Source organism: Ranitomeya imitator, chromosome 2 (assembly GCF_032444005.1).
Source record: "Ranitomeya imitator isolate aRanImi1 chromosome 2, aRanImi1.pri, whole genome shotgun sequence".
Classification (NCBI taxonomy): Eukaryota; Metazoa; Chordata; class Amphibia; order Anura; family Dendrobatidae; genus Ranitomeya; species Ranitomeya imitator.
In genome coordinates, this window is record NC_091283.1 from 462,607,602 (window position 1) to 462,751,780 (window position 144,179).

General features: G+C 44.4%; 1 long non-coding RNA gene across 1 annotated transcript; it reads right to left on the minus strand.

Annotated features, from left to right (window-relative positions):
* Window positions 1-5,980: 5,980 nt before the first annotated feature.
* On the minus strand, window positions 5,981-57,510 carry LOC138667494 (uncharacterized). The gene is made up of 2 exons (XR_011318789.1): window positions 56,760-57,510; window positions 5,981-6,724 (listed from the first exon to the last, which is right to left on the minus strand). It is a non-coding gene; the product is annotated as an uncharacterized lncRNA (long non-coding RNA).
* Window positions 57,511-144,179: the final 86,669 nt, after the last annotated feature.

Below are 144,179 nucleotides of genomic sequence, written 5' to 3' on the forward strand. Positions count from 1 at the left end.
TGCCTTACCAACCATGAAAATCGCGCTCCACTATTGGAGGACACTGGTCCCTTCTTTGATTAAATTATCTTATGATTCCCTATCCTTAAAAGCCCTCGAGACACACATCCCATTTATTAATCTCCAGCCTTGGGTTGATGCTGGAATCGTAACATTACGGCAGATATTGGGTACCACTGGCCTTGTTCCTTTTGACCGCTTGGCCTCCAACTTCCCGAGTGTCCGGAGATACTTCTATCAATATTAGCAGATACGTCATCTAGTTCATAATTCCCCAAATTCGCCTTCCTTCAACTCCCATTTAAATAACATTGTTAATGGTTATTTCTTGCTACCTGACTCTGGCCCAAAGGGAATTTCAATATTATATAAAGCCTTAAATGACCCAGCAGAAGATGTTAAACTGCCGTATATGATCAAGTTGGAACAGGATCTGGACTTCCTGTCTGACCCGATAGATTGGGAGGAGAGACTGGGTGAAGTATTACGGGTGTCTGCCTGCGTCAATCACCTCGAACAATTGAAAAAAGTACACCTTAGATGGTATCAATATCCGGTTCAGGTGGCTCACTAAGACCCTGCCGGGTCAGACAAATGCTGGAGGGGGTGCGGTCACAGGGGAACTCTGGAACACACCTGGTGGTCGTGTCCAATTCTTCAACCCTGGTGGAGAGATATGGACCTTTTAATTGCACAGGTCTTGGGGATCCAGTTGTCTCTGTCACCTAAGCAGGTCATTCTTCACATCGGCCTGGAGGACATCCCACACATACTTCGAGGTACACTATCACATATTCTAATAGCTGCCAGATTATTAGTCGCCTCAAGATGGAAAGACACTAATTCTCCCAATATTAGTGAATTAATTAATAAACTTAATGTCCACTGCCAATATGAACTCGCCTTGGCTCACTCCATGACTGCCAAAACCAAAAGACAAAATATTTGGCACCCTTGGTTACATAGTGGTCATTCCTCTATTGACCCGCACCACCTTGTTTGATCGTTTACTTGAGTGGGAATAAGTAAGCATAATTGACATGTCTGTTTTTGTGTTGGTAATATTCTTATTCTGCCACACTTTGCCAGGACCCCTTGTCTATGTCTATAACTGAACTGCTAGATATTGTCTTGTGAATGCCTATACTCTTTTCCTCCCCCCCTACTCCCCCTACCTTACCTACCCCTCCTCCTTCCCCACCCCTGCTTCTCTCCCATACTTCCTACTTTCTCCTTTCTGATTGGTTTTGTTTTTCTCTTTATTTACTTCTGGTCATTTTTAGTTGATTTCTGTTACTGTTATCACTGTTTGACTGCACTGTATTGTTATGGAAATCTTCAATAAATACTAATTGATAAAAAAAAAAAATTATTACTCATTTCAGGCTGAGACATGCGTGTAACCCTGACCTACTCAGGGTACGGGGCATTGATCGCGTTCATGGTGGGATTAGAGGTGGTGATCTAAAGTGCAGGCTGTCTCAGCTTGAATGTAGATGGATAGTAAAACTGGTCTTAATGAAAAACTACGTTTTTTGTCTTTTCTTTAATGAGGTTTGACTCTTTGGCTCTCCTGTCTGATCGATTCCCCCGGAGTCTTTATTTTTATCCTAATTGTGTGTTTTTGTGTTTTTTTAGTTTTTTAGCTCATAGTAACAGAGGATAATTTTTGCCTTGGATGTGCTTGTCTCCTAAGCATAATGTCTCCTGGTTACGCATAGCAGGATGAAGATTCCCTATATCATCGTTGTGGAAATATCTTCTATAATCTCTTACTGTACTTTGTATGCCTCTTATTACTACCTATTATTATTTTGGACACAATTTCTGATTTTATGCATAGGTTTTTGGGATAATTATCGTTCAATATGGGCGGCGTGTGCTCTTTTTATATTTATATTAATATAGGTGCTTTTTCAGCTCCGGTTCTTGCCCAGAAATACTGTGACAGATCAGGTATAATAGAGTTTTGTTAAATTATAGGCAATGATACATACTTAATTGCCATGTGTTGTGCGTGCTGCTGGTCCTCCCTGCTTGCCTCCGCCCCCGATGGTGTCCTCATGGAGGTGATGCACGTCATTGACGTCACTGGAACACTTGTTCCTGACACGCATCACACCGGAGACGCCGGAAGAGACGGACCGGCACCGGAAGTTCCACCACCACGCGCCAATTAATCGCCACATTCTGCATGTGTTTTTGGGCTTTTGATTGGTGAGACTTTCATGCTGGGGGATATTTAAAGCTTCCATCTAGCACAGACTCACAGCCCCCCGAGGAAGCGATAGCAAAACGTGCGTAGGGGCCTCGGCACGATGCACAGGCATGCATACCTTAAGACATGGGTAAGAGGTTTTTGATTTGTATCTATGTCAGTCTTATCTGACTTTTTCACATGCAGCCTTTTGGGGATATATGGTTTTATGAGTCTCTGTTTTTGATGAGACATAAAACTGGGGTTGATCGACAAGGCATATAAAAGAAATCTTACATTGATCACAGTTAACGCTCATTAGTATATTCCGCTTTGCTCCTCCTAATTCCCATATGTCTATAGTTCAGGGCATTGAGTACCGTTGTTATGTCATCAGATGTTATTGATCCCTGTTCTATTCACTTTTTGCCTGTGTGGTCGCACCATGGTTGCATCGTTATTCTCTGGTTTTAAAACGGTGTATTATTTTCATTATATGTGCGATGTAATTTATTTGTACACTAATATTTAAATGATTTTCTTGCCCTGATCTATTTGTGATAAATAAAGTTATTTTTGCACTTTTGTACGAACTGGGTTGAGATCTTATTTTTTGCTATTTAATATATATATATGCTCATTTGACTTACCAATTAGGGATTTAAGCCCCCATAGGTTCTCTATTGCTCATCATTGTTGTATGGAGAGTGTTCCTTAAATATGTTTCTTTCATTCCTTTCTGGATTCTGTTATGTTCTCACCTGTTCACACTTAGTCTACGTTTGGATGTGATGGTCAGTTTTTTTTAAATATGAACTTGTAATGACCTGGAGAATCTTAATCGCAGGCCAGTTTTAGCATTTAGTGAACCTAGCAAAAAAGCCAAACAAAAAACAAGTGTGAGGTTGCACGTTTTTTGCAATTTCACCACACTTGGTTTTTTTTTCCTGTTTTCTAGCACAAGACATGGTAAAACCAATGGTGTCTTTCAAAAGTACAACTCGTCCCGCAAAAAATAAGCCCTCACATGGCCATATTGACAGAAAAACAAAAAAGTTATGGCTATGGGAAGGAGGGTAGCAAAACACGAAAACACAAAACCGAAAAAAGCTCCGTCATTAAGGGGTTAAAAAGGAATGACTCCCACCCATCAGAGGCAGGGGAACATGTAGGAGCACTAAGTCCCTTTCATTGCTTACTTAGGCACAGCACCATCCCTATATATGTGGATGCGCCTGATACTACAAGTGAGCACATTCACGGAAATGGGGATTGGTTGCAGTACCAGGTACAGCTACATGTAAAGCCCCCATCTCACATAGCGAGATCGCTAGCGAGATCGCTGCTGAGTCACAAGTTTTGTGACGCAACAGCGACCTCAGTAGCGATCTCGCTATGTGTGACACGTAGCAGCGATCAGGCCCCTGCTGTGAGATCGCTGGTCATGTCGAAATGGCCTGGACCATTTTTTGATCGATGAGGTCCCGCTGGGTAACACACATCGCTGTGTTTGACACCTTACCAACGACCTCGTTGACAGGACGTCCCATTGAATCATCATGAAATAGCATCGTTGTACAGGTCGCTACAGGTCGCCGCATCGCTGCTGCGTCGTTGGGGAGATCACACTGTGTGACATCTCAACAGCGACCACATAGCGACGCTTGAGCGATCCCTGACAGGTCGTATCGTTGTCGGGATCGCTTAAGCGTCGCTATGTGTGACGGGGCCTTTAGGCATTGGGCGCTATGTCTGGATATGCAGTGAAAGAGTTGCTTTCTACACTAAGTGCGGCAGCCTCTTCCTTTTGTTGTTTGCTGGACACTCGGAAAGCATCAGATTTCAACATGTGATCATCCATTACTGGCCTACAGTATATTAAAGTTTAAAACACTAAATTAAACAGTTTTATTGGTGGTTTATCTGAAAACACAATTTAATTATTGAAAATTACTTTTTTCTTGTGACACCAATTTATTAAGAGATTCTCGATTTCCAGCATCAGCAGCAACAAGGTTTTTATGTCAGGCTATTTCCTCTGATATGGCAGCAATTTATCAACGTGGCTGAAAGAAATACGTTTAATGTGCTTGGTTGGGGTGCACTAGGAGCAGCGGAGAGCTTACTGTTCATATCTTTGTTTTGCTTTTGACATGAGAGATGAAGGAATGATTGAGCTGAATCTTTAGGTCTTTAACCCAATGCCAAGGAGCAGTGGGCTGTTATTATTACCACTGTTCTGGGTGATTTACCAGACAGCACAAATGCTTCACTCTGTCTAGAAGAAGAGTGGCTCAAGCTGAACCGATGATTGTAAAAAAGGAAAATAAGCTGCAGAATTTTTGGCATTCCTCAATTCAAGGCAAATTATTTAACGGCCAAGTCCAGTTCTGAAAATAAATTGCAACATTTTACTAGTCATTGCCAGACATTGCCGCGAGCTGCCTCTTTCTAGCTGCCTTCTCCTGAGCTGACGCCGATTAACTGGTTTAATGGTTGAATTTTAAATAAAAGCTGCTTCCGACCCCCGTCCAACAAAATAGTTGATGTGTGTTGTGTGTCATTAGACAAAGGGCAGCAGGAGGGCCAAGATTGGTAAGGGTATTAAGGTACCTTCACACATAACGATTTCGTTAATGATATCGTTGCAACGTCACGCTTTTTGTGACGTAGCAACGATCCCGCTAACGATCTCGTTATGTGTGACAGCGACCAATGATCAAGCCCCTGCTGGGAGATCGTTGGTCGTGGGGAATGATCAGGACCTTTATTGGTCGCTGATCACCTGCTGTCATCGCTGGATCGGCGTGTGTGACGCCGATCCAGCGATGTGTTCACTTGTAACCAGGGTAAATATCGGGTTACTAAGCGCAGGGCCGCGCTAAGTAACCCGATATTTACCCTGGTTACCATTGTAAAAGTTAAAAAAAAACAGTACATACTCACATTCCGATGTCTGTCACGTCCCCCGCCATCAGCTTCCCTGCACTGACTGTCAGCGCCGGCCGTAAAGCAGAGCACAGCGGTGACGTCACCGCTGTGCTCTGCTTTACAGCCGGCACTAACACAGTCAGTGCGGGAAGCTGACGGCGGGGGACGTGACAGACATTGGAATGTGAGTATGTAGTGTTTTTTTTTTTTACTTTTACAATGGTAACCAGGATAAATATCGGGTTACTAAGCGTGGCCCTGCACTTAGTAATCCGAAGTTTACCCTGGTTACCCGAGGACTTTGGCATCGTTGAAGACAGTTTCAACGATGCCGAAGTCGTTCCCCGGATCGTTGGTCGCTGGAGAGAGCTGTCTGTGTGACAGCTCCCCAGTGACCACACAACGACTTACCAACGATCACGGCCAGGTCGTATCGCTGGTCGTGATCGTTGGTAAGTCGTTTAGTGTAACGATACCTTTAGTCTATGCAGTCTTGACAGCATTTTCTAGTAGTCTCTTGCACCTGTCCTTTGGTTGTGTCTTGTATTGTACTTTATCTGTGTACAAGTGGTCTTGGTTGACATGCAATTGCCCACACAACCTATATACTGGTGTGAAGGTGTTTTTGGTGGAAAGTACCCATGTTTTTGTGACCATCGACATCTGCCAAATTTATATACGTCTTTAAGCCACCTCTGTAAGCAGGGTGTCCAGTATTTCTCACCTCAATATGATGCAGTGCCTCCACCTGAATCTTGATGGGAGCTGTAGTAGGATGCAGGAGGGTCTTCCTCTTTTGCCAGGGGTCAACTCAGGAACCCCTGCCCACGCTCCATACACACTCACAAGAGATGAAGTTAACAGGTTTATTTACAGAGGAATATATGGTGTTAAACTCACGGTGCATAACAAGGAACAACAAAACATATATTATCACACAATCTATACAGGATAAAAATGTGTACATTTAATACACATGTACAAAATATTTTTTACAGGAGGTCTGAACATTAATGATTACACTTCTCTTTTAAATGACAGCAGACACACTGCTAACTAATGGCACAATAATGGCTGCAGCAATGCCAGTAACACAATCAAACGATGGGGCCCAGTTGCCACGGATATTGGCATGCATACGGGAACCATTTGTGCACTTTAATATCACAACAGAAACAAAATCGCTTTAGCAGCCATTCTCTTATTAACTCCTCAATAGTGGAACCACAAGTCCCAGGATTAACTACTCACTCCCTGATGTAACAGGCGTGGGGTCACACAGGGATGCAGGGGGTGCTGCAGGGTCCAGATGCTGGACTCGTTTTTTTAGTTAGGCCAGGTGGCGATAGCCAACTCCTGGTAACCTGGCCAGTCTGCAAATGTGGTATGGCTGCAGGATTATCTTCTCCCCTCACACAGTGAGCAGCCGGATGATTAGCACTCAATCTGTGTCTCTGTCCCCTGCTGTCCAGGATCAGACTCTCAGCCAATTAGTCCCTTCCTCTGCTGCTCCTCTTCCCTTATGATGCAGAGAGGAGAAATGTATGCTGGGAGTTGTAGTCCAATTGAAATAGCATTTCAGAAGTATAAAGATCCCTTTAGGAAATATAAAAAAGAAATTAAGCAGCAAAGTTAGTTACTGAAACACAAATCGCCTGTGAAATTAAAATAAAACCCCAAAATGTTGTCAATGCCAAAACGAAATAAACTGATGATATCGGCCCCTAAAGAAAGATAATAACAAGTTAATTATAGAGAACAAAGAAAAGGCTGAGATATTAAGCAGGCACTTTTCATCCGTGTTCACCGATGAACTGACAATTCCAGGGATCATTCAACCAAGCAAAAATTAAAGTTCTCCACCTGATATAACTAGTTTAACACAAGACGAAGTACGTCTATGTCTGAGCAAATTAAACATTGACAAATCCCCTGGCCCAGATGGCATTCATACATGGATATTGAGGGAATTAAGCTCAGTAATCAACAAATCGATGTATCTCATACTCTTAGACTCTCTTGTAACAGGGGTGGTGCCACAGGATTGGAGGATGGCTCACGTGGTACAGATATCTAAAAAAGGTAAGAAGGTGGATCCAGGCAACTACCATCTTGTAAGCCTGACAAAAGTAGTGCGCAATATTTTTGAGGGCATTATATGAGATGACATGCAGAAATATATTGTAGAGAATAATATAATAACTAACTTTGCAAAGCCCCCCTCTTGGGCTTATACTAACCGAACCCCAGGGTATAATAAAGCACTGTGTGCCAGTGCAGGGAACCTTCCTAGAGCTCCACTGAACAGCCGTGCAGCTCCAAAGGAGTCCCTCCACCTCTTATGTGATGCACTGGCAACGAAGCATATGTGATGATGTCTTCATGTACGTGCGATACTCTCCAGGACACCAGAAGTGGAGCTTCAATTGCAGGGGAACGTATGAGAGGTAAGTATGAAAAAAAAATGTCTTTTAAAAAAAAAAAAAAATTTGCTGGGAGGGAATCAAATGATAGTGAATTAAGAATGTGGGATGGGGGACAGTCAATGATATTGAGGTGGGGGAGCGCATATATTGATGAATTGAGGGTGAGGGAAGGGTGGTCCATGAATGATGATGTTTTGATGTGTTGGTGCTCAAGTAATGATGAATAGGAGGTGGAGGACAGCAAATGATGAATTGATGGTGGGGGACAAGGACAGTGAATCATGATGTATTGATGTGAGAGCGCGCAAATAATGATGAATTGGGGGCGGGAGACTGGGGACAACAAATGTTGAATTGAGGGTGGGGTACAGCAAATGATAATGAATTGTGGGTGAGGGAAGCAAATGATAATTAATTGAGGTTGGGAGGAGAGTAAATGATGATGTATTGAGATTGAGGATGGGGAACAGTAAATGATAATGAATTGGGGTGGAGGGGGGCATGCAAATATAATGAATCGGGAGACTGGGACGTACAGAGTGGACGGTGTTGAGGTGCAGGAGTGTGACTGGTAAAGAGTACAGGTTCTAATTAATTTATATATTTATTGGGTAGGAAATATGGATATTTATAGTTAGTGGGGGCACAGTGGTGGATTACAACATATATTTGGAATGGTGGGGTGCATAATAACTAATTATATATTAATGGATGATGCACGTCTGTATTCAGCTGCATAATGTAGGTTGGAGAAAAAGTGGGGAAATGTGCTTTGGAAATGGGGCTCTAGATAACTGTTTTTCTGCAGAGACGTGTTCTGGCTGGAAGAAATTATGGCGGTCTGTACTTGATGAAGAAAAGCGAAGATGAAGGACTTCAACTAAAGACGTCACCGATGAGTCACTTACTATATACTTTATACTATTTACAGCACTCCTGTCAATAATGTCACTGGTGATCACTGTACTGCCTGTACACTGACACTATATACAGAGCTCCTGTGTATTATGTCACTGGTGACCACTGTATAACGTGCACTCTATACGCTATATACTGAGCACCTGTGTATAATGGCACAGTAATAATAGTATTGTGTTTTTTATTAATGATCAGTAGTGTTGAGCGATACCTTCCGATATCGAGAAATATCAGATCGGATTGGATGGGACCGATACCCCTAAAATATCAGGTATCGCCAATTCCGATACCACAAACCAATGCAAGTCAATGGGACACAAATATCGGAATGAAAATAAACCCTTTCTTTCCTTGCACATCCAGTTCGGGAGGGGGGAAGAGTGTGGGCAGTGCGTGGGTGGACTCTGTGCGTGTCTGTGTGTGCGGGCAGGGTCCGTACGGGCCTCTCGGGGGTTTGTGCGGGCCTGCCGGGGCCTGTATGGGCCTCTCGGGGGTCTGTGCGGGGCTGCCGGGGCCTGTATGGGCCTCTTGGGGGTCTGTGCAGGCCTGCTGGGGCCTGTATGGGCCTCTCAGGGGTCTGTGCAGGCCTCTCGGGGGTCTTTGTGTCTGTGCAGGCATCGTCCAATGGGACTACAAGTCCCATCGGGCTATGCATGCTACAATGGCAGTAATTGACACATTAGCCAATGATGGGACAGTAGTAGTCCCATCATCCAGCTAATGTGTTGAATATAAAGAAAAAACCACAAACATACATACTACACACTTACAACATACATACATACCACATACTTTATACTACATACATACTGCATACATACAACATACATACTACATACATACAACATACATACAGTCATGGCCAAAAGTATTGACACCCCTGCAATTCTGTCAGATAATACTCATTTTCTTCCTGAAAATGATTGCAAACACAAATTATTTGGTATTATTATCTTCATTTAATTTGTCTTAATAATACCAAATAATTTGTGTTTGCAATCATTTTCAGGAAGAAACTGAGTATTATCTGACAGAATTGCAGGGGTGTCAATACTTTTGGCCATGACTGTACTACATACATACTACATACATACAACATACTACATACATACAACATGCTACATACATAAAACATACATACAGCACACAACATACATGCTACATATATACTACATACATACAACATACATACTGCATACATACATGCAACATACTACATGCATACTACATACATACATATATACTACATACAGTACATATTACATACTACATACTACATACAATACATACATATAGACATATGGTACATATAACATAGAGTACATACTCACCATCACTTGTCACTTTGATCCCCAAAGCCAGTGTCATCTGTAAAAAAATATTGAAATAACAACCAATATACTCCCTGATCTGCAGAAATCCATGAGTGTCCCATGACGATCTCCCGTGGAGAACAGCAGCATCAGCTGATGCGACCGCTCTCTAGGGGATCCAGGAATACAATGACGGGAGGAAGGTATCCTTCCGCACTCTATTCCTCTGCCACTGTAAAAAAAATAGTCCCTAGTCTCACTTTTGGCATTGCTGTGAGAGAAAGTTCCCACGCAGCTTTTGCCATAAAGTGAGACCAGTGAACTATAGTAACCTCTCAGTGATGCACTGCAGGAGCCATTGTCTCCTGTCAGTGTGTCACTGAAGGTCCTATAGAGCAGTGACATTACCCGATGTCACTGTTCTATAGGGGAGATCGTTGTGGGACACTCGTTATTAATTGGACTACAGCAGACAGGTAGTTTACGGTTTATTATTTTACGTTTTTTTGCAGATGCTGAAGTATGGTAAGTATGGTTAAATTAAAAATATTAAAATACTTTTTTCTGGCTGTGTCTTTATTTATTTTTTTAACTCTTTCACTACTGTAGAATTAGTAATGGATAGGCGTCTTCTTGACACCTCTTCATTATTAACCCAGCTTAATGTCACCTTAAAATAGCAAGGTGACACTAACCCCTTATTACCCCATATCCCACCGCTACATGGGAGTGGGAAGAGAGGGGCTAAGTGCAGGAATTGGCGCATCTTACAGATGCGCCATTTCTGGGGCAGCAGCGGACTGGTATTTGTAGCCGGCGGGGGGCGCAATATCCATGGCCCCTCTCTAGGCTATGAATATCAGCCCGCAGCTGTCTGCATAGCCTTTCTGGCTATAAAATATAGGGGGACCCCCACGTCATTTTTTGGGGGGTCCCCCTATTTTAATAGCCAGTAAAGGCTATGCAGACAGCTACGGGCTGATATTCCTAGCCTGGGAGGGGCCATGGGTATATCCCCTTCCCAGGCTACAAATATTGGCCCCTGGCCTTCGGCTTTCTCCCTCTGGCGCAGAAAATTGTGCGGGTGCCCACGTTGGTTTTTTTCCCGTTTTTTTTCTTCATATTCATTTATCAACATCGGCCTATCTATGGATATATCTATCTATAGATATATCTATAAGTGCATAGATGTTTCTATCCATATATCTATCTGGCTAATTTCACACATCAGGTTTTTGCCGTCAGCAACAATTTGGCGAGTTTTGAAAAAAAAGATCCGTTTTTTTCTGCTGGATCCGTTTTTTCTCATAGAGTTGTATTAGCACCGGATTGTACCTGATGGCCACACGTTTCATCTGTTTTTTTGCCAGATCAGTCAACAAAGCTGTTTCCGCCGGACGGAAAACACATACAGAGGAACGGTTTTTCTGTCTGGTGAAAAAACGCACAGCGACGGATCCGGCGAAAAACGTATGAAACTGAGATGTGAAATGATGAATCCGGCCTCCGAATCCATTTTTTCATGCATGTTTCCTTTCAAACCATGCACATTTTCCGTTTATTTATTTATTTCCAAAAACTGCATCAAAACCGCACCAAAAACTGCATCAAAACTGCACCAAAAACTGTATCAAAACTGCATCAAAAACCGCACCAAAAGCTGCACCAAAACTGCATAAAAGCTGCTTCAAAACTGCTTCAAAAACTGCATCAGGGTATGTGCACACGTAGAATGGTCCACTGCTGATTTTTCCACAGCAGATTTGATAAATCTGCAGGGCAAAAACACTGTGGATTTTTTTGTGTGGATTCCACTGCGGTTTTACACCTGCGGTTTTCTATTGTGGAGCTGGTGTAAAACCGCTGCAGATTTCGCTCAAAGAATTGACATGCTGCAGAATGTAAACCGCAGCTTTTTCACGTGGTTTTTTCAGCAGCATGTGCACTGCGGATTGCATTTCCCATAGGTTTACATTGTACTGTAAACGCATGGGAAACTGCTGCGGATCCGCAGCAAAATCCGCAGCGTGTGCACATAGCCTCATAACTGCACCAGAAACTGCATCAAAACTGCATCAAAAACCGATCCAAAAACTGCATCAAAACTGCATGAAAAGCGCATCAAAACGGCACCAAAAACTGCATCTATAGAACAGCAGGCCCGGATTTAGGGGGGGCCCAAGGCCACCCACCAAGCAGGGGCCTCCCACCAATGTAGGGATAAATATCTCAAACCATGTAAAATACACGTCTTTGTAACATTCATGGCAAACAAAGGCCATGGTGCTCAAGACATGTTCAATGCCTTGTTGGAGATTTTGAAGAGACATGACCTAGACCTGGGAAATTGACGAGGTCAAAGTTATGACAATGCATCTGCAATGAGTGGCAAATACAACGGCCTGAAAGCCAAAGTGAGAGAGAAGAACAATCTTGCATCCTGGATTCCTTGTACGGCACACTCTTTAAATCTGGATGCTAAAAATGCTGTAGAAAGCTGCTCGAGTGCTGTACACTTTTTTGACTTCCTTGAAAAGCTCTTCTTCTTCTTCAGTTTCAATGCATCGGCATCAGAACCTGACTATTAGCAGATTAAAGATGAACTTAAAGAGATTGCTGATGACTTTGAAGAAAAAACCTGTGTACGGTGTGAAGCAGAAGGACTGTTAAGACAAATGAATCAGCTTGAAATTGGTATTAACACCAGCTTCTGGAGTGATATACTGCAAAGATCAGATGCTACTAGTAAAAATCTACAACGCGCAAAACTCGATCTAAACAGTGCTGTGGCGTCACTGATTAGCTTAAAAAACTATGTCGCATCAAAGCGTGACTCCTTCAAAATTAATGAAAAGCAAGGTGAAGAGCTGTCTGGTTCATCTAAGTATGTTATTATTATTATTATTTATTATTATAGCGCCATTTATTCCATGGCGCTTTACAGACGATAACTCGACACAGGCGCCGAAATCTGTCTCAATCCATTGGATTATGGCCATACGGAAGAAGTACAACTCAGCCCTTCTGAAAAATACAGAACAGAAACTTTCTTGCATATCATTGATCAGTTTATGGCTTCTCTTGACCAACGTCTTCAAGCATATAAAGGTATATCAAGAAAATTTAGCTTTTCTAGCCATCTGAAAGAACTGTCTTCAAACAAGCTTAAGGGCACAGCAGAGCAACTCGTCAGGTCTTATTCAAATGACTGTGTCAGTTTGTAACATTTGCCAATTTATTTACAGACGAGGAGCCAAAAGGTATCAGCACTGAACTTTTCATGTACAAGCTTATCATGGAAAAGGGTGTGCAGGACACTTTCCCAAATATTGAGATAGCTCTAAGGATATATCTAATTTTGATGGTAACAAACTGCAGTGGTGAGATGAGCGTTCCTTCTCAAAACTCAAATTAGTTGAAAACCGATTAAGGACATCCATAAAGCAGGAACGACTTGTAAATTTGGCAATCATGAGCATCGAGTCAGATATACTGCGTGAATTGGACTTTGATGACATCATTAGTGATTTTGCAGCAGCAAATCAAGGAAAGTGCCTGGATTGTAAAAAATGAATGATTTTACCTGAATTACTCTGCGTAAATGATTTCTGTAAAAAAAAATTGCATTCGTTTCATTTTGTGTTTTTGCATTACATATTGCAACACCTTGAAAAATGGGCCTCCCTCCAAAATGGGCCCCGGGCCACCCACCTCTTAAATCCGGCCCTGTAGAACAGTGACATCAGGTGATGTCACTGCTCTATAGGACCTTCACTGACACACTTGACAGGAGACAATGGCTCCTGCAGTGCATCACTGAGAGGTTACTATAGTTCACGGGTCTCACTTTATGGCAAAAGCTGCGTGGGAACTTTCTCACACAGCAATGCCAAAAGTGAGACTAGGGACTATTGTTTTTACAGTGGCGGAGGAATAGAGTGCGGAAGGATACCTTTCTCCCGTCATTGTATTCCTGGATCCCCTAGAGAGTGGTCGCATCAGCTGATGCTGCTGTTCTCCATGGGAGATCGTGGTGGGACACTCGTGGATTTCTGCAGATCAGGGAGTATATTGTTTGTTTGTTATTTTAATATTTTTTACAGATGACACTGGCTTCGGGGATCAAAGTGACAAGTGATGGTGAGTATGTACTCTATGTTATATGTACTGTATGTCTATATGTATGTATTTTATGTAATTTATCAATGTATTGTATGTAGTATGTATGTAGTATGTATGTAGTATGTTGTATATATGTAGTATGTATGTATGTAGTATGTATGTAATATGTATGTATGTTGTATGTATGTTGTATGCATGAAGTATGTATGCCATATGTATGTTGTATGTATGTAGTATGTTGTATGTATGTTGTATCTATGTAGTATGTGCTGTGTGTAGTATGTTGTATGTATGTATGTATGTTGTATGTATGTAGTATGCATATAGTATCTATGTAGTATGTTGTATGTATGTAGTATGTATGTTGTATGTATGTTGTATGTATGTAGTATGTTTGTAGTATGTATGTTGTAAGTATGTAGTACGTATGTAGTACATATGTAGTATGTATGTATGTTGTATGTATGTAGTATGTATGAAGTATGGAAAAAGTATGTTGTATGTGGGCAGCACGGTGGCGTAGTGGTAGCACAGCAGCCTTGCAGCGCTGGAGTCCTGGGTTCAAGCTCCACTAAGGACAACATCTGCAAAGAGTTTGTATGTTCTCTCCGTGTTTGCGTGGGTTTCCTCTGGGTACTCCGGTTTCCTCCCACATTCCAAAGACATACTGATAGGGAATTTAGATTGTGAGCCCCAACAGGGACAGCAACGACAATGTGTGCAACCTGTAAAGCACTGCGGAATATGTTAGCGCTATATAAAACTAAAGATTATTATAATTGGTTGTATGTATGTATGTAGTATGTAATATGTATGTTTGTGTTGTTTTTTTTTACATTCAACACATTAGCCGGATGATGGGACTACTACTGTCCCATCATTGGCTAATGTGTCAATCACTGTCATTGTAGGAGGCATAGCCCGATGGGACTTGTAGTCCCATCGGACGATTCCTGCACACACACAACCCCCCGAGAGGCCCGCACAGACCCCCGGAAGCCTGCACAGACCCCCGGCAGGCCCGCACAGACCCCCGGCAGCCCACACAGACCCCCGGCAGGCCCGTACAGACCCCCATCAGGCCCGCACAGACCCCCCACGGTCACGCACAGACCCCGCCCGCACACACAGACACGCAGTCTGCGCCCACGCACCGCCCACAATCCATTATAGCGCATCATGACATCATTTCAGCAGCCAATCACAGCCATGCCATTAGTTAACATGGCTAACATGCCTAACAGGATGTGTCCACACTTCTTATGATCCTCAACTGGCTCGATATTGTAAAAGTATCAGAACTCAGTATCGGAACTCCGATACAGCGAATATCGGCCGATACCCGATATTTGCAGTATCGGAATGCTCAACACTAATGATCAGTATTGTAGTATTTGGTCACTATTATGCAATCCCCACATGTGTTGAGGCCGTCTAACAGTGGCAAAACATGAAGCCACAGGGACTCGAACATATTATCCGAGCATGCCCAAGATACTCGGAAAACACCCGAGCATGCTCGAATAACACATTTGCTCATTGTCAGTCACTGTCAGTGGCAGTATTTGTTCCCTGTATGAGGTATTATTCGATTACTATGCGGGGCTAGTATGTGGTCTGGTCATGGTGTGACGGTATTTCTCCCTTGTATGTGGTATTATTGGTCATTTTAAAAAATGTATGTGCCACATTCTCTTAAAAAATATATAAAATACACCTAAAAAGAGTATCGGATACTTTAAGAAATGTTTAATAGGTTAGAGCAGAGGAGAGCTCCGCCAAAAAAGACTACCTTGTCATGGTGGCAGGTTTAAAAAATCTTTTGGCCAAAAGAAAAGCTGATGACTATGTATGTGACTTGGTGTTCTACAGGAACTGTTAATGTGTAATTGATGAGGACGAGATGTAGAAGTGCAGTTTTTCCAAGAGTGAGTGGTGAGACTGTGGAAGGTTTGAGGTGGTGGAGGCAGTGCTGGAGTAGAGCCTGGGTGGACTCTAAAAGAGGTACAAAAGTTTTGCCAGTATGGGGCCCTGAAATTCATGGTGGCAGCCCTGACTGTACCACTTAACAGCCTTATACTGAAGCTCCAGAAGCAGGGACTAGGGAAAACTCTATGCAGATGGTTAAGAAATTGGATAAATGACAGGAAATAATGAGTTGTCGTAAATGGTAGATACTCTAAATGGGATATAGTCAGCAGTGGGGTACCACAAGAATTTGTACTAGGACCAATTCTTTGTTTTCCCCATATTGATGACCTTGTGGAAGGGATTGAGAGTAAAATTTCAGTCTTTGCGGATGACAGCAAACTATGTAGGATATTAAAAACTGACCTTAACTGTAATATTACAAAACGATCTGGATAAGATGTCTGAAAAGGCATTTACTGTAGATAAATGTAGAGTAATGCACCTTGGAAGGAGTAATCCTATTGCTGCATATACATTAAGTGGGAATATAGTCGGGACTGTAGAATAGGAGAACTTGGGTATTTTGGTTACAAGTAAGCTTAGCAGCAGTACTCAATGTCAGGCAGCAGCTGCAAAAGCGAACAATTCATCATTTTCCCCCATCTCACTCGACTCCCCCAACAGACCTATCCATTAAAGTAAATGGCTGCTCACTCTCCCCAGTCCCACAAATTTGCTGCCTCTGGGTCATCCTTGACACTGATCTCTCCTTCAAACCACATATCCAAGCTCTTTTCACTTCCTGCCGTCTTCAACTCAAAAATATTTCCCAGATCCGTACATTCCGAAACCAAGAATCTGCAAAAACCCTAATCTATGCCCTTATCATCTCCCACCTTGACTACTGCAACCTCCTGCTCTGTGGCCTCCCCTCTAACACTCTCGCACCCCTCCAATCTATTTTAAACTCTGCTGCCCGACTAATATACCTGTCCCCCCGCTATTCCCCAGCCTCTCCCCTCTGTCAACCCCTGCACTGGCTCCCCAGTACTCAACGACCTCAGTTCAAAACCCTAACCATGACATACAAAGTCATCCGCAATCTGTGTCCTCCATACATCTGTGACCTTGTCTCCTGGTACTTACCTGCACACACCCTCCGATCCTCACAAGATCTCCTTCTATACTCCCCTCTTATCTCCTCTTCCCACAATCGCATACAAGATTTCTCCAGCGCATCCCCCATACTCAGGAACTCACTACCCCAACACATCATACTCTCGCCTACCGTGGAAACTTTCATAAAGTACCTGAAGACCTAACTCTTCTGACAAGCCTCCAACCTGCAGTAACCACCGATAGACCAATCCACTGCACGACCAGTTCTACCCTCGCCTACTGTATTCTCACCCATCCCTTGTAGATTGTGATCCCTCACAGGCAGGGTCCTCTTGGGGGGGGCTACAGGACATGTGTGGGTTGCAGCATTTGCTGGGCCCATATTACATTTACTATGTAGCTGATACATTTCGGGCACGGCTTTACCCTTTATGGGTACTTCTCTGAGCACCATGTGGCTTATTTGCTGTTAACTACCAATATTGTGGATATATTATAGGCCAAGTGTTATACTTTATGTGCAGATTCCATTATTATATGGGAGTTTTTTGTGATATATGGTAGTTTCAGGAGTTTAAACACAGAGGTAGCAATTTTTGTATGGTTTTAATTGTTTATATTCATGTCACCAATAAAGCTTGTGTTTTTTCACTTTATTTTTGGTGGTGTGCTAATGTTATAGTGGCTCCTTTCTTGTGCTCTTCATCATTTGTCTATCAGCCACTGTTTTTGCACCCCCATAGTTTATTTATTATATTATTGTGGTGCACCAGCTATTAAAATTGGGGCAGGATCCTCACTGCTCATGTACTAGTCGTGACTTGTATTGATTAAGATTATTGTACCTGTTTTTTTATATATACCCCTCCTCACATGTAAAGCACCATGGAATAAATGGCGCTATAATAGTAAATAATGATAATAATAATAGTTTATGGTTTATTAAAAGAGATAAAATCCCATGATCTCAACATATTGTTACTTGTCTATAAATCACTTGTGAGGCCACATCTAGAATATGGGATCCAGTTTGAGCTCCACATTTTAAAAAGGATATTCAGAAGATAGATTCAGTTAAGAGGTGGGCAACTAGATTATTACAAAGGATGGAAGGTCTCACAAAGGATGAGAGGTTGGAAAAGTTGGGCTTGTTTAGCTTAGAAAAAAGTTGACTATGAGAAAATAATAAAAATTTATATGTAAAAATATATGTGTAGTCAATACAAAGGACTGAAGACAAAGGACACAAGACTTATTCCTTCCAAAGACCATACTAAGGACCAGGGGGAACTCATTACAGGTGGAAGAAAGGTGATTCTGGCAGCTAAAAAGGAAAGGGTTCTTAAGGCTATGTGCACACGTTCAGGATTTCTTGCAGAAATTTCCTGAGAAAAACCTGAAATTTTCTGCAAGAAATCTGTAAGAAATCTGCATGCGTTTTTTGTGCGTTTTTTGCACGTTTTTGGTGCGTTTTTTTGCGGATTTTTCCGGACATTTCCCAATGCATTATGTAGTGGGAAATCCGCAAAAAATCTGCAAAATTTATGAACATGCTGTGTTTTTTACCCCGATGCGTTTTTTTTGTGTGAAAAAAACGCATCATGTGCATAAAAATTGCGGAATTCATTCTAAATGATGGGATGCATAATGTATGCTGTTTTTGTGCGGTTTTATAGCGTTTTTATAGCGAAAAAATGCAAAAAATCAGCAACGTGTGCACACAGCCTTACAGTTAGATCAGTTAGACTGTAGAATACCTTACCCCAGGAGATAGTAATGGCAGATACTACAGCATCATCTACAAAAGGTCTTGGTGATTTCCTCAGTACATATAACATTGGTGGTTATAGATAATTTAATGACAAAAAATGTATAATTGATGGAGAAAGGTTGAACTTGATGGACCTAGGTCTTTTTTCAATCTATGTAACTATTTAACAATGTAAGGAACTCTGCAGAGAGGTTGTTCCAAACATCTTGGAGAACTAACCACAGACTTTTGTAAATCCTTCTGTCTCTTCATGAAGTCCCAGATAGACTTGATGATATTGAGATCAGGGCCATATCATCCCTTTCGAGACTCCTTGTTCTTCTCTATACTAAATACATTTCTTAATGATATTGGCTGTATGTAAGTTTGGGGTCATTTTCCTACTAGTGTAGAATACATATGGAGCCAATCAGATGTTGCCCTAATGGTACTTCCTGAATGATCAAAAGACCCTTCATTCTTCAAAATTGGAAGATGTCCAGCAGTGCCATCATCTCAGAACTCTGAACAGGCGGTGGGACCCATCTACACCCATCTACTGTTTGGGGAAGTCTGGTGGGAGTGGTCTTCATCGAAACAAGGCCAAGGGACTCCACTATGCATGAAACCACAGAAAATAGGGTGCAGGGAAAAGGCCAGCAGAAGCTTTGAACTGAGGAGTCAAAATGTGAAATATTGACTGCAACAGAAGGCACGTCACTTGTCAAAGGTTGGAGAGCCATGGAATAATGATTGTCTGCAGGAACAGTGAAGCATGGTATATGATTCCTTGCAAATTTGTGGCTGCATTTCAGCAAATGGAGTTGAGAATTTGGTCAGGATTAATGGTGTCCTCGACTCCTCAGTGCAGCAGCCTTCACAGTTGAAATGTAATATTACGTGCCCACCAGTCAATTAGTCGTCAAGTATGGAATATAAGGTAAGACCTATCTTTGTCTTCACCCTATGTAAAAGAGGAGGAGGAGTGGTCCAAGTAAGCACTCCTCATAAGATAACCTCTTTAGCTCAACAACTTAAACGTAACAGTGTAATGACATATCCAGTTCTTCTACATCTGTGCCATCCCCAGATATATTCCCTTAAAAGCTTTGGACTTGTTTCTTTGTATCTTAAGTGGGATAACACAAGACATCAATGTATATTCTTCCTTTGATGCTAAATTACCACACATTTTCACTGGGACACACTGATTAAATGAGACAAAAGCTTATTAAGATAGGAATCACTTTTGTTTCCTCATATTTTCTAGTGGATCCTAAATATTGATGAGTGTTTAGCAGAAAGCTCCAGGATCTGGAAATACCACCTTGCTATATAAACATAAAGAATTATTCAGGAGGCGTTAGTCTCCTTCCATAAATTATGTATTGCCATCAAATACCTCATTAAATGTTTACAAAATAAGGACGTGAAGGGTGATTATAATATGTACTCATCGAGCGCGAGAGGTGTGTGCCATAAGGTTGGGCCTGTTGCAGGCAGGAGGTTTCGGCTGAAATTAGGTAAATTACTAACAAGTTTAGGTCATAAATCAGTGGTGGATTAAAGGCATTATCTAAAATTAGAAAAAGATTGATGCTTTATTCCAAACCAAAAAAAGAGCATGGACCGCACCTCCTAGGCAAAAACATATATAAATGAACATGAGGCTCTAAGTTTAACATTCTGATTCAGACTGCATGAAGCCCACTGCCATGTCACGGTGAACCTCTCAGTGGGTCCATATCGCCTTAACGGAGCGGAGTTGTGCGCTGACCACCGCCGCAGCGACAATTCACCAGCAGGGCAGAAGGCCTGGTGCCTCACGACGCCCAAGTCCCCATGACTCGAGACTGACCCACCCCACCAGCAAAAATCCACATCGACAATGGCCACCACACAGCACGAACACCAAATAAAAGAAGCATTGAAACTCACCCTCCTCAAGCTCTCAAGTGAGAGCAAAAATAGGCTGGACCCCTTTCTTTGGAGTCTCCTGCTAATTTAAAATTACCTGTGCCAAATGAGAGGAGAAAGACCCACTGAGAGGTTGTCTGTGACATGGCAGTGAGCTTGATACAGTCTGAATCAGAATGTTAACCACTCAACGACCGCCAATACATCTTTTAACGGCAGCAGTTAAGGGTACTTATTCCTAAGCGTCGCTTTTTAATGGCGCTGATCAATAAGATTATAGTGCCCACCAGCATCGGAAAATTACTACCAGGAGTAGCTGAGAGCCCAAAGAACATGATTCAGGTAGATTTTTACCATCCCCAGTGTTGCGATCACCGATATTCATGTAATATGGCATCCACAAAAAAAAGTCAGATTTCCAGATTTCTTGCACATCAGAAGAGGGAGAAATGGGGTCCTCGAGTCCCCTAGTGCCTCTGGTGTCCCCCAGTCCCTCCGTCTCTGTCCCCTGGCCCTCAGCGTCTTCTTCTGAGATCTGCCGGCCGGCATCCGGCAACAATAGGAGATTTTTCCTATTGGTTAATTTTGATCACTGTGATAGACCCTATCACAGTGATAAAAAAAAAAGTTAATCAGACCCCCTTTAACATCCCATTAGTTAGACAAAGATAATAAAATTAAAAATATATATTTTTGTCTATTTTTCCATTAAGGTTAGGCTTGAGGTTAGGGTTAGAGCTAGGGTTAGGGTTGGGGCTAGGGTTAGGGTTGGGGTTAGAGCTAGGATTAGGGTTGGACTAGGGTTGGGGCTAGGGTTAGAGCTAAGGTTAAGGTTGGGCTATGGTTGGGGCTAGGGTTAGTGTTGCGGTTAGAGCTAGTGTTAGGTTTGGGATATGGTAAGGGTTGGGGCTAGGGTTAGACCAAGGGTTAGGGTTGGGCTAGGGGTAGGGTTTGGGCTAGGGTTATGGTTGGGGATAGGGTTGTGTTGGGGTTAGAGTTGTGTTGGGGTTAGGGTTGTGATGTTGGGTTTAGGGTGGTATTGGGGTTAGAGTTGTGGGTTGGGTTATGGTTAGGGTTAGGGGTGTGTTCGGGTTAGGGTTGATGTTAGGGCTTTGTTAGGGTTGGAGTTAGAACTGGGGGGTTTACACTGTTTTGGTACAGCAGGGGGTCTCCAAATGCGACATCGCCCGTGCGATATGACTCTCTGATTAAAGGGCATAAAAGTTTGAAAATTACTACATTTTCAAAATATTTGTCAAATTTCCATCTTTTTCACAAATAAACTCAATATCTTACTGTGGGAGATAAACGCTGCCTAAAGAGTCAGAGAAGACAGTGGAAAAAATCCCACCCAGGATGTTAATTCACTTCCTATTGTAGAAAGAGGTTAAAGTCTAAGCCCATTCAGCCCAATATTGCCAGAATAGCCCCTTTAATGCAATTTAAATGAACCCTTAATTTAAAAAATGCCAAAATGTTGCAAAATTACACATTATTAATTTAATACATTTGGCATATTCTATACAGGCTAGATGTGTTGTATTTTTATATACTGTCTCATGAGTTGCAAACATTTAAACCATTGTTTTTAACCAAAAAGTAGCGATTTTCTTGAAAGGGGTAATCAATTTAGAAATTGTCCACGTTCAGGATTGCATCAGGATTTAGTCAGGATTTTACTCAGGTAAAATCCTGATCAAATCTGCACCTGAGGTCACTGGCAGGTCACCTGCGTTGTCCTTGCGTTGTTTCAGCATTGTAAGGACATGCTGCGTTCTTAAAAGACGCGCCACATGTCTGTTTCCGTGGGTCTGCCGCATGCATCTTTTAATGCATAGTGGAGATGGGATTTCATGAAATCCCCTCCACTATGCTGTAACATCTGGACGCGGCGTGTTTGATGCTGCGGCTCTACGCAGCATCAAACATGCAGCATTTCCTGAACGTGGAAACATAGCCTTAGATGGAGGCTCTTTGTTCAGGATACTCAAGTCTTGGCTTGATACTCAAGTGTTTCTTGGTCTGGAGGACCTGTCGTGTCTAATATTACACAGACCCTGAGTGAATCAGAGGGAGGCAAACTGAGCTTCAAACTTTACAAAAAATCTGAATTTTTTGTGATTTGTTTTGTGGGTGTTCAGTAAATTAGCAGCCAGCCTAAAATTTTCTGAATAGTAGAGGGCCAGGAAAGCGAGTTAGCAAACAAAAATACTCACCTTACTGCTCACCTGTCCTGCAGCTTTCTCTCTGATCTTTTTAACAGTTCACTCCAGAATTGTGCGTGTGAAGTCCTCTTCGGCACATCAAGCGTCTTCCCATCAACCTCAGGGCTTCTAGCACTAAGTAGGCCTTTGCAGTCATAGAGAGACAGAGGCCTACACTGTGCCAAAAAACCTGACATCAAGTTAAAATGCCTGAAGAGCCAAATAGGAAGTTGCATGATGCCAGAGAGAGCTATGCGTAAGACTGGACAGGGGCTTGTAGCTGTGAGCCAGGTGAGTGGTGAGGTGAGGGATATTTTACAACTCAAAGTATAACAATGAAGATTTGAATCCCATGCCAAATTTTCTAAATTCAAGAGAAATGTAAAATTTTAATTTTGACAGTTTCACTCATCGTTAAAGACAATTGATTCGAATAGACATTGACTAAGAATTCAATACATGAATACATGAGCAGAAAATCATATAAATGATAAACGATGAGATCATCACTCGGCACCAGCAGTCGATGGCGGACAAGTGTTTATATAGGAGAGGAAACGTGAATGAAATGATTGGATATTGATCATTACACCATAACAATGAACATCATGCATTGTGTTCACACGCACAAATAATCTGAAGGGTAGATGCATTCAACCGAGCAACACATAACTTCTTTTTGTGCTCCTTTTCTTCACTTAGCCTAATTTTTTTTTAATTCTCAAAAACATTTGTTTTACTTTTTTCACTTTCTCCCAGTGAAGGATATGAACATTTACCACTTTGAACGCTGGTATAATACACGATAATACTTCTGCAATACAGTGTATTGTACCTGACACTTGGTTCATTCACCACTTCACATTGATTTGCATTCAAATCCTATAAATTTGACCATTTAGTACTAATATATGAATTTATAAAGTATTGTACAAATATTTTGGCTGATATTTTACAAAGAAAATGTAATAGAATTAGAGTTAAACTGTTCAATAATAAAGTTCATGCTTTTATATGAACAGTAATATGATAGTATATCTTGAAATATAAAAAATTGCCTCTTTGGCATGAAGGATTATAATCGATTTCACGAATTCGTACTCGTTCCGGCACTTCTACTACTCAACAATTGCCTCCGACCACGTTCACACCTATTTTCAAGTGACGTTTAGTGTTGAGCATTCCGATACTGCAAATATCAGGTATAGTCTGATATTCGTGGTATTGGAATTCCGGTACTGAGTTCCGATACTTTCTCAATATCGGATACCGGAATCGGAAGTTCCCATAATTCAATGAGCCAGTTTCATTTAATTCAGCCAATGAGGAATCCTAAGAAGTGTGGGCACATCCTGTTATGCATGTTAGTCATGTAACTACTGGCATGCCTGTGATTGACTGCTGAAATGATGTTATAATGCACTATAAAAGTTGCCGCCCGCCACCATTTTGGGTTCACTCTGCTGTGAATTCAGTTAGGGACAGGACGCTGTGTTCTGACTGAGGGCCAGTTTGAGATAGTGATTTCCTTCATTGTGCTTTACCCAGGCTAATTTAGCAACCGCTGTATGAGAACCTTGTTTTTGCCTTGCAGCGCTGTTCACGGCTGCCTGCAAGGTCTCTGTGTGAGTGCAGCTCACTCTGTAGTCTGTTCTGCAGTCACAACCGGTTGTAGACAGCTCAGTGTGCGTCACTGCCTCATACTGTTCCATTGTCCTTTTTTTCAATTAATGCTGCCTGCTGCACATTTTGTCCTGATTTATCCTATTAGTGGGTTTCCATCCGTATCCTGCTAGATTGTGGAAAAACACTATATAGGAGTACATAGAGGAGCTTTTTTTTGCCTTGCAGCGCCGTTCACGGCTTTCTGCAAGGTCTCTGTGTGAGTGCAGCTCACTCTGTAGTCTGTTCTGCAGCCACAGCCAGTTGTAGTCAGCTCAGCTTGCATCACTGCCTCATACTATTCCATTGTCCTTTTTTCAATTAGTGCTGCCTGCTGCACATTTTTTCCAGATTTATCCTATTAGTTTGTTTCCATCGGTATCCTGCTAGATTGTGGAAAAACACTATATAGGAGTACATATAGGAGCTTTTTTTGGCCTTGCAGTGCCGTTCACGACTGTCTGCAAGGTCTCTGTGTGAGTGCAGCTTAGTCTGTTCTAAAAAAAACAAAAAGTAAAAAAAGTTCACCAAATACTCCACTTTACAGTTGTGTAGGCCACATTAGCTCATATTAAAGTCTAGTCCACACTTTATAAAATTAGTGTTTCTTATACCTGTTAGCAGCTGTTCAGGAATAAGCACACTAAGCCCTTAGTGCTTTTCTGCCTATCTTTATCAGTCTACTAAGATGAAGAAGGCAGGGAGTAAGGCACGTGGTCGTGGGCGTGGAGGATGGAGCAGGGAGAGGATGTGGGAATTCTGTGCCTGCTGCGGGCACCGGTGACTCATCATCCCCCAGTTTTAGCAGGGAACAGTCCTTCATGCGCAGCTTTGTAGGAGTTCGCCGTACCCCGCTGCTGCGGGACGAACCCAATTGAAGCCGTTGTCAGCTGGATGGCAGCTAATGCATCGACTTCAATTAGTGCCACATCCTCTCAGGCACAGAGCACTGAAGAGCACCCATCAGTCTCTTCACCACCTGCCAAATTGCCCAGGCAGTCAGAGAGCCAAGGACAGGAGCCATCTCTACTTCTGTTCTCTGGATCTATTGGCTTGGAAAGAGGGGGCCAGCCAAGTAGCATTTGAGAAACTGAAGAAGAGGCAGTATGCAGTGATGCGCAACTGCTTTGTCTCTCTCAATCTGAAGAGGCGGGTGGGCCAGTGCCTACGGTCAGCACACCTCAGTACGCATCTGATGATGAGACTCAGGTGCCACTTTCTGGTGCGTACTGTGCTGCAAAGACTACCCAGGAGAAGCAGTTGTTGGAAGAGGGTAGTGTAGATGATGAGGCCCTTGACCCATCATGGCGTGAGGTACAGGAAGGTGTTGGGAGCAGCTCTGAGGAAGAGATTGCCCAAATGGCCAAAAGATGGAGAGAGAGGGGGAAGACTGCAGAGCCTGTAGCCTCCACTTAGGCACCCATTAGGAGCATGCCTCTTCCAAAACCCAAAACGGGTGCTCCCAAGACTTGCAGTGCCTGGTCCTTTTTTGACACAGTTGCAGATGACATTTGCTTTGTCAAATGCAAGCTGTGTAATCAGAAAGTCAAAAGAGGGAAAAGTGTCAGCAACCTCAATACCACAAATATGTGGAAACATGTGCGGACCAATCATGTGGTGGAGTTACAAAAACACACTGAAGACCTAGGCCAACCAACAGCGGCACCTACCACCTCTTCAGCTCGTGTTGTAGCCTCTTCCTCCAGCTCACACACAGCTGGTTCGGTTTCCTCACAGGATCACCATGGAACAACCTCTGGCACTTTTGTACAGAGACCCAGTGTAATTCCACCCACAGCACCATGTTCCCTGTCATCCTCACACTCCCAGCCCAGTCTACAGCCATCGGTAGCACAGTAATGGGAGAAAAGGCGGCCATTCTCGGCAAACCACCCCCGAGCACAGGCTCTGAATGCTGGCATTGCAAAACTAGTGTCCCTTGAAATGCTGTCATTCAGGCTGGTGGAGACTGACACCTTCCGTAACTTGATGGCATTGGCAGTCCACAATACAACGTTCCCAGCCGCTTTTTTTCAGCAGGCAAGCCGTCCCTGACCTGCAAAAGCATGTGGAGGAAAACATGAAACATACGCTACTAAACGCCGACAGTAGCAAGGTCCACCTCACCACCGATGCGTGGACCAGTCACCATGGACAGGGACGATACCTGTTGTGAATTCTGCTTTTGGGCTCCCTCCGGTGGCTGTAGGTGGTAATACAGTTGTCCCTGGCCTGCAGTTCTGGACAGGTGTACCTGCTGATTGCAAATCTGACTGGGGTATTTAGGTTTGCAGGACTCATTAGTCCTTTCCAGTTGTCAATGTTTCTTGTGAAGTGTTGGATCACTTTCTGGCTCTCCTGCTTAGCTGCCAATTCGAGGCTGTGTCGAGGTGTCTAGGTTTTTTTAGGCACACCCCACGGCTACTTCTAGTTGCTGTGTTAAGATCAGGGTTTGCGGTCTGTATAGTTACCACCTACTCCAGGGAAAGTTTTCATGCTGCTCCAAGGTCACCTGATCATAACAGTACAACTGGCCAATAATGAGTTAAATGCATCTCAGAAGAAGGGAAGAAAGGTCTTGAGCCATTTTTTTTTCTTCAGTCTACTTTGTCTTCTCCTCCCTCTTTATCTCTGGGTGGCTGAAGAGCCTTGTGCTAGCATGAATGTTCAGGAATTAGCTTCTAGTGTAGACCAGCTTGCTGCTAGGGTACAGGGTATTTTTGATTATATTGTTCAAACTCCTGTTTTAGAACCGAAGATTCCTACTCCTGATTTGTTTTTTGATGACAGGTCCAAATTTTTGAGTTTTAAAAATAACTGTAAACTTTTTTTTGCTTCGAGACCTCGATCCTCCGGTGATTCCATTCAGCAAGTTAAAATTGTCATCTCCCTGCTGCGTGGCGACCCGCAGGATTGGGCATTTTCCCTGGAATCGGGGAATGCGGCTTTGCTTGATGTAAACTCCTTTTTTCAGGCTTTGGGATTGTTATATGATGAACCTAATTCTGTGGATCAAGCTGAGAAGACCTTGTTGGCCCTGTCTCAGGGTCAAGAGGCGGCAGAATTGTATTGTCAGAAATTCAGAAAATGGTCGGTGTTGACTAAATGGAATAATGATGCTTTGGTGGCAATTTTCAGAAAGGGTCTTTCTGAATCCGTTAAAGATGTTATGGTGGGGTTTCCCACGCCTTCCGGTCTGAGTGATTCTATGTCTCTGGCCATTCAGATTGACCGGCGCTTGCGGGAGCGCAGAACTGTGCGCGCTGTGGCATTATCCTCAGAGCAAATTCCTGAGCCAATGCAGTGTGATAGGATTCTGTCTAGAACGGAACGACAAGGTTTCAGACGTCAGAATAGGTTGTGTTATTATTGTGGCGACACTTCTCATGTCATTTCTGTCTGCCCTAAGCGGACAAAGAGGATCGCCAGTTCAATTACCATCAGTACTGTACAACCTAAATTTTTGTTATCTGTGTCCCTGATCTGCTCATTGTCATCATTTTCTGTCATGGCGTTTGTGGATTCAGGCGCCGCCTTGAACTTAATGGACTTTGAGTTTGCCAAGCGTTGTGGTTTTCCCTTGCAGCCTTTGCAGAACCCTATTCCTTTAAGGGGCATTGATGCTACACCCTTGGCTAAAAATGAGCCCCAGTTTTGGACACAGGTGACTATGCGCATGGCGCCAGCCCATCAGGAAGATTGTCGATTTCTGGTGTTGCATAATTTGCATGATGCTATCATGCTGGGTTTTCCATGGTTGCAGGTACATAATCCTGTGTTGGATTGGAAGTCCATGTCTGTGACTAGTTGGGGTTGTCAGGGGGTTCATAATGATGTTCCTTTGATGTCAATCTCCTCTTCTTCCTCTTCTGAAATTCCAGAGTTTTTGTCTGATTTTCAGGATGTATTCGATGAGCCCAAGTCCAGTTTCCTTCCACCGCACAGGGACTGCGATTGTGCTATTGACTTAATTCCAGGCTGTAAGTTTCCTAAGGGTCGACTTTTCAACCTGTCTGTGCTTGAACATACCGCCATGCGGAGCTATATTAAGGAGTCTTTGGAGAAAGGGCATATTCGACCATCTTCTTCATGGTTGGGAGCGGGGTTCTTTTTTGTTGCTAAAAAAGATGGTTCCTTGAGACCCTGTATTGATTATCGCCTCTTGAATAAGATCACGGTCAAGTTTCAATACCCTTTACCTTTGCTTTCCGAATTGTTTGCTAGGATTAAGGAAGCTAGTTGGTTTACGAAGATTGACCTTCGGGGGGCATATAATCTTGTTCGTATTAAGCAGGGTGATGAATGGAAAACTGCGTTTAACATGCCCGAAGGCCATTTTGAATACCTTGTGATGCCATTCGGACTCTCTAATGCTCCATCTGTTTTTCAGTCCTTCATGCATGATATCTTCCGAACTTATCTTGATAAATTCTTGATTGTATATTTGGACGATATTTTGATTTTTTCCGATGATTGGGAGTCTCATGTGCAACAGGTCAGGATGGTATTTCAGATCCTTCGTGACAATGCTTTGTTTGTGAAAGGGTCTAAGTGTCTCTTTGGGGTGCAGAAGGTTTCTTTTTTGGGCTTCATTTTTTCTCCCTCGTCTATAGAGATGGATCAGGCCATTCATGATTGGATTCAGCCAAATGGCCAGACCGAGCAAACTAATCAGACTTTGGAGACTTATTTGAGATGCTTTGTGTCTGCTGATCAGGATGATTGGGTGGCCTTCTTGCCATTGGCCGAGTTTGCCCTTAATGATCGGGCTAGTTCGGCTACTTTGGTTTCGCCTTTCTTTTGTAATTTTGGTTTTCATCCTCTTTTTTCTTCTGGGCAGGTTGAGCCTTCTGACTGTCCTGGTGTGGATTTTGTGGTTGACAGGTTGCAGCAGATTTGGGCTCATGTGGTGGACAATTTGGTGTTGTCTCAGGAGGAGGCTCAACGGTGTGTTAGTTCCCGGCTTCGGGTTGGGTATCTGGTCTGGTTGTCTTCCCGTCATGTTCCTATGAAGGTTTCTTCCCCTAAGTTTAAGCCTCGGTTTATTGGTCCTTATAAGATTTCTGAGATTATTAATCCGGTATCTTTTCGATTGGCGCTTCCGGCCTCTTTTGCTATCCATAATGTCTTCCATAGACTTTATTGCGGAAATATGTGGAGCCCGTTGTTCCCTCTGTTGATCCTCCGGCCCCTGTGTTGGTTGATGGGGAGTTGGAATATGTTGTTGAGAAGATTTTGGATTCCCGTTTTTCAAGGCGGAAGCTTCAGTACCTTGTCAAATGGAAGGGTTATGGCCAGGAGGATAATTCTTGGGTTTTTGCCTCTGATGTCCATGCCACTGATTTGGTTCGTGCCTTTCATCTGGCTCATCCTGATCGGCCTGGGGGCTCTGGTGAGGGTTCGGTGACCCCTCCTCAAGGCGGGGGAACTGTTGTGAATTCTGCTTTTGTGCTCCCTCCGGTGGCTGTAGGTGGTAATGCAGTTGTCCCTGGCCTGCAGTTCTGGACAGGTGTACCTGCTGATTGCAAATCTGACTGGGGTATTTAGGTTTGCAGGACTCATTAGTCCTTTCCAGTTGTCAATGTTTCTTGTGAAGTGAAGTGTTGGATCACTTTCTGGCTCTCCTGCTTAGCTGCCAATTCAGCAAAAGATAAGTGTCTGTTTCTTTTTTCTGTGGCACACATGCGGTGTGCTAGTATTCTGTGCTATTCATTTGTTTTTCTCTTGTCCAGCTTAGACTGTGTCAGTGTTTTCTCAGTCTTGTTGGATTCTCTGGAGTTGCAGATATACACTCCACATCTTTAGTTAGATGGTGGAGTTTTTGTATTTTCTGCTGTGAATTTTTTTGGAAGGATTTTTAATACTGACCGCTTAGTATCCTGTCCTATTCTTTCCTATTTAGCTAGTGTGGCCTCATTTGCTAAATCCTGTTTCCTGCCTGCGTGTGTCTTTTCCTCTACTACTCACAGTCATTATTTGTGGGGGGCTGCCTATTCTTTGGGGTTCTGCTCTGAGGCAAGATAGTATTCCTATTTCCATCTACAGGGGTATTTAGTCGTCCGGCTGTGTCGAGGTGTCTAGGTTTTGTTAGGCACACCCCACGGCTACTTCTAGTTGTGGTGTTAAGATCAGGGTTTGCGGTCTGTATAGTTACCACCTACTCCAGGGAAAGTTTTCATGCTGCTCCAAGTTCCCTCACTGCCCATTGGGTAAATGTTGTGGAGCCGGGTACAGATCTTGCAAGTAACGCTGTACGTGTTCTGCCAACTCCAAGGATTACAGGAATCCAGTCTGTACAAATTGACTCCTCCTCATAATCCAGTTCCTCTGAATCAGCGCTGCAGGAGCCGTCACAGTCCACCTCCACATGAACCCGTGAATGCTTACCTGTTATGACCGATATGAGCACAGCCATGGCCAAACGTCAACAGGCCGTATTGAAATTAATTTCTTTGGGGAATCTAAGCCACACAGCGCAGGAGCTCTGGAATGCCATCAAGCAGGAGAGCTACGTGTGGTTTGTGCCAGCGAATCTCCAGCCAGGCATGGTAGTGTGTGACAATGGCCAAAATCATGTGGCAGCTCTGGGCCTAGGCAACCTCACTCACATCTCATGCCTGGCACATGTGCTCAACTTGGTCATGCAGAGTTTTTTGAGGGACTATCCGGATCTTGATGCACTGCTGCACAAGGTCCGCCTAGAGTGTGCTCACTTGCGGCGTTCCAGCATGGCAAGATCGCGCATTGCAGCTCTGCAGCGCCGATTCCGCCTTCTGGAACATCGCATCATATGTGACCTACCCACCAGGTGGAATTCAACGTTACATATGTTGGAGCGGTTGTATGAGCATCAGCCAGAAGTAATGGAGTACCAGCTGCATCAGGCGCAAAAAATTTGCACTGCCCACCGTTCAGACTTCACAACCACTGAGTGGGCCACTATGAAGAACATCAGCCATGTTTTGCGTGCCTTCGATAATTCCATGTGGATGGCGAGTGCAGGTGATGCACTAGTCAGCATGACTATCCCCTTTATCTGTCTGCTTGAAAGAACACTGCAAGCGCTAAGGGAGGAGGTTGTGGAATAGGTGGAGGATGAGGAGTCACAAATGCCATATGCTTCTGGACAGTCTGCGCAACATGGCTCTTCATAAAGGCCTAGGCATGGGACACTTTGTGAGGAGGATAAGTGTTATGGACCTGGTGGTTAGGAGCACCCGGCACAACCTGATAGCTAAACTCACACAGGACAAGCTCTGGGATGTGGGAGCTCTGCTGACCGCAGGCCCTAATCCTATCACAACAACTAGAAATAGCCGTGGAGCGTTCCTGACACTCCCTAGACGCCTCTTCACAGCCTAAGAGCTAGCTAGCCTTAGAGATAGAAAATAAAGCCTACCTTGCCTCAGAGAAATTCCCCAAAGGAAAAGGCAGCCCCCCACATATATTGACTGTGAGTAAAGATGAAAGTCACAAACGCAGAAATGAAACAGGTTTCAGCAAAGGGAGGCAAGACTTACTAAACAGAGGATAGGAAAGGTATCTTTGCGGTCAGCATAAAAAACTACAAAAGACCACGCAGAGTGTGCAAAAAGACCTCCACACCGACTAACGGTGCGGAGATGCCACTCTGCATCCCAGAGCTTCCAGCTAGCAAGACAAAATCATGATAACCAGCTGGACAAGGAAACAATGAACAAATAATAGCTATCAGGAACTTAGCTTCTGCTGGAGAAGACAGGTCACCAGAAAGATCCAAGAGCGAACTGAACCAATGCAGGAACATTGACAGCTGGCATGGAGTAACGATCTAAGTGGAGTTAAATAGAGCAGCCATCCAAAGGATAAACCACATCACCTGGGTAAGGAACCTCAGAAGCAGCAGCTTCACTCACAGTCACCAGAGGGAGTCCATGGACAGAACTCGCCGAAGTACCATTCACGACCACAGGAGGGAGTTCGACAACAGAATTCACAACAGATAAGGAGGAGTCAATGGAGGAGGAAGACATCTGTCCAGAGGAGGGAGTTACACAATGCTCCAGTAGACAGTATGTAGAGCAAGGGTGGGGTGATGCAGAGCAGGCAGAGATCACGCCTCAAGCAGGGGACAGCGTTTCTTGGCCAGTTGGCAGTCTGCAGCACATGGTTGATTTCATGCTGCAGTGCCTGAGAAACAACTGCCGCATCGCCCACATTCTCAACACGGCTGATTATTGGGTGTATACCCTCCTAGATCCTCGCTACCGGGACAACTTACAAAGTCTCATAACACCGTTGAACCGGGAGCATAAAATGCGGGAGTACCAAGACACTCTGGTGCATTCCATCATCTTCTCCAGTCCAACCGAGAGCAGTGCTGCTAGTGCTTTACAAAGCAGCTCAAAGCAGCTCAGTGCGTCGAGGCAGTGGAGGAAGCTCTGCACAAAGAGGGAGCAGAAGCAGTGCCTCAGCACAAGGCAAGACCAGTATGGCCAAACTGTGGCAAAGTTTTGTGTGCCCGCCACAAATGTCTACACCAACACAAATGGCTCCAGTCAGCAGGAAGCAACGTTTCCGTCAGATGGTGACAGACTACATGTCTTGCCCTCTCAGTGTACTTCCAGACGGCTCTTCCCCCTTCAAGTTTTGGGTCTCTAAGCTGGATACATAGCCAGAGCTTAGCCAGTATGCATTGGGGGTCCTGGCTTGCCCTGCTGCTAGTGTATTATCGGAACACTTCTTTAGTGCCGCAGGTGGTGTACTAACAGACCGTCGCATGCGACTATCCTCCGATAATGTTGACCGGCTTACTTTTCTGAAAATGATCAAGCCCTGGATCTCACAGGAATTTGCCACTCTTCTTCCAGAGCAAATAATTGTTTGGCAACAGTATCCAGGTCTCCTGTTGTGTTCATGTTTCTACCACCTGAACTGTAATCCGTTGGCTCCAACACCGCCAGCTGCTGCTCAGAAGTGCCTTCTGCACAGTCAACACATAACCCAGTGTTATAGGGTTTCAGTAATGTCAGTTGATCCTCAGCTGTGCCTCCGGCAATTTGTCCTGCTCCATCCGCGCTCACACTACAACAGATATTACACTGCCTCAAGTGTAGGCCTCAGCCTACACTCTGCTTCTCCTGGATTCCCTGGGCTCCAACACCACCAGTTGCTGCTCAGAAGTGCCGTCTGCACAGAGAAAAACACTAGCTCCTGTGTTAGTGGGGTTCAGTAACGTCAGCTACTCCCCTGCTGTGTGTCCAGCAATGTCTCCTGCTCCCACCACATTCACATTACAGTACATCAGATATTAAACTTGCTCCATTTAGGCCTTGGCCTACACCACGATTGACCCTGGGCTCCATCAACGCCAGTTGCTGCCCGGAAGTGCTGTCTGCACAGTCAACACTTGCTGCCGTGTTATTGGAGTTATTCACCTGCTGCTGAAGGCCAAGCTGAATGCGGACAAATCCTGTTGTAAATCTTTTGTGACAGGCAGAACGGAAGGTGTAATCTTCAAACTTTTATAGATAATAGATAACACCTACAGGAATGCCTGTCACAAATAAGAATATGATGAAGAAGAAGAATATGAAGAAGATGAAGAAGTAGAATATGAAGAAGAATAATAGTTGAAAAAAAAGAATATGAAGAATGTAAAAAACAAGAATAATAGGAAGAAGGTGAAGAAGAAGATGAATAAGGTGAAGGAGAAATTGATGAAAAAGATGCTGCTGCTGAGGATGATGAAGAATAAAGTGTGGGAGAAGTTAAAAAGAAGGTGAACAGCATGGAAGTAGTGAAACATAAATATCTGCCAAAATATTAAAAATCTTAACATAATCAATATGTTGTAACTCCGAACGTCTTAAAAAAATTAATTCCTGCTATTCCATTTGACTGGGCTAAACCTCTATTCCTTTAATGTCTCCTCCACCTCCCACAATACATTCTACATTATTCTTAGTTGTTTTTTTCCTTCATGTAGAATTAACCTACAAGGAAAGAAAGGGTTTATTTTAATTCCGATATTTTGGTCCCATTGACTTGCATTGGTATCGGGTATCGGTATCGGCAATATCCAATATTTTTTGGATATCGGCCGATCCAATCCGATACCGATATTTCCGAATATCGGAAGGTATCGCTCAACACTAGTGAGTGACGTTTAATAAAGCGATGACTGAAAAGTATACCTGTTTTCAATTTCCTGTAATCCTTTATCCATTCTAATCTTTCAACGAATCAACAATTACGTTGCACAAGTTTAAAAAATTTAAAGAACATTTTTTCCATGCCTAAACGATTTTCTGCATGGTGAACAAGCGTTCTCACACACATCGTTCAGTCGCTGAATTCATTCACATTACACAAATATCATTAATAATGAGCCATTAGTGTTAGAATCTTATGGATAACTATCGGCCAGTGCAAATGCAGTTCTGCAGTTTTGCTGCCAGGTTTCTCCCCAGATTACAGCTGATTGCTGTCGGGTCCAAGCAGGAGGATAGTTTGTAAACTAAGTTTTTTATCCAAAGACCCTTGTAATAAGAAGAGCTTGTCCAAATCTGAGGACACTAATGTCACATAGGAAAATTAAAATTCATAAGACATTTCCAGGAAATGTCCCCTCACATTGAATATATGGGGAAAAGGGAAAACTACCTTTGGAGAAGAGCTGACACTTCAACTGTTGAAGTGGGATAGCTAGGGGGAGAGAAACTAATTAAAGCAACCTTTGAAGCAGATACCTCCTGCAGTGGCCAGGTAATTAAACATGAATTATCTTCTCTGGGAACCAGCTGCCAAAATGAGATTTGTTTATGCAGATGTGGAAATTCCAGTATCAAAGGATTTTGCTGAGAGTGTTCCAGCCTTTGTGTCTCCATTGTCCAGATATGAATATTAAGGTTTTGTATCTCCTCGATATTTATGGGATATATATTTTCAGCATCGCAGTTAAGGGACGGATGTGGCACACTCACACACATCACCATGGGGCCACTAGAATCCCTCCAACTTAATAACAGACTGATAGATAAGGTGAGCCAGGCCATGTTAGATCTTTATGTAACAGTAAAATCATGATAAGAAATATGAAGTCAAGATCTACAACATATGCTCACTGTTAGTTCCCCCAATAACCAGCCTAGTAGCAGCCGAGGTCTCGTTCATCACTCGTCATCCCATTGCATAATTGCCATTGTGATTGGAGCCGGAGGAGTTGCGTTCCATTGACAAACTGGTTTTAGTAGTGGGATCTGTGTGACCTCTCTTGTGTCATCTGTGACAAAGTGATAATAGAGGTGGGGCCTGCTTGACCCCTCCAGCTGTGAATCTATAACATTCAGTAATAAAATATTCACCCATTACAGCTTCCGTTAACAATTCTGCTTTTCAGACATATATTAAAACAAGATAAATCAATAAGAATGTCTTATGTTTAATATCTGATGTCTAGGATTTTTTGACAGTTTAATGGCGCAGTGACCTCCTAGAAAGCATAATACATTACAGCAATTGAAATGGAACCAGGAAGGTTGATGACAGCAGGTGATAGGTGTAAGACTGCAAGAATAAGTATCCAGGTATACAGGTAGGAAAGTGGGATGCATACCTATGTCACTCCAGCCTGACTTTTCACTTCTAGGGAAGCAATTCTGCACAATTCCTCAATTTAATGTCTGGAACCTGTAGGTTCGATCAAACAGAAATCTGAAGTACAGCATGCAGCTTCATAAAATAAGATATAAAAGAGTAAAGAGCAGTAAATAGGAGATACTAATGGCCTTGCATTGTGTGTGATGTGGTGGTAATTGTAAAACAGCTGTAAAATTACACATAAATGGAATTATAATCTAGTATTTTTCATTTTCTAACGAGTTTTATGAGAAGTTCAATAAACATAATGGCTTATGACTAACAGGGAGTCTCGATCAGTGAGGCGGAAAGACTGGGGCTGCTCATGGGAACAGATGAGAAGACTGACCTGTGCTTAGCTTTGCTGTCAGAATCAGCTTTGCATGATAATGTTTTCTATGCATGTATCTAATCACCACCACCGAGGGCATCTTTATAGAATCACTAATACAGATCATTAAAGGGAAAGTCAATCCTCTCCCTATTATAAAGCAGTTGCAAGGTAAATATAGAACATACTGTACATAAAATTGGTACGATCAACATTTAAAGGGGCAATATACTCTATATAATTTATTTTTGTTAGATGAATCCCCTGATAATTAGGGTATGCAGAATCCAAACAGTAAAGTTCGGGGTCTGTACTGGACACCTAGCGTCCGCGCACACACCTCAAACACGGACTTTTTCCTGAAGTCCGTGCTACTATTTGGGTTTGGCAACCCGAATATCTGGCGTTTCCCACGCTGTCATCTGTGTGACAGTCCGAGAAACACCGGTTTTGATTGGCTATAAGTTTGTTACCACTAGTCAGAGTGATGCGTTTCCCATGCTGTCATAGCCAGCAGCTCTGACCGGAAATAAAAAGGTTACCACCAGTCCCCTATATTCTTCATAACCAGCGCAGGCAAAATCGACAGCTGCAGGCTGCAGCCCTCAGCTGTCAGCATTATCTTGGCTGGTTACCAAAAATAGAGGGGTCCCCACATGTTTTTTGTTTTTTTAAATATTCAAATAAATAATGAAAAAAAATGGTGTTTGGTCTCCCCCATTTTTGTCAACCAGCCAACCTAAAGCAGACAGTTGGAGGCTGGTATTTTCATACTGGTAAGGGGCAATTGATATTTTCCATCCCCAGCTTAAAAATAGCAGCTTACAGACTCCCCAGAAAAAGCTCATCAAAGGATGCACCAATTCTCGTGCTTTGCGTGGCTGTTTCCACTTGTCTTGGTGTGATAGCAAGTGGGGTAATATTTGTGGGGTTGATGTCAGCTTTGTAATGTCAGCTGACATCATGCAAAGGGGGTTGGTAATGGAGAGGCGTGTATAAGACCTATAATCAAAAAGTTAGTTTTTATTGTGTAAAAGAGCCAAAACATAAAAAAAACTGTGTACATGAGATATAACTGGAGTGGTATCCTATCTAGGCACCTACTTTTACACATGGAGTGGCGTGCATCCTTATTCTTTATCAATTTTACCATACGTGGAACAGCCTAAAAAAAGGCCCCTAAAAACAATTCCTGAATTGTCATGGGATCTTGAAAGAGAATCCCGATATCTCATTGCATTGGCCTTGAACTACATAGTGCTACCATTGCTGAATATATCAAAACTCAATGAATTTCAAGAGGATTGAGAGTCTTTCTATGTACTACTCTTCTTCAAGAAAATGCTGATTTTTGTCAAAGATTTGAACAGGTTTTTTTTTAATAAATGCTCTTTGGACCTTATGACTGGAACACCTTCACAAAGAAATAGCAACCTGCCAGACTAAAGTGCAAAGTATTTAGTCTCAAATTAAGCACACTCTACCAAAAGAGGAATTTGATGCTATTAAAATCCGCACTAAAGAAAATTTAGACTCCTTCTAACAAGAAACAGAAAAAAGAAAACAACGAAAATGTATTCGTGACACCCAAGACTATTTGCAAAATAGAGTGTACAAATGGAGGGGTTCCGCCTCCTCCTATCTGTACAACTACAGAAATTACAGATATACAGGCGGCTCATCAGCATTCAGTTCAGACAATGAAAGTATGGACTCAAGCAGACCTTCTTTTTTAGGACCAGGCAGGAGATACAACCAAAGAAAAGGATGGTGGGGGCAATGCAACCAAAATCAATCGACACATGATGCACACAAGATCACAGGTAGTACTAATTCCAATATAGTCATTAATATTTCATCTAAGTCCTTAGACCATACACAACTACAGTTATTACAAAAAGGTTTATCCTTCAGTCCTACTTATAAATTTAATACATTTCAATTAGATTTGTATTTGAAAAGATTTTATAGAAACCTCAGACTCAAGACTTACTTTCACACCCAGTTCCCCTCTCGTAAACTGACACAAACGGCTATCCCTACATCAGCAAATCTGTCTGACCTAGGCCTCAAATTATGTAGCTCATTTTGTTCACCTAAAAATAGTCCACCAGTATAAACTTTCATCTCACTTATAGAAAAAAGAGGTCTCTGTATTTACTAAACAAATCTCTAGAGGAGAATTACATTTCCAGCCCAATATTGATTCTACACAGTGAACAGCACTTCAAATACACATCTGATAAAGACATCATTATAAAACCAGCTGATGAGGGTGAAGCCACAGTAGTTATGGACCGTAACATGCACCATAGTGAAATTATATTATAACTCAACAACCAAAATGTCTATGTACCTCTGTCCAATAAACCTACTGCCTCAATATAGGATACTATGGTTCCTTGTAGAAGCCCATAACTCAGGCATTATAAACTAAAAAACTCAACATTTTTTAACTAAAATAGATCAAATTAACCCAGTAATTTTCTTACTTCCAAAAATCCACAAACAACTAAACAGACCTCCAGGAAGATCCATAGTGGCATCTACTTATTCTGTTTTAACCCCCTATCAATTCTACTCGATAAAATACTGAGTTGGACAATTATCTAAAGACACCTTATTACTTTAGTGACATTTGATGTCAATAACTTGTATACTTCAACAGAACATTCTAAGAGCATCCGAGCAACTACACTGTTAATCAAACCCCAATTGAACCAAGAGTTACTAATATTCTAATAGATCTCTTAAAATTAGTTCTCACTGAAAATTTCTTTTTGAAGATACATTCTAGGAAAAAGTAAAAAAAGGTTTTTAAAAACATAAAAAATATATAAAAGTTCAAATCACTCCCCTTTCTCCCCATTCAAAATAAAACAATAAAAAAATCAAACATACACATATTTGGTATCGCCACATTCAGAATCGCCTGATCTAACAATATAAAACAAGAATTAACCTGATTGTCAAAACGCCAGAATTACAATTTTTTTGGTCACACACTGTAGCACTAAAACATGCAAACATGAAACTTAAAAATTGAACTAGGACCTGGTATACGAGAGATGCCTTAATGTGGCTACCAGGTACACATGAATTGGCCAATTTATGCGCTAAACGCTTTCATTTTTTCATATTTCTAGTGCAGTAATGCAGTTCAATCATGTTTTATGTTTGCAAGTTTTGGCGCCGCAGTGTGCTACCTTATTTATTTGACTGTTTATGAGTTGGTGACTCTAGGTTCAGCACCTGTTCACACTTAGTCTATGTTTGGATGTGACGGTCAGTTTTTTGAAATTTGTATTCATTAGCCTTCTGACCGAGCACTCCACCTCTTAGCCACAGGTGTTTTAATCGCAGCAGGTCCGTTACCCCTCCACAGAAATTTAGTCTAAGATGAGGATTCACAGTAGGTTCCGCTTTTCAGATGAAGACGTTTATTCTCAACGAGGAAAGGAATGTCTAGGTCCTGGTATACGAGAGATGCTTTAATGTGGCTACCAGGTACACAGGAACTAGCCAATTTATGCGCTAAACGCTCTCATTTTTTCATATTTCTAGTGCAGTAATGCAGTTCAATATTCATGTTTGCATGTTTTGGCGCCGCAGTGTGCTGCCTTATTTATTTGGCCGAGTATAAGCCGAGGCACCTAATTTTGCCACGGAAAACTGGGTAAGCTTACTGACTCGAGTATAAGCCGGGTATGTATTGTCCCCTCATTCCTATCCCGATATGTGTGGTTCCCCCTGTCCTGTCCTGCTCTGTGTGGCCCCTGTTATATGCATGGCTCCCTGGGTCCTCTCATTGTATGCATTGCTCGGCTCCCCCATCCTTGTATGCATGGCTTCCCGTCCCATCTTGTATGCATGGCTTGGCTCCCCCCTCCCATCTTTGTATGCATGGCTCCTCCTTCCCATCTTGGGTGCATGGCTAGCCTCGTCCCATCTTGTATGCATGGCTGGGCTCCCCTGTCCTCCCCCGTCATACTCACTCTCCTCACACTGTCGCTGAATGTCCCCTCATCTCCATTTTGTCCAGCGCAGCAGCTTCTTCCTGTGCTGAACGGTCACATGGTCCCACTCATTAAGGTCATGAATATGCACTCCACGCCTATGGAAGTGGAGACGTGTCCATATTCATTACCTTAATGAGCGGTACCACGTGACCGCTGAGCACAGGAACAGGAAAGAGCTGCCGGCGCCGGGACAGAGATGCAGGGATGGAGATGCAGAGATGGAGGGTGAGTATAATGTCTTCTGGTAGCCGGTGGCTGCAGCTGTCACTGTGCTAAAGCCGCCGACTCCCCCGCCAGCTTCCGGGACCATGACTCATGTATAAGCCGAGGGAGGGCATTTTCAGCACAAAAAAAATGTGCTGAAAATTTCAGCTTATACAAAAGTATATACGGTACTTTTTTTATGCAATACTGTGGAATTTTTGCATGCTTGTATTGTACAGATACTGAGCTTGTGATATGTATACAGACATTATAAATATATTGTGTGTTTATGTTACATGATATCTCTAGGAGGTGAATCTATTTGTCAGCTATAAATCCTGATGAGCAGCATCCTGGTGACCCCTCACCTCCTGCCGAGAAGGATAACGCTGCTGTGCCAATCTGCAACCTGACAGGACACAGCAGCTCAATTCTGAAGACTGAAGTTTTCCAGAGCAGTTTGGAGAGTAAATGACACCTGTGGGAATCTTGAGAGGGGGCTGCTATATCCGGTCAGGGTGCAGATTGGGCTCAGCCAGTGTTACCCTTTTCTGCAGGAGGTGGGTGGAAAGGTCACCGACACATCTGTGCTCATATCAGGATCTATAGTTGGCACAGACAGGGGTCAGGGCATAGTAGCATCCTTGATGAGCCAGCTGGTGTGCTTATAGTATGGCTGATGCAGTCACTGAGCACACCAGCCGACTCACTGACGATGCATCTGCTGCACGTGTAAACTGTAGCCTCTCAGGACACCATCCACTAGCACAGGCTCAGGCACTAACCTGGTGGGGGCTGGTCTGCTGCTGTTGCTCTGTGATCACTTTCTGTGACTGGGGAGAATACTGCAGGAACGTGGGCTCAGCAGGGATTGGATGCTGGAGTCCCACCCTCTTGTGACTCCCACTGGATGCCTCTCCCAGCTGTCTGTCACAGTGAAGCTCCTCCTGCTCCCTCCACACACAGCTCCTGTTTATGAAAACTCTGACACTGGGCCACCCCAGCTCATGGGTTTCAAACATCAATAAGGGTAGTAATGCCCTGATGGCGGCCCCTACCACCGAAGGTTCATATATCATCTGAGTGGTTTCACACTCAGTTACGGCCGGAGCGGTTTCAGACACAGGTACTGCTGGAGCCCAGGCAACACAGGTCTCAGGACCAGGTTCTGGTGCAAACAACATGGGTTTCAGGGGCAATGACTGGTTCAGACAACACAGGTTTCAGGAAAAGGTTCTGCTTCAGACAACACAAGCTTCAGGGACAGGTGCTGGTTCAGACAACACAGGTTTCAGGAACAGATTCTGGTTCAGGCAACAAGAGGGACCTGGCAACTGACTAATTGCACAACCCTAACTAAATCAAGGTGGCAGCTCAGGTGTATGGAAGAAGACTGGGCTGTGGGTACCAACAGGGCACCGGGACTAGAACTGCCGGGGCCGCGTCCAGTGTTGCAGGGGGGAAGGAAATGGAGGGTGAAGAGGACCCATGGCCTGCAGAGAGGGGGTGTTGTAAGCGAGGGAGGTAAAAAGGAGTTTTGCTTGAGAAGCGACAGGAAGTTCCCACCGGACAGCAGCAAGAGAAGAGACCTAGTGAGCGCCATGAGTAGCTTGAGTCCACATGCTAGCAAGAAGCGAGGAGGGAATGAAGGACTGGGGAATGCCGCCATGTGCAGGACAAAGCACATCGAGCAGGAGACTGGGGTATGGGATTTCTGACTGCAGAGTGCGCCGAACGGGAGATTTTTTTGAAAGGCTCCAGGATGCGGAGGGCAGCGTAAAAGGCTAGGGGCTCAATGGGTCATACCGGTGGCCATCCGCTGCTGCCAGAAGAATTGGAGCAGATTTGTTGGGTTGGGAAGCCTGAAGACCGCAACCAGGGCTGCCACTAGAAATTTCGGGGCCCCATACTGGCAAAATTTTCGGGGCCCCCTTGAAACTCTGCCCAGGCTCCACCCCAGCCCCGCCTCCAGGCTCCACCCCACGAACTGTCCACAGTCCCACCACTCTCTCTTGGAAAATCTCCACTTCTCACCTATCACACATTAACAGTTCCCATCACCAGATCACACATATAGCCGGCAGATTTTGTTTTGGCCAAAAGATTTTTTAAGCCGCCACCACAACAAGGTAGACACTTTTGGCCGGGCCCTACTCTACTGTAACCTACTAAATATTTGTTAAAATATGCAATACAATTTAGGTATATTTTTATTTATTTTTCAATTTTTAAAATGACCTATAATACTACATACAAGGAACAAATACCACAACACTATGACCAGATGACATATTACCACCACAGTGATCGAATAATATAAAATACAAGGAACAAATACCGCTACACCATGACCAGACCACATATTACCTCCACATCATGACCAGACCACATATTACCAACAATGACTGAATACTACAATACTGATCAGTAATACAAAAAAAACCCACAATACTATCACCATCAGTGCCATTATGCACAGGAGATCTGTAATTAGTAAGCAGTGTCTGTGTACAGGTAATACAGTGATCACTGGTGACATTACACACAGGAGCTCTGTATATAATGTATAGATAATACAGTGATCACTGGTGACATTGTACACAGGACCTCTGTATATAGTATACAGTGTATAGTGTAAGTGTATAGGTAACACTGACTCACCAGTGACGTCTCTAGGTGAAGTCCTTCATCTTTCATCCAGCACAGACCGCCATCACTTTATCCAGCCAGGACTCGTCTCTGCAGGAAATAAAACAGTTATCTCGAGTTCCGCTTGTAGAACACATTACTTAATTTTCCCAACTTCTACATTACACCACATGAAGAAGGCAACATAGTATCACTCTACACAGTAACAGGACCGCCCCCCCATTTAAAACAGTATACTCAAAAAATAAAATAAATACATCACTGCAATAATAATATCCCTTAATTAGCCCCTATGGTAATATTCGCCATCCTGGCCACCGTGTGTCTCATTTCAGGCTCCAGCCATATGTTCTCTCATCCTGCCCTCATGAGTATCCATTCTACCCCATATGATCTCCCCATCCTGCCCCATCTGTCTCCATCGTATCCATCCTGCCCCATCTGTTTCCAATCCTGCACCATCTCTGTCCAGCACTCTGCCCCATCTCTGTCCAGCACTCTGCCCCATCTCTGTCCAGCACTCTGCCCCATCTCTGTCCAGCACTCTGTCCAGCACTCTGCCCCATCTCTGTCCAGCACTCTGCCCCATCTCTGTCCAGCACTCTGCCCCATCTCTGTCCAGCACTCTGCCCCATCTCTGTCCAGCACTCTGCCCCGTGTCCAGCTTTCTGCCCCCCATGTGTCCAGCTTTCTGCCCCCCATGTGTCCAGCTTTCTGCCCCCCCCGTGTCCAGCTTTCTGCCCCGCCCCCCCGTCCAGCTTTCTGCCCCCCCCGTGTCCAGCTTTCTGCCCCCCCTGTGTCCAGCTTTCTGCCCCCCCCCCGTGTCCAGCTTTCTGCCCCCCCCCGTGTCCAGCTTTACTGCCCCCTCTGTGTCCAGCTTTACTGCCCCCTCTGTGTCCAGATTTACTGCCCCCTCTGTGTCCAGATTTACTGCCCCCTCTGTGTCCAGATTTACTGCCCCCTCTGTGTCCAGATTTACTGCCCCCTCTGTGTCCAGATTTACTGCCCCCTCTGTGTCCAGATTTACTGCCCCCTGTGTCCAGATTTACTGCCCCCTCTGTGTCCAGATTTACTGCCCCCTCTGTGTCCAGATTTACTGCCCCGTATCCAGCTTTACTGCCCCCTGTGTCCAGCTTTACTGCCCCCTCTGTGTCCAGCCTTCTGCCCCCCCTGTGTCCAGCTTTACTGCCCCCCTGTGTCCAGCCTTCTGCCCCCCGTGTCCAGCTTTACTGCCCTTCTGTGTCCAGCGGCCTTCTGCCCCCCCCCCCCGTGTCCAGCTTTACTGCCCCCCTGTGTCCAGCGGCCTTCTGTCCCTTCTGTGTCCAGCTGCCTTCTGCCCCCTCTGTGTCCAGCTGCCTTCTGCCCCCGTGTCCAGCTGCCTTCTGCCCCCTCTGTGTCCAGCTGCCTTCTGCCCCCTCTGTGTCCAGCTGCCTTCTGCCCCCTCTGTGTCCAGCTGCCTTCTGCCCCCTCTGTGTCCAGCTGCCTTCTGCCCCCCTGTGTCCAGCTGCCTTCTGCCCCCTCTGTGTCCAGCTGCCTTCTGCCCCCCTGTGTCCAGCTGCCTTCTGCCCCCTCTGTGTCCAGCTGCCTTCTGCCCCCCTGTGTCCAGCTGCCTTCTGCCCCCTCTGTGTCCAGCTGCCTTCTGCCCCCCTGTGTCCAGCTGCCTTCTGCCCCCTCTGTGTCCAGCTTTACTGCCCCCCCGTGTCCAGCGGCCTTCTGCCCCCGTGTCCAGCTGCCTTGTGCCCCCTCTGTGTCCAGCTGCCTTCTGCCCCCTCTGTGTCCAGCTTTACTGCCCCCCTGAGTCCAGCGGCCTTCTGCCCCCGTGTCCAGATGCCTTCTGCCCCCGTGTCCAGCTGCCTTCTGCCCCCTCTGTGTCCAGCTGCCTTCTGCCCCCTCTGTGTCCAGCTGCCTTCTGCCCCCCTGTGTCCAGCTGCCTTCTGCCCCCTCTGTGTCCAGCTGCCTTCTGCCCCCCTGTGTCCAGCTGCCTTCTGCCCCCTCTGTGTCCAGCTGCCTTCTGCCCCCGTGTCCAGCTTTACTGCCCCCCTGTGTCCAGCTGCCTTCTGCCCCCTGTGTCCAGCTGCCTTCTGCCCCCCTGTGTCCAGCTGCCTTCTGCCCCCCTGTGTCCAGCTGCCTTCTGCCCCCTCTGTGTCCAGCTGCCTTCTGCCCCCCTGTGTCCAGCTGCCTTCTGCCCCCTCTGTGTCCAGCTGCCTTCTGCCCCCGTGTCCAGCTTTACTGCCCCCCTGTGTCCAGCTGCCTTCTGCCCCCTCTGTGTCCAGCTGCCTTCTGCCCCCCTGTGTCCAGCTGCCTTCTGCCCCCCTGTGTCCAGCTGCCTTCTGCCCCCTCTGTGTCCAGCTGCCTTCTGCCCCCCTGTGTCCAGCTTTACTGCCCCCCTGTGTCCAGCTGCCTTCTGCCCCCTCTGTGTCCAGCTGCCTTCTGCCCCCCTGTGTCCAGCTGCCTTCTGCCCCCCTGTGTCCAGCTGCCTTCTGCCCCCCTGTGTCCAGCTGCCTTCTGCCCCCTCTGTGTCCAGCTGCCTTCTGCCCCCCTGTGTCCAGCTTTACTGCCCCCCTGTGTCCAGCTGCCTTCTGCCCCCTCTGTGTCCAGCTGCCTTCTGCCCCCCTGTGTCCAGCTGCCTTCTGCCCCCTCTGTGTCCAGCTGCCTTCTGCCCCCCTGTGACCAGCTGCCTTCTGCCCCCCTGTGTCCAGCTGCCTTCTGCCCCCCTGTGTCCAGCTTTACTGCCCCCCTGTGTCCAGCTGCCTTCTGCCCCCTCTGTGTCCAGCTGCCTTCTGCCCCCCTGTGTCCAGCGGCCTTCTGCCCCCCTGTGTCCAGCTGCCTTCTGCCCCCTCTGTGTCCAGCTGCCTTCTGCCCCCCTGTGTCCAGCTTTACTGCCCCCGTGTCCAGCTGCCTTCTGCCCCCTCTGTGTCCAGCTGCCTTCTGCCCCTCTGTGTCCAGCTGCCTTCTGACCCCTCTGTGTCCAGCTGCCTTCTGCCCCCCTGTGTCCAGCTGCCTTCTGCCCCCTCTGTGTCCAGCTTTACTGCCCCCCTGTGTCCAGCTGCCTTCTGCCCCCTCTGTGTCCAGCCTTCTGCCCAAACCCCCCCCCCCCCCGATCTCCGCTCTCCGCTCTCCGCTCTTAATAGAAAAAAAAAAAGTTCTACTTACCTGCCGCGCTCCTGATCTCTCCACGCAGCTGCACTGTGCACTCGCCGGCGACTGACAATGACGTCAGACGCCGGCGACCTGCACGCTGCGGCTGGCGGCTGTTAGGCTACGTTCACATTGGCGTTCCGCCAATGTGCGTCGCTGTTGCGCCGGCGACGCAGCGGCGACGCAGCGGCGACGCGCCCCTATGTTTAACATAGGGGACGCGTGCGTCGTTTTGGTGGCGTTTTTCGCCACGTGCGTCGTTTCCGACGCTAGCGTCGGACGCAAGAAAACGCTACATGTAGCATTTTCTGTGCGTCCAATTTTCGTCGGAAAACGACGCACGCGTCGCAAAACGCGCGCGTTTTTGCGCGCGTTTGCGTGCGTTTTAGCGTGCGTCGCGCGTTGCGTCGCCGACACACGGCGGCGCAACGCTAATGTGAACGTAGCCTTAACTATTGACGTGCGGGCGCGGGCCCGCACGTCAATAGCGTACAGCTGCAGCGCCGGCCGCCGCTAAGGGCCCGGTTCAGCCTGCGGCTGCCGGTAGGGGCCCGGTGAGCAGGTAAGAGGGGGCCCGCTCTGCTCATCGGGCCCCTTACGCCAGTCACGGCTGTAATGCCCTGATGGCGGCCCTGACCGCAACAAAAGCATCAGCCGGCTTTCAGCTTTCATCTGTGAAGAAGTGATCAGCATCGGACTCACGCTACGTGAAACAGATGCATGCATAACCTGTTGCCTTAAGTTACCCTGTTTTTTGCATTCTCTAGTTGAAAATATGACTTACCCCTTTTGCTCCTTGCAAGAAATATCCTCCCTGTATTAATTAAACTAAGCCTCTGTTAACCCTTGCTCTGCGCCTCTGTGTTGCTGCATCCAAATACCTGCTTTACACAGGCATCTCCCTACTGGGAAGCCTGCCTTATATACTTGGTGCCTCCCAGCTATTGGCTGAGGGCATTTCCAATGTGAGTGCGCTGCCCTTGTAAGAATTGGGGAGCATACCGGAGTAACTGCTGGAAGCGGGGAGAGGGACAATGCAGGGACACCATGATTGGCGTTACAAGGAGGAAGCATTGCTGGGTGAGGAATAGAGCTGCAGTGACAGAGGTTTTAGATCTACAATAGTCCTTTAGCCTCATTTGCATATCAATTCAAACTGTAATTTCTCAATAATGGAGGGACAGACTGGCCATATAAAGATATTGCTGGACTTGGCTTTGAAAGAGCTACATGTGCATATAAATTGTTTGGGGTTGGAAATCTTGCTGACAGATCGCCTTTAATGGGATAGATGGAACAGAATGCTAATTTGGCCATATGCAGTTATACTGACTGGTAGGTAGCAACAGGGAAAAAAGCTTTTTGCATGTAAGTTGTAACAAGCATCTCTGCCTTAATTAGGATACTAAGATTCATTAGAGTTTGGACTGCAAAAGGACCCTTTGCCTTGGTTGTATGAATCTAAAGATATAAAATATAGACACAATAAGTTGGCGCATCCTTGGGGCACAAGTGGATATGGCACTTATTTTTCAGATATTTGGACAATGAGAACTGCTGTAGATTGACACAATGAGGCAAGACTATAAGTGTAGTGCACAGTGGCACTATTACGTGGCATATGTGTGTAGCATTATAATATCTATTAGCTATTTTGAGCCTTTTCCCATAAAGCAGTCAGTCTCTGCCTTTTCTTGTATTTACATGTAGCTATTTTTTATTTCATGTAAATCTGTACTTTAGATCTCCTACTAAAAATGCAACCGTTTTAAGGAATCAATAATCCTGCATAGCCTTGAGTTTGAAGCACAGGAGCCTGGCTTGCGGTAATTATGCATTTATGTATATTAGCATTATCATATGCCTGACTGGTGCTCAGCCAGAATCCTTCTTCCATTAGCAAGGACATTTGCTTGCATTATTGAATTGCATTAATTTCTTTTCCCGGGCACTAGTTTACATAACATTATGCCTGTGATTTACTAGCTCAGGCAACTTCTAAACAAATATATTTTTCTGGTGGCTTACGTTGGAAAAGAATAAATATGAACAAGTGATTTATCCTAATCTCACCTGCTCCCTTTTAATGATGCTCAGATGCACAGTGTGATTACTTGATCTTCATCTGGAAGACTGTGCCAAACATAGTGTTGTCCTGAAGCTTCTGAAATCTGGCTAGGTTATTATGTCCTCAAGTCGTAATCCTACACTACACAATGCAGGGAGCTGTCCGTGGTGCTGGAATCGAAGCGCAAGGCAAATGAGGGCACATGGAGATGAAGAGGTTTGTGGCATCATTACAGTAAATTTGTAAAATTTATATATACTTTGGAAATCAGTTTATTGCTCAAATGCATCTTCAATAAAAAAATGCAACAAAAAATCTTTGAAAATTATCCAAATCACCAGAGCAATCCTGTAATAAATCCTTTATTATGGCAATAACATAAGCTAAAAATATTGAACTTTTCGGCCTCAATACGGCCTTTATCAAGACAAAAATAGAAAAGTAAAGGTATACACTGCATAGCTCATTTTTTCAGCTGTCTACTACTCTAATAACTTTAATTAACAATATAATTTTGCGTATACAACTCCCATTTGAAACTATGTGTTTCCATAATTACTACCTACGAACACTGTCCAATCTAATCCTTGCAAAGTTACAGATAGAAAGAAGGATAGACGTAAAACAAAAAAAATAAAATACTTGACTGCAAGGGTAGAAAATATATAAGGCTGGATTGATGTCTATAACCATTAAAACACATAGTTTTGCATAGGAGCTGTGAACACAAAACCATAAAGGCTACACACTGGGAGCCCTTATAAAGAGCAATTATGGAATTAGTCAAAGTAAAAAATTTGGGAGAAAGGAATTGCAGGATAGTCATTGATCTAGAGGATGTTCAGTCTTTTTTATACATGTCGATAATTCTCTATAGTATTGTAATGTGCATATAAATAAAAAAGTAGAAAAAACGCAATAGCACTCACCAATCAGTGGCAATTCAAACGTCCTTTATTGGAGCATATAGCAAAACATCTTCGCGGTTCATGGGAGGGAGTGAGAGAGGGAGTGCGACAGGCAAGACGACGACGGCCGTTTCACGCTAATACCGAGCGCTTCCATGGGTCTGTGTCCAGGAGGAAGTGACGCCTAGATAAGCAGGTAAAAAACCACCGGCTCCTCCCTCGCCACCTCCCCCCGAAACACCCAAAGTGCACAGTGCGTGTTAAATTGACACAAACACAAAGGACATTTGAATTGCCACTGATTGGTGAGTGCTATTGCGTTTTTTCTACTTTTTTATTTACATGGACACTTTGTTTCACGCAAGCACCGCCTTTCATTTGACCGGACTACCTATTGTTGGGAAACTCTCCACATCGAGTTATTAATCTCTGGAAAGTCGAGCTGTGCCGCTTACTTTTTTTCTTTTCTTGGATTGTAATGTGCATGCTCCGAGAAAAGCCAAAGAGCGCCAATGACCTGGAAGAAAAGCTGTCACCTGCGCATTATAATACTTTGCTCTGCCCTTGGCAAGGTAGAGAGAAGTGCGCCTTCACAGGAGCGCGATGGGGGACACTGTGATGATGATGTAGAATGCTTCATCCACATGAAGTAGGGAAGGAGAACAGCAATTGAAGGAAGAGAGGAGGCACCAGATCAAGATCAGAGGTGCCCACTGGATAGGATCACCCCGTCTATGAATATAATAAAAGGCTTTTTAAGATCTGCAGAGGAGATTGGGAACTTTTTTACAACAGCATGATGGAGGACACTGTGTGGATAATGTAGGATGGGACATCCACATGAAATAGGGAGGAAGACGTTGATAGCAGAAAGAGGAGGCTCCAGATCAAGACAAGAGACAGCCATCAGACAGGACCTCTCCGTCTGGGCGTATAATAAAATGTATTTTTTGAGATCTGCAAAGGGGATAGGGGACTTTTTTTTACAGCATTCTAGTACACTGTAAGAGACCTCAATGTTGATGGCCATACTTTATATATTGAAAATCTGGACACAGGCTCTCTTTAAATTGAGGTCTGCACTCAATAATAGATCAGAACAAATTAAAGGGTTATTCCTATCATGAATCTTCAGGAGCCCCATGCTCCCTTGTCTCCTGGATTCCTTCTTGCTGGGGCTTGGTGTACTCCTGCATTCTTGGTGTACTCCTGCATTTTTGACAGTTCTGGCCAGCAGCATAGTTGCCCCACTGTCTTGAACAGTGTAGTCTCCGATACAGAGTACAAAGGCACTAAAGTTAGCAGCAATTTGGTCAGCTTCAGAGCAGCACTTACAACATCTATAGTAAAGAGCTTGTATGTACTGCTCATTTACCTAAGAGACTGCAGCAGTGTCTAATTTGCTATGCAACGAGCACTAAAAATTTGTAATTAAAAATACGACTTTTTTTTAGAATAGAGAGGATTTTAAATAACAATTAAACTGCAACATTTTGTAATTTTTTTTAACCATTGAACATTTTGATACAACCCCTTTAGAAAGGAAACCTTAACTGTGTGAGCAAAGTGATATGGAATCACGTAAAAACAAGTATTTCCTGTAGAGAATACTCAGGTTAAAACCTTAACAATATAATGTTACAAAAAAAAAAGATCCTTAATATATTCAGACCTTTTAAAAACAGATACGGTAATTTTAAACCAAAGTTTGTATGTTTTAGACCTTTAGGGTTTTTATCCATAGCTCGTGTAATAACAGAGGATAATATGCTTCCAGGGGCTGACATTTAAAGACATTGACATTTTTTGCTTTATATTGTGATTTGTATCTTTTGTAAAGTGCTCTTTCTTCTGATACAAAATAAAAGCCAAGTGAGATCTTACTGGGATTATTAGACCTCTCTGGGGTAGCCTGTGGAAAGTCAGGATTTCAAAGTGTAATAATTTTTGTGTATAGCTCGGTAGTGCGTGTAAATCCAAGGAATTTCGTAATGTAACTTATTAGAGAAAGTTACCTGCGGGCTTTCTAGTAATGTTTGGAAAACTTGTCAGAACAAAAAAATGTGTGAAACAATCAATACAAGACAAAAAGTGATGGTAATGGGGAGGGGAGGCAGATGTAGCCGCATTAGCTCATTTAGTATTTCATTAAAAAGCAACATGAAGAAGGGGTGCTGAAGCAACCAGAGTAAGTATTTGATCCAGCAGAAGAAAGGAAGAGGCAATGAAAAAGGCTGTTCTGAGTATATAGAATGGAGAGCCCCTCTAAAAGGGCCGTGATATGGTTAGAAAACATCTCTTTATTTCTTTTCTCTCTCACTCCCCCACTCCCACTAAGGGGTTAGACAGATGGCTGTAACCCTTGTGCGAGGATCGCATTGTAATTCTTGGACTGACCGTCGGCTCTCCTGGCCTGAGCGTGACAGCTGCATAAAAATACATCACGCTGTCAAGCTTGATTTGTTAAGAAAATTACACGGGAGCCGACCCCATTTTTTTCAGAAAAACAATCTTTTATTAACTAAATACATGTACAGTAAGCTGCACTTACACTGCACTAATTGTATATGTCACTGATATTTGTATATCTACCTATGCTATGTGTATTTACTATATGTAATCCATCTATTCTATCCTGTCGGCTCCTGCAGTGATTTTACACTACGTGACTGTTGAATGGCTTTTCTTTTATCCATCTACTTAATATATATACATATATATATACTGTACATATATGTGTGTGTGTGTGTGTGTGTCACTGATATCTATATATCTATGTATTCTATGTGTATATATCTATTCTATTCTAACCTGTCACTTCGTGATTTTACTGTATGTGGCTGATGAATTGCCGGCTTTTATTCTTTCTATCTATCTATCTATCTATCTATCTATCTATCTATCTATCTATCTATCTATGTGTATTGAAGAATATTGCTTTTGAAAATGATGTGTAAATGACATAGAGAATTGCTGTATGTAAAAGCTCAAGTTAAAATGCTTTGCAACTGGATAGCAATCACACTGAATTCGGATGTAAATTGAATGCTAGGTGTGAAAAGTCGGATTGTACTCGCATGACATTTGCATTGTACTCGTGCAACAGTGAGACTCGGAACAATTTTTCATACGTTTCGTGTGACATCAGCCTTAGCCAATTTTTTGCGCTTGTCATGTCAAAAGCCAACACTTTTATTACAAAGGCACCTGATCAAAATCTGATCACATGATGTCTTGGTGTTAGGACCCCATCATTCAGCTTTAATCCACACAGGGAACCTGCGAGCAAGTATTCTATTCCCCCTGGAGTCCTGCCACATTGGAAGTGATCATTATATGGACCACTCATTGAAGACAGACACACCAAGACTGAATATTTACTGTAATTTTTAGGTAAACCTGCTACAATACAGTATGTTTCCTCACTGAGCCATTCCAATGTGACAATTGAGATAAATTCTGCTCTTCTACTTATTTAGGACTACCCATTAGTTCTAGCATAATTAGTTCTTGTGGTCCTGGCAATTCTAATGCAAATATTTGTACTTTTTCTGATAAATCGTCTGGGTCACAATGACTTTCCTTAAGCAAATGTTTTCTTGCATGTTTTTGATTTTTTGCATATAAACAAGTTAATAAGACAGATATTAGGTCACAAAATGCCAGGAGGTTGATTTTTTAAAAACAAACTATAATACCTCCTCAACAAGTAAAGGTCTCATTGGTTATTTTTCCCCGTTCCTAATAAATTCTTGTTGCGCTGCTATAGTAACTGTCTTAACTTCGATTAATGTAGAACGCATTAGGAAAGCATGTTATTATTATTCTAAATTAGGTTTTGCTTGAATTAATTTTTATGCATGGCTGCAGGGATGTAAAGAGTTTAAAAATGATAATTCTAACAGTCTTGTGTTTTTAAGATGAGATAGCGCACACAAGGGCACCCCGCTAAACGCATTTTGCATTGTGGATGTAGCTGGAGGCCTGACATATTGGTGCATCATCTGCTAAACTAACATTGCTTCGCCGTGACGCTAAGTGAGAATTTAGGATTAAGTACTGCAGCGTCCTCGCAAATAGCATGTAAAGGGAAAGGTGTTTTTTTTTCCATGGCGAAGTAAACTACTGTATATACTCGAGTATAAGACGAGATTTTCAGCCCATTTTTTTGGGCTGAAAGTCCCCCTCTCGGCTTATACTCGAGTCATACCCGGGGGTCGGCAGGTGAGGGGGGGCGGGGGCTGTCTAATTATACTTACCTGCTCCCGGCGCGGTCCCTGCAGTCCCTGCTTCTTCCAGTGCTGCAGATTCTTCCTGTACTGAGCGGTCACATGGTACCGCTCATTACAGTAATGAATATGCGGCTCCACCTCCCATAGAGGTGGAGTCGCATATTCATTACTGTAATGAGCGGTAACTGTGACCGCTCAATACAGAAGCAGGGACACAGTGCCAGCAGTAGGTGAGTATACGGGGAGGGGGAGCGCAGCGCTGCACGATATTTACCTCTCCTCGTTCCAGTGCAGCTCCATCTTCAGCGTCCTCTGGCTGTGATGCTCAGGTCAGAGGGCGCGGTGACGTAGTCAGTGCACGCCCTCTGCTGATCGTCAGTGCAGAAGACGGAGCCGCATGGGGAGCAGGTAAATATTAAAAGTGCTGGGCTCCTGAGCAAAGAGAGGTGAGTATGTGATTTTTATTTTTTTTTATCGCAGCAAAAGCATATGGGGCGAGTGATTATATGGAGCATCTTATGGGGCCATAACACTTGTGCAGCACTATATGGGGCAAGTGACTGTACGGAGCATCTTATGGGGCCATAACGCTTGTGCAGCACTATATGGGGCAAGTGACTGTACGGAGCATCTTATGGGGCCATAACGCTTGTGCAGCACTATATGGGGCAAGTGACTGTACAGGGCATCTTATGGGGCCATAACACTTGTGCAGCACTATAATGGGGCAAGTGACTGTACGGAGCATCTTATGGGGCCATAACGCTTGTGCAGCATTATATGGGGCAACTGACTGTACAGAGCATCTTATGGGGCCATAACACTTGTGCAGCACTATAAGGGGCAAGTGACTATATAGAGCATCTTATGGGGCCATAACACTTGTGCAGCACTATAAGGGGCAAGTGACTGTACGGAGCATCTTATGGGGCCATAACACTTGTGCAGCACTATATGGGGCAAGTGACTGTACGGAGCATCTTATGGGGCCATAACACTTGTGCAGCACTATATGGGGTAAGTGACTATATGGAGCATCTTATGGGGCCATAACACTTGTGCAGCACTATAAGCGGCAAGTGGCTATATGGAGCATCCTATTGGGCCATAACACTTGTGCAGCACTATAAGGGGCAAGTGGCTGTACGGAGCATCTTATGGGGCCATAACACTTGTGCAGCACTATATGGGGCAAATATCTCTATGGAGCATCTTATGGGGCCCTTATTACGCTTTATGCAGGATTATATGGGGCATATTTTAATATGGAGCATCTAATGGGGCCCATCAAACTTTATGGAGCATTATGGGGCTCCTGATTCAATATGGATATTCAAAAACACTTAACCTACTGATGTCTCAATTAATTTTACTTTCCTTGGTATCTATTTTTATTTTGAAATTTAACGGTAGTTGCTGCATTTTCCACCCTAGGCTTATACTCGAGTCATTAAGTTTTCCCAGTTTTTTGTGGCAAAATTAGGGGGGTCGGCTTATACTCGAGTATATACGGTATTTAAAATATTTAATTTCCACGGATTTTTAAAAAGTGTTAATGGCTATTAAGAAACTTAGACTTTAGTTTGAATCCAGGTATGTTTAAAAGGGCTGTCCAGGACTTTGATATTGATGCCCTATTCCAAGAAAAGGTCAAACATATCGTATCGTTGAATGGTCCGATTCGACCCCCACCATTCAACTGTAATGAGGTCCTGCAGTGGCCAATAGATATCAGTATATGGAGCCAGGACAACAAAGATCTGTACACTGAGTGGCCTTTCTTGGGTACTATAGCTCAATTCCTATTCACTTTTTATGGGAGCTTATCTGCAGTACCTGATAACGGCCACTACAAGGTTTGAGAGCAAATGAAGGAGCATCGCGCTCCGAAACGCGCGTTGGGGTTGGACCTGGTCTCTCATTCTTCCTGCGCCAATTAGGTATGCACTTACATTGTATGCTGTACATTTTCTACATCATGGCTGTGGCACTTGCCCAATACTCTATGTATTCTACATTATATGTGGGCTAATTTCCTGGCATGGCAGGTTTGTTTTGGCGGTCCGGTCCTTCTTATGGGCCACTGTAGCACATTTATATTCCCCTGAGTGTATCCTTTGTACCTGCTCATCTAGTTTTTACTGTTATTTAATAAAATTTATACTTTTTATGGGACTATATGGCTGCTTGTTCGCTTTTTCCGGTAAGGTTTGAGAGCTGTAGCATTCTGGCTCCATATAGTGTGTTCCTCCAGGCACTGCAGGGCATGGTAACAGCTGATCAATGTGGGTGCCGAATTTCGCACCCTCACCAGTTTGATATCAATGACCCACCTATCCAGAGGATAGGCTATCAATGTTATACTCTTGGACAACCCTTTTAAAGAATTTTGCTCAATAGGTAATTTATTGTTAATTTTGGCCCCTTAGAGACGTGATGATAGCAAGAAAACCATTATTTCCCATTGCTCTTCAAAACTGATCCCAATAACAGCCAAGAGACGATCAAGAGATAAACCTTAATAAAGTCCTCTTCTATGTAGAATCGGTGGCTCAATAAAGCTATAAAATATTTGGTCTGGTATCTAATCTCATCTCTGAGACCAAACTGTACCCGATTCCTTATAGCAGTCACATATATGAGAGGTGCTTATGAATGTCCATCTCCACTGCAGTGTGTGGAAAGTTTTTTGAGATTCCTCCTTCAGAATTTAAATGAGAGAGCTACATGCAATGATTGCCATTTTGTCTCCACTGCAAAGGATTGTGTAACGAATGGAAACGGAGGCACAGATGTAGAAGTTCACATTCGTATTTACTAGACCACAGTCCGGGGGCTCCGAAGAAGGCGTTACTGCATGAGCCCCAGACAGCCCTAGTAAATCCCCTCGAACAGGGACAGATGGAATGCCTGGAGGACACGGTTGCTACCTACAGTTAGACCCCATATGAACCAGAATGATACATCGATCAAAGCAAGAATCTCCCCAGCGCAGGATTTCTACCGTCCTCCAATTTAGAACAGGTTCATGGATCCGGAACCAGGGTAGACCTAGAAGCAAGGGGTGAGACAAATCTGGCAACACATAAAAACAGATTCTTTCAGAATGGGTTAGACCTACCCGGAGTTCCAAAGACACAGTCTGGAACCATATGGACTCCGACAGGGGTCTGCAATCCACAGATGTCACTTGCAACGGTTCCGATAAACGCTGGACTGGAATCTGATAACGATCCACAACCGCCTGCCGACTAAGGTTCCCCGCGGCACCAGAATCCAGGTGACAGAACTCCGAAAATCTTGTTTTGCCGATGGCCACAGAGACTGTTATTTGCAAAGCTAGAGATAGATGATCCTTACCTAGGGTAGCCTCTCCTACAGACCCTAGGCACTGGAGTTTCCCGGTCTCTTAGGACAAGAGCGGATATAATGCTTGGCACTGCCACAGTAGAAACAGCTCCCCTCCAGGCGACGCGCCTCCTGGCGACGGTTGACCAGATTTACACGATCCACCTCCATAGCCACAGGAGTGGGAGACAAAGTTGGAGAGTTCGCAGATTTAGGAGCACAAGCTACCTGGTGATTGGATTCTTTTTCACGTCTGATCTCGTTGGAGCATTCCTGAAACCGTAGATCAACCCGAACTGCCAGGGAAATCAGGTCATCCAGAACCGTAGGCAAGTCTCATCCCGCCAACTCATCCTTAACTCCTCCAGAGAGTCCCTGCCAGAAGGTAGCCACCAAAGCCTCATTGTTCCAGGAAAGTTCAGATGAAAGAGTTTGGAACTGCACCACATACTGAGCCACTGTAAGAGCCTCCTGTCGTAGTCGAAGCAGAGCAGAAGCTGTCAAAGTAGTTTGTCAAAGGTCTTGCGAATTGCCTCTAGAAAAGACTGGTGATTAGTAACCAACGGATCCACCCTCTCCCACAGCGGATTCATCCAGGCGAGCGCCTCTCCATCAAGATGGGACATGATGAAGCCAACTTTGGCCAAATCGGAAGCAAACCTATGCCCCAACAGTTCGAAGTGCAGTGTGCACTGATTTATGAACCCTTGACACAAAACGGGGTCGCCTCGGAAGCGGGTGGGAGCCGCTAAGCAAGAATCCTTACTTGCTGTGCAGTTCAATACCTGGACACAGGTGGCAGGAGCAGGTGCAATCGAAGAAGCAAGACTATCCAGGCGAGCAGATACATTGTGCAGGAAAGGCATGATCTTATCCTGTTGCTCCTTCAGCTGGGAGATCTCCTGACGTAACTCCATGACTGGTGATTTCTGGGATCCAGCAGGTTCCATGGCCGGAGCAATCTGTAACGAATGGAAACGGAGGCACAGATGTAGAAGTTCACATTCGTATTTATTAAGGTTTGATGTGGAACCACTAGACCACAGTCCGGGGGCTCCGAAGGGGGCGTTACTGCGTGAGCTCCAGACACCTGTAGAAAAACACCAAAAAAGGAAAAATTCAAGAAAACACACCAAAAACAGGCAGAGATGCTTACCTGTCTAAATGGGCCTCAATACAAATGCACAAGCAGGGTGCAGCGGACCCAAATAAAATAGCAAATGCACAGGTGCAATACCTAATGAAACAGCCAGCCTTCAATAAGGGTTTGGCCGTGTGGTACACCAATGCACTAAGATACATACTCTGTATGTGGCGTGTTCACACAAGGAATGCAAAGCATCTGGCTCCAGCCTATTAATAACGCCCTATGGTGGGCCCCAGACACCCGTAGTAAGTCCCCTCGAACAGGGACAGAATGGAATGCCTGGAGGACACGGGTGCTACCTTCAGTTAGACCCTGTACTCGTGGCGGCTGTCCCAGAGGAACAGACGGATCAGCAAGGTTAGCGAGTATTGCAGAGTTGACTGGAGGATACCGGGTGTAGAAGCCGGCGCCAGGGGTTCTGGCGTGGTCCGGAAATGAGGCTGGCAGACTGGCAGGACTAGACGGGTCCAGTGTAGATACTGCGGATGCAGTCCAGAATAGCTGGGTGACTGGTAGCAGAAGATCTGTGGAGACAGACAGAATAAGCAGAGTTCCTGGCAGATACTTCAGAAACAGAGGCGCAAGCTAACAGGAATCGGAAGTTTGCAACAGTAGATACTTGTTACTCCGGCACCCTCCCTATGGTGGAAGGGCTAGAAATAATAGACAAACACACGCCATTGGTTAGAGGCAACATTTGGAAAATGCACACTGTCTCTTTAAGAGGCCAGGAGCGAGTGCGCGTGCGACCTAGGAACCCTGCCTGGGAACCTGCTGGCCGCACGTCAGGAAGCAGGAGAGGAAGGAGGGGTGGGGGCTGCGTCCAGACAGCGTGAAGCCAGCACAGAGTGGGAGTCCCGACAGAGATTCCCCTGAGGTACAGTAAACAGACCGGGTGTAACAGATTGTCATAAAGATTTTGTAATAAGTCGAAGTTCCTGAGAGGAACAGGGTATATACTTTCCATAGAATTAATGACTGTCGGATCTATGTGTAGAAAATTCTAGACAGGTTATATTCTGACTCCGTAACTAGGCTGCAAGTGTGAGATTCCTTAGACAGTGCTTCTAAAGATGTCTTTATTGACTAGTACTCACACGGAGAACTTCATCAGATACCTAGACTAGACTGCAGAGGCTCCAGATGAGATTTATTCTCAGGCTGAATTCTTGTATTATGCGCTGTAGTAACAGCAACAACTACAGCAGCTAAAAACACAATTCTGAACCAGCAGTGTGCAGTGATGAACCTAGAAAGATGGTTGACGAAAACTAGCTGGAGAACGGAGGGGTTACTTATGTTAGAGATGGGTTACAGGCAAAAATAAAGGACAGAAGTCTAATAGGGGCAAACCTGATTACATTTTAGTGTAACAACAGTACAATGATGCCACACTGTATGATTCCCAAGTCGTTTGACATGACAGGTTGCATCAGGAGAACAGGCCTGGAAGGGAGAGTGCACTCAAAAAGCATGTGTGGGAATATTATACCCCTTGAGTTCTGCAGACTGGTACTATGGACAGCAATTCATTAGGTGCAACTGCCCTCATTAGTGAAATAATTAACTAATATGGACAATGAGACAATGGAAAAGCCTGTTTGTTAGGAGTCGAGTTTCCTCTGCTGCACAGGGGGAATCTCGATCCGTGTCTGCTGCGGTCTCCCATTCTGCTTCGGCCGCAGTGGGCTCTGCTCAGCGGAGGCGTCGCTCCCAGCGTCTTGCTGGGACTGATTCTGTGCAAAGGGTTACTGCTGCCTTTTCTGGCTCTCCTGTTGTACCCTGCACTGATCTGCGGCGAGCGGGCTTCTCTGGGACTAAGTCCTTATTTGCACACACTGAGCATGCCCAGGGCAAGATCTCCCGTTGGAGATCGAGGGTCACATGCTCAGGTACTGCAGCACATCCCATTGGTCCTTTTGGCAGGTCCTGAAAGGACAAAACTTCTGTAGCTGTTTCCTGTGCTGCAACTATATAAACTGCGCATGACCGCACGGCCATGCGCTAGTATTGTCTTGATAATATGTGTGTGTGTTGTGAGTGAAAGTCGCTCTTTAATATACCCTCCCTATTGGATGACTTTTCGTGGAAGGTGTATGTTTGCTATCTAGCGCCCGACTTATCCAACAGCACGTTATACACATAACAGTGTTTTGTTGCTGTGACCGCCTGTACGGCGCCGTGCGCTTCCTCTGCGCTTTCCTTACCCAAGCCTGGGTGGTTAGTGGCATCCGTCAGTGCGGCACTGCATGCACTCTCGTGCCTTTATATACTATTTTAATAGTTTCCTTACACACCTAGTTGCGGTGTTGTGCCAGCAAGTGGTCTAATCGGACTTCAATCCTGTGTTGGGGTTGTGTTCGCTGACTTCTTGCTCGCGCTCTATATGCGGTACCGCGGTCCTGTGACACAACAGGATCGCTTCCTTCACGCAGGGTGAAGTTAACCCGTGCGTGTATACTTATAGTACCGCCATATAGTCCGTCTTACTAGCAGCAGGGTTTTTACCTGCACGATGGACCTCGGACTGCAAACGCACCTAGTTTCATATCATCTATACTTGGTGCGTTCCGCCAGTCCTTAACACTGTTGACTAAAGGGGAAACACCAATAGAAGTGCATAGTCATGGTTCAGTCATAGGGTCTTAACTGTAACACAAGCAGCTTTATTTTCATGTTCCATAATACATAAAGTGCACCATGGTGGTTGGAGTGAGCCCGTGTTATCAATTGGCATCATGTATGCTGTAGTAATGTCTGGTCATAGTCAAGTTAAAACAGTAGTAAATTAGACCAGAATGAAAGTACCTTATCCATATGCAATGGCTTCCAGCTGGTACATGATTTGTGAAGCTGCCACTGAGGACGTTATTCAAGTTCGCTAACCCAACATGGATGTGTGCAAAGATCCATCAGCCACAGGTAGGACAGCGGGGATGGACTAGGGTAAGGTAATGCAATCCGTAGTCGCAGTCACCCAATATCCAGGTTCAAGAACTTTTATTTCATTAGCAAAGTGTGCATATACAAAAAAGCAAGCAGTATTTTTACACCGAGATCATACACACGCTTTTCCTTTCTCCATGCAAAGATAAAGGAAAGTTCTGTTTGTTGTGCTATATCCCTTCAAACCCAATTATATTTTCCTGAAGACTCAGAATACAGGTTGGAACCTTAAAAGGTTTTGCCTGGCACTCTCCGTCCAGTGGCTTATATATTAATAATAGACACTCTTTTTGATTTATATTGTATACAGCTAGCACTGCAATCCAGCATCTTTCGTGGAGAAAAATCACCTCTGACCCACTGAATAACTCAAACTTTTACAACATTCGGCAAATTATCGACAGAGGAGAGCCGTAGGTCTATACAAAGGCACTTTGGATCCTGTAAATCACCTGGAGGACACGAGGGGGGAGTAGTGTCGGTTACTGGGGACAGTTTTTTGCCTATTATATTATTGCTAAGATAAATGACTAGAGTTGAAACCATCCCAAAGTGAAAAATGGTCTAGATGGAGCAATGTACATAGGTTGTTTGTTAGCAGGAAATATGTCTATATAGAAAAAAGACCAAGGCTAAGTAGAAGGTCATTCCTATTGCCTACACTTGACAATATGAGTTTGTTTATCTTAAAGAAAATGTATCATAATATTGCTTTAATTAAAATGTTTCTTATGTTCAAACTTTCTTTACTTGATTATGGAGGTAGCCATGTTGCATGGAGATACTAGTTAGATTCTAGTGAAGAGCAAATCTGACAAAATCCGAGCTTGGCAGTTAGCTCAAACCTTGACAGCAATTTTTTCAATACAAACCGAATATGCCTTATTATACTTTGAGCACTTAATAGACACTGAATCATAATAAGTATAAGGAAAAACAATAATGACCTCTGTGCTCACCTGTCTTTCCAAAACAACCCCCAGTCCCTGTCCCATCTTTCATACTTCTCCATATTCTTTTCCTCTAACATCACTCACGAGTCACGACGCATTTTGTAACATCATCATGGGCATAACAACCGTAGCCACATAGGGTGTGATCAGCTCCTGCAGGAGTGGCCTGCCGACATCAACGTATTTTTAAGGTGGATGTGCATCCAAAAATGATGTATTGTGGCACAAAGACCTGCGAGGTCCCTACACTGCAATACATGCCGCCAGCCAATCAGAGGCTTGCAGCTGACGTCAGCAAGCCAGTCAGAGGAGGTGCATAGCAGTGACTTCAGGTGTAGCTGTAGCAAGGTGGCACAGGGTGGTAGTCATGAGCGAGTCCACTAGGTCACAGTCAGTGAGCACCCCGGCCCCTTGCACAGGAAAAGACAGTCCTAGTCCCAGCCCCAAGTCACAGTGGGTTATCTCAGATGTACGGCTGCTCTCCATGCTGGAACGGATACACCACACGTCACACTCTTTAAGACCCAACAGTGGCAACTGGTTTAAAAAAGGTGAGGTAGAGAAGGAAAGTAACAATCCCTGAACTGTCCCTATTCACAGCAATGGCTGCAGCAGCGAAGGCAACAGCTCCCAGTCAGCTTCCAGGAGCAAAAAGTCTCTTGTGAGGCACACACAGTCCTTGTGTCTCCTGCCCGACAGTCCACTAGCAACTCTGTTCCTTCCAGGAGGGCACGGTATTCTCCTAGCAGTGGAGCACATCCGGCCACAGCCAAGCCTGGCCAGGCACTGAACTGCAGACAGGGACTTCCTGCTCCTTTGAGGCTGCTGACCCAGCCCCCTTAATTAACCTCTTACTGTCCCTAAGCTGCAAACATTACAATACAGAATGGTAGAACATTAAGACAATACAAACACAGCACACAAATAACAGTAATACATCAATGTATAACCCACTGTCAAAGTACTGCATAGGGGACCACATACATGGAAGGAGAGAGGGAACAACCGAGGGTTCCTGCCACCTCCTTACATATCAGGCATGCTGAAGTCAGCTGCTGGCCTCAGCCCTGGCTATAGTAGAGGATGCCATGCTTCATGGGAGTGGGGGAAGATGAGAAGAATCTTTTTTTTTAAATGTGTTAGAGAACAGCAGCAAAACTGGGAGCATTATTACAGGATGGGCCCAGGAGCTGGGATATTATACCAGGAAGGGGCCCAGCATGGGGCGCATCTATCACTGGAAAGGGCCCAGGATGTGTGACATATATTACTGAAGGGAACCAGTATGCGAACATGACACCAGGATGGGGGACATTATTGCTGGAAAGGGCCCAGGATCGGGGACATATATTCATAGAAGGGTCCCAGGAAGTTGGACATACTGTATGTTTCTGGAAGGGGCCAGTCTGGGAACATTACACCAGGATGGGGGATATTATTACTGGAAGGGGCCCAGGATGGGCAACATTATAATAGCAAGGGGCCTGGGAACAAATAATATTACAGAAAAAGTCACAGGATGGAGAACATTCTTACTGGGAGGGGCACAAAATGTTGGGCATTATTACTACAAGGGACAAAGGATGGGAAACATTAATTAATGGAAAGGACATAGGATGGGGGACATTATTCCTGGAAGGGTCACAGGATGGGTGACATTAGTACAAGATAGGGGATATCATTAAATTATGGAAGTAACACACATGTCTTTATAGGATTTATAATGCTACACTAGATAATACATCTGACCAAAATGTAATAGGGGACCCAGTTCCATACTTTGTACTAGGGCCCTTCGGATTCTAGTGACACCACTACGCATAATTATTGGCAATTGGTGACATCTCAACAGGCGCCATGATATCAGAAACCAATTCAGACACCTTTGTGTCGAGTCAATATGAAAAAAGAGGATGTTGTATGCAGTGGCTCGATGCTGATAATGTAGTTACCAATAAATTAGATTTTTAGTAAAAATAACTATACCTTATAAAATATGATGTAAAATTAGGCCCATTTTTGATTTGTATCAATGGTTGTGGAGTGCCCCCAGACACAAGGCCGCGGAGTGCTCTGTACCGGTCCACTCTATCTTGGTGCTGGGGTTGTCACGGTGGCTGGACCCGGTCCGTGACCCTGCTAAGGGGCGTCCAATAAATGGGTGATGAGAGTTTGTCAAGGGTTCGTGACGCCACCTGTGGTATTCGGTCAGGGTGACCGACGATGCTTAGGGGTCCGCTGGGGTGATGGAATGGGAGCTAGATGGTATACCTTCCAGCATGGTGAATCACAGGTGAAGTATATCCCCAGGTCTTTCCAGTACTGTAGGTGGCGATGATGTGAGGCACAATTAATAACGAGGACACAGGGTTGCAGTCTCTTTACCTTTTTACTGAAGACTTCGGGGTCCGCAATCCAGAGCACTTCTAACAGGGCTGGCTGAGTCCAAAGGCACATCCAGAGTTCCCTTTGCAGGTGGAAATCAGTACCTACCAACTAGCGCCTGTGTGTTGTAGTCCTTCCCTGCTGAGCATTTGGGATAGTCCTCACAACTTTCGTATTCATTCGTTCTCTCTCTCTCCGTCCCCCAAGTTTATCTGGATAGGACGCACCCGTTTGACGGGAAGGCCTGGAGTTATTCTGGGACCCTAGAGACGCCCCTCTCCCACAATTGCCCCCTATGTCTGCTTAGGTGATTTAAGGTAGACAGCCAACCTATAATCAACTGTCCTGCCGCTGTTTGAAGTAATGCTTGAAGTCTGTTACTTCCTCGGCGTTCCGGCCACCGGCTACGCGCCTCAGTAGGATGTTGCTGATTTTGAGGCACGACTCCTACTGGTTCTATCTCCTTTGTGCTGTGATCTCATTTCTCACTTCTCCACAATATCCTTCGCTTCGTGTCCTTCCTTAGGATGCCGCCGCAAGGTAGTGCAGGTGCGGCTCCATAACGTTCTGTCCTTTCTGCTAGGTACCTGCCAGGAACCCACCCCTGACAGGTCCTCCCTGGAGCTCTCCCAGGCTGTGATCTCTCTAACTTCCTGTCCAACCCCCAGTTTTACCAGAGTGTGAGGAGTGGCCTAATACATAGTGCCTTTTGCTTCCTCTGGTGGCCGGAGTGTGAAGTGTAATGTGTGACTGTGATACCTGGTCAGGTGAACTCTGTTGTGAATTCTGTGGCAGAGCTCCCTCCTGTGGTCACAAGTGGTACTTCGGCTGATTCTCTCTGTGAGCTTCCGTTGGTGGAGGAAAGTGGTACTGCGGCTTCTGAGTTTCCTTCCTCAGGTGATGTGGTGAAGTCGTTAGGTGCTGCTCTATTTAACTCCACCTAGTGCTTTGATCCTGGCCTCCAGTCAATGTTCTAGTATTGGACCTGTTTCCTCCTGGATCGTTCCTGTGGCCTGCTGCTCTGCATAGCTAAGTTCTGCTTTGCTATTTTGTTTGCTGTTTTTTTCTGTCCAGCTTGTCTATTTGTTTTTTCCTGCTTGCTGGAAGCTCTGGGACACAGAGGGTGTACCTCCGTGCCGTTAGTTCGGTACGGAGGGTCTTTTTGCCCCCTTTGCGTGGTTTTTGTAGGGTTTTGTGTTGACCGCAAAGTTACCTTTCCTATCCTCGCTCTGTTCAGAAAGTCGGGCCTCACTTTGCTTAATCTATTTCATCTCTACGTTTGTCTTTTCATCTTAACTCACAGTCATTATATGTGGGGGCTGCCTTTTCCTTTGGGGTATTTCTCTGAGGCAAGGAAGGCTTATTTTCTATCTTCAGGCTAGTTAGTTTCTCAGGCTGTGCCGAGTTGCATAGGGAGCGTTAGGCGCAATCCACGGCTGCCTCTAGTGTGGTTGGAGAGGATTAGGGATTGCGGTCAGCAGAGTTCCCACGTCTCAGAGCTAGTTCTATGTTTTTGGGTTATTGTCAGATCACTGTATGTGCTCTGACCTCTATGTCCATTGTGGTACTGAATTAGGGAAAAAAGAAGTTCTGAGACCATTTTTTTTTCTCTGCACTGTGTTTTGCCTTTTTTTTCCCCTAGACATTTGGGTGGTTCAGGACACAGGTGTAGCGATGGACATTAAAGGTCTGTCTTCATGTGTGGATCAGCTCACGGCAAGAGTACAAAATATTCAAGACTTTGTGGTTCAGAATTCTATGTTAGAACCGAGAATTCCTATTCCTGATTTGTTTTTTGGAGATAGAACTAAATTTCTGAGTTTCAAAAATAATTGCAAACTATTTCAAGCTTTGAAACCTCGCTCCTCTGGTGACCCAGTTCAACAAGTTAGGATCATTATTTCTTTTTTACGTGGCGACCCTCAGGACTGGGCATTTTCTCTTGCGTCAGGAGATCCTGCATTAAGTAATATCGATGCGTTTTTCCTGGCTCTCGGATTGCTGTACGATGAACCTAATTCAGTGGATCAGGCAGAGAAAAATTTGCTGGCTCTGTGTCAGGGTCAGGATGAGATAGAGGTATATTGTCAGAAATCTAGAAAGTGGTCCGTACTCACTCAATGGAATGAAGGTGCGCTCGCAGCTATTTTCAGAAAGGGTCTCTCTGAAGCCCTTAAAGATGTCATGGTGGGATTTCCTATGCCTGCTGGTCTGAATGAGTCTATGTCTTTGGCCATTCAGATCGGTCGACGCTTGCGTGAGCGTAAATCTGTGCACCATTTGGCGGTATTACCTGAGCTTAAACCTGAGCCTATGCAGTGCGATAGGACTTTGACCAGAGTTGAACGGCAAGAACACAGACGTCTGAATGGGCTGTGTTTCTACTGTGGTGATTCCACTCATGCTATCTCTGATTGTCCTAAGCGCACTAAGCGGTTCGCTAGGTCTGCCACCATTGGTACGGTACAGTCAAAATTTCTTCTGTCTGTTACCTTGATCTGCTCTTTGTCATCGTATTCTGTCATGGCATTTGTGGATTCAGGCGCTGCCCTGAATTTGATGGACTTGGAGTATGCTAGGCGTTGTGGGTTTTCTTGGAGCCCTTGCAGTGTCCTATTCCATTGAGAGGAATTGATGCTACGCCTTTGGCCAAGAATAAGCCTCAGTACTGGACCCAGCTGACCATGTGCATGGCTCCTGCACATCAGGAGGTTATTCGCTTTCTGGTGTTGCATAATCTGCATGATGTGGTCGTGTTGATGTTGCCATGGCTACAAGTCCATAATCCAGTATTAGATTGGAAATCCATGTCTGTGTCCAGCTGGGGTTGTCAGGGGGTACATGGTGATGTCCCATTTCTGACTATTTCGTCATCCACCCCTTCTGAGGTTCCAGAGTTCTTGTCTGATTACCGGGATGTATTTGATGAGCCCAAGTCCGATACCCTACCTCCGCATAGGGATTGTGATTGTGCTATCGATTTGATTCCTGGTAGTAAATTCCCAAAAGGTCGACTGTTTAATTTATCTGTGCCTGAGCACGCCGCTATGCGGAGTTATGTGAAGGAGTCCTTGGAGAAGGGGCATATTCGCCCGTCATCGTCGCCATTAGGAGCAGGGTTCTTTTTTGTAGCCAAGAAGGATGGTTCGCTGAGACCTTGTATAGATTACCGCCTTCTAAGTAAGATCACGGTTAAATTTCAGTACCACTTGCCGTTGTTATCTGATTTGTTTGCTCGGATTAAGGGGGCTAGTTGGTTCACCAAGATAGATCTTCGTGGTGTGTATAATCTTGTGCGTATTAAGCGAGGCGATGAATGGAAAACTGCATTTAATACGCCCGAGGGCCATTTTGAGTATCTAGTAATGCCATTCGGACTTGCCAATGCTCCATCAGTGTTTCAGTCCTTTATGCATGACATCTTCCGAGAGTACCTGGATAAATTCCTGATTGTGTACTTGGATGACATTTTGATCTTCTCGGATGATTGGGAGTCTCATGTGAAGCAGGTCAGAACGGTGTTTCAGGTCCTGCGTGCTAATTCTTTGTTTGTGAAGGGATCAAAGTGTCTCTTTGGTGTTCAGAAGGTTTCATTTTTGGGGTTCATCTCTTCCCCTTCTACTATCGAGATGGACCCTGTTAAGGTCCAAGCCATCCATGATTGGACTCAGCCGACATCTCTGAAAAGTCTGCAAAAGTTCCTGGGCTTTGCTAATTTTTATCGTCGCTTCATCTGCAATTTTTCTAGTATTGCTAAACCATTGACCAATTTGACCAAGAAGGGTGCTGATGTGGTCAATTGGTCTTCTGCTGCTGTGGAAGCTTTTCAAGAGTTGAAGCGTCGTTTTTCTTCTGCCCCTGTGTTGTGTCAACCAGATGTTTCGCTTCCATTCCAGGTCGAGGTTGATGCTTCTGAGATTGGAGCAGGGGCTGTTTTGTCACAGAGAAGTTCTGATTGCTCGGTGATGAAACCATGCGCCTTCTTTTCCAGGAAGTTTTCGCCTGCTGAGCGAAATTATGATGTGGGCAATCGAGAGTTGCTGGCCATGAAGTGGGCATTTGAGGAGTGGCGTCATTGGCTTGAAGGAGTTAAGCATCGCGTGGTGGTCTTGACTGATCATAAGAACTTGACTTATCTCGAGTCTGCCAAGCGGTTGAATCCTAGACAGGCTCGTTGGTCGCTGTTTTTTGCCCGTTTTGACTTTGTGATTTCGTACCTTCCGGGCTCTAAAACTGTGAAGGATGATGCTCTGTCTAGGAGTTTTGTGCCCGACTCTCTGGGATTATCTGAGCCGGCGGGTATCCTCAAAGAGGGAGTAATTGTGTCTGCCATCTCCCCTGATTTGTGGTGGGTGCTGCAAAAATTTCAGGCTGATAAACCTGATCGTTGCCCAGTGGAGAAACTGTTTGTCCCTGATAGGTGGACGAATAAAGTTATCTCTGAGGTTCATTGTTTGGTGTTGGCTGGTCATCCTGGAATCTTTGGTACCAGAGAGTTAGTGGCTAGATCCTTTTGGTGGCCATCTCTGTCGCGGGATGTGCGTTCTTTTGTGCAGTCCTGTGGGATTTGTGCTCGGGGTAAGCCCTGCTGTTCTCGTGCCAGTGGGTTGCTTTTGCCCTTGCCGGTCCCGAAGAGGCCTTGGACACATATCTCTATGGATTTTATTTCAGATCTTCCCGTCTCTCAAAAGATGTCAGTCATTTGGGTTGTCTGTGATCGCTTCTCTAAGATGGTCCATTTGGTACCCTTGTCTAAATTACCTTCCTCCTCTGATTTGGTGCCATTGTTCTTCCAGCATGTGGTTCGTTTACATGGCATTCCAGAGAATATCGTTTCTGACAGAGGTTCCCAGTTTGTTTCGAGGTTTTGGCGAGCCTTTTGTGGTAGGATGGGCTTGACTTGTCTTTTTCCTCGGCTTTCCATCCTCAGACGAATGGCCAGACCGAACGAACCAATCAGACCTTGGAAACATATCTGAGATGCTTTGTTTCTGCTGATCAGGATGACTAGGTGTCCTTTTTGCCTTTGGCTGAGTTCGCCCTTAATAATCGGGCCAGCTCGGCTACCTTGGTTTCGCCGTTTTTCTGCAACTCTGGGTTCCATCCTCGTTTCTCTTCAGGGCAGGTTGAGTCTTCGGACTGTCCTGGTGTAGATACTGTGGTGGACAGGTTGCAGCAGATTTGGACTCATGTAGTGGACAATTTGACCTTGTCCCAGGAGAAGGCTCAACGTTTCGCTAATCGCAGACGCTGTGTGGGTCCCCGACTTCGTGTTGGGGATTTGGTTTGGTTATCTTCTCGTCATATTCCTATGAAGGTTTCCTCTCCTAAGTTTAAACCTTGTTTCATTGGTCCGTATAGGATTTCTGAGGTTCTTAATCCTGTGTCTTTTCGTCTGACCCTTCCTGATTCTTTTTCCATACATAACGTATTCCATGGGTCATTGTTGCGGAGATACGTGGCACCTATGGTTCCATCTGTTGATCCTCCTGCCCCGGTTTTGGTGGAGGGGGAGTTGGAGTATATTGTGGAGAAGATTTTGGATTCTCGTGTTTCAAGACGGAAACTCCAGTATTTGGTTAAGTGGAAGGGTTATGCTCAGGAAGATAATTCCTGGGTCTTTGCCTCTGATGTCCATGCTCCCGATCTTGTTCGTGCCTTTCATATGGCTCATCCTGGTCGGCCTGGGGGTCTGGTGAGGGATCGGTGACCCCTCCTCAAGGGGGGGTACTGTTGTGAATTCTGTGGCAGAGCTCCCTCCTGTGGTCACAAGTGGTACTTCGGCTGATTCTCTCTGTGAGCTTCCGTTGGTGGAGGAAAGTGGTACTGCGGCTTCTGAGTTTCCTTCCTCAGGTGATGTGGTGAAGTCGTTAGGTGCTGCTCTATTTAACTCCACCTAGTGCTTTGATCCTGGCCTCCAGTCAATGTTCTAGTATTGGACCTGTTTCCTCCTGGATCATTCCTGTGGCCTGCTGCTCTGCATAGCTAAGTTCTGCTTTGCTATTTTGTTTGCTGTTTTTTTCTGTCCAGCTTGTCTATTTGTTTTTTCCTGCTTGCTGGAAGCTCTGGGACGCAGAGGGTGTACCTCCGTGCCGTTAGTTCGGTACGGAGGGCCTTTTTGCCCCCTTTGCGTGGTTTTTTGTAGGGTTTTGTGTTGACCGCAAAGTTACCTTTCCTATCCTCGCTCTGTTCAGAAAGTCGGGCCTCACTTTGCTTAATCTATTTCATCTCTACGTTTGTCTTTTCATCTTAACTCACAGTCATTATATGTGGGGGCTGCCTTTTCCTTTGGGGTATTTCTCTGAGGCAAGGTAGGCTTATTTTCTATCTTCAGGCTAGTTAGTTCCTCGGTCTGTGCCGAGTTGCATAGGGAGCGTTAGGCGCAATCCACGGCTGCCTCTAGTGTGGTTGGAGAGGATTAGGGATTGCGGTCAGCAGAGTTCCCACGTCTCAGAGCTAGTTCTATGTTTTTGGGTTATTGTAAGATCACTGTATGTGCTCTGACCTCTATGTCCATGAATTACCTTATCATAACAGAACTCCTTTAGTGCAATCAGACATAACATCACTCCCCTTAGTGGCAGAGTGACATTACTGCATCGACCAGGACTCTGGGGCGCTGCACACCCCCCCCCCCCCCCCGGGTTAAATCCAGTACTCCCGGACTGGGAAAAGAAGAACAACAATGCATGTTAGAAAAAATACACACATGCTAGCCACCTTAGGGAGAGACCCAAGTTGGGCTAAATGTAGCGGGACGAAAGAGACCGAAAAGCCCTCTACTTAAAGGAAATACATAGTGGATGCTTTCCTGAAACGGAAAGTACTTGCAAGCAGCATAATACAAAGAATAGCTGGTTTACCCAGAATCCTTTGCAGTAGGCGGAGCTATGCAAATCATCTCTTTCCACCCCAGTCTAATCCACAGCGCTTGGAACCGCCAAGCGTGCAATGCTGCGGATTAGTTTCTAAATTTACACAGCCAACCAATTCCTACCTGTGGACACGTGTTTCGGGCTTTAGGCCCTCATCAGCACAGGGCTGGAATTGGTTGGCTGTATGGAGTGGGGCTCGGTGAGCAAGCGATACACACATGCTAGCCACCTTAGGGAGAGACCCAAGTTGGGCTAAATGTAGCCCTGTGCTGATGAGGGCCTAAAGCCCGAAACACGTGTCCACAGGTAGGAATTGGTTGGCTGTGTAAATTTAGAAACTAATCCGCAGCATTGCACGCTTGGCGGTTCCAAGCGCTGTGGATTAGACTGGGGTGGAAAGAGATGATTTGCATAGCTCCGCCTACTGCAAAGGATTCTGGGTAAACCAGCTATTCTTTGTATTATGCTGATTGCAAGTACTTTCCGTTTCAGGAAAGCATCCACTATGTTAGAAAAAAGACATACAAACTTTTGAAATGCTATGAATAGGTAAATATATCAATGCTTCCCTTTATGGGAGGTGAGGTCACTTGAACAGTACAACAGAAACATAGTGGAACAGTTTAAATAACATCCTGACTTACTGACTATAAATAATTTCCTTTACCCAGCCGTGTATTCTACTAAGTGCAAATCTTTGAACAATAATTTAACTTTTCCTTTAAGGGCGAATAGGCTTAAACCACTAAAGGCTTACTATAAAACACTATGGTACAAAGTTAACATTTTCTTTACTTCTTCGACTTCACATATGCAGGACCGCCTAGCTACTTGTCTGGGCCTACTGCATCCCTTCTTATAGGTTCACAGCAACCATCTCTCTATGGTTTTCAGGAGGACTCACTAACCCCTATGGGTTCACTTACTAGCTCTCTAGCTACATGTTATCTACTATGTAAACATTATTGCTATCTTACTACTTAAGGCAACATTATCAAAGTGCAACAAGTAAACATTCACTTTAAGAGGAAAAATCAGTCTTTCCTGAGATAATGCAAACAATCAACAAGTCACTAATAAACTTTAAAACAAGAGAAACTTTCATGTCTTCATCAGGAATAGTTTCTTTGCAAAGTCTTCTTTCCTTGTAAAACCAGTAGAGAGCACCTTTAAGAAGGTGCAAACTATTTACAAAACCAGTTTGTGAATCATTCACCGTCCATGATTCAGCAGTCTCTGGAAACAATAATGAACTTGTGCAAAGAAAACCGTAAAACAATAGGGATCCCGGGTAAACTAAGGGATCCCTTTAAGAGTTAACCCTAAACGGGTTTAAGCAGCAAAAGAGCAGGAAACATTTAACTATTTACATTTTTCGGTTCTCCGAGGTTTAGTGCTGTAACTCAGGGGGTAGCACCGGCGGAGGTAGCCCAGCTGGACACTGGCGGCTACCAGGTGCTACATAAGGGGCTCCCTCACTCCACACAGGGGTCTGGGTACCCACAGTTCTTTGTTTAGGAGCAGCCGGAGCACCGGTCGTCACAGCAGTCAACTCCTTGGCAACTACAGTGGTAGTATTGGGCACAGTGCAGGTGGTGGTCCTGACAATTGTACCTGTTGGAGTGATCATGGCGGTCTTTGTGACCGCAGAGGTCTGGCCACAAGGGGACACTGTCGCTATGGGAGACGGTTGGGCCAGAGCCTTGGCGTGGTGCGCTACCGGACCTCTCTTCTTATGCACATCTAAGGCAAACCAGCCCTTCTCCCCAAAGTGTCTGGTATAAGTAACGATGTCCCCCGGGTAAAGATCTCGTTCGGGGTGTCCTTCCAGGAGATGCGACTCTACGTCCCGGCGGTTGACAAACACCTCCGCATACAGCCCAGGCTCCTTAATAAAGCCCCAACCTCCGCGGAACCGGAAGGCTACGATTTGGCCCTGCTTACGCGGGGCCGGGTGCATGCTGCGGTCCTTGCGGGCCTTGGCCTTGACCGCCAGGTCTCTCCAGTCGTAGGCCTGATGCTGGGCCTGGTATTTGGCCTCCTTCTCTTCCCACTTCCGGGCAAGTTGGGCCTGATATCTTTCCCAGCTGAGGACCTCCACTTTCTCTCCCTCCTGCCCTTCGGCCCCGGGGAACCCCATGAAATCTGACCCGGGGTTTACCCAACGGCATACAGTCCGCTCAGCATAGACTTCACCTTGCAGGGTAGTGGGCGCAATCGGGGCCTTGAGGAACCGCTCCATACCCGTGGCATGGCCCCAGGGGTCAAGACGCTGGAGGCGGTGAGCGCCGTGGGGTGGTGGTGCTGCGACTGGGCCCACCAACAGGTCCTCCATCACCTGGGCAGGGGCAGTGTACTCACCCGCTACCATGATGTCCTGGGGGTCGGCTGGCTCTGCCGACGGCGGTCGCCGAAACGGGGTCGGCAGGGGTTTCGGTCGTGGCACAGGGGGCGGCACCAGCGTTGATGGATCTTTCGCAGATGCTCCTTGAGACGAGGACTTGGTCTCCACCTGCAGCTGCAGTAGCTGATCGATCAGCTCCTCCATCCCAAGCTGCAGGGAATCAGTATCAGCAGTGAAGGCTCTGCCACGGTGCTCCTCCGGGTAGCTGGGGGAGCCTCCGACTTCCACTCCACACTCCGGCTCCGGGTGACTCGTCATGGCATCCTCCACGTGGCTGCTGTCCTCCTTGTCCTTTTCCCGCTCTCTCCTCCGTGGGTGGTTTCGTTTCTTTGGTCTCCGCCCACCATTGAGGATCAGGAGGCGGATCTCGGCTGCTGACGGACACGTCCTCAAGGTACAGAAATATTTAGACTTGGCAGCCATTACTTTTCGCACTTCTCAGTTCGTTCACGCCCACAACTCCACGCCCTTCTTCTTCTCCTGCGCTCCTCGTGGTGCTATAATGGTGGCAGTTTTGGCGGGAATCTTGGTGGCAAATAGCAATACACAGTCTTTGCAATAAATCACAGTTCAAGCACAATTCAATCACAGTTCCAAGGCACACATGACCTGATTCTGCAGGCTTAAGTACATCCTGTTCGTGATGCCAAGTTGGAGTGCCCCCAGATGCAGGGCCGCGGAGTGCTCGGTACCGGTCCTCTCTATCTCGGTGCTGGGGTTGTCACGGTGGCTGGACCCGGTCCATGACCCTGCCAAGGGGCGTCCAATAAAAAGGGTGATGAAAGTTTGTCGAGGGTTCGTGACGCCACCTGTGGTATTCGGTCAGGGTGACCGACGCTGCTTAGGGGTCCGCTGGGGTGATGGAATGGCAGCTAGATGGTATACCTTCACACAGGTGAAGTATATCCCCAGGTCTTCCCAGTAGGGTAGGTGGCGATGATGTGAGGCGCAATTAATAACGAGGACACAGGGTTGCAGTCTCTTTACCTTTTGACTGAAGACTTCGGGGTCCGCAATCCAGATCACTGCTAACAGGGCTGGCACATCCAGAGTTCCCTTTGCAGGTGGAAATCAGTGCCTACCAACTAGCGCCTGTGTGTTGTAGTCCTTCCCTGCTGAGCATTCGGGATAGTCCTCACAACTTTCGTATTCGTTCGTTCTCTCTCTCTCCGTCCCCCAAGTTTATCTGGATAGGACGCACCGGTTTGACGGGAAGGCCTGGAGTTATTCTGGGACCCTAGAGACGCCCCTCTCCCACAATTGCCCCCTATGTCTGCTTAGGTGATTTAAGGTAGACAGCCAACCTATAATCAACTGTCCTGCCGCTGTTTGAATTAATGCTTGAAGTCTGTTACTTCCTCGGCGTTCCGGCCACCGGCTACATGCCTCAGTAGGATGTTGCCGATCTCGGGGCACGACTCCTACTGGTTCTATCTCCTTTGTGCTGTGATCTCGTTTTTCACTTCTCCACAATATCCTTCGCTTCGCGTCCTTCCTTAGGATGCCGCCGCAAGGTAGTGCAGGCGCGGCTCTGTAACGTTCTGTCCTTTCTGCTAGGTACCTGCCAGGAACCCACCCCTGACAGGTCCTCCCTGGAGCTCTCCCAGGCTGCGTTCTCTCTAACTTCCTGTCTAACTCCCAGTTTTACCAAAGTGTGAAGAGTGGCCTAATACATAGTGCCTTTTGCTCCCCCTGGTGGCCGGAGTGTGAAGTGTAATGTGTGACTGTGATACCTGGTCAGGTGAACTCCTTTAGTGCAATCAGACATAACATCACTCACCTTAGTGGCAGAGAGACATTACTGCAACGACCAGGGCTCTGGGGCGCTGCAGTTGCACACAAAATGTGGTAGAAATCTCTGTAGTTACAAATGTAAGGCCCAAAGGTTGGGGATTGCATAAATGTTCTTATAATGGGAAGTACCTTTTATAAAGTTTATGCCTTTTAATGCTTGAAGTTCTGAACTGTTTTATATGAGATATACACTAAGAGTTAAAGGGACTCTGTCACCTGAATTTGGAGGGAACAATTTTCAGCCATAGGGGCGGGGTTTTCGGGTGTTTGATTCACCCTTTCCTTACCCACTGGCTGCATGCTGGCTGCAATATTGGATTGAAGTTCATTCTCTGTCCTCTGTAGTACACGCCTGCATAAGGCAATCTTGCCTTGCGCAGGCGTGTACTATGGAGGACAGCGAATGAACTTCAATCCAATATTGCAGCCAGCATGCAGCCAGCGGGTAAGGAAAGGGTGAATCAAACACCCGAAAACCCCGCCCCTATGGCTGAAAATTGTTCCCTCCAAATTCAGGTGACAGAGTCCCTTTAAAAGGAACCTGTCAGCAGGATTGTGCTGAGTGATTATAGTGATGAGAAAGTGTACTCGTTGCTCGGGTTTTCCGGAGCACGCTCGAGTGACCTCCGAGTATTTGTTATTGCTCGGAAATATACGGCAGTTTTCATTGCCTCAGTTGCATGATTTACAGCTTCCAGATCTCTCTCCTTTTTCCTCCACTACATCACATCATGGGGAACGCCACCTACCACGTACAAGTGAGGGAATGGTAAAAGCACATCCACAGCCATGTGACCTATTCACTATACCAGTGCGCCACTACTACTACCACTAATGACACCAATTATCTATCCCATGCCCAATGTACTGTGTTCTCTGCATCTTGCATGTCATACAAATACATTTTGACTAGAGATAGGAGAATTGATTGGCAGTCCATTGGCCACCTCAGTAATCTGTAAACGTTGGACGTGAAGCCTACCAGTCTCCTTACCGCCTGTAGTTCTCGCTTTTATTTTCAGTAGCAGAGCTAATCACAAAAAGATCCAGGAATACTGAGAGTAAGGAGATTTGTAGGCTCCCCTCCCAGTGGTCATAGAGAAAAAAAATAAGATCTTAAAAAAAAATACATATATGTTGTATCATCACATCCATAAAAGTCTGATCTACCAAAATATAGAATTAATTAGCTAGATCGGTGAACGCCGTAAACGGAAAAAAAATTGCAAAAAAATGCAGTCAGAAGTGATGAAACTAATATATGTATCACAAAATAGTCTAAAAATGCCAACTCACCATGCAAAAAACAAGCCCTCACACAGTGCCACTGATAAAAAAAATGTAAATGTTACGGGTAGAGGAAAATGGCGACACAATCAAAAATTTTTTGTAACACATTTCTGATTCTGAACAAGTTTGTAATTGCACTGATGAAAATAATCACATTGCTCCATCATTTTTACCACACGATGTACGTCGTAAAAACAATAACTTAAAAACAATTTTCAATTTCCAGGTACTTAGATTTTACTTTTCAGTACACCATGTGGTAATTTGAATGGTGTCATTCAAAACAAGTAGAACTGATCCCGCTAAAAAACAAGCCCTTATATGTCTATTTGAAAAAAAAAACTTGCGGCTTTGGGAAGAAGGGGAGAAAAAAAACAAAAATTGCAAAAAATGAAAAGTGGCCATGTCGGGAAGGGGTTAACACATAGCAATATCCGCAATGACTTTGGTTGCTGTAATCCAGCGGCGTCATCACACTGTATCACTCATAGTATCACTGTGCCGTAACTTGTTCTCAGGTCCTAATTGCGACCCAGCAGACGTCAGTATTTTACTGAATGAATTAGAGAATCAATTAGCACCTCGCCTAACACACAGTCTTTTACTGTTAAGCATTGTCTCCTTCATTTCCAGACTATAGTCATCAATTTTATGTCACAGCAATATAATGATCTGCTTTTTTTTTTTCCTTCAGGAAATTGCGCCCCTCTTGTCCGTGGACTGTGTCTGGCATTGCATCGCCCTCTAATTCTGGTGAATAGGACTTAGTAATAATACTATACAGAGCTATAAAAAACATTATTGGCACTGTTTTTGAAAAAAAAAAAGAGGATATCGTTTAGGGTACGTTCACATCTGCTAATATAAAATAGATGAGATTCTCAGCCAGGAAAGTTGGAGAGTGTCAAGCGAGTGTCATGCATTTTTTTCTCACGTAGCATCTGTATGACATTTGTATTCAATCTGTAAGCGGTGATGTCAGTAAGGTTACCACAGTTCGGCTATGAACTGCGATAATCTTAGTGTCGTCAGCGCTCGTTGCAGCAGCCGGATTCACATGATACTGTCAGTGTGTTCCTGCTGGCGTTCTGAGTGGTTGCATTACTCATGTCATTGCTCAACTCACCATCCGGATGTAGCAAAGTTGGAGATCATCATGGGATGTGGTAATAAATGGGTAAAAGAGGGTCAGGAGTGCTATGTACAAATAAAGGACTTTGCTCTGTGTGTCTTTTTAGCTTTGCACTTGCAGGGTTAGTAATGGGGGTGTCTTATAGATGCCTCTCCATTACTAACCCCTTGGCTTGATGCCAGATGACATTACAGAGCTGACATCAACACCAAAACCATTACCCCACTTGTCGCGGCACTAGGGCAAGTGGGAAGTGCTGAGGTTAAGAGCCAGAATTGGAGCATCTAATGGATGCATCATTTCTGGGGTAGCTGAGGGCCGATGTTATTAGTCTGGGAGCATTGGCAAACTTATTAATATCAGCTTGCAGCTGTCTGTTTAGACTTTGCTGGTTATTAACCCCTTCATGACCCAGCCTATTTTGACCTTAAAGACCTTGCCGTTTTTTGCAATTCTGACCAGTGTCCCTTTATGAGGTAATAACTCAGGAACGCTTCAACGGATCCTAGCGGTTCTGAGATTGTTTTTTCGTGACATATTGGGCTTCATGTTAGTGGTAAATTTAGGTCAATAAATTCTGCGTTTATTTGTGATAAAAACGGAAATTTGGCGAAAATTTTGAAAATTTTGCAATTTTCACATTTTGAATTTTTATTCTGTTAAACCAGAGAGATATGTGACACAAAATAGTTAATAAATAACATTTCCCACATGTTTACTTTACATCAGCACAATTTTGGAAACAAAATTTTTTTTTGTTAGGAAGTTATAAGGGTTAAAATTTGACCAGCGATTTGTCATTTTTACAACGAAATTTACAAAACCATTTTTTTTAGGGACCACCTCATATTTGAAGTCAGTTTGAGGGGTCTATATGGCTGAAAATACCCAAAAGTGACACCATTCTAAAAACTGCACCCCTCAAGGTACTCAAAACCACATTCAAGAAGTTTATTAACCCTTCAGGTGCTTCACAGCAGCAGAAGCAACATGGAAGGAAAAAATGAACATTTAACTTTTTAGTCACAAAAATTATCTTTTAGCAACAATTTTTTTATTTTCCCAATGGTAAAAGGAGAAACTGAACCACGAAAGTTGTTGTCCAATTTGTCCTGAGTACGCTGATACCTCATATGTGGGGGTAAACCACTGTTTGGGCGCACGGCAGGGCTTGGAAGGGAAGGAGCGCCATTTGACTTTTTGAATCAAAAATTGGCTCCACTCTTTAGCGGACACCATGTCACGTTTGGAAAGCCCCCGTGTGCCTAAAAATTGGAGCTCCCCCACAAGTGACCCCATTTTGGAAACTAGACATCCCAAGGAACTTACCTAGATGCATAGTGAGCACTTTGAACCCCCAGGTGCTTCACAAATTGATCCGTAAAAATGAAAAAGTACTTTTTTTTCACAAAAAAATTCTTTTAGCCTCAATTTTTTCATTTTCACATGGGCAACAGGATAAAATGGATCCTAAAATGTGTTGGGCAATTTCTCCTGAGTACACCAATACCTCACATGTGGGGGTAAACCACTGTTTGGGCACATGGTAAGGCTCGGAAGGGAAGGAGCGCCATTTGACTTTTTGAATGAAAAATTATTTCCATCGTTAGCGGACACCATGTCGCGTTTGGATAGCTCCTGTGTGCCTAAACATTGGCGCTCCCCCACAAGTGACCCCATTTTGGAAACTAGACCCCCCAAGGAACTTATTTAGATGCCTAGTGAGCACTTTAAACCCTCAGGTGCTTCACAAATTGATCTGTAAAAATGAAAAAGTACTTTTTTTTCACAAAAAAATTATTTTCGCCTCAATTTTTTCATTTTCACATGGGCAGTAGGATAAAATGGATCATAAAACTTGTTGGGCAATTTCTCCCGAGTACGCCGATACCTCATATGTGGGGGTAAACCACTGTTTGGGCACTCGGCAGGGCTCGGAAGGGAAGGCGCGCCATTTGACTTTTTGAATGGAAAATTAGCTCCAATTGTTAGCGGACACCATGTCGCGTTTGGAGAGCCCCTGTGTGCCTAAACATTGGAGCTCCCCCACAAGTGACCCCATTTTGGAAACAAGACCCCCCAAGGAACTTATCTAGATGCATATTGAGCACTTTAAACCCCCAGGTGCTTCACAGAAGTTTATAACGCAGAGCCATGAAAATAAAAAATAATTTTTCTTTCCTCAAAAATGATTTTTTAGCCTGGAATTTCCTATTTTGCCAAGGATAATAGGAGAAATTGGACCCCAAATATTGTTGTCCAGTTTGTCCTGAGTATGCTGATACCCCATATGTGGGGGTAAACCACTGTTTGGGCGCACGGCAGGGCTCGGAAGGGATGGCACGCCATTTGGCTTTTTAAATGGAAAATTAGCTCCAATCATTAGCGGACACCATGTCACGTTTGGAGAGCCCCTGTGTGCCTAAACATTGGAGATCCCCCAGAAATGACACCATTTTGGAAACTAGACCCCCAAAGGAACTAATCTAGATGTGTGGTGAGGACTTTGAACCCCCAAGTGCTTCACAGAAGTTTATAACGCAGAGCCATGAAAATAAAAATAAAAAATTATTTTCTCAAAAATGATCTTTTAGCCTGCAATTTTTTATTTTCCCAAGGGTAACAGGAGAAATTTGACCCCAAAGGTTGTTGTCCAGTTTCTCCTGAGTACGCTGATACCCCATATGTGGGGGTAAATCACTGTTTGGGCACATGCCGGGGCTCGGAAGTGAAGTAGTGACGTTTTGAAATTCAGACTTTGATGGAATGCTCTGTGGGCGTCACGTTGCGTTTGCAGAGCCCCTGATGTGGCTTAACAGTAGAAACCCCCCACAAGTGACCCCATTTTGGAAACTAGACCCCCAAAGGAACTTATCTAGATGTGTGGTGAGCACTTTGAACCCCCAAGTGCTTCATAGAAGTTTATAATGCAGAGCCGTGAAAATAATAAATACGTTTTCTTTCCTCAAAAATAATTATTTAGCCCAGAATTTTTTATTTTCCCAAAGGTTACAGAAGAAATTGGACCCCAAAAGTTGTTGTCCAGTTTCTCCTGAGTACGCTGATACCCCATATGTGGGGGTAAACCACTGTTTGGGCACATGCCGAGGCTCGGAAGTGAAGTAGTGACGTTTTGAAATGCAGACTTTGATGGAATGCTCTGTGGGCGTCACGTTGCGTTTGCAGAGCCCCTGATGTGGCTTAACAGTAGAAACCCCCCACAAGTGACCCCATTTTGGAAACTAGACCCCGAAAGGAACTTATCTAGATGTGTGGTGAGCACTTTGAACCCCCAAGCGCTTCATAGAAGTTTATAATGCAGAGCCGTGAAAATAATAAATACGTTTTCTTTCCTCAAAAATAATTATTTAGCCCAGAATTTTTTATTTTCCCAAGGGTTACAGGAGAAATTGGACCCCAAAAGTTGTTGTCCAGTTTCTCCTGAATACGCTGATACCCCATGAGTGGGGGTAAACCACTGTTTGGGCACACGTCGGGGCTCAGAAGGGAAGTAGTGACATTTGAAATGCAGACTTTGATGGAATGGTCTACGGGTGTCACGTTGCGTTTGCAGAGCCCCTGGTGTGCCTAAACAGTAGAAACCCCCACAAGTGACCCCATTTTAGAAACTAGACCCCCCAAGGAACTTATCTAGATATGTGGTGAGCACTTTGAACCCCCAAGTGCTTCACAGACGTTTACAACGCAGAGCCGTAAAAATAAAAAATCATTTTTCTTTCCTCAAAAATTATGTTTTAGCAAGCATTTTTTTAGATTCACAAGGGTAACAGGAGAAATTGGACCCCAGTAATTGTTGTGCAGTTTGTCCTGAGTATGCTGGTACCCCATATGTGGGGGTAAACCACTGTTTGGGCACACGTCGGGGCTCAGAAGTGAGGGAGCACCATTTGACTTTTTGAATACGAGATTGGCTGGAATCAATGGTGGCGCCATGTTGCGTTTGGAGACCCCTGATGTGCCTAAACAGTGGTAACCCCTCAATTCTACCTCCAACACTAACCCCAACACACCCCTAACTCTAATCCCAACTGTAGCCATAACCCTAATCACAACCCTAACCGCAACACACCCCTAACCACAACCCTAACCCCAACACACCCCTAACCCTAACCACAACCCTAATTCCAACCCTAACCCTAAGGCTATGTGCCCACGTTGCGGATTCGTGTGAGATATTTCCGCACCATTTTTGAAAAATCCGCGGGTAAAAGGCACTGCGTTTTACCTGCGGATTTTCCGCGGGTTTCCAGTGTTTTTTGTGCGGATTTCACCTGCGGATTCCTATTGAGGAACAGGTGTAAAACGCTGCGGAATCCGCACAAAGAATTGACATGCTGCGGAAAATACAACGCAGCGTTTCCGCGCGGTATTTTCCGCACCATGGGCACAGCGGATTTGGTTTTTCATATGTTTACATGGTACTGTAAACCTGATGGAACACTGCTGCGAATCCGCAGCCAAATCCGCACCGTGTGCACATAGCCTAATTCTAAAGGTATGTGCACACGCTGCGGAAAACGCTGCGGATCCGCAGCAGTTTCCCATGAGTTTACAGTTCAATGTAAACCTACGGGAAACAAAAATCGCTGTACACATGCTGCGGAAAAACTGCACGGAAACGCAGCGGTTTACATTCCGCAGCATGTCACTTCTTTTGTGCGGATTCCGCAGCGGTTTTACAACTGCTCCAATAGAAAATCGCAGTTGTAAAACCGCAGTGAAATGCGCAGAAAAAAACGCGGTAAATCCGCCATAAATCCGCAGCGGTTTAGCACTGCGGATTTATCAAATCCGCAGCGGAAAAATCCGCAGAAGACCAGAATACGTGTGCACATACCGAAACCCTAACCCTAGCCCTAACCCTAGCCCTAACCCTAGCCCTAACCCTACCCCTACCCCTAGCCCTAACCCTAACCCTAACCCTACCCCTAACCCTACCCCTAACCCTACCCCTAACCCTAATCCTACCCCTAAACCCTACCCCTAACCCTACCCCTAACCCTAACCCTATTCTAACATTAGTGGAAAAAAAAAATTCTTTATTTTTTTATTGTCCCTACCTATGGGGGTGACAAAGGGGGGGGGTCATTTATTATTTTTTTTATTTTGATCACTGAGATAGATTATATCTCAGTAATCAAAATGCACTTTGGAACGAATCTGCCGGCCGGCAGATTCGGCGGGCGCACTGCACATGCGCCCGCCATTTTGGAAGATGGCGGCGCCCAGGGAGAAGACGGACGGGACCCCGGCTGGATCGGTAAGTATGATGGGGTGGGGGGGGACCACGGGGGGGGGGATCGGAGCACGGGGGGGGGATCGGAGCACGGGGGGGGGAATCGGAGCGCGGGAGGGGTGGAACGGAGCACGGTCGGCTGGAATGGAGCACGGGGGGCTGGAATGGAGCACGGGGGGGTGGAACGGAGCACCGGGGGGTGTGGATCGGAGTGCAGGGGGGGTGATTGGAGCACGGGGGGGTGATTGGAGCACGGGGGGAGCGGACAAGTGCACGGGGGGGAGCGGAGCACTGGACGGAGGGGAGCCGGAGCAGTGTACCGGCCAGATCGGGGGGCTGCGGGGGCGATCGGTGGGGTGGGGTGGGGGCACATTAGTATTTCCAGCTATGGCCGATGATATTTCAGCATCGGCCATGGCTGGATTGTAATATTTCACCCGTTATAATAGGTGAAATATTACAAATCGCTCTGATTGGCAGTTTCACTTTCAACAGCCAATCAGAGCGATCGTAGCCACGAGGGGGTGAAGCCACCCCCCCTGGGCTAAACTACCACTCCCCCTGTCCCTGCAGATCGGGTGAAATGGGAGTTAACCCTTTCACCCGGCCTGCAGGGACGCGATCTTTCCATGACGCCGCATAGGCGTCATGGGTCGGATTGGCACCGACTTTCATGACGCCTACGTGGCGTCATGGGTCGGGAAGGGGTTAAAAATAGGGAGGACCCCATATATTTTTTTGGAGAGTCCCCCCTTTTAAATAGCCAATTAAGGCTAGGTAGACAGCTGTGAGCTCATATTAATAGCCTGGGAAGTCTCGTGGATATTGGCCAATTCCCAGAATAATATCATAAGCCCCTAGCTGTCTGCTTTCTCTCAGCTGGTTAATAAAAAATAAGGGGACTCCACGCAATTTTTTATTTTACTTTTAATTTTGAATTAACAGGAAAATAAATGTACAGTAAGATACACACACTACACTAATTATATATCTCAATTACATATTTCTATCTATTTTAACTACTGTATATATGAATCGCCCACCAGGGCCGTGGGGTACCTGGTACCGGGTCCGGTATTCACAGGGTGATGTCACGGTGGCAAACCGATCCCTGGCCCTGGGCACCCATGTGAAAGGGAAATTGAATAAAGTTTATGTTCGTGACGCCACCTGTGGTATTCGGTCAGTGAGGACCGATGCTGTCTTAAGGAGTCCTCTGGGGTGATGTTATCACAGCTAGATGGTATAACTTCCCACAGGTGAAGTATATCCCCAGGGCTCCCGGTGTGTAGATGGAAGATGGTAAATAGTGCAGTAAAGAACGAGGACAGAGGTTTGCAGTCTCCTTACCTGGTTTACTGTAGCTTCAGGCTACTGCAGACCAGGGCGCCAGATCACATGACAGGCAGGGTCCGGCCGACTTGGAAGCGAATTCAGAGTCCCCTTTACCAGGTGGAGTTATAAGCCTTCCTCATAGCGTGGTGGTGTTGTAGTTCCTTACTGCCTATGGCTTCTGATAAGGTCCTCACAGTTCTCTTTGTCCTCTATAAAAGTGGAACATAAACCCGTATGGCAGGTTACTCAAACTTTTTTACAGGATCTCTATCATGACACAGACTCTATTTGTCACTGTGCCTTCTGGGTATTCGGGCTGACAGGTGACGTGTAAGGCTGGTATCACATTTGCGTTTAAAAACGCAGTGTTTTAAATGCAAACGCATTTGTTGAAAAAACAGGTTTAAACGCGTTTAAACGCTGCGTTTTTTAGACGCATGCGTTTCTGCATGTTTTAATACAAACGCGGCGTTTTGACGCGTTTACATGCGTTTATTCCTGCGTTTGCGTTTTTGAAACGCATGATGAGAAGTGTGTGACAGCTGACAATCATCAAAATTAACAAGAAAACCCACTATAAACAGAAATAGCTAGGGTTAGGGTTAGGGGTAGGATCCCTAGTAACCCTAGGGATCCTAACCCTAACCCTAACCCAAACCCTAAGGGATCCTAACCCTAACCCAAACCATAAGGGATCCTAACCCTAACCCTAACCCAAACCCTAACCCTAAGGGATCCTAACCCTAACCCTAACCCAAACCCAAACCCTAACCCTAAAGGATCCTAACCCTAACCCTAACCCTAAGGAATCCTAACCCTAACCCTAACCCTAAAGGATCCTAACCCTAACCCTAACCCTAAGCGATCCTAACCCTAACCCTAACCCAAACCCTAACCCTAAGGGATCCTAACCCTAACCCAAACCCTAGGGATCCTAACCCTAACCCCTAGGGTTAGGGTTAGGATCCCTTATGGTTAGGGTTAGGGTTAGGGTTGGGGGTTGGCTTATCAGTGTGTATTCTTAAGTTTTTCTATTAAAACGCATGCGTTTAAAAATGCATGCAAACGCATGTGCTTAAAAACGCATGCATTTACATAGACAGCAATACGTTTTTTTGCCGCAAAAAAAGCCGCTAGAAATTACTACATGTTGCATTTCTGCAACCAAACGCATGCATAGCAACGACGCATGCATTGTCAAAACGCGGCAAAACGCATGCAAAATAACGCATGCGTTTTTAATGTTAAGTGTAGGGAAAAAAAGCATGCGTTTTTTTGCGCAAAAACGCAGCGGCAAAAAACGCAAATGTGAAACCAGCCTAATCCAGCTGTCTTGCCGGTTTCTGCTGTCAGTCTTAGAGTCACTCACAACCTCAGTGTTCCAGCTACAAGTAATCTGCGCTAGCCAGGGACGTAGCAAATTCACTGCTTTGCTCCACTGGTGTTCCTTCTCCTGGGCTTCTCTTTCCCACACACTCAATACAATCTGTTCGGCTTTCGGTATTATCTGTCCAGGAGCTGCAGCACTTTCTCATAGCTGCATGGCTCCTCATACGTTCTTCCTGCCTCAGACTATTCCAGTCTGCTCTCCGGCACTATCTGACTCACCTTCCCTCCAAACCACAATATATCTCTATATGCAGGGGAGTCACCTAGAAATAGGATCAAAAGCTCCCCCTTTTGGCCTGGAGTGTGAACATGTTGCATGTTTGTGTTATCTGGTGAGAGTTATCCTTCATCGCTTCCAAGCATGACATCACTTTCCCCGTGAGGAAAGCAATGTCACTGTGACGGCCTGGACCCTGGGGCGTCACATATATCTATTCTATCCATTCTATGCTGATGGTTCATGCCATACTTGGCTGATGAATAATCGAGTTTCCTGTGTGATGGGTGCGCAAAAATCACGCTGATTTGCATTGGTGAGTCTCGGTTGTTTTACTCAGCAAATCGCTGCTTCAATTTTTTCCCCACCCCAATTACAGGTGAGGAAAAACATGAATAACATTGTTGTGAGTGAAATGCAATTTTTTTCTCACATTACACTCTCTAATATTATACTCAATGTGACCGAATCCGTAATCTAATCCTAGATAACCTCAATAAACAGTGTTATTGGGGTCAATGTTACTGAGAAACTAAAGCATTAATACTGTTGTATTTATTTTATTAAAGAGACCATCAGGGCCGAGATTCCGACGCTAGCGTTTGATGCGCCGCACAACGGGTGCAGCGGATGCATTTCTCCGGCGCATCCGCTGCCCCATTGTGAAGTGCGGGGAGGTGGGGGTGGAGTTCCGGCCGCGCATGCGCGGTCGGAAAAAGCGGTCCGTCGGCAGCAAAAAACGTTACATTCAACGTTTTTTGCTCCCGGCGTTCTGCCACAACACGGCGCAACTGTCGCACGACGGTTGCGACGTGTGTCAATACGTCACAATGCGTCGGTAATGTTACTCTATGGGGCAAAAACGCATCCTGCAAACAACTTTGCAGGATGCGTTTTTTCCCCTAAACGACGCATTGCGACGTATTAAAAAAAACGCTAGTATGAAAGTAGCCTTAATGGACATAAATCAGAGAAAAGCACTCAAGAAAAAAGAAGATACCAGTTATAAACTCTCCAGTCAAAAACAGTTCACTGTCAGATTCTCAGTTGACTGATTCTGCAGCCGGCAATACATAGTGCAACACAGAGGCTATAGAATACAAACAGTGAAAATGTTTGAATGAAACCCAATTGCAAAAAATATTAAAGCAAAAATGAAATGTTATGCATTTAAGTTAAAATGCCCCTAATAGTGTCAAATTCCATAAAGAGGCATGCATTTTTGCAATTGGGATTCATTAAAAATGTTGCACTTTTTGGCTACTACAGCGTATAGCGTTTTAAAGATTATGTACTTTAAAGACCCACTGCTACAGCTGATTGACAAGTGTCTATGTATTTGTGAGGGAGAGACCTGTCAATCACCTGCTGTGGTGCTGGGAAGAGCTGGCCGGGAATGGAGTCTGATATTTAAAGTATACCTATGCTCCAGCATTTCAGAAAATAATATACCTGACTGCAGTTGGGAACCCAGGATGCGAATCATGCTGCCCATGGTTTGGGCAGTAAGAATTGCCTGACAGGTTTTCTGTAAAATAAAGCTTCTCATTTACAACTCTTTACTCTTTACAGAAAATAGCCTTAAAGAGGACCTTTCTCTCATTACATCTCATGCAGGAGTAGACTGCTATCACAGCTCTGCTCTCACTACGGAGTGATTACATGATGCTTAAAGGGAACCTGTCACCTGAATTTGGCGGGACTGGTTTTGGGTCATATGGGCGGAGTTTTCGGGTGTTTGATTCACCCTTTCCTTACCCGCTGGCTGCATGCTGGCCGCAATATTGGATTGAAGTTCATTCTCTGTCCTCCGTAGTACATGCCTGCACAAGGCAATCTTGCCTTGCGCAGGCGTGTGCTACGGAGGACAGAGAATGAACTTCAATCCAATATTTCGGCCAGCATGCATCCAGCGGGTAAGCAAAGGGTGAATCCAACACCCGAAAACTCCACCCATATGACCCAAAACCAGTCCCGCCAAATTCAGGTGACAGGTTCCCTTTAAGTCCAGCAGGCATAAGTGTGATTCCTGATAAAGGTCGGGGTCACAATTGCAAGTGTGATGCGAGAAACTCACATCAATACCCGGCACTGCCACTGGCATTCAGGAACGGAGCGTGCGGCTGCATGTATTTCTATACAGCCACACACTCTGGTCTGAGTGTCGGCGGCAGTGCCGGGTATTGATGTGAGAGACTCGTGAGAGTTTCTCGCATCACACTCGCAAGTGTGACCCCGAGCCATACTCAGTAATCAGGAGAGCTGATAGAAGGGATTGTTATGTGACACAGCTAAACTCAGCCACACTGCACCTCTCCACACACTAACTCATACAGAACAGAAGGTTAGACCAGGAGATCAGGGCTGTATCATCACATCTCACACCGAGGAACATGCTCTCTGCTATGGTGGAGGTGTGTTCTTCTTTCCTTTGAATGTAGCTGACTGCATATGATTTGTCAGCATTATACAGTGGGAAGAAGTACACACCCCCAGTGAAAACTGTGTGATAACACCCACTTAGACTTTAAAAAGTGAACTCTTAGGTGCCAAATATTTTGATTGCTTATATCTTAACAACGTAGAGCCAAAATGAAAAAAAAACTTTTAGTCTGTGGATCGCCCGCAGACACAGGGCCACAAGTCACTCGGTACCGGTCCTTTCTGCTCAGTTATGCGGTTGTCACGGTGGCTGGACCCGGTCGTGACCCTGCTAAGGGGCGTCCAATAAAGGTGATAGTACAGTCTGTCAGGGGTTCGTGACGCCACCTGTGGTGTTCGGTCAGGGTGACCGACGCTGCTGTGGGGTCCGCTGGGGTGATGGAATGACAGCTGGATGGTATACCTTCCCACAGGTGAAGTATGTCCCCAGGGCTTCCCAGTGAGGTAGATGGTAATGGTGTGAGGTGCAGGCAATAACGAGGACACAAGGTTGCAGTCTTTTTACCTCTTTACAGAAGGCTTCAATATCCTCAGTCCAGAGCACGTTCAACCGGGCTATCAGAGACCGGCCGGTCCGATGGGCACATCCAGAGTTTCCCTCGCAGATGGAAATCGTTGCCTACCAATAGCGCCTGTGTGTTGTAGTCCTACCCTGCTGAGCATTCGGAATAGTCCTCACAACTGCTGCTCTCGTTCGTTCGTTCTCTACAGCTTTCTTTCTCTCTCTCGTTCTTTGGTTCCAGATGTTACTAGTTTCTAACGTCCCCCAGATATGTTATGGCTAGTACGCCACCCATTTGACGGGAAGACTTGGAGGTCTTCCGGGACCCTAGAGACGCCCCTCTCCCAATGTTGCCCCCTATGTCTTCGTAGGTGTAGACGGTAGACAGCCAACCTATGATTAACTGTCCAGCGGAATTTGAAGTAAGGCCTGAAGTCAGTTACTCCTACGGTGATCCGGCCACCGACTACGTGCCTCAGTAAGATGTTGCCTTTCTCTCTCGGCACGACTCTTACTGGCTCTCCTTTGTGCTGATCTCGTTTACACTGTTCCACAATATCCTTCCCTTCGTGTCTCTCTCCTGGATACCGCCGCAGGGTGTGCAGGCGCGGTTCCGTTACGTTCTGTTCTGTTCGCTAGGCACCTGCCAGGTTCCCACGCCTGACAGGGACCCCCCTGTGCCTTCTCCCTGCAACACCCCCTGCCACGGGATGTTGCCTGGTTCCAACCCAGTCAGCTTCTGACTAACTTCCTCCCCAGCCCCTAGTTTTACCAGTGTGAGGAGTGGCCCAATAAATAAAGCCTTTTTCTCCCCCTAGTGGCCGGAGTGTGAAGTGTAATGTGTTCTGGTGATACCTGGTCAGGAGAACTCCTTAGTGCCATCAGACGTACCGCTGCTCCCCTTAGCGGCAGAGCACCATACTGCAACGACCAGGTCTCTGGGGCGCTGCACCTGCACTGCAGCCACTACTACATCGTGTGTGAAAGGCAACATGAAAATTTGGATGAAAGGTGCTCTTTTTAGGGAATGTATCAGTAAGGTCAATTCCCTCTAAGCTAAGCGCATCTACACCATGTTCCAAATTATTATGCAAATTGGATTTAAGTGTCATAAAGATTTAATTGTTTTGTATTTCAAATCAACTTGTGGATGGTATTGTGTCTCAGGGCTCAATAGATCACTGAAATCAATCTTAAACACATGTGATAATTAGTTTTCCAGGTGATTCTAATTAAAGGAAAACTACTTAAAAATGATGTTCCACATTATTAAGCAGGCCACAGGTTTCAAGCAATATGGGAAATAAAAAGGATCTCTCTGCTGCTGAAAAGCGTTAAATAGTGCAATGCCTTGAACAAGGTATGAAAACATTAGATATTTCATGAAAACTTAAGAGTGATCATCATACTGTGAAGAGATTTGTGACTGAAACAGAGCACAGACAGAGTTCATGCAGATAAAGGCATAATGAGGAAGGTTTCTGCCAGACAAATTCATTGGATTAAGAGAGCAGCTGCCAAAATACCATTACAAAGCAGCAAACAGTTATTTGAAGCTGCTGGTGCCTCTGGAGTCCCTCAAACCTCAATGTGTAGGATCCTTCAAAGGCTTGCTGTGGTGCATAAACCTACTATTCGGCCACCCCTAAACAGTGTTCACAAGCAGAAATGGTTGCACTGGGCCCAGACATACATGAAGACTAATTTTCAAACAGTCTTATTTACTGATGAGTGTCGAGCAACCCTGGATGGTCCAGATGGATGGAGTAGTGGATGGTTGGTGGATGGCCACCATGTCCCAACATGGCTGCGACATCAGCAAGGAAGTGGAGGAGTCATGCTTTGGGCTGGAATCATGGGGAAACAGCTGGTAGGGCCCTTTAAGTTTCCTGTAGGTGTGAAAATGACTTCTGCAAAGTATATAGAGTTTCTGACTGACAACTTTCTTCCATGGTATAAAAAGCAGAAATGTGCCTTCAGGAGCAAAATCGTCTTCATGCCTGACAATGCGCCATCTCATACTGCAAAGAATACCTCTGAGTCATTGACTGCTATGGGCATAAAAGAAGATAACCTCATGGTGTGGCCACCATCTTCCCCTGACCTCAACCCTATGGAGAACCTTTGGAGTATCATCAAGCAAAAGATCTATGAGGGTGGGAGGCAGTTCACATCAAAACAGCAGCTCTGGGAAGCTATTCTGACTTCATGCAAAGACGCACAAGCAGAAACTCTCCAAAAACTCAAGAATGCAAGAATTGTGAAGGTGATATCAAAGAAGGGGTCCTATGTAATGTAACTTGGCCTGTTATGATGTTTTGGAGTTAAATAGCTTTTTTGTTCAGTTAATGTGACCTCCTAATGCTGCAAATTCCACAAATGAGCATTTTCAGTTCTTTAAAACATATCAAATGTTTAGAAATTCTACTGTGCCTAATAATTTGGAACAGTGCATTTTGAGTTTTTATTCATTTTGGAGATTATACTGTTATCATTGGGAGGTTTCTTCAATAAAATTCTATGAATACTCTAATGAGTGATGACTTTTATTAATGACTGACTGTCATTTGCACCGACCATTTAGGAAAATCCGAGAAAAACATTATTTGCATAATAATTTGGAACATGGTGTATCAACATGCAAGTTTTTGAAATCTGAATACTTTTATGCCTTTATATCTTCAATCTGTTGCTGCATTACTAAGAAATCAGAATTTTATTTCTTATGCAATTGACAAGCTAAGTGCTCTGGGCATGACAGAACACTTCCTGAGCCTCTACATAATGAGGTTCTTTTCTCACCCATCACAAGCATTTTACTTGCCTGATGTCACACAAACAGTGAGCTATAAGTCACGCTAAAGAGGTCTGTGCTCGGTGGGGAAACAACATTTGGAGGCAGAGCCTTGGGAAGTGCTATGTCATGCCCAGAGCACCTAATGCCTCATTTGCATATAATTTAAAACACTAATTTCTCAGGAATGCAGTAGCTGGGGATGTGTAGTATACTACTACTTTTTTAACTTTCATCCAAGAGTATTCTCTGCTTGAAATCTTACGGTAGTACACAAGGCCCAGATAGCAGTGTTGCTATAACGACGGGTAGCAGTTCTCTGGAAATACTTATTATCATTAAAATAGTACAGAGAGGCCATTCCTTGGGGAGGATGCACTGCAATGGTGTGGTTCCTTAACAAGTGCTTCGCAATTAGGACAAAAATGCCTTCTGTGCTCTTCGAGGAGACAGAGAGAATAATTTAGCTATCATTGTGGAAAAATAACAATGCTTTGAAGCTAATTAGAACAGTGACAATGACCCAGGCAATCATCTGCATTGAAGCTCAGCTTTGTTCTCCCCTGATGCGTTTCTTGGCCATTCTCTCTGTGCAGAATTAATATTTAAAAATGATCACATTTGGTAAAATAAGAGTTAGACAGTCGATTGGCAGTGGAGGCAGCCCAGGACCTGCATGACACAGTAGTCAATGCCGTCATTATGTCACAAGAGATGACGGTGTGAAGGAAATCTATTCAAGGGCTGTCAGCCACCATGCCAGGATTTGTGTTCAGTTCATGGGCAACAATCGAGGTGTCAGAAGGTCTGTAGAAAAGCAGATGTCTCAAGAAGTAGGCACTGAGAATTGACAGTAATGCGAGCTAATATTAGACAGAATAACCGCTACATTACTGACCATATGAACAAGACTTTAAATACACAAACACTGTTCCCCATATTTGGGAATATAACTACTGTCTACTACCCATATGTACAGAGATTATGTATGGGGAACATACAGTAATGCTATAATGCAGTCTCCTTTGTACAGGAATATATGTACAGTGGGTACGGAAAATATTCAGAAATTTTCACTCTTTGTTTCATTGCAGCCATTTGGTAATTTAAAAAAAGTTCAATTTTTCACATTAATGTACACTCTGAACCCCATCTTGACTGAAAAAAAAGAAATATAGAAATTTTTGCAAATTTAATAAAAAAGAAAAACTGAAATGTCACATGGTTATAAGTATTCAGACCCTTTGCTCAGACAGTCATATTTAAGTCAAAATGCTGTCCATTTCCTTGGGAACTTCCTTGAGATGGTTTTAATCCTTCATTGGAGTCCAGCTGTGTTTAATTAAACTGATAGGACTTGATTTGGAAAGGAAGACACCTGTCTATATAAGACCTCACAGCTCACAGTGCATGTCAGACCAAATGATAATCATGAGGTCAAAGGAACTGGCCAAGGAGCTCAGAGACAGAATTGTGGCAAGGCACAGATCTGGCCAAGGTTGCAAAATAATTTCTGAAGTACTCAAAGTTTCTAAGAGCACAGTAGCCCCCATAATCTTTAGCTGGAAGAAGTTTGGAACCACCAGAAGTCTTCCTAGACTTGGCCGTCCAGTCAAAATTGAGCAATTGTGGGAGAAGAGCCTTGGTGAGAGAGGTAAAGAAGAATCCCAAGATCACTGTGGCTGAGCTCCAGAGATGCAGTTGGAAGATGGGAGAAAGCTCCACAATGTCAACTATCACTGCAGCCCTCCATCAGTCAGGCCTTTAAGGCAGAGAGGCCCGACGGAAACCTCTCCTCACTGCAAGACATATGAAAGCACACGTAGAGTTTGCTAAAAAAACACATGAAGGACTCCCAGACTATGCGAAATAAGATTCTCTGATTTGATGAGAAGAATATAGATGTTTTTGATGATAATTCTAAGCGGTATGTGTGGAGAAAACCAGGCACTGCTCATCATCTGCCCAATACAATCCCAACAGTGAAACATAGTGGTGGCAGCATCATGCTATGGGGGTGTTTTTCAGCTGCAGGGATAGGACAACTGGTTATCATTGAAGGAAACATGAATGCGGCCAAGTACAGAGATATCCTGGATGAAAACCTTGCATTATTCACAAGTAGACTCATGGCTGTACTAGCTCAAAAGGGTGCTTCTGTATGATATGGGTAATGTACAGGTGGACACAGCTGGTATACAGAGATCAGACTGGAAGGACAGGAATAGTTTTGGGAAGGAATGGGACATATGAAGGTACAAGTGGGATACAGGGACGGGTAGGACCCAGTTCAGACTAGGAGCATTTTCAGGAAGGGCTAGGACACAGACAAACATGAGTCAAATATGTAAACAGATAGGACCCAGTTCAGACTGGATAGACATGGAGCCACAGGTGTGAAACAGATGCAGAGCCACGGGTGGAGAACAGATGCAGAGTCGTAGGTGCGGAACAGATGCAGAGCCACAGGTGTGGTACAGATGCAGAGCCATAGGTACAAAACAGGACATAGAGGACCAGATTCACACAGGTACTTACAATGAAGTAGCAAGTGTACACAAAGATCGCTAATGTTGTGCAGATACAACAGATAGCGATACAGTAGGTGATGATTCTGATACTACAGTTTTTTTAAGATATGTGTCAGTAGAGGTCTTCAGAGATAGAAGCTGGTTGAAACACTGCAAGTTTAAGGAATAGGGACAGGGACAAACACAACAGGTTAGGAAAGGATCCAGACTTGGATACAAACAGGTTCAGGGGTAAGTGCTAATTCAGTCAAGGACAGACACAGGTAAAGGATTCGGAACCCAGGCCTGGGTACTCAGCACACAGGGTAGCAGAAACAAGACAGGTCAGGTACAGTTACAGGCCTGGGTATACAGTCCCAAGGTTGATAGAGACAATAACAGAACAAGACAGGACCTGGCAACTCAGTAGTTGACCACAGACTGAAAGAGAATGTTGCTTAGGCATCTTCCCATTGGTGGAAATACCTTAAGTAGTTGGTGCCTCTTAGTAACAGGCTCGGGACACATTAGGAATGCGCACACTGTCTCTTTAAGATCAGGAAGTACAGGCGCAGCTGCCCTAAGCATACAGCCTGGAAGTATGCACACAGCAAGCAGAGGACAGATCTCACTGCATGGCCTGGAGTGGCGAGTAAGTCGAGGTATCTGCTTGTTGGAGATGGGAAGCAAGGACTGATGTCGGCAGGGATGTTACACTATATTGCTGTTCTAGCTCTGTTGTACTGAACCTTTGTTGCAAACTCATTCTGCTTTACCAATGCCTCTATAATAACTCAACTTTGCTGTGAATGGTCTTCAATGGCAAGTTGACACTTTTACATCAATATGCCAGCTTGCCTGCATTGAGCATAACTTTCTAGCTTAGCCCTGCTATGCTGGATCCTCTTTCTTGAGCTTGAGTCAACTCTACTACAACACTGTCCCACACATGCTCTATTGAGCCTTCATTACAGACTCAGTTACTTATGCACTGAGTCAGCTGTTCTAGCTTTGATGCAATTTTTCCAATTTAGCTACTGGAGTGTTGAAATTTCAAAAATGTGTTGGCAGAGAATAGCAAAGTGCCATCAATTTCACAGCAGTGAAAATAATATGATAGGGACTGACAGGACTTCCACTACGCCCAATCAAGCAGATGGACGCCCAACCTGGAGTGTTCACATTTAAACAAATGAGGGTCTTACACCACAGAAGTGGCATAAATCTCACAAGAGTAGAAATAGTATATTTGGGACCAAGACGTCTTCCACTACAGCCAACACAGCAGATGTAGATCAACCATGACTGTTCACATTTCCACAAATTGGTGTTATTGGTGTTAACATCAGCAGCAGCAGCCACAGCAGGCACAGAAGCCACACTAAAGATATCACAGAGTGCAGTTACGTGACATTAATGCAGCACAGTAAAAAATGCAGTATCACCTAGTCTGTACAGTCTGCGATTGGGGTGCAAAAGTCCTTGGAGATCCATGACTTATTCATATTGATGAAAGTTAAGCGATCTACACTTTCAGAGGACAGCCAGATGCGCTTATCCATCAGAATACCACCAGCATCACTGAAGACACATTCTGATAGAATGCTGGCTACAGGGCACCATAAAACCTCCAAGGCGTGTGAGGCAAGCTCAGGCCGCTCAACCATTTTGGAACACCAAAATGTGAAAGGGTCCAAACCCTCCCTGATGGTATTGATATTCATTTCTAGATACTCCTGCACCATCCTCTCCATTAGTTTACCACTTGTAAGACTTTGACTCTGTTATGCTGGTGCACGAGCTGGTCTAAAAAAGTGTGAAAGGACTCACAGAAATTGCTTCTTCCACTTACACTACTGCTGTTGCTGCTAATGTTTTGGCGTTAACGAACTGACGTGCCAGAGGTTGGAAGGCTAGAGCTGTGATGCGAACTGTGTGCTTTACTGCTGTTTTGGGGAAAAGCTCTCTTAAGGTTGTGTAAAAGCATGTTTCAATATGCCAGCATTCGCGGGTCCCTTTTCAGGGAGGGAAACATCTGGTGAAATTCAGTTTTATAACTTGGATCTAATAGAGTGGCAACCCAGAAATCAGCAGTATTCCTAATCATAAGTATACGGTATCACCTCTTCCTCCTCCATTTGTTCCTCTGATCTTGCACCTTCGATAACAGTTTCACTGTTGTCACCAGGCCCCCCGATCGCATTAATCCACCCTCCCTTGGCACTCACCTGTGTGACGAAAATCTGGAACTTAGAGTCAAAGTTATCCCTTCTGCATCCTCCTCTGCTTCCTCCTCTTCTTCTGGGACTACCATCTCCTCCCGCAGGTTATTCAAAGTCTGCTTCACCATATAGATGAACGGAATAGTGATGCTGATGACTTTGTCAGTGCTAACCATCTTAGTAGCCATTTCAAAACTATGCAGAAGAGTGCAGAGATCCTTAATCTGTGCCCACTCCATAAACGGCCATGCTTACTCGTCCAAGTGTCTGTGGTGAAATGCAACCTGGCAGACATAGATTTAGTCAAGGAATGAGTGATGTTGTCTGCGACATGCCTACTGTAGCGCAGGCACATCTTTCTTAGAAAAGTAATGGAGACTGGGCAATTGGTACTGGGGACTGCAACAGCCATCAGATTTCGGAAACTGTCTGTATCTATCAGGTAGAAAGGCAGAATTTCCGTGGCCAACAGATTGGAGATGGTGGAGCTCAACATCATAGCTTTGTCATGAGTAGAAGGAAACAATCTTTTACATGACCACAACTGTATGATCGTGGGCTGGCTGCAGTGCTGAGTGAGGGTGGAATTCAGTAAACTGGACAAACTGCTGGACCGTGAGAGAGGTGCAGGCAGTGATGTTACGGTGGATTGCGAAAGTTGTGGTGTGGTCGTTCTCTGAGATGGGTCTAAAACAGCAGACATGTCCGCATCCATTACAGCTGACAGTGGCCTCTCAGTCAGTGTGGCTGGAGCGGGTAAAGAACCCAAGGCTATGGATCTCAATAGTTGACATGGTACCAGAAGAGGAGGAAGAAGCAGCAGATGTGATTGATGGGGCGGCTAATGGTTGCTAAGGTCTGCTGGTCCGCATTTTTGTGCAGTGGGATTCCCAGAGTAGCGCATGTTGATTGCGCATGTGAAGGTTCATACATGCAGTAGTCAAATTGTTGTACTTTTTACCTTTACTCAGTTTTTTTTTTGCAAAGTTGGCAGATTACGTGAGTTGGCTCATCCTTTGCAGTGTTAAAAAAGTGCCCATGCGAGGCAACCCCTACCAGCCCTATGAGCTGTAGACCAGCGGACACTGCTTGTCAAAGCCACAGTTGTGGCTGAGGATGCATTGCTCGTCATGGCTCCATCACAACATGTCTGCAACGTAAATTCCTCGTCTTCCTCCTCAGATGACCTACTCAGCTGTGTGCCTCTGTGTTCATGCCAACTGGGATCTAACGCCTCATCATTCTCTGTGTTATTACATTCCTCGCTGTTGAAGTCGGCCTGCTCCTCTTCCTGCCCTGATAGCGCAGTACCCTACTTCGTCCTGCCCCGGATCCAAGCTAAGACAATTTTGGTCGTCAGCGCAGATTTCCTTCTCTTGACTCTGTGAATCTTTTGAGTACGCTTCTGATGACCATGGCATAGAATGTGTAAACAGCTCTTCAGACTCACCCATCTGTGGTTCCATACAGTCAGTTGTACAGTTGGAAAGTTGAGATGTGGGGGGAAGCAAGGGTAATTTGGGTGCCACCTCTGTGGACTGTACTGAGTGTGATGTTGAGGTGGAGGAAGAGGAGGAGAGGCTACTTGAAACTGCACTTGTCATCCACTCGAGCACATGCTGTTTCTGGGCCTCATCATGCATCTGCCAAAGACAGATAGTGGAGTAGCCTGTCCAGTAACAAAAGTTGTCAGATGTCTTTGCAAAGGACGTGACATTGTTGGTTCACTAGTGCTTTCACTAACCTTACTACCTACCACACATACACCTTGAACACCAAACCTAATTCCCCTCCCACCACGGTATCTTTCCCCTTCCACCTAAATGGTATATTTGTAGTAATTTCCTGAGGAAGGAGTCAGTTGACTCCGAAACGTGTAGAATAAAACAACCATCTTTTATATTAATACTTCTGGACCTACATCTTATTGAGTAGCGCGGGTCATGTCCACAATTTTCCATTTCAATGTGTCCCTTACTGTATGACACTAGAAACAGAAGATTTTTTGTGGCCTCTTTTTCAGGCCTCTATAGCACACTAGATGCTACAAACTATTTGAATGTGAGATGTCCCCTACTGTATGACACTTGGAACAGAAGAATTTTTTTGTGGCCTCTGGATCAGCCTCTATAACACATTAGATGCTACAAACTATTTAAATGTCAGGTCCCCTACTGTATGACATTTAGCAACAGAAATTTTTTTTTGGTTATGTGCGTGAGATCTGCAGACAGCCTAATTTCAACCCAACAACATAACAAAGTGTGATATGGTGGGCTCTTACTTTTTGCAACTGAAAAATTATATTTTTTTTAATGTGCGTTAGGTCTGCAGACAGTTTCATATTACCACAGCACTAAATGACAAGGGGGGATACGGCAGGCTATTTCACATTTAGCTAGTGAAAAAATATTATTTGGATTGCTGTACTTGTGCATGGAACATAATAGAAGCAGTGCACTATACACTTGTAGGACATGTGCCCTGCTGGCTTTGTCTGTGGCCAAAATAATAATAAAAAAAGCACTGTAAGGTAAATTTAACCCCTTTCCGACATCGGGCATAATAACACACCGATGTCGGGCACCCTAACATATGCTGCTAACAGCTGGGTGAGGAATTGCGATCCTCCGGCGGCTGTTAACCCATTAAATGCCGCTGTAAAACTCTGACAAAGGCATTTAGCACTCGCTAAATTTGCCTAATGCAAATGTGATGGAAATTCCACATATCGCTGCCAGTGTCACATGACTACGGGTCACCGATGGGTTGGCATGACAACCATAGGTCTTCATCAGACCTTTATGGCTGTGACTGCTAGATTGCTATTAAAATCAAGTACACCATTGTTTTTCTTGTGAAACTCTCAATAAGTTTGATGTGTCACATGACCCTCTTCCCATTGAAAAAAATAATGTTGGATCCAAAATGGCCGACTTCAAAATGGCCACCATGGTCACCACTAGTGTTGAGTGATACCGTCCGATACTTGAAAGTATCGGTATCGGATAGTATCGGCCGATACCCGAAAAATATCGGATATCGCCGATACCGATATCCGATACCAATACAAGTCAATGGGACATCAAGTATCGGAAGGTATTCTCATGGTTCCCAGGGTCTGAAGGAGAGGAAACTCTCCTTCAGGCCCTGGGATCCATAGGGATGTGTAAAATAAAGAATTAAAATAAAAAATATTTATATATTTACCTCTCCGGCGGCCCCTGAACTCAGCGCGGGTAACCGGCAGGCTTCTTTGTTCAAAATCAGCGCTTTTAGGACCTGAGAATCACGTCCCGGCTTCTGATTGGTCGCGGGCCACCCATGTGACCACCACGCGACCAATCACAAGCCGCGACGTCACCGCAAGCTATTAACGCGCTCATTTTTAAAAATGAGCGCGTTAATGACTTTCAAAGACGTAGCGGCTTGTGATTGGTCGCGTGGCCGCGACCAATCACAAGCCGCTACATCTTTGAAAGTCATTAACGCGCTCATTTTTAAAAATGAGCGCGTTAATAGCTTGCGGTGACGTCGCGGCTTGTGATTGGTCGCGGCCACGCGACCAATCACAAGCCGCTACGTCTTTGAAAGCCATTAACGCGCTCATTTTTAAAAATGAGCGCGTTAATAGCTTGCGGTGACGTCGCGGCTTGTGATTGGTCGCGTGGCGGTCACATGGGCGGCCCGCGACCAATCAGAAGCCGGGACGTGATTCTCAGGTCCTAAAAGCGCTGATTTTGAACAACGAAGCCTGCCGGTTACCCGCGCTGAGTCCAGGGGCCGCCGGAGAGGTAAATATATCAATATTTTTTATTTTAATTCTTTATTTTACACATCTCTATGTATCCGATACCGATACCCGATACCACAAAAGTATCGGATCTCGGTATCGGAATTCCGATACCGCAAGTATCGGCCGATACCCGATACTTGCGGTATCGGAATGCTCAACACTAGTCACCACCCATCTTGTTTTCCCCCTCTCATATACTAATGAGCCACAAACAGGAAATTGATATCTGTTAAAAATCGTTATTGCGCAAAAATATCTAATCAAGACTTAACCAGGTGCGTTATTCTTTAAAGAAAAATGTCATGATTTTCTGACGAAAGTATAGTGGTTTATTGAGTTATCCACCATCGCAACAAAAACATAAAAGGTAGATGAAACAATTACAAACAGAGTGTCCATGTGTAAATATCAGCGCTCGTCTTGATACTCATCTTTCCCAAAGTTCTGAAAAGTCATCTGTCTGTGTGAAGTCTGAAGTCATCACGGCATGGAGTAGCTAACAGCTGTTGTTCCTCGTGTCTTGTCCCATGTCCATGGAGAATGATGGTGAAGGAAGGGAGGTGACCGTCCCACGTGACAAAAAGCCCCCCACCCCCTACTAAGAGACGTTTATATATGGTTTCTACAGATCACGTGTCTTCTGTATATGGAGTTAACGTATACTCTGAGCTACATACACAGAAATAGCTTTTCATAGTGTCAGCAAGAAGCAATGTGCTCAGTACAGAATAAAAATAAGAATAATTAATATTTAACAATTCCCCCTTTTGAGGGTGACAGACATTGATTGGAACCCTCAAATTAAAATATTAATAAAATCTTCTTTCTTCTTTGGCAAAATGATGTAATAAATAATATCAATAATAATATTGTTATATGTTCTCAATAATATAATGATATGTAAATTCATGTCATGGTAGGCCGTGACTAATATTCATATAAAATATATTATACTTCCCTATATCTATTTGAAGCATCTCAGGTCTGATGTCATCTGGTCTTCATATTGATGTCTTCTTGGTTCTTTTAAACAATCTTTATTATAAGTCTTTTGAAATAGATGATAGCATTTAGATATGTAGAGACTGTGTGTCATGTGTCAATCAAAGTCCATAAATTCAAATGTTGATAAGAAAACAATGTTCATAGATGAAATGAAGCTTTAATATCTGTACAGTGTCACCTTTAGAGACCTGGACTTACATTGGCTCGCCTTGGAAATCATCTGGAATCCTCATATCATCCGCACTGGTCTTGGGACAGGTGTGACGTCTTTGGTCAGCACAGCAAGGGTTACATTGACTCTTCCTTGCCAAACATAGCACCATAACCAGTCCTTAGTGCACAGAACACATGTCAGGGTTATTACCTGACAATTACCTGAGTGTTCACCAGCTTTCATGGAAGTCTTATAGGTGATAGGAAACCACTGGAACGTGATAACACCGTTCATCTTTGATACTGTACTCAGTTGTCAGTGATGGATGCTGTAGTTGTGAATGATGACATGAATTGTATTTGACACAGTCTATTACTCAGAAATCATAGCATTGTTACCTTGTGGAACTTCTGGATAACGGCTTTTCTTCTTGCAACTTTTAAAAATCAATTGAATTTAGAAAAATATAAAATCTTTATTAACGTCTTTAGTATCTTGATTGAAGTCTTCATTCCCTATTCTATACCAAATCTGGTAATTTCCCTAACTTATAATATCACAGCGTACCATAGCAATCAATAATATCCATATAATTATTAAATGATATTAAAATGGAGTTTATATTTGGAAAAATAAAATAATAATATTAATAATAAATGATATATTATTTACCATATTCTTCATGTGATTGGACATTTTTATGTCATAGGTGTAATTTCTTCTTGAACTCATAGATGTCAGTATGTCTTTTATGTAACAAGTGCTGATATTTAGTATTAAAACTTTATTAATTTATGTTTAGTAGACCAATAATATGTAAGTATGTATAGCCATGAACCAAAATAAAAATATATGTATGAATGAATGAATGAGTGAAAGAATTGTATTTAACTTGGAATTAAAACATTTCTTATATAATGAAACCATATGATCACTATATTTGATAAAGCAATATGCTTGTAGACATTACTTTATTAAATATTGATTTTTCCTTGATGAAAAATAAGAATGAAAAATAAAAATTGAAAGAAAAGTGGAAAAAAATGAAAAATAAAAATGAGAATAAAAAATAAGAATAAGGCCTTTATATGTTGATGACAAATGCTGAGATTATGTCTCAGTAACACATTCCCTTAATATTTTCCCCATGTAGATGTTGTCATAACCTTGGATCACCAAAATATTGAAATTATGCAGCTTTGCATATAATACCCTTCATTAGAGGAAAAAATGACTTTTATAATATTTATTGTTATTGTACCCAATAATACCTTATTAATATTTCTTCTTTATTAAAATGTGTGAAGAAGAGGTATTGATGAAATGTGATGATGTGATCAGGATCAAAAACACATTTCCCCCTTAATATCAAAAAATATTGTTTTATGAAAAAATTAATTTGTAAAAAAACCAAGTGAAAAATAATTATTTTTATAACTGTGATATCAACTTGTGCCATATATTTGTTTGAAGATGTGTACTCATCTATGTAACCATAAAAAAACACTGAATATGAAAAAATTATAATTTGGAAAAATTATTCTAAATGTAGGTTTTCTAGAAAAATCATATTGATGTATTATTGTACTTATTAAATAATAATCACCAAAGAAATATATGTTGCATAATAATATTTAAATATATCTTAATATTCTAATAATTTAACTGAATCTTATTATTTATTAAACACAAAGTTGTTGTTTTTTTTTTTTTCTCTCAAACATACCATAAATCATGAGGCCTCAGTCAAACTGTGCATACACATTCCACATTCCACATACCACGCTCTGGTCACTCTTACATTACACACTTAGCATTAGGTTCACTCTTAGCAGCTGCCCATATTCTCTGTTATCTGTCACTCAAACTGTGACACACATAGACGTTCACAATACATTTCACATACAAAGAATAAAAAACATGTATATTAACCCAAAATATTGTATCCTAATTATCAATCAATGCGCATTGTAATCTATTAAATTTAGTATTCTAATATTCCTTTGAATATTCCCCAAATATTATCTAACAGTATCAGTATGTTTTAAACTATAGAAAGGACTGGACTCATTTACAAGAAACTTGAGTTGAATGTTCTAACGCTATTTCGGTACAAGCCTGTAACTAAGACCCTTTGAATGTAAGGCTGAGGAAAATTCCTAAAATTAAAAAACAAGGCTATATGATATTCCTTAACTCACATATGTCACACCATGCAGTGGGAGGAAAAAAAAAACACGTTTTAGATTATTACAGAAAGAAAATTTACATGTAGTACACACATTTTTAGGTTGTTAGATATATTATTTATTTTTAAGTGTTAAATATATAAAAATCATGCAGTTAATATAACTTCCTGTGTGAATAAGACATAAATTCATGAAACAGGTATTTTTTGTTCAATCCTCGCTTTGAAAGTAAAATTCTAAGGGAAAATAAAAGATAAAGGTTATTTTCATATTTATTTCAAAACAAAATAATTTAGATATCTTATACATATGTATATACTTAATAAATGTATTTAATTGTAATTCTAAATATTTTTTACTGGAGTATATTTTAATTATTTCGCTATATATATAAAAATGCAGTTAATATAATCTCTACTTATACAAATATGCTACAGTATTTACTGTATATTATATTAATATATGTAACTGCAGAATTATATTGAATAAAATAATTACATATTAATAAATAATACATTGTATAACTCATCATATAATATAATTAATTTTTAGCCAATTCCTATCCCAAAATTTGGCTGTTTGTCGATAATCTGCTGAAATGCTAAATTTAGTAAGGTCAGTTTTAACCCTATGGACTCTTTGAAGAGCTGCTGTGATAATGGAGTGTTCAGCTGAGCTCCCCCTGGGATACTCACCTGCTTCCGTCTGTCAGTTTCCGCCATCTTTACAGACAGATCTGACCCTTCAGATTTTAAATCTTTCAGAGAAATTTCTTTAATAGACTCCTGAATCTTTTCATAGGGTTTATAGCAAATATGTAATTTTCTTCGTACTTCATAGATTTGATTTTGCATAATTTTAGCAAGATTTTTCTAGATTTAGTTTGGAGTTTTTGGGACTCTGAGTCATCTTCTATTTTTAGTGGTCCTTGTACATCTGTCCCTCGTAGATCATCTTTGTCAATTGTCATGACTCCTATACTTCCTCCATCTTGTTTTTCATCTTGTGTCACAAAGTCAATGTCACTTTGGGTGGTCATCGTCATCACAGATACGTGCGTCACATCTTTCTCACTCTTCTCATTACAATCAATCTTGGGAACATCATTCGTTTCCTTAGAAATTCTTTCTACACTGTCTTTTTTTGGACTTCTCTGTCACAAACTCGTTAAATACATAAACCATATGTAAAATATTTTTAAGTTGCTCTTTTTCTTTTTTCTTAGACATTAGCTTAGAATCTAAATTCAAATTCGAATTCGCTATTCTGCATTCTGCAAATAAATTAGACCAAAATATTTCTAAGCTAGATCCGTACAAACTTACAAATTCTATCTGACTTGATTTAGCATATGAATTTATCAAATCCATTTGTCTTACCTTGAAATCTCAGCTTGTAATCCCTTTGCTTTTACAACGCTGGGCTCCGGACTTCAGCACGGCTATTTTTAGCACATCTATCTTCAGCACTACCAGTGCTTGCTGTCAATCCGTCTGACACCTGTTAAAGTCTTCGTAATTCGTAGGTTCTTGTATGAGTTCTTTGTGACTTGAAGTTTTGAAGTGGAATTCCTGAATACTTGCACAATCTAGCAGAACTCTTCTGTCTTCCCCCGTGTGCAAGAAGAAGGAAATTCACGCAAAAATAGCACAAAAAAATCAAAACTGGCTGGCTAGGCCAAATGTTAAAAATCGTTATTGCGCAAAAATATCTAATCAAGACTTAACCAGGTGCGTTATTCTTTAAAGAAAAATGTCATGATTTTCTGACGAAAGTATAGTGGTTTATTGAGTTATCCACCATCGCAACAAAAACATAAAAGGTAGATGAAACAATTACAAACAGAGTGTCCATGTGTAAATATCAGCGCTCGTCTTGATACTCATCTTTCCCAAAGTTCTGAAAAGTCATCTGTCTGTGTGAAGTCTGAAGTCATCACGGCATGGAGTAGCTAACAGCTGTTGTTCCTCGTGTCTTGTCCCATGTCCATGGAGAATGATGGTGAAGGAAGGGAGGTGACCGTCCCACGTGACAAAAAGCCCCCACCCCCTACTAAGAGACGTTTATATATGGTTTCTACAGATCACGTGTCTTCTGTATATGGAGTTAACGTATACTCTGAGCTACATACACAGAAATAGCTTTTCATAGTGTCAGCAAGAAGCAATGTGCTCAGTACAGAATAAAAATAAGAATAATTAATATTTAACAATATCACAAACAATTCCCATTTTATTTTGATGTATCCATATAAATGGCCCACCCTGTACTATAAAATTGTCACCTATGTACAAGAATATAACTGCTATAATACTGCCCCTATGTACAAGAAAATAACTGCTATAATACTGTCCCTATGTACAGGAATATAACTACTATAATACTGTCCTTATGTACAAGAATATAACTACTATAATACTGCCCCTATGAACAGGAATAAAGCTACTATAATACTGCTCCTATATACAATGATATATCTACTATAATACTGCTCCTATGTGCAAGAATATAAGTACCGTATATACTTGTGCATAAGCTGAGATTTTCAGCACATTTTTTAGTGCTGAAAACACCCCCCTTGGCCTATACATGAATCATTGTCCAGAAAGCCGGTGGGGGAGAGGGAGCGACGAAGCAGCAGCAGGAGATGGCGGCTTCAAGAAGAAATCATACTCAACCTCCTCGCACCATCGCTGCATCTTCATCCGTGCATGTCTGTCCCGGCATTGGCAGCTCTTCCCCTGTGCTGAGCGATCATGTGGTACTGCTTATTAAGGTAATGAATACGCATTCGTCTTCATTACCTTAGTGAGTGGTACCATGTGACCATTGAGCAGAGGAAGAGCTGCCGGTGCCGGAACAACGGAGATACAGCAAAGGTGCAAGGAGGATGAGTAGGATGGGGGGGTGTGAGCCATGCGGGACCAGGGGAGCCGAGCTGTGTGGGACCAGGGGAGCTAGGCGGTTTCAGGGGAGCCATGCGGGACTGAGGAGTCATGCTTACAATAGGGGGAGCCACACATAGCAGGACAGGACGGGGAAAGTCACACATAGCAGGACAGGATGGGAGGAGCCACACATAGCAGGAAAGGGATAAGGGGACAATGCATACCCGGCTTATACTCGATTCAATAAGCATACCCAGTTTTCCGTGGCAAAATTAGGTGCCTCGGCTTATACTCAGGTCAGCTTATACTCGAAAATATATGGTACTTTATTACTGCCTTTATTAACAGGACTATAACAGCTATAATACTGTCCATATTTATAGCAATATGACTACTATAATACTGCTCGTATGTACAGCAATATGACTACTATAATACTGCTCACTGAGAATATAGCTACTATAATACTGCCCTCTTTTTATAATAATACAACTGCTATAATACAGCCCTGAAAATACTAGACTATAACAGTTCTAACAATGCTCCAATTCTTTAGAGCAAACCTGAACATTGGAGCTGATGAGTGGAATGGCCTTTTACTTATATATCCGTGTCTGAGGAGACCCCATTAGTATTAACTGAATTTTGTTGCTGAGGGTGTCACCAGACTGTGATCTTCAGTGCCATTTCTAACATGAGCAAAACATAAAGCTTTGACAAATGAACAGGATACATGATAAACATGAGTCACTTGAGGATTGTTTTTACTTCCTAAACCATGTCTATTAACATCAGAAGTGTATATGACAGGTCCTGCTGTGAGACATAGCGCAGCTCCGAGAGCCTGGGACTTACAATGCGGACAGATGTTCATGCAGAGATCAGAATAGAATGCAGCAAGGGCAATATATTTTATGTCTATTACTGCAAAAAGTTCAGCATGGCATTTTGTTGAAAATACTTTCCTCTTTACGGACAGTGGTGTTTTGACAGGTTCAGTTAAAATATAAGGGGGGCAATAACGCTTATTGAATGTGACCTGTCTTCCACATCCTTGATAAGTCAGCAGTCTGACTCAGAGATCGTTAATTGCCCAAAAATTGAAATAATTCCCTATTGTTCCTGTTAGTAGGGTCTTTTCTAAAGGTTATTAATCAGTCAGCAGAAGGTCTCCCTCCATATTGTACAGCAAAGAGAGCCAAGTGTCTGCTTTATCTGCAATTCTTAACAATTTCAATGTGATTGTTTCATTGTTCCCTTTAGCTGTGATTAATTTAATGCCAGTGCTTTGGTTTCAAAAAAGGGGTTAAATATTCTCCGACATATTTTTCTCACAGCAGAGAAACATATTCATTTGACTCTTTGCTCTTTTTGCCTCCGCTTTGTAAATGTGAGAGATGTCTGGGTGCTTGATAGGTCTGAAGATCTTGTTCTGCTAGGTGGGTTGTATGTACTAGCTTCTATTTGGTGCAGTATACAGAATTAAATATTCAATAAGTCCAGAATATAAGCAGTGAAGGCTAAGCAGACAGATGTGTGCTGATATTAACAGGCTGGGAAGCTCCATGGATATTGTGCCCTACCCAGCATAATAATGCCTGCTCACAGCTATCTGCTTTCCCTTAGCTGGTTATTTAAAAAAGTTGGACACCATGAATTTTCATTTATTTGCTAAATACATGTACAGTAACCTACACACGTATGACACTCCACAAACAGGGCAAAATAATATTCCGCACCTGTGTCGGAACGTCTGACCTAGGAGTCAGAAAAACTGTGAGCATCCGTGCCTGCACTCTCAGGTGTCAACCCAAATGAAAAAAACAAAAAAAACAACACGTATGACACTAATTTTATATCTGATAGACATCTTTCTATCTATATGTCTGTCTATCCCATATCAATCTATGTTTCTTTCTATCTATCTATCTATCTATCTATCTATCTATCTATCTATCTATCTATCTATCTAAAATACCTAAAAATTAAAAGCAGCACTAAAAATCACAAGTTGGGTCCAAATCCTCTCAAGGAGAGACCAAACCTTAAGTAGATATTCAAAGATTGGAGGCAGCACACCCTTCAAAGTTAAAAAAGAAGAACTTCTGTTTAATGGTCCATCACGGCGACATTTCTGTTCATTAGTGAGGCTTGAAAAGGGTTCTCACTAATGAATCGAAACGATGCCATGATGGGCCATTAAACAGAAGTTCTTCTTTTTTCACTTTGATTCGGTGTGCTGCCTCCAATCTTTGAATATTTACGATCTATCTATCTACTGTATCTATTCTCTATCTTTGAACATCTAACACCTAAACATCTGTCATTTCTAATCTGCATTCTATTCCACGGCATATCAAACTGATGGTGCACATGGATGGCACACGGATGTGACACAGATGGCACGTGGATGCCACACGGATGATACACATGGATGCGAATAGCATCAGTGCTGTTTTTTCCAGTACCGGAAATATCAGGATGTGTACAAGAGGCCTTAAAGTGTGTGACAGGGGTTCAGTGCAGTCCTAGGAGACTTTGGAGCATTACACATGTTTGTGCAAGGGAATTATAAGTTTTGCAATACTTGCTGTTCATGGCAAATCTATTTGCCATTAATCAAATGTTTGGGAAAACTTTTGCGAAGCTGTTGAATTCGGATTTCAGAAGATTCACTCATCTCTACCTCAATTCAAAATCATTAACTGGGCCATTCATTACCACATGCTAATTGGAATATTATCATTTTTTATGGCATTGGTGCAGATCCACAATCTGCTGTATAGACAGACATGTAAATGATACAATTGTTGGCGGTGTAAGAGGATGACACCTGCTATACAGAGGGGGTCCCTTGCTGCTTTATAATATGTACATCTATTGTATATAACAGTAATAGCAGTGTAAAAAAAGTTTAAAAAAAAGTTTCAGTATCTTGTTGTGCCCTACCATAGAAGCCTTTTTATAATAATTGTACTGTCTTCTCCCCAAAGCATCACATTCATTATTTTATTTGGGTTTTCAGCTGCAGCATCTTTCTCTGTACCAGAACATTTTCTAGGGAAAAGTATCTGTGTCTTTCATTGTGCACAGAAGGTTTTCTAATAAGTATCAAGCACCCAAAGATGCCATCAGAAAAAAAGACCGACACTGAGGCAACAAAGGTTGGAGCTCGACAAACTTTGCAGTTCTTTATAGAAGATACCCAGCTTTCATTTACCTTCTACTAGAGAACATATGAAGAAAATTCAGCGTTTTTCTCAGCGCCGCACAAAAACGATGGCAATTATTTTGAGCAGGATTTGCCAGTAGAGAGATATTTGCAGGACATATTGGCTCAATTAGTTCTGTCCTTTCTGCCTCACTTTATTCACAGACTTGGTGGTCATTCAATACATAAACCTCCACATCTTTGACAAGGGGCATTCTTCTGAATTAATGGTCTCATTTGTGCCATCTGCTAGCGTTGACTTTGACATACAAGTCCTTCAACAAAATTAAGAATATGTCAAGATTCAGCACCAGTGAACTGTACTTTTACTCTATTTTTACCATAGGTCATCTATGTGGGAGGTTAACCAAGAAATTGTCAAACTATGTAGAAACGTTACCCATATATGTCACATTTATCTGTGTCCTTTTGTCATATTAAGGACACGAGCGGCCCTAAAAACTATGGGACTGGCAGCAGGCTTGGCACAAAGTTCAACATTTGGCAGCCTTATGTCTTATTATGCGACTAAGTAGGAGAGGTTTGACCTGCACATTTTTGCAAGGCAAGCAATTCAAGATCTCCTTCCAGGTAGACATAGAAGGTGACATTGGAAGAAAGTCACCAGATGCTAGTCTGAATGATAAGATGATTTTGTGGGTCATTCATAAAAATTAGACCCACATAATTCCAAAGCATAACATTATGTTACACAGTTACATAGGTTATAAAAGATGTAGATCCAACAAGTTCAATCTTTCTCCATCAATTGTACATTTTTTCAGTAAATTAACCCCTTTCTGACATTAGACGTACTATCCCGTCGAGGTGGGGTGGGCCCTAAGACCACCGATGGGATAGTACGTCATATGCGATCGGCAGCGCTCACGGGGGGAGCGCCGCCGATCGCGGCCGGATGTCAGCTGTTTATCGCAGCTGACATCCGGCAGTATGTGCCAGGAGCAGTCACGGACCACCCCGGCACATTAACCCCTGGCACACCGCGATCAAAGATGATCGCGATGTGCCGGCGGTATAGGGAAGCTTCCCGCAGGGAGGGGGCTCCCTGCGGGCTTCCCAGAGCCCCCCGCAGCAACGCGATGTGATCGCATTGCTGCGAGGGTCTTACCTCCCTCCCTGCCTGCTCCAGCCCCGGATCCAAGATGGCCGCGGATCCGGGTCCTGCAGGGAGGGAGGTGGCTTCACAGAGCCTGCTCAGAGCAGGCACTGTGAAGCCTGCAGTGCTGCATGTCAGATCGGTGATCTGACAGAGTGCTGTGCAAACTGTCAGATCATCGATCTGTAATGTCCCCCCTGGGACAAAATAAAAAAGTTAAAAAAAAAATTTCCAAATGTGTAAAAAAAAAAAATATTCCTAAATAATGAAAAAAAATATATATATATTATTCCCATAAATACATTTCTTCATCTAAATAAAAAAAACAAACAATAAAAGTACACATATTTAGTATCACCGCGTCCGTAACGACCCAACCCATAAAACTGGCCCACTAGTTAACCCCTTCAGTAAACACCATAAGAAAAAAAAAAAGAGGCATAAAACAACGCTTTATTATCATACCGCCGAACAAAAAGTGGAATAACACGCGATCAAAGACAGATATAAATAACCATGGTACCGCTGAAAACATCATCTTGTCCCACACAAAACGAGCCACCATACAGCATCATCAGAAAAAAAATTAAAAAGTTATAGTCCTGAGAATAAAACGATGCAAAAATAATTATTTTTTCTGTAAAATAGTTTTTATTGTATAAAAGCGCCAAAACATAAAAAAAGATATAAATGAGGTGACGCTGTAATCGTACTGACCCGAAGAATAAAACTGCTTTATCAATTTTACCAAACGCGGAACGGTATAAACGCCTCCCACAAAAGAAATTCATGAATAGCTGGTTTTTGGTCATTCTTCCTCACAAAAATCGGAATAAAAAGCGATCAAAAAATGTCACATGACCGAAAATGTTACCAATAAAAACGCCAACTCGTCCCGCAAAAAACAAGACCTCACATGACTCTGTGGACCAAAATATGGAAAATTATAGCTCTCAAAATGTGGTAACGCAAAAAATATTTTTTGCAATAAAAAGCGTCTTTCAGTGTGTGACGGCTGCCAATCATAAAAATCTGCTAAAAAACTCGCTATAAAAGTAAATTAAACCGCCCTTCATCACCCCCTTAGTTAGGGAAAAATTAAAAAAATGTATTTATTTCCATTTTCCCATTAGGGCTAGGGCTAGGGTTAGGGTTAGGGCTAGGGTTAGGGCTAGGGTTAAGGTTAGGGCTAGGGTTAGGGCAAGGGTTGGGGCTAGAGTTAGGGCTAGGGCTAGGGTTAGGGCTAGGGTTAGAGCTAGGGTTTGGGCTAGGGTTAGGGCTAGGGTTAGGGTTAGGGTTAGGGCTAGGGTTAGGGTTAGGGTTAGGGCTAGGGTTAGGGTTAGGGCTAGGGTTAGGGTTGGGGCTACAGTTAGGGTTGGGGCTAAAGTTAGGGTTAGGGTTTAGATTACATTTACAGTTGGGAATAGGGTTGGGATTGGGTTGGGTAGGGGTGTGTCAGGGCTAGAGGTGTGGTTAGGGTTACTGTTGGAATTAGGGTTAGGGGTGTGTTTGGATTAGGGTTTCAGTTATAATTGGGGGGGGTTTCCACTGTTTAGGCACATCAGGGGCTCTCCAAACACGACATGGCATCCGATCTCAATTCCAGCCAATTCTGCGTTGAAAAAGTAAAACAGTGCTCCTTCCCTTCCGAGCTCTCCCGTGTGCCCAAACAGGGGTTTACCCCAACATATGGGGTATCAGCGTACTCAGGACAAATAGGACAACAACTTTTGGGGTCCAATTTCTCCTGTTACCTTTGGGAAAATACAAAACTGGGGCTAAAAAATAATTTTTGTGGGAAAAAAAAAGATTTTTTATTTTCACGGCTCTGCGTTATAAACTGTAGTGAAACACTTGGGGGTTCAAAGTTCTCACAACACATCTAGATGAGTTCCCTGGGAGTCTAGTTTCCAAAATAGTGTCACTTGTGGGGGGTTTCTACTGTTTAGGTACATTAGGGGCTCTGCAAACGCAATGTGACACCTGCAGACCATTCCATCTAAGTCTGCATTCCAAATGGAGCTCCTTCCCTTCCGAGCCCTCCCATGCGCCCAAACAGTGGTTCCCCCCCACTTATGGGGTATCAGCGCACTCAGGACAAATTGGACAACAAATTTTGGGGTCCAATTTCTCCTGTTACCCTTGGGAAAATACAAAACTGGGGGCTAAAAAATAATTTTTGTGGGAAAAAATTTATTTTTGTTTTATTTTTACGGCTGTGCATTATAAACTTCTGTGAAGCACTTGGTGGGTCAAAGTGCTCACCACACCTCTAGATAAGTTCCTTAGGGGGTCTACTTTCCAAAATGGTGTCACTTGTGGGGGGTTTCAATGTTTAGGCACATCAGGGGCTCTCCAAACGCAACATGGCGTCCCATCTCGATTCCAGTCAATTTTGCATTGAAAAGTCAAATGGCGCTCCTTCGCTTCCGAGCTCTGTCATGCGCCCAAACAGTGGTTTACCCCCACATATGGGGTATCGGTGTACTCAGGACAAATTGTACAACAACTTTTTGCATCCATTTTCTCCTGTTACCCTTGGTAAAATAAAACAAATTGGAGCTGAATTAAATTTTTTGTGAAAAAAAGTTAAATGTTCATTTTTATTTAAACATTCCAAAAATTCCTGTGAAGCACCAGAAGGGTTAATAAACTTCTTGAATATGGTTTTGAGCACCATGAGGGGTGCAGTTTTTAGAATGGTGTCACACTTGGGTATTTTCTATCATATAGACCCCTCAAAATGACTTCAAATGAGATGTGGTCCCTAAAAAAAAATGGTGTTGTAAAAATGAGAAATTGCTGGTCAACTTTTAACCCTTATAACTCCCTAACAAAAAAATGTTTCGTTCCAAACTTGTGCTGATGTAAAGTAGACATGTGAGAAATATTACTTATTAAGTATTTTGTGTGACATATGTCTGTGATTTAATTGCATAAAAATTCAAAGTTGGAAAATTACGAAATTTTCATAATTTTTGCCAAATTTCCATTTTTTTCACAAATAAACGCAGGTACTATCAAAGAATTTTTACCACTATCCTGAAATACAATATGTCACGAGAAAACAATGTCAGAATCACTGGGATCCGTTGAAGCGTTCCAGAGTTATAACCTCATAAAGGGACAGTGGTCAGAATTGTAAAAATTGGCCCGGTCATTAACGTGCAAACCGCCCTTGGGGGTAAAGGGGTTAACTATACCCCACAATGTTATGTGTATTGAGAAAATCATCCAGCCCTTTTTATAAGGCTGTTATTTAAGCAGCACGGTGGCCCAGTGGAAAGGTCTGGCGCTTTACAGCATGTGAGTCCACGGTTCTAATCCCACCATGGCAAATATGAAATGGACTTGCTCTAGTTTTTTGAGGGTGGTTATAGATGGTATAGTCTCTAACTGGGTCGCTGTGACCAGTGGGGTACCGCAGGGGTCGGTATTGGGACCTGTTCTCTTCAACATATTTATTAATAATCTGGTAGAAGGTTTACACAGTAAAATATCGATATTTGTAGATGATACAAAACTATGTAAAGCAGTTAATACAAGAGAAGATAGCATTCTGCTACAGATGGATCTGGATAGGTTGGAAACTTGGGCTGAAAGGTGGCAGATTAGGTTTAACAATGATAAATGTAAGGTTATACACATGGGAAGAAGGAATCAATATCACCATTACACACTGAACAGGAAACCACTGGGTAAATCTGACAGGGAGAAGGACTTGGGGATCCTAGTTAATGATAAACTTACCTGGAGCAGCCAGTGCCAGGCAGCAGCTGCCAAGGCAAACAGGATCATGGGGTGCATTAAGAGAGGTCTGGATACACATGATGAGAGCATTACACTGCCTCTGTACAAATCCCTAGTTAGACCGCACATGGAGTACTGTGTCCAGTTTTGGGCACCGGTGCTCAGGAAGGATATAATGGAACTAGAGAGAGTACAAAGGAGGGCAACAAAATTAATATAGGGGATGGGAGGACTACAATACCCAGATAGATTAGTGAAATTAGGATTATTTAGTCTAGAAAAAAGACGACTGAGGGGCGATCTAATAACCATGTATAAGTATATAAGGGGACAATACAAATATCTCGCTGAGGATCTGTTTATACCAAGGAAGGTGACGGGCATAAAGGGTGTGACAAAACACTCTGGGATCGCCTTTGCTGGGGTCAAAGGTCACGTGGTTTGTGCATTGCATCTGATTGCATCTGAGGCGTACAGCAGGTTTTCTGAGCAGGCTGACCTCAGGTCAGATTTATTAACGTGAAAGCAACATGAACAAAACAAAACATAAAAATAAATCCTAGCCTGTCCGGCACTAACTAAACAAATACGTTGCTATCTCAACAACTGGGGGGGCTTCTCCCACCCAGCTAACATCACACAGATCTTGAGCACAGCTCTCACTCACTTTGTCACACACAGGCAGGCAATCTGTGTGCCCCAGGCTGACGCTGGAAACGCCCAGCTGGTCATCTTTTATTCCTGCACTTATTAACCCATTAGCACCCTGAAGATACTGAGTGGCCTAATTTACATAGGACAAACACCTGGGTGAGATATACCTGCCTCCAACTACCACACCAGCATGAGTCTTACATATCCCCCCCCCTTGCTCAGACCACTCCGGTCGAGCAAGAAAACTCTTGAAACAGTGCACTCGGGATAGGGCATCGGCGTTCCCCATCTGCACCCCAGGTCGGTGCTCCACCGTAAAAGAGTAAGCTTGCAGGGCAAGGAACCACCGGGTTACCCGACTATTACGGTCTTTGTGGAGGTGCATCCACTTGAGAGGGGCATGGTCTGTGACCAGCCTAAACTTCCTACCGGCCAGGTAATACTTGAGGGAGTCGAGAGCCCATTTAATGGCTAGGCACTCTTTTTCAACCACCGCATAGCTCTGCTCATGTACATTCAGTTTCCGACTGAGGTAGAGGACCGGGTGTTCGACTCCGTCCCTCACCTGGGAAAGTACAGCTTTCAGGAGAAATCAGGAGTCACTAGTACGGGCTGAGAGCACAAAGCCCGTTTCAGGCTGTGGAAGGCCTCTTCAGCAGCTAAGGTCCATTTTACCATGACGGAACCCTTCCCCTTGGTAAGATCCGTCAAGGGAGTAGCCATGGCTGCAAAATTGGGTATGAACCGGCGATAATAGCCGGCAATTCCCAGGAAAGCCTGTACTTGTTTTTTGTTCACTGGTTGTGGCCAGCCTTGAATTGCCTGTATTTTGTCGATCTGGGGTTTAACCACTCCTCGGCCAATCACGTAGCCCAAGTATCGGGCTTCTTCAAGCCCGATGTGGCATTTCTTGGGGTTTGCCGTTAAACCTGCATCTCGCAGGTCATCAATTACCGCTTGTACCTTCTGGAGATGAGTTTCCCAGTCCATGCTGTAAATTACGATGTCATCCAGGTAGGCAGAAGCGTACTGTCTGTGAGGCCTCAAGACTCGATCCATCAATCTCTGGAACGTTGCGGGAGCTCCGTGAAGTCCAAACGGCATATAGACATACTGGAACAGACCTTCCTGTGTAGCAAATGCCGTCTTCTCTCTGGCCGCCTCGGCCAGAGGAATCTGCCAGTACCCCTTTGTTAAATCCAGGGTCGTACTGTATCGGGCTTTACCAAGCCGGTCGATCAACTCATCGACCCAGGGCATAGGGTACGCATCAAATTTAGAAACTGCATTCAGTTTCCTAAACTCATTACAAAACCGGATGGAGCCATCCGGTTTAGGTATCAACACAATTGGACTGGACCAGGCGCTGTGCGACTCCTCAATCACTCCTAAGTCCAACATTGCCATCACTTCCCGGGAGACGGCTTCACGGCGGGCTTCCGGAATCCGGTAGGGCTTCACATGAACAGTGACGCCAGGCTCTGTGACAATCTCATGTTTCACCAACTTAGTCCGGCCAGGTTTTTCGGAGAAAAACTGTCGGTTCTGTAACAAAAATTGCTTAACCTCAGATTTTTGTCGTTCTGAGAGAGTCTCGGCAACCTGCACCTCCGGTACAGTAGGTGAACAAACCGGACGGGGCAGATCCGCGGTTAGGGCAGAGCGGTCTTTCCAGGATTTTATCAGATTCACATGATAAATCTGTTCCGGTTTTCTCTTACCCGGCTGGTACACGTTATAGTTCACTTCACCAACTCTTTCTCGGACCTCAAATGGGCCCTGCCATTTCGCCAGGAATTTACTATCCACCGTAGGGATTAGGACCAACACCCTATCGCCGGGTGCAAATGTACGGACCTTAGCGCCACTATCATAACTTTGCCTCTTGGCTCCCTGGGCCTGTAACATATGGTCCCTAACAATGGGCATGACAGCGGCAATACGATCCTGCATTTGTGTTACATGGTCGATCACCGTTTTAAAGGGAGTGACTTGACCTTCCCAGGTTTCTTTTGCGAAGTCCAGCAGTCCCCGGGGACGACGGGCGTACAACAGTTCGAAAGGCGAAAACCCTGTGGAGGACTGGGGAACTTCCCTAATGGCAAACAGCAAATAGGGTAACAATTAATCCCAGTTCTTCCTATCTTTGTCTATCGCCTTCCGGAGCATCTGTTTTAAGGTTTTGTTGAAGCGCTCAACCAGGCCATCTGTTTGAGGGTGATAGACAGACGTACGCAACGGGTCTATTTGTAAGAGCCTGCAGAGCTCCTTCATTACCCTCGACATAAAGGGAGTCCCCTGGTCGGTGAGTATCTGTTTTGGAATTCCCACCCGACTAAACACTTGTACCAATTCCTTGGCGATCGTCTTGGTAGCTGTGTTACGCAAAGGGACGGCTTCCGGGTAACGAGTGGCATAGTCCACGATGACGAGAATGTGTTGGTGCCCACGTGCGGATCGGGGAAGGGGCCCAACCCAATCCATCCCAATTCTCTCAAAAGGGACCCCGATGATAGGAAGGGGTACCAAAGGGCTACGGAACTGAGATTTAGGGGCCGCGATTTGGCACTCTGGACAGGACTCACAATAGTTACGCACATCATAATGTATTCCAGGCCACACAAAACAGTGCAATATCCTTTCTGTGGTTTTCTGTACCCCCAGATGTCCCCCCATTATATGTCCGTGGGCCAAATCCAGTACCTTCCGCCGATAAGGTTTGGGTACCACTAACCGTTGCACTGTGTCTTCCCCTTTTTTTTCTACCTGGTAGAGCAAATCATTTTCAAGAACCATATACGGGTACGCTAGCCTAGTGTCAGGTTCTACGGGTACCCCATCTATCATTTTTACATTTTTTCTAGCCGGAGTCAGGGTAGGATCTTTCATTTGCTCGCTGTGGAAGTCATCCACCTGGACTCCCAAATCTGGCAGGCAGGGTGCCGGATGGCTGTCTGCCTCCGCCTCTCGCTGAGGTTCCTCAGTTTCCTCCGTTTCCCCCGCCATGACGGAGAAGGGGTACTAAAGGTTAGATTCACTAACCTCCCCAGCAACATCTTCCTGTGGGGTCTCCTCTAGGGACTCGGGACCTCCAGATGGCATGGGAGAAGATTCACGGGTACAGCTACCGTGAAGAAGCAACTGATTCTCCCACAACTGCCAGAAATAGGGAAAATCCCTGCCCAGGATTACATCCTGTAACAATGCGGGAACTAGAGTTGAGCGACCTTGACCTTTTTAGAGTCGAGCCGGGTTTCGCGAAACCCGACTATCTCAAAAGTCGGGTCGAGTGAAATCGGCCGATTATGACGTAAAGTCGGGATCGACCGAAACACGAAACCCAATGCAAGTCAATGGGGCAGCATAGTCGGCAGTGAGTGGGGGCCAGGAAAACACCTAGAGTGCCCATTTTAATGTAAAAACCATCCATTCTTCTTAATGAAGCTTGTCAAGCGTAATTTACCTTATAATAATTGGAAGGCATTTGAAATTGGGGGTCATTTAGCTAAAGTTGTGTGGGGTAGGGCTGGTTCAAGTAATTAGTGGGCCCAGGAAATCTGGACCACGTCACGGCAGTGGAGCAGGGAGAGGTAAGTATTTCAACTTTGCAAGTGCTGTGATCCTGAGCAAGCAGGGGGGGCCCACTTGTTGGCATTGGCACTGGCACAGGGCCCCTCAAAGTACAGCGGTGTGTTTGCACGGCGGGGGCGCCTCCCACCGGCAGCAACACTTTTGCGTACTATGAGAGGCCCTGTGCCAGTGACGTCGCCAACTAGTATTCCTCCCCCCACCTGATGAAGGAACCTGCACTTTCATCTGCACCTTCCTCTTTGTCCCCGTGTAAGGTGGTATGGTATGCGGGAAGAGCAACCTGACTTTCAGCAGGGTCACAATGTTGTTGTGTAGCATGCACAGGGAATGTTGCATTATGGGTCAATGTACCAGCAGACTCATCTATCACTGGCTGGGCAATGGGCACGATGAAGTGGAAACACAGATATAGGCCCAAAGAATAAAGTGGGCTAAATGCAGTTCAAAATTGGTAACACAGGAATAACCAGGGGGCATTGCAGTGGAGGACAACTGGAATGAGAGGCTGACACAGAGAGTAGGGCCAAATCAGTAAGTAGTCGAAATGCAGTTCAAAATTGGCAACCGTAGTAAACAGGCGGCACAGCTTTGTTCAGTGGAGGAGAACAGCAAGGAGTGGCAGACACCGATAGTAGGCCCCAACCCAACTAGTAGGCCAAATGCAGTCTAACATTAACAACTACTTAACGAGAGCCTGAAAATGGAATTTCAGGACAGGAAACCAGGAGAACAGCAAGGAGTGGCAGACACCGATAGTAGGCCCCAAACCAACTAGTACGCCAAATGCAGTTGTTCCATTTAACCACAATTTAATGAGAGCCTGAAGATAGAAGCTCAGGAAAGGCAACCTGGGGAACACCTTGGAGTGTAACACACCATCTCTCTCCACCCCATACCCATTTTGTAGGCCTAATGCAGTGTACTTTTCTACAACTACTAAACGAGAGTCGGAAGACCGAAGCAATGGCAAGGAAACCTGGGGAACACCTTGGAGTGTAACACACCATCTCTCTCCACCCCATACCCAATTTGTAGGCCTAATGCAGTGTAGTTTCCAAGAACTACTAAACGAGAGCCGGAAGATTGAAGCTCAGGAAAGGCAACCTGGGGAACACCGTGGAGTGTAACACACCCTCTCTCTACACCCCATACCCAATTTGAAGGCCTAATGCAGTGTAGTTTCCAAGAACTACTAAACGAGAGCCGGAAGATCGAAGCTCAGGAAAGGCAACCTGGGGAACACCTTGGAGTGTAACACAACGTCTCTCTACACCACGGAAGGGCTGATTCTTAGGAAGGAAGGCTGTTGGAAATAAGCATTGCGCGTCCGAGGGTGATTATATTCTTATTAGGTATATACTCACCCTCGGACGCGCCCTGCTTCTTTATTTGGAATGAATGTTTATTTGCAATGTGGTGTTGACTTTCTCTATTATTTTGGTAATTAATGATTTTATTATTTTCATTGTTTTGCATCTTCTCGGCAATAATATAAAGAAGACGCGACAGGACAACACTCGGTGGATGCCATATGTGTGTTTTCAATTGAAAAAACCTTTCAGTTAACTACTTGTAGGAGAAAGTAATTGTAGCTGGTGGCCATTTTTAGTACTGTACCAGATTTTAGTTGTGTGTTTGTATTTAATGTTAAAATGTCTGCATTTGATATCTCTCCAGTATTTTCTTTTTTGTAAGCAAAATACTTATTTTTATATTTTCTGATGTTGGTTCCAGGGGTACACGGGCAGCAGTGCCCTGGTCAGTGTAGTAGTAGTTGAAAGAATGGACCGCAGACAGGCATCGAAGGCCTAAAATAAAAAAATTGGGCTGGCTGTAGGCAATTTTAAATTGGTTCCAGGGGTACACGGGCAGCAGTGGTGTGGTCAGTGGAGGCCTAGTGGAAGGAGTCACCGCAGACAGGCATCGAAGGCCTAAAATAATAACACATGGCTGTAGGCAATTTTAAATTGGTTCCAGGGGTACACAGGCAGCAGTGGTGTGGTCAGTGGAGGCCTAGTGGAAGGAGTGACCACAGACAGGCATCGAAGGCCTAACATAACAAAAATGTCAATACAATGGTATTGTCAGTGGCAGGCATTGAAGGATGTCAGCGCATAGACTAAACATTGGTGGAGCTGTGAGATAATTTTGCAAGTGGTAGAGCACTGTTTGAGCTGGGGTGGGGGGAAACTGTCTTGTGGCCGGCGGTACAGGCCCAGGGCCCCTCATATTACAACGGTGTGTCTGACGTTGGGTGCGCACCACCACCGCCAGAGACACTTTATTGTACTAGGAGGGACCCAGTGGCAGTGCCGTCGACCAAAAGCGGGCTCACCCACCTCTTCAGACAAACTGCACTCTCACGGGTGCTGTCGCCAAGTGTCGATACCACGGCCCCGTGTGGGGAGTTTGGCCATTTAGTGAGGTGTAAACATGTCGTATGCTGGACAATCAGGTGCTGAAAATTACGAGATTGGAAAAGGCATTCAGAATAGTCCACAGGCAAGACCTTTTCATAGGAAAGCTAGGTGTCAGCCGGGCAAGGTGGGGCAAAAGATTTCGAAATCCAGTTGTGGTTCATTTTAATGAAGGTTAGATCATCTACATTTTGGGTAGCCAGACGAGTCCTTTTTTCTGTTAGTATTGAACCTGCAGCACTGAATACTCTTTCTGATAGGACACTAGCTGCCGGGCAAGCAAGCTCCTGCAATGCATATTCTGCCAATTCTGGCCAGGTGTCTAATTTTGATGCCCAGTAATCAAATGGGAATGACGGTTGAGGGAGAACATCGATAAGGGATGAAAAATAGTTTGTAACCATACTGGACAAATGTTGTCTCCTGTCACTTTGAATTGATGCTGCAGTACCTGTCCTGTCTGCGGTCATAGCAAAATCACTCCACAACCTGGTCAGAAAACCCCTCTGGCCAACGCCACTTCTGATTTCTGCCCCTCTAACTCCTCTGGTCTGCTGGCCCCTGCAGCTCGTGTGAGAACGATCACGGGCGCTGTGTGCAGGGAATGCCAGAAGCAAACGGTCAACAAGAGTTGATTGTTTGGTTGCTAATATTAGTTCCAAGTTCTCATGTGGCATTATATTTTGCAATTTGCCTTTATAGCGAGGATCAAGGAGGCAGGCCAACCAGTAATCGTCATCATTCATCATTTTAGTTATGCGTGTGTCCCTTTTGAGGATACGTAAGGCATAATCCGCCATGTGGGCCAAAGTTCCAGTTCTCAAATCTGCGGTTGTGCTTGGTTGAGGGGCAGTTTCAGGCAAATCCACGTCACTTGTGTCCCTCAAAAAACCAGAACCCGGCCTTGCCGCGCCACCAATTTCCAGTGGCCCCGGAAAAGCTTCCTCATTAAAAATATAATCATCCCCATCATCCTCCTCGTCCTCCTCTTCGCCCGCTACCTCGTCCTGTACACTGCCCTGGCCAGACAATGGCTGACTGTCATCAAGGCTTTCCTCTTCCTCAGCTGCAGACGCCTGATCCTTTATGTGCGTCAAACTTTGCATCAGCAGACGCATTAGGGGGATGCTCATGCTTATTATGGCGTTGTCTGCACTAACCAGCCGTGTGCATTCCTCAAAACACTGAAGGACTTGACACATGTCTTGAATCTTCGACCACTGCACACCTGACAACTCCATGTCTGCCATCCTACTGCCTGCCCGTGTATGTGTATCCTCCCACAAAAACATAACAGCCCGCCTCTGTTCACACAGTCTCTGAAGCATGTGCAGTGTTGAGTTCCACCTTGTTGCAACGTCTATGATTAGGCGATGCTGGGGAAGGTTCAAAGAACGCTGATAGGTCTGCATACGGCTGGAGTATACGGGCGAACGGCGGATATGTGAGCAAAGTCCACGCACTTTGAGGAGCAGGTCGGATAACCCCGGATAACTTTTCAGGAAGCACTGCACCACCAGGTTTAAGGTGTGAGCCAGGCAAGGAATGTGTTTCAGTTGGGAAAGGGAGATGGCAGCCATGAAATTCCTTCCGTTATCACTCACTACCTTGCCTGCCTCAAGATCTACAGTGCCCAGCCACGACTGCGTTTCTTTCTGCAAGAACTCGGACAGAACGTCCGCGGTGTGTCTGTTGTCGCCCAAACACTTCATAGCCAATACAGCCTGCTGACGTTTGCCAGTAGCTGCCCCATAATGGGAGACCTGGTGTGCAACAGTGGCAGCTGCGGATGGAGTGGTTGTGCGACTGCGGTCTGTGGACGAGCTCTCGCTTCTGCAGGAGGATGAAGAGGAGGAGGAGGGGGTGCGAACGGCTACAGCCAATTGTTTCCTAGACCGTGGGCTAGGCAGAACTGTCCCAAACTTGCTGTCCCCTGTGGACCCTGCATCCACCACATTTAACCAGTGTGCCGTGATGGACACGTAACGTCCCTGGCCATGCCTACTGGTCCATGCATCTGTTGTCAGGTGCACCTTTGTGCTCACAGATTGCCTGAGTGCATGGACGATGCGCTCTTTAACATGCTGGTGGAGGGCTGGGATGGCTTTTCTGGAAAAAAAGTGTCGACTGGGTAGCTCGTAGCGTGGTACAGCGTAGTCCATCAGGGCTTTGAAAGCTTCGCTTTCAACTAACCGGTAGGGCATCATCTCTAACGAGATTAGTCTAGCTATGTGTGCGTTCAAACCCTGTGTACGCGGATGCGAGGCTAAGTACTTCCTTTTTCTAACCATAGTCTCATGTAGGGTGAGCTGGACTGGAGAGCTGCAGATCGTGGAACTAGCGGGGGTGCCGGTGGACATGGCAGACTGAGAGACGGTGGGAGATGGTATTGTTGCCACCGGTGCCCTAGATGCAGTGTTTCCTACTACGAAACTGGTGATTCCCTGACCCTGAAGGCTTTGGCCTGGCAAAGAAACCTGCATAGATACTGCAGGTGGTGCGGAAAATGGTGGCCCTACACTGCCGGAAGGGATGTTGCGTTGCTGACTAGCTTCATTGGCCGAGGGTGCTACAACCTTAAGGGACGTTTGGTAGTTAGTCCAGGCTTGCAAATGCATGGTGGTTAAATGTCTATGCATGCAACTTGTATTGAGACTTTCCAGATTCTGTCCTCTGCTTAAGGTAGTTGAACATTTTTGACAGATGACTTTGCGCTGATCAATTGGATGTTGTTTAAAAAAATGCCAGACTGCACTCTTTCTAGCATCGGATACCTTTTCAGGCATTGCAGACTGAGCTTTAACCGGATGGCCACGCTGTCCTCCAACAGGTTTTAGCTTTGCCACGCGTTTTGGGCAAGATACGGGCCCGGCAGATGGAACCTGTTGCGATGTTGATGCCTGCTGCGGCCCCTCCTCCTCCGCTTCAGAACTGCTGCCGCCTGCACCCTGTTCCCCCAATGGCTGCCAATCGGGGTCAAGAACTGGGTCATCTATTACCTCTTCTTGTAGCTCGTGTGCAACTTCGTCTGTGTCACCGTGGCGGTCGGTGGTATAGCGTTCGTGATGGGGCAACATAGTCTCATCAGGGTCTGATTCTTGATCAGCACCCTGCGATATCAATGTTGTGGTCTGAGTCAAAGGACCAGGATAGTAGTCTGGCTGTGGCTGTGCATCAGTGCACTCCATGTCAGATTCAACTTGTAATGGGCATGGACTGTTAACTGCTTCACTTTCTAAGCCAGGGACGGTATGTGTAAAGAGCTCCATGGAGTAACCCGTTGTGTCGCCTGCTGCATTCTTCTCTGTTGTTGTTTTTGCTGAAGAGGACAAGGAAGCGACTTGTCCCTGACCGTGAACATCCACTAACGACGCGCTGCTTTGACATTTACCAGTTTCACGAGAGGAGGCAAAAGAGCTAGAGGCTGAGTCAGCAAGATAAGCCAAAACTTGCTCTTGCTGCTCCGGCTTTAAAAGCGGTTTTCCTACTCCCAGAAAAGGGAGCGTTCGAGGCCTTGTGTAGCCAGACGACGAACCTGGCTCCACAGCTCCAGACTTAGGTGCAATATTTTTTTTCCCACGACCAGCTGATGCTCCACCACTACCACTACCCTCATTACCAGCTGACAATGAACGCCCCCGGCCACGACCTCTTCCACCAGACTTCCTCATTGTTTTAAAAACGTTAACAAACGAACGGTATTTGTTGCTGTCACACAACTTACACGGTGAGCTATAACTTCAGTATGATTTAGCTACCCCTTTACAGGTGGGTGAGACCACAACGAAAATCAGCCACAATGTTACACACTCTGTTGTTGTTGGCAACAAATGAGATGGCACACACGCAGGACTGTCACTGAAGCGCAAATGTAAATATTTATCTCCCACTGATTTGTGTTTGTTTTTTTTAAAAGGGAGACTTCAGAAAAAAAAAAATTAAAAAAAAATTATTTTTTACAGAAGAATTTATAAAACAAATAAAATGAAATGATTGTTTCAGGGAGAATTTAGGAAAAAAAAAAAAAAAAAAGGCTTTGTAGGGCCCACTGAGTGAGAGAGGACGCACACAGGAGTCAGGAGTGGCACACAAGCCCAGAGGCCAATATTTATCTCCCACTGATTGATGTAGTGATTTTTTCAGGTAGATTTTGGAACCCAAATCAAGCTAAAAAAAATAATAGGCTTTCTATGGCCCACAATTGGGGAGAGAGAGAGAGATGGCACACCCAGGAGTCAAGACTGGCACACAAGCAGAAGGGGCAATATGAATCTCCCACAGATTTTTTTTTTTTTTTTTTTTCAGGGAGACTTGAGAGAAAAAAAAATACCAAAAAAATGATTTTTTTCAGGAATAATTTAGAAACCAAAGAAAATAAAATGTTTCAGGGAGAATTTAGAAAACAAATAAAACAAAAAATAGGCTTTCTAGGGCCCACTGAGTGACAGATGACGCACACAGGAGTCAGGAGTGGCACACAAGCCCAGAGGCCAATATTAATCTCCCACTGATTGATTTAGTGATTTTTTTCAGGTAGATTTTGGAACCCAAATCAAGCAAAAAAATTAATAGGCTTTCTATGGCCCACAATTGGGGAGAGAGAGAGAGATGGCACACCCAGGAGTCAAGACTGGCACACAAGCAGAAGGGGCAATATGAATCTCCCACAGATTTTTTTTTTTTTTTTTTTTTTCAGGGAGACTTGAGAGAAAAAAAAATACCAAAAAAATGATTTTTTTCAGGAATAATTTAGAAACCAAAGAAAATAAAATGATTGTTTCAGGGAGAATTTAGAAAACAAATAAAACAAAAAATAGGCTTTCTAGGGCCCACTGAGTGACAGATGACGCACACAGGAGTCAGGAGTGGCACACAAGCCCAGAGGCCAATATTAATCTCCCACTGATTGATTTAGTGATTTTTTTCGGTAGATTTTGGAACCCAAATCAAGCAAAAAAATTAATAGGCTTTTTATGGCCCACAATTGGGGAGAGAGAGAGAGATGGCACACCCAGGAGTCAAAACTGGCACACAAGCAGAAGGGGCAATATGAATCTCCCACAGATTTTTTTTTTTTTTTTTCTTCAGGGAGACTTGAGAGAAAAAAAAAAACCAAAAAAATGATTTTTTTCAGGAATAATTTAGAAACCAAAGAAAATAAAATGATTGTTTCAGGGAGAATTTAGAAAACAAATAAAACAAAAAATAGGCTTTCTAGGGCCCACGGAGTGACAGATGATGCACACAGGAGTCAGGAGTGGCACACAAGCCCAGAGGCCAATATTAATCTCCCACTGATTGATTTAGTGATTTTTTTCAGGTAGATTTTGGAACCCAAATCAAGCAAAAAAATTAATAGGCTTTCTATGGCCCACAATTGGGGAGAGAGAGAGAGATGGCACACCCAGGAGTCAAGACTGGCACACAAGCAGAAGGGGCAATATGAATCTCCCACAGATTTTTTTTTTTTTTTTCAGGGAGACTTGAGAGAAAAAAAAATACCAAAAAAATGATTTTTTTCAGGAATAATTTAGAAACCAAAGAAAATAAAATGATTGTTTCAGGGAGAATTTAGAAAACAAATAAAACAAAAAATAGGCTTTCTAGGGCCCACTGAGTGACAGATGACGCACACAGGAGTCAGGAGTGGCACACAAGCCCAGAGGCCAATATTAATCTCCCACTGATTGATTTAGTGATTTTTTTCGGTAGATTTTGGAACCGAAATCAAGCAAAAAAATTAATAGGCTTTCTATGGCCCACAATTGGGGAGAGAGAGAGAGATGGCACACCCAGGAGTCAAGACTGGCACACAAGCAGAAGGGGCAATATGAATCTCCCACAGATTTTTTTTTTTTTTTTTTTTTCAGGGAGACTTGAGAGAAAAAAAAATACCAAAAAAATGATTTTTTTTCAGGAATAATTTAGAAACCAAAGAAAATAAAATGATTGTTTCAGGGAGAATTTAGAAAACAAATAAAACAAAAAATAGGCTTTCTAGGGCCCACTGAGTGACAGATGACGCACACAGGAGTCAGGAGTGGCACACAAGCCCAGAGGCCAATATTAATCTCCCACTGATTGATTTAGTGATTTTTTTCAGGTAGATTTTGGAACCCAAATCAAGCAAAAAAATTAATAGGCTTTCTATGGCCCACAATTGGGGAGAGAGAGAGAGATGGCACACCCAGGAGTCAAGACTGGCACACAAGCAGAAGGGGCAATATGAATCTCCCACAGATTTTTTTTTTTTTTTTTCAGGGAGACTTGAGAGAAAAAAAAATACAAAAAAAATGATTTTTTTCAGGAATAATTTAGAAACCAAAGAAAATAAAATGATTGTTTCAGGGAGAATTTAGAAAACAAATAAAACAAAAAAATAGGCTTTCTAGGGCCCACTGAGTGACAGATGACGCACACAGGAGTCAGGAGTGGCACACAAGCCCAGAGGCCAATATTAATCTCCCATTTTTTTTTTCCAGGGAAAATTTATAAACCCAATAAAAAAAATAATAATAAATAGGCTTTCTATGGCCCACTATCTGAGAGAGAGAGATGGCACGCTTAGGACTGGCACACAAGCCCAAATCCCAATATTAATCTCCCACTGATTGATTTAATGATTTTTTCAGGTAGAATTTAGAACCCAAATCAAGCAAAAAAATTAATAGGCTTTCTATGGCCCACTGAGTGAGAGATGGCACACACAGGAGTAAGGAGTGGCACACAAGCCCTGAGGCCAATATTTTTCTCCCACTGATTGATTGATTGATTTTTTCAGGTAGAATTATGAACCCAAATCAACCCAAAAAATAAATAGGCTTTCTATGGCCCACTATTTGTGAGAGAGATGGCACGCTCAGGACTGGCACACAAGCCCAGAGGCCAATATTAATCTCCCACTTTTTTTTTTTTTCCAGGGAAAATTTATAAACCCAATACAAAAAATAATAATAAATAGGCTTTCTATGGCCCACTATCTGAGAGAGAGAGATGGCACGCTTAGGACTGGCACACAAGCCCAAAGGCCAATACTAATCTCCCACTGATTGATTGATTGATTTTTTAAGGTAGAATTATGAACCCAAATCAACCAAAAAAATAAATAGGCTTTCTATGGCCCACTATTTGTGAGAGAGATGGCACGCTCAGGACTGGCACACAAGCCCAGAGGCCAATATTAATCTCCCACTTTTTTTTTTTCCAGGGAAAATTTATAAACCCAATAAAAAAAATAATAATAAATAGGCTTTCTATGGCCCACTATCTGAGAGAGAGAGATGGCACGCTTAGGACTGGCACACAAGCCCAAAGGCCAATACTAATCTCCCACTGATTGATTGATTGATTTTTTAAGGTAGAATTATGAACCCAAATCAACCAAAAAAATAAATAGGCTTTCTATGGCCCACTATTTGTGAGAGAGATGGCACGCTCAGGACTGGCACACAAGCCCAGAGGCCAATATTAATCTCCCACTTTTTTTTTTCCAGGGAAAATTTATAAACCCAATAAAATAATAAAAAAATAGGCTTTCTATGGCCCACTATCTGAGAGAGAGAGAGATGGCACGCATAGGACTGGCACACAAGCCCAAAGGCCAATATTAATCTCCCACTGATTGATTTATTGATTTTTTCAGGTAGAATTTAGAACCCAAATCAAGCAAAAAAATTAATAGGCTTTCTATGGCCCACTGAGTGAGAGATGGCACACACAGGAGTCAGGAGTGGCGCACAAGCCCTGAGGCCAATATTTTTCTCCCACTGATTGATGTTGTGATTTTTTCTGGTAGATTTTGGAACCCAAATCAAGCAAAAAAATAAATAGGCTTTCTATGGCCCACTGAGTGAGAGATGACACAGACAGAGATGGCACTCTAGAAGAAATGTCAATCTTAATCTCCCACCAAAAAAAAAAAAAAAAAAAAGGAACTGTCCTTCAATTACTATCTCCCTGCAGTAATCTCAGCCAGGTATGGCAGGCAGCAATAAGGAGTGGACTGATGCACAAATTAAATAAAAAGTGTGGACAAACAAACAAGATAGCTGTGCAGAAAGGAAGGAACAAGAGGATTTGTGCTTTGAAAAAAGCAGTTGGTTTGCACAGCGGCGTACACACAGCAATGCAGCTATCAGGGAGCCTTCTAGGGCAGCCCAATGAGCTACAGCGCTGAGGAAAAAAAAAAAAAAAAGGAGCTTCCACTGTCCCTGCACACCGAAGGTGGTGTTGGGCAGTGGAAATCGCTACAGCACAAGCGGTTTTGTGGTTAATGGACCCTGCCTAACGCTATCCCTGCTTCTGACGAAGCGGCAGCAACCTCTCCCTAAGCTCAGATCAGCAGCAGTAACATGGCGGTCGGCGGGAACTCCCCTTTATAGCCCCTGTGACGCCGCAGACAGCAAGCCAATCACTGCAATGCCCTTCTCTAAGATGGTGGGGACCAGGACCTATGTCATCACGCTGCCCACACTCTGCGTTTACCTTCATTGGCTGAGAAATGGCGCTTTTCGCGTCATTGAAACGCGACTTTGGCGCGAAAGTCGCGTACCGCATGGCCGACCAGGCACAGGGGTCGGATCGGGTTTCATGAAACTCGACTTCGCCAAAAGTCGGCGACTTTTGAAAATGTTCGACCCGTTTCGCTCAACCCTAGCGGGAACGAGTCCCACTTTGTGCTGCACTGACCCATAGGGAGTAGAAATCCATATGACCGCTGTTAAGTACGAGCGGGTGTCACTATGCACACATGTCACAGAAAACTTGTCAGACGGACCAGACGGAAGTGCCACCAGACTAGCTTTCACCAGAGTCACCACACTTACAGAGTCTAGTAATGCCACAACATTTTTCCCATCAACAGATAATTCACACAGGTGTTTCGCTATGTCATTTTGTCCCGCATTCACACTCACTAGCTGTGTAACCAAAGACATGCGTTTTCTAGAGTCTATAACGTCGCACTGCATGGGTTCAGCGGTAACAGGACAGTTCGCAGAAACATGACCCTTCTCATGGCAGCGGAAACACCTAACAGGTCCCCTACTGAGACCACCGTCCAACACTCTTGGTCTCGGAGTGCGAGCAGTCCCGGGCTCCTCCCCCACAGTTTTAAGCGATTTTCCTTCACCCGTGGTCCCTGGAACAGTCTTACCGGTTCCACGAGGAGGAGGCACAGACCAGGGGTTGGCGGTGTCGTCGGGAAGTCCTTCTGCCACGGAATAACGCTCGACCAACTCCACAAGTTGATCCGCTGTCGTGGGATTTCCTTGGCTTACCCACCTTTTCAGCGCTGGGGGTAGTACTCTCAGGTACTTGTCCAGGACAACCCGCTGGATTATTTCGGGTATTGTCAGTACCTCGGGTTGCAGCCATTTCTTTGTTAAGTAGATCAGGTCGAACATCTGAGACCGCGCCGGTTTATCTTGCTGGTATGTCCACTGATGTACCCTCTGTGCCCGGACAGCCGTCGTCACACCCAGCCGGGCCAGGATCTCAGCTTTCAGCTTCTCAAAGTCCTGAGCGACCTCCGGGTCCAAATCATGGTAAGCTTTCTGGGCCTCGCCGGAGAGAAACGGGGCAATCAAATTGGCCCATCGTGCCTTCGGCCACTTCTCTCTCAATGCCGTCCGCTCAAACGTTGTCAGGTATGCCTCAACGTCATCTTCTGCAGTCAGCTTTTGCCAGTATCGACTCACATGGATCCTTCTGGACTCTGCTTCCGGGTCAGCGTCAGGCATGCTCACCAGGCGCTGCGCCACCTGTTGGAGAAGTTGGCGGTCTGCAACCGTCATGTCCACTAACTCCTTCAGCTGTGCGGCCATCAAGCGATTAGCTTCGTGCTGTGCGGCAGTGGCCTGCTGCTGTACGGCAGTGGACTGTACTAAGGCTTTCACCACGTCTTCCATGCTGTCGCCTGTGCCACGGTATGCCCGCATTCTCCACCACAATGTGACAAAACACTCTGGGATCGCCTTTGCTGGGGTCAAAGGTCACGTGGTTTGTGCATTGCATCTGATTGCATCTGAGGCGTACAGCAGGTTTTCTGAGCAGGCTGACCTCAGGTCAGATTTATTAACGTGAAAGCAACATGAACAAAACAAAACATAAATATAAATCCTAGCCTGTCCGGCACTAACTAAACAAATACGTTGCTATCTCAACAACTGGGGGGGCTTCTCCCACCCAGCTAACATCACACAGATCTTGAGCACAGCTCTCACTCACTTTGTCACACACAGGCAGGCAATCTGTGTGCCCCAGGCTGACGCTGGAAACGCCCAGCTGGTCATCTTTTATTCCTGCACTTATTAACCCATTAGCACCCTGAAGATACTGAGTGGCCTAATTTACATAGGACAAACACCTGGGCGAGATATACCTGCCTCCAACTACCACACCAGCATGAGTCTTACAGGGGGCATTCTTTGCGTCTGGAGGATAGAAGGTTTTTCCACCAACATAGAAGAGGATTCTTTACTGTTAGGGCGGTGAGAATCTGGAATTGCTTGCCTGAGGAGGTGGTGATGGCGAACTCAGTCGAGGGGTTCAAGAGAGGCCTGGATGTCTTCCTGGACCAGAACAATATTGTATCATACAATTATTAGGTTCTGTAGAAGGACGTAGATCTGGGGATTTATTATGATGGAATATAGGCTGAAATGGATGGACAAATGTCTTTTTTCGGCCTTACTAACTATGTTACTATGTTACTATGTTACTATTATGTCTCCTCTTACTACCTCTTGTGGTAGGGCATTTCACAATCTGACTGCTCTAACTGTAAAGACTCCTTTCTTATTTTGCTGCCAGAATCGTCTTCCACCAGTAAGAGTGCCTCCTGGACCCTAGTACAGTCTTTGGAAGAAATAAGCCATGCAACAGTTCCTTGCACTGACCACACAAATATTTATACATGTAAATCAGTTCTCCCCGAGGCATCTTTTTTGTAAGTTAACCAAGCCCAACTTTTCCAACCTCTCATCATATGAGAGGCCTTCCATCTCTTGTAATAATCTTGTCACCCTCCTTTAAACTGTTTGTTACTTCTTATCATCCTTTTTAAAATGTGGAGCCCAAAACTGGAGCCCATATTCTTGTTATGGCCTCACAAGTGATTTCTAAAGGGGTAAAAATACGTTAGGATCACAGAATTTTATCTCTCTTTTTATACATCCTAAAATCTTGTTTGCTTTTGCAGCTGCTGCCTGACATTGAGTGCTGCTGCTCAGCTTACTTGTAACCAGAATACCCAAATCTTTCTCCTTTTCTCTTTTCTGTAGTCCCGAGTATACTCCTATTTAATGTATATGCAGCAATAGGCTTACTCTGTGCTAGGTGCATTACTCTACATTTATCTACATTAAACCTCATTTGCCAAGTGTTTGTCCATTCAGTCATCTTATCCAGATTTTAATATCCAACATAGTTTGGTGTCAACACTTTACCATCAATCCCATCAACTAGGTAATTAATAAAGAGGTTAAAAAAATCAGATTCCTGTGGTACCCCACTGCTGGCTATATCCCATTTAGAGAACGTACCAGTTATGACAACTCTTGGTTTCTTATCTTTCAGCCAATTTCTTATCCATCTGTATATAACTTACCCCAGTCCCTGCTACTGGATCTTTAGTATAAGGGTGTTATGTGGAACAGTATCTTTGCAAAATCCAGATAAATCACATCAGCCACATTACCAACGTCTAGATTTGCACTTACCTCCTCGTAGAAACCAAATATGTTGGTGAGACACAACTTATCTTTCATGTATCCATGCTGGTTGTCAGTTATTATATTATTCTCTGCAATATATTTATGCAGGTCATCTCTTATAATGCCCTCAAAAACTTTGCACACTACTGATGTCATACCATATGGTAGTTAACTTGATCCACTCTCTTACCTTTCTTAAATATTGGTACTACATGAGCCATCCTCCAATCCTGTGGCACCAACCCTGTTACAAGAGAGTCTAAGAATATGAGATACATCAGTCTGTCAATTACTGAGCTCAATTCCCTCAGTATTCGTGGATGAATGCCATTTTGGCTCGAGGATTTGTCAATGCTTAATTTGCTCTGATACATGCGTACTTCTTCTTGTGTTGAGCTAGTTATATCAGGTGGTGAACTTTGATTATTCCCTTGTTGAAAGATGCCTGAAACAGTCATCTCATTGGTGAGCATGGATGAATAGTGCCCGTTTAATATCTCAACCTTTTCTTTGTCATCTATAATTATATTGTTATTATTATCTTTTAAAGGCCCAATATCATCCGTTTTTCATTTTTTTGCATTGATGAATTTATAAAAATGTTGTGGATTTATTTCAATGTTGCTGGCAATTTGTTTATCTGTAGGTAACTTACTGCTGCTTGTTTTCTTTTTTACATTTCTTATTGAGATCTTTATACTCCTCAAATGCTATTTCTGTATTTTCGGCCTTCAAGATTTTGAATGCCCTTTGTTTTTGTCTTCTTAAACTTTACACTGTCTTATTCATCTATAATGGTTTCTTTTTATACCGGGACATTTTATTATCAGAGGGTATAAGTTTTAATCATCTTTAATAATCTTTATTTTTAAACAGCGCTAACATATACCGCAGCGCTTTACAGGTTGCACACATTATCATCGCTGTCCCCGTTGGGGCTCACAATCTAAATTCCCTATCAGTATGTCTTTGGAATGTGGGAGGAAACCGGAGTACCTGGAGGAAACCCACGAAAACACGGAGAGAACATACAAACTCTTTGCAGATGTTGCCCTTGGTTTGGTTTGAACCCAGGACTGCAGCGCTGCAAGGCTGCTGTGCTAACCACAGCGCCACCATGCGGCAACAAGTTTTCTCTAGGAATCTATTAGTATATCCTTAAACACACCCCATTTATTGTCGGTATCCCCAGTTACCACAACATGGCCCCAGTCTACACGATTAAGCTCTTCTCTTAATTTGTTGAAATCAAATTTACTAAAGTTCCAGGTTTTTGCATTTCCCCTTTTGAATGTTTGATTGAAACTTACATTGAAACTTGCCATATTATGGTCACTGCTTCCCAAATGCTCCACGACCTGTAGATCTGAAATCGCATCTGGTCTATTTGGCAGAACCAGGTCCAGCAGATTATCTCCCCTGGTCTGTTCATCTACCAACTGAGAGAGGTAATTGTCTTGAATTGCAGATAATAACTTGTAGCAACCAGGAGATTGTCCCATTGAATGTCTGGATAGTTAAAATCCTCCATAATAAGGCCCCCATTATTATTCTTGTCTTTTTAATTTGCTGCAGCATTTCATCCTCTACCTGTTCAGCTATATTAGGAAGCTTATAGCAAACTCCATTTAGCAGTTTTCTATTATAGCCATACACATGAACATTTACCCATACTGACTACATTATTACTGTTGTCCCCTCAACGTCATCATTGACCACAGGTTTTAGGTTGGATTTAACAAAAATATGCACCCCTCCACTTTTTTTGTCTTTCCTGTCCTTTATAAATTTAATGTAACCCTCTTATGTCTGACACCCAGTCATGGCTTTCATCCTTCCAGGTTTCCATGATGCCTATCACATCGCAATCTGTGGCTGACATAAGAGTCTCGAATTCATTCATTTTGTTTGCAAGACTTCTTGCATCTGAAGGCAGATATTTAATATTATTAGCACATTTTTTTACTCCTACTCACCTCCCAAATTTCCTTGCATATCCCAGCCCCCCTAAATCCTCATTAACCCCTACAGTCTCACTCTCTCTGTCTACTCTATCCCCTTTTTTTTACCACAACAGCCATCCCTTAGGCTTAATTCACACATCAGTATTTTTTATCAGTATTTCATCAATATTTATATGCCAAAACCAGGAGTATCTCAAAAACACAAAACAGTTGTCAATAGGGTTGAGCGAAACGGGTCGGCAATTTTCAGAAGTCGCCGACTTTTGGCAAAGTCGGGTTTCATGAAACCCGACCCGACCCCTGTGTGGGGTTGGCCATGAACTCGGCGATCTTCTGAATCTGGAATCGGAATTCCGATACCGATTCCCGATATGTTTAAGATATCGGGAATTGGTATCGGAATTCAGATTTAAGTGTAAAATAAAGAATTAAAATAAAAAATATCGCCATACTTACCCTCTGACGCGCCCTGGTACTAACCGGGAACCTTCCTTCCTTAGAATCAGCCTTCCAGGACCTTGCTGTGACGTCGCGGTGACGTCGCGGCTTGTGATTGGTCGCGCGAGCGGTCACATGGGCGGCCGCGCGACCAATCACAAGCCGCGACGTCACCGCGACGTCACCGCAAGGTCCTGGAAGGCTGATTCTAAGGAAGGAAGGCTCCCGGTTAGTACCAGGGCGCGTCAGAGGGTAAGTATAGCGATATTTTTTATTTTAATTCTTTATTTTACACTTAAATATGGATCCCAAGGCCTGAAGGAGAGTTTCCGCTCCTTCAGACCCTGGGAACCATTGGAAACCCAATGCACTGCATTGGGTTTCGAGTTTCGGCCGACCCCGACCCCGACTTTTTTATAGGATCGGCCGATTTCACTCGACCCGACTTTTGAAAAAGTCGGGTTTCGTGAAACCCGACCCGATCCTATAAAAGTAAAGGTCGCTCAACCCTAGTTGTCAATCTTTTAATTATAGTTTTTCTCTGAGTTCCACTCCTTCATGCAATACTAATGCAAAATACTGACCAAATACTCACATGTGAATGAGGCCCTAATGCAGTAAGTTAACATACATGTTATGTGACTTAGGAAACGAAACAGTTCCAGCAACATGGACTTCACAATTTATCACAATTTACATAAATGTACAGTCTATTTATAAAACTGTTCATTCAGGTTGAATTGTTCTGATTGGAGAGGGGCTTTCAAGATTGTCTCTACCAAGAGGACACTTGAACATCCATGAGTTAAGCAGAAAAGTCATTGATTTCAGTAAGAGTAGTGTAATACATCATTCCTCCTGAGGTGACATTGCTGGGGAATTGAGCACTTGCTTCTAGGATCCTCCCAAAATTATATGGTATAGCTAGGGAACTCAGAAGTAAGACACATTGTAATCAGCTTTGTATTTGCCTAAAAAGGGTACATGAAAGTCATAGAAGGGTCCATCACTTAAGTTATCCCTTTGTAACTCAAAGCATATATGTTTAGTATTAACAAGGAGTGCTTATTTTAAGTTCTAATCCTTAGATGTTTATGAAGCTTGACCTGTTGGGCAACTTTGGTGAAAAGGGATTTGTCAAAGTTAATAGAATCTTTTTTATAGGAAATATTCTTGCCATTCAACTTTTAATAGAAACATACCTTACACCCTGTAGAATGTAAGCCCGCAAGGGCAGGATCCTTTTCCCTCTGTATGAGTCTGTCATTGCTAGTTTTGTTTACTGTAAGTGATATTTGTATTTTGATGTAACCCCGTGTTAGGGCTAGCGGAACGCACCGAGTAAATATAGACGTTTATAATTGGTGCGTTCGCAGCCCGGGGTCCACCGTGCAGGAGGAACCTGCTGTTAGTGAATGGTGGTACTGTTTGACGGTATAGACTAGCTCTGTTACTTCACAGAGTAGCCGTGAAAGGAAAGCACTGTGCCCTGTTAGCCTCACAGGAGCGCAAGTTACTTTCGAACTGATAGCAGTCAGTGGTTAGGCAAACACTGGTATTCTAGGGGCTTATTTCAGCCAGGTCCCTGAATACATTCATACAATCTCCTCACCGGAGGTGCTGGCATTCTAGGGGCTTATTTCAGCCGGGTCCCTGAATACATTCACACATAACCACACTGGCGCAAAGCACATACTTGGATTGATACTAACGCATGGCCGTGCGGTCATGCGAACCTTTTATAACTGCAGCAAGTACAGGACCTTCCCAGAAGGACCAATGGGAGGCTGCCACAGAAGTTGAGCACCTTCAGGACCTTCCTAGAGGACCAATGGGATTAGCTGCAGTATCTAAGCATGTGACCCTTGATCTCCAACGAGTGATCTTACCCTTGGCATGCTCAGAAGGGGAAAAGCAGAACTTAGTCCCAAAAAACGTCTGCTCGCTGCTGCCCAGTACTGGCTACAATGGCAGAAGCTGGAAAGGCAGCATTAACCCTTTGCACAGAGTCAGAATGAGTGAGACGCTGGGACCGACGTCTCCGCTGAGCAGACTCCACTGTGGCAGGAGAAGAATGGGAGACCACAGCGGAGATGGCTCGAGATTCCCCCTGTGCAGAGGCGGGAACTCGACCCCTAACACACCGTCTCATGTACAGCACCATGGAATTAATGGTGCTATTTAAATAAATAAATAATAATTAGCTATAACTCTCTTTTTTTCAGACATCACTCCTTCCTTCAGCCACACCAAGCTACATCCCCTCACTCACCTATAGAATGAAAGTATTGGTAACCAAAATTAAATGCACATTTTCTTGTTCAGGTTATGTAGTCAATGTGTTTACAGTTCTATGTAAGATCACAAATATCACAATAATGCCTCTTTAAAGGGAACCTCTCACCCCCAAAATAGAAGGTGAGCTAAGCCCACCGGCATCAGGGGCTTATCTACAACATTCTGTAATGCTGTAGATAAGCCCCCGATGTAACCTGAAAGATGAGAAAAAGAGGTTAGATTATACTCACGTGGGCGGGTGGTCCGAGCCGATGGGCATCGCGGGCATCCCATCTTCATAGGATGACTTCATCTTCTTGTCTTCACGCTGCGGCTCCGGCGCAGGCGTACTTTGTATGCCCTGTTGAGGGTAGAGCAAAGCACTGCAGTGCGCAGGCGCCGGGCCTCTCTGACCTTTCCCGAGCCTGCACACTGCAGTACTTTGCTCTGCACCGGAGCCACACCGTGAGTACAAGAAGAGGACGTCAACAAAAGAAGATGGGAGGCCCTGGACTGGACCAGGACGCCCATCGGACCAGATCGCAGCGGGACCGCCCATGGGTGAGTATAATCTAACCTCTTTTTCTCATCTTTCAGGATACATCGGGGGCTTATCTACAGCATTACAGAATGCTGTAGATAAGCCCCTGATGCCGGTGGGCTTAGCTCACCTTCGATTTTGGGGGCGACAGGTTCCCTTTAAGTACCAATAATCTAGTTTACTTTATAGAATTATTTCACAGCATTACAGAATCTACACAGATTACTTTGCACCCCGAGGCTGGACTCACATTATTCTGCTCCCAACCATATGCAAAAGTGTAATGCTCCTAACATAAATGCAGAAGTAGTAAACCTTAACTTGTCAGATGGCACACTACTCACTCTTTTTTAACATAGCTATGTAGAATGTCATGGATTTTTACATCTGTACAGGATCATACCTAATAACAGTGCATGAGTCAATCACCAGAACCAACATCAGTGCATAAATACAGAATTATAGCCATCATCAGTACATGCAGTACAGCTCCAGAACTACTATCAATGCATTCAAACTAGTGATGAGCAAGTGTGCTCGTTGCTCGAGTTTTACGAGCATGCTCGGGAGTTCTCCGAGTATCTTGTGCATGCTCGTAGATTATGTTTGTGTCCCCACAGCTGCATGATTTGCGGCTGTTAGACAACCAGACAACCTGAACACATACAGCCACAAATTATGCAGCTGCGAGGACGCAAACATAATATACAAGCATGCCCAAGTTACTCGAAGAACACCTGAGCATGCTCGGAAAACTTGAGTAACGAGCACACTAGCTCATGACTAATTCATACATGAACAAAACAATCAGCAGTAAATGAATACAGCACCAGAACCATCATCAGAACAAGTGTTCATCACCCTATCCACCATCAGTAGATCAAGATAGTACCAATACCACCATCATACGGGAGTAGGGTTGAGCGAAACGGGTCGAACATTTTCAAAAGTCGCCGACTTTTGGCGAAGTCGAGTTTCATGAAACCCGATCCGACCCCTGTGCGTGGTCGGCCATGCGGTACGCGACTTTCGCGCCAAAGTCGCGTTTCAATGACGCGAAAAGCGCCATTTCTCAGCCAATGAAGGTAAACGCAGAGTGTGGGCAGCGTGATGACATAGGTCCTGGTCCCCACCATCTTAGAGAAGGGCATTGCAGTGATTGGCTTGCTGTCTGCGGCGTCACAGGGGCTATAAAGGGGAGTTCCCGCCGACCGCCATGTTACTGCTGCTGATCTGAGCTTAGGGAGAGGTTGCTGCCGCTTCGTCAGAAGCAGGGATAGCGTTAGGCAGGGTCCATTAACCACAAAACCGCTTGTGCTGTAGCGATTTCCACTGCCCAACACCACCTTCGGTGTGCAGGGACAGTGGAAGCTCCTTTTTTTTTTTTTTTTCCTCAGCGCTGTAGCTCATTGGGCTGCCCTAGAAGGCTCCCTGATAGCTGCATTGCTGTGTGTACGCCGCTGTGCAAACCAACTGCTTTTTTCAAAGCACAAATCCTCTTGTTCCTTCCTTTCTGCACAGCTATCTTGTTTGTTTGTCCACACTTTTTATTTAATTTGTGCATCAGTCCACTCCTTATTGCTGCCTGCCATACCTGGCTGAGATTACTGCAGGGAGATAGTAATTGAAGGACAGTTCCTTTTTTTTTTTTTTTTTTTTTTTGTGGGAGATTAAGATTGACATTTCTGCTAGAATGCCATCTCTGTCTGTGTCATCTCTCACTCAGTGGGCCATAGAAAGCCTATTTATTTTTTTGCTTGATTTGGGTTCCAAAATCTACCAGAAAAAATCACAACATCAATCAGTGGGAGAAAAATATTGGCCTCAGGGCTTGTGTGCCACTCCTTACTCCTGTGTGTGCCATCTCTCACTCAGTGGGCCATAGAAAGCCTATTAATTTTTTTGCTTGATTTGGGTTCTAAATTCTACCTGAAAAAATCAATAAATCAATCAGTGGGAGATTAATATTGGCCTTTGGGCTTGTGTGCCAGTCCTAAGCGTGCCATCTCTCTCTCTCTCAGATAGTGGGCCATAGAAAGCCTATTTTTTTATTATTTTATTGGGTTTATAAATTTTCCCTGGAAAAAAAAAAAAGTGGGAGATTAATATTGGCCTCTGGGCTTGTGTGCCAGTCCTGAGCGTGCCATCTCTCTCACAAATAGTGGGCCATAGAAAGCCTATTTATTTTTTTGGTTGATTTGGGTTCATAATTCTACCTGAAAAAATCAATCAATCAATCAGTGGGAGATTAATATTGGCCTTTGGGCTTGTGTGCCAGTCGTAAGCGTGCCATCTCTCTCTCTCAGATAGTGGGCCATAGAAAGCCTATTTATTATTATTTTTTTTATTGGGTTTATAAATTTTCCCTGGAAAAAAAAAAAATGGGAGATTAATATTGGCCTCTGGGCTTGTGTGCCACTCCTGACTCCTGTGAGCGTCATCTGTCACTCAGTGGGCCCTAGAAAGCCTATTTTTTGTTTTATTTGTTTTCTAAATTCTCCCTGAAAAAATCATTTTATTTTCTTTGGTTTCTAAATTATTCCTGAAAAAAATCATTTTTTTGTATTTTTTTTTCTCTAAAGTCTCCCTGAAAAAAAAAAAAAAAATCTGTGGGAGATTCATATTGCCCCTTCTGCTTGTGTGCCAGTCTTGACTCCTGGGTGTGCCATCTCTCTCTCTCTCCCCAATTGTGGGCCATAGAAAGCCTATTAATTTTTTTGCTTGATTTGGGTTCCAAAATCTACCCAAAAAAATAACTAAATCAATCGGTGGGAGATTAATATTGGCCTCTGGGCTTGTGTGCCACTCCTGACTCCTGTGTGCGTCCTCTCTCACTCAGTGGGCCCTACAAAGCCTTTTTTTTTTTTTTTCCTAAATTCTCCCTGAAACAATCATTTCATTTTATTTGTTTTATAAATTCTTCTGTAAAAAATAATTTTTTTTTAATTTTTTTTTTTCTGAAGTCTCCCTTTTAAAAAAAACAAACACAAATCAGTGGGAGATAAATATTTACATTTGCGCTTCAGTGACAGTCCTGCGTGTGTGCCATCTCATTTGTTGCCAACAACAACAGAGTGTGTAACATTGTGGCTGATTTTCGTTGTGGTCTCACCCACCTGTAAAGGGGTAGCTAAATCATACTGAAGTTATAGCTCACCGTGTAAGTTGTGTGACAGCAACAAATACCGTTCGTTTGTTAACGTTTTTAAAACAATGAGGAAGTCTGGTGGAAGAGGTCGTGGCCGGGGGCGTTCATTGTCAGCTGGTAATGAGGGTAGTGGTAGTGGTGGAGCATCAGGTGGTCGTGGGAAAAAAAATATTGCACCTAAGTCTGGAGCTGTGGAGCCAGGTTCGTCGTCTGGCTACACAAGGCCTCGAACCCTCCCTTTTCTGGGAGTAGGAAAACCGCTTTTAAAGCCGGAGCATCAAGAGCAAGTTTTGGCTTATCTTGCTGACTCAGCCTCTAGCTCTTTTGCCTCCTCTCGTGAAACTGGTAAAAGTAAAAGCAGCGCGTCGTTAGTGGATGTTCACGGTCAGGGACAAGTCGCTTCCTTGTCCTCTTCAGCAAAAACAACAACAGAGAAGAATGCAGCAGGCGACACAACGGGTTACTCCATGGAGCTCTTTACACATACCGTCCCTGGCTTAGAAAGTGAAGCAGTTAACAGTCCATGCCCATTACAAGTTGAATCTGACATGGAGTGCACTGATGCACAGCCACAGCCAGACTACTATGCTGGTCCTTTGACTCAGACCACAACATTGCCCTCGCAGGGTGCTGATCAAGAATCAGACCCTGATGAGACTATGTTGCCCCATCACGAACGCTATACCACCGACCGACACGGTGACACAGACGAAGTTGCACACGAGCTACAAGAAGAGGTAATAGATGACCCAGTTCTTGACCCCGATTGGCAGCCATTGGGGGAACAGGGTGCAGGCGGCAGCAGTTCTGAAGCGGAGGAGGAGGGGCCGCAGCAGGCATCAACATCGCAACAGGTTCCATCTGCCGGGCCCGTATCTTGGCCAAAACGCGTGGCAATGTCAAAACCTGTTGGAGGACAGCGTGGCCATCCGGTTAAAGCTCAGTCTGCAATGCCTGAAAAGGTATCCGATGCTAGAAAGAGTGCAGTCTGGCATTTTTTTAAACAACATCCAATTGATCAGCACAAAGTAATCTGTCAAAAATGTTCAACTACCTTAAGCAGAGGGCAGAATCTGAAAAGTCTCAATACAAGTTGCATGCATAGACATTTAACCACCATGCATTTGCAAGCTTGGACTAACTACCAAACGTCCCTTAAGGTTGTAGCACCCTCGGCCAATGAAGCTACTCATCAACGCAACATCCCTTCCGGCAGTGTAGGGCCACCATTTTCTGCACCACCTGCAGTATCTGTGCAGGTTTCTTTGCCAGGCCAAAGCAGTCAGGGTCAGGGAATCTCCAGTTTCGTAGTAGGAAACACTGCATCTAGGGCACCGGCGGCAACAATACCATCTCCCACCGTCTCTCAGTCTGCCATGTCCACCGGCACCCCCGCTAGTTCCACGATCTCCAGCTCTCCAGTCCAGCTCACCCTACATGAGACTATGGTTAGAAAAAGGAAGTACTTAGCCTCGCATCCGCGTACACAGGGTTTGAACGCCCACATAGCTAGACTAATCTCGTTAGAGATGATGCCCTACCGGTTAGTTGAAAGCGAAGCTTTCAAAGACCTGATGGACTACGCTGTACCACGCTACGAGCTACCCAGTCAACACTTTTTTTCCAGAAAAGCCATCCCAGCCCTCCACCAGCATGTTAAAGAGCGCATCGTCCATGCACTCAGGCAATCTGTGAGCACAAAGGTGCACCTGACAACAGATGCATGGACCAGTAGGCATGGCCAGGGACGTTACGTGTCCATCACGGCACACTGGGTAAATGTGGTGGATTCAGGGTCCACAGGGGACAGCAAGTTTGGGACAGTTCTGCCTAGCCCACGGTCTAGGAAACAGTTGGCTGTAGCCGTTCGCACCCCCTCCTCCTCCTCGTCCTCCTGCAGAAGCAAGAGCTCGTCCACAGACCGCAGTCGCACAACCACTCCATCCGCAGCTGCCACTGTTGCACACCAGGTCTCCCATTATGGGGCAGCTACTGGCAAACGTCAGCAGGCTGTATTGGCTATGAAGTGTTTGGGCGACAACAGACACACCGCGGAAGTTCTGTCCGAGTTCTTGCAGCAAGAAACGCAGTTGTGGCTGGGCACTGTAGATCTTGAGGCAGGCAAGGTAGTGAGTGATAACGGAAGGAATTTCATGGCTGCCATCTCCCTTTCCCAACTGAAACACATTCCTTGCCTGGCTCACACCTTAAACCTGGTGGTGCAGTGCTTCCTGAAAAGTTATCCGGGGTTATCCGACCTGCTCCTCAAAGTGCGTGGACTTTGCGCACATATCCGCCGTTCGCCTGTACACTCCAGCCGTATGCAGACCTATCAGCGTTCTTTGAACCTTCCCCAGCATCGCCTAATCATAGACGTTGTTACAAGGTGGAACTCAACACTGCACATGCTTCAGAGACTGTGCGAACAGAGGCGGGCTGTTATGTTTTTGTGGGAGGATACACATACACGGGCAGGCAGTAGGATGGCAGACATGGAGTTGTCAGGTGTGCAGTGGTCGAAGATTCAAGACATGTGTCAAGTCCTTCAGTGTTTTGAGGAATGCACACGGCTGGTTAGTGCAGACAACGCCATAATAAGCATGAGCATCCCCCTAATGTGTCTGCTGATGCAAAGTTTGACGCACATAAAGGATCAGGCGTCTGCACCAGAGGAAGAGGAAAGCCTTGATGACAGTCAGCCATTGTCTGGTCAGGGCAGTGTACAGGACGAGGTAGCGGGCGAAG